This window comes from Perca fluviatilis, chromosome 4, assembly GCF_010015445.1.
Source record: "Perca fluviatilis chromosome 4, GENO_Pfluv_1.0, whole genome shotgun sequence".
Taxonomy (NCBI): domain Eukaryota; kingdom Metazoa; phylum Chordata; class Actinopteri; order Perciformes; family Percidae; genus Perca; species Perca fluviatilis.
In genome coordinates this window covers 38,524,114-38,668,292 of record NC_053115.1, presented here as the reverse complement: position 1 = coordinate 38,668,292, position 144,179 = coordinate 38,524,114, and the positions used below count along the sequence as shown (strand labels likewise).

The window sequence follows — 144,179 nt, the reverse complement described above, 5'->3', positions numbered from 1 at the left end:
AGAAGACATTTATTATTTCAGTGAGTCAACTAACCTGTACATCTGCACCAATCTCATGATGCACTAAGCTAAATACTAAAGGGAGAAAGTTGACAATTTAAAACCCTTCTGAAGTGAGTCATCCCAACCCGGTCTCACGCCAATTCGTAAATAGTCATGTTATTTTTATTTATTGATTCGTGTACAGGTCACGATTTTCTCGTTTATTTCGCGTAAAGGTCAGGATTTTCAAATGTTACCATTTCACGAACTGCTACGGGAAATTAAACGGCACACCCCTGCGACAACAAAGAACGGACCGCCACATGGGGACGTGATCCCCGGGCGCAGGGACACGATCCACGGTCTCTGTGGCACGCAACAATGGGGACATGAAACGCCGAAACAATGGGATGGTTGAGGTTATGAAAAAAAAAGAACTGGGAAAGGAACCGTCACACGCCGGACACGCCGACAATAATAGGACTTTGTGGTTAGGAAGAGAATAACGCGGAAAGGAACTGCAACACGCAGGAAGCGAACCTCGGTCTCACATCGGGTAGTGACACCAGAACAGAAAATCAGCTAGCTTTTCCTTAAGTTACTAGCTTACGCTCCTGGTAGCTAGCTTGGCTCTGTCCTCATTAACAGGTCCTAAAGCATCCCCTGCTTTATTGTTTGTTTTAGAATAAATGGGACCATAATTTACAAAATGAACATCATGCTATATTGAAGAAGACTTGAAACTAGAAACTTTACTGAGGTAATAAATCAAGTGAGAAGTAGGGTCATTTTCTCATTGACTTCTGTAGAAACTGACTTATTTTTGGAGCTAGTAGAGTCGCCCCCTGCTGGAAATTAGATAGAATGCAGCTTTTAGGAGCTTCACCAGTGGCCTCACTTTAAGCCCCATAGTTCGGAGTAGCATTGATTCATCCTGTTTGGCTGCATGCAAGAAACCATCTGTGTGGAGAGCAAAAAAGGCGGAATTCATTGGCCAAAATGCAAGCTCATTCGCTATAGTCTAACGACAATTTAGCTTTTTATTAGATTTTTCAAATTTATCTGCATTCATATGCAGAGAATCAATCAGGTCTTAGATGTTGCCTCTCAACTCCAAAGACATTTTTGTGTCACAACTTGGTAATTTAACTGTAAACAATGATCGGCACACGGAAGTGAAAATCTTTTGAGCATGTCTCCATTTCAAACTTAAAGCTGTCAAACCCTTTCTCTTCCTTTGTGCTTTCCTTCCTACCTTCCAGATCTTCTACATGAATCCTCGATATATACTTTTCATTCACCTGGTTATCAACGACATGATCGAAGTGACGGTGACTGTGATCCTGTTCGTCATCAGCTACACCATCTACCAAATTAATGTCTCCCTCTGTTGCATCTTCATCCTCTTTGGCCTTTCCACTACTGAAAACACCCCTCTGAACCTGGCTTGCATGGCGGTGGAGTGCTACATCGCCATCTGCGTCCCCCTTCGCCACGTGCAGATCTGTACCATCAAGAGAACTTTAATGCTGATTGGTTTAATCTGGGCGACAACCATGTTTTCTGCTTTTGCTGATTTGTGCATCACTTTGGCCACAGAGCCAAGGGACTACTTTTCTTCCCGACTCTTTTGTCTCCCAAAAACTGTCTTCCCAAATCCAGTTATCATCAAGAAGAGAGATATCACATATTCAGTGTATCTGGTTCTAGTTTGGATCACTATCTTTTACACTTACTTCAGAATCCTGTTAACCGCTAAAACAGCTAGCAAAGATGCTAAAAAGGCCAGAAACACAATCCTCCTCCATGGGTTTCAGGTGCTGCTGTGTATGACACAATATGCAGATTCCCCGTTAAAAGAGGCTCTGTTACAGTGGTTCCCTAAGAACTACACAGACTCCCTTTTTAGTTGTTATATTATTATACAGATCCTGCCAAGATCCATTAGTCCTGTCATCTATGGAATGCGAGACAAGACTTTCAGGAAGTACCTGAGAAGAAATCTGGTATGTAAAATCAGCACATATTAAGCAACTATTCATAGACTATGACAACGTAAAAACGTCCTGTGCTTTTCTTGCATTTACACTTCAGTTCATTCAGCCAAGTAACATGCGAACACTGTAAAGTTCACACAGCTGTTAGAAACTGAATCAAAACTTATACATGGCTCATTACATGTGGAAGCTGTACAGTATGTCAAGTTATTTAGTTTTTCTGAGAGACTGCTGTACAATATGCAAAATATGGTAACTACAAGTTTGGAAAAATAGAATACTCAGATTGGTAGGGGTGTACGATACATGGATCTGCATCGAATCACTGATCAACGATCCAAAATCATCGACAAAAAGTGTAAATATTGATACAGAAAGCGCCTTTATTTTGAAATTCCCACTTCATATTTATTCCTTCTATGAAAAAGAATAGTTTGATTTTTCATTTAAATGTCTGGAAAAGTTTAGTATAAAATTCTCTTTAGTACTTTACTTGGTTGATATAAAACTAACTGATTGTGCTGAATGGTGATTTGATAAGCCTGTTTTCATGAACCATACGTTTAAAAAGCTACGAAAAGTTAATAATAATTCGTAAGCATTCCATGTTTTGTTTTTTTTGCTGTATGCACCCCAATGACTGCTGCTGTATAAGAACGCAGCCGGCCGCGTAGGGAGGAGCTCGAGGCAGATGTTTGGGTCATAAAACAGGACTTTCAAGCCATTGGACACAGACTCCCCGTTTTCTGTTCATCTTATTGTACAGGTCCTGCCACGAGCCATTAGTCCAATCATCTATGGCGTACGAGACACTTTTACTTAAAGTATTTTAAATGAACTACTTATTACTTTTACTTGAGTAATTTTTCAGATAGATATTTTTACTTGTACTTGAGTAATATTTAATCAAAGTATTGGTACTTTTACTTGAGTACAATATTTTAGTACTTTTTCCACCTCTGTTCAATACAACCTTTTATATTTTTCTCTGACTTCTAAAAAAATGCCCGTGTGTGCGAGAGGAGGAGACTCCGCGCATGACACACCTAGTCCAACTTGTGTAACTTTTTGGACACATTTGTTACTTTGGCCTAAATAGATAATAGTTCTGATTATGGCATAGCTTTCTCCCCACCCAATTAGGCTAAAGTAATGATTAAAAAAAACACAAATGCTTGATCAAGGGCCCGGCCCGGCCCGAGGATAGTGGCGGAAAATAACGGCCCGGGCCGGGCTCGGGCAGAGAATCTAAACTCTAATAAGAACGCAGCCGGCTGCGTAGGGAGGAGCTCGGGGCGGATGTTTGGGTCATAAAACAGGACTTTCAAGCCATTGGACACAGACTCCCCATTTCCGGTTCATCTTATTGTACAGGTCCTGCCACGAGCCATTAGTCCAATCATCTATGGCGTACGAGACACAACTTTCAGGAAGTACCTGGAAATATATCTGTTGTGTAAAATGAGCCCACAGTAGGTATCAGTTCATGCAATATAATATGGATGGCCTCTTAAAAACATTTAACAGCTTTAAATGAAGTCAGATCCTAAAACTTGCCCAATTATTTTGTTGACTTTACTTTGTTCACATTAAAAAGGTTAATTAGGTTTGGTCATAATTTTTTGGTTAACAGTTGTTAAACTAATGGTGTGTTAAAATTAGGGCTGGGTATTAAACCTCAATACTTGTTCATGTTCCTAACCTTTTTTTGTACTTTACTTTTTTACTTATTCTTATTAGTATACAAACAGATTCTGGTTTGAACACTAATTTTACTTAGGTAGGCCAGTTTGGAATGTGTTTTTCAGTACAACTTTTTATGTTTTCCTCTGACTTCTAGAAAAATGTTTTAAATCTCTTCAATGAAATAAGAAATTAAAGATTTCCTTAGAAAAACATGTTCATATACCTCAAAGCAACTCAGATTGTACTGTCATTTGGCATTTTACAAACACACACCCACTACTCATTTGAATGTACACCTAAACATGCATATGCACACCTGGGAATTTGAGGACATTCGCCACCAAGCCATATATGAAGTTTGAGATTTCCTGGAGTCATTTTGTTGGCGGTCTGGTCTGCATGCATTAACTAAGGTAAGTACCACCTGCTGTGAACTGATGACAGATTTTGAACTGTGTTCTGACTGTAATAATATTGTATCACTATGACATACAGAATACAAAGATGCAGGATTGTGGTGTATTTTTCACTTGTTTTAATTATAAATATGATTGTTCAATGTTTTGTTTCCTGTTGACCTTTTATATCTATTGTTCCTTGATTTCCAGAGCACAGTTTTAAATCAGTTCAATGTAAGAAATTTATTCCAACCTGAAACATGGACTGTTTAAAACACATCAGCTAATCTTAAAGACAATGTACTAATAACAAAGGAAGCAATGCTTTTAATGATACCGTTTAAAGAACTATGTCTTTGAAATTTGTAGTCAGCTTTAGCATAAGTTTTATGAACGTTTGGAAAGTATACAGACTGTGAAATTACATTGAAATACACCTTTTCATTATTCATTTTCATTAATTTTAATTGTATGATTGAAATGCATTTAATTCAATTAGATTTTTAGTTTTGAAGTTGATGAAAGAGTGAAAACTTCTTTCTTGTGTCGTTAAGTGGCTTTATGCAGGAATATCCATTAAAACGTTTAATTCACAACGCAAGTTTTAAATGTCCTACAGTGTCTAGGTTTTTCAAACATGGGAAAATAAATACTAAAAACTATCTACCTTTAGCTGTAATTAAGCTCTTAATGTTAGTGGTAATACAAGATGTAAGCCTTTTGTCCAAGCTTCTGAAATTAGATAATGAAGCACAAATTAATGCTGACTAGAAAACCACATTTTAAGAACGAGACATAAATGACATTATGGATTTATAACCCTTCCTTGTCTGTCCGACTTTACTGTTGAGTAATGATGAGGGCTGCCTGCATGTTAACATGTGAACTGTATGTTGCTCATATACTGTAACTACATTTTCAAATGTTATTCACATAGATCTATTTCATGTTTTTGATTTAGTGTGTAGGGCTTTTCACACTCTGTGCTCGTCACATGCACACCGTAAGAGTTGAATTGTGTTGAACTTTTCCCTACGCAAGCAACGTGCCGTGCAAATCAATTAACAAGAGACTGATTCTTCTGTTTGTGAGTTCACTAAAATTTATAAAAAAAATCTATTTCCCTGTTTAACTATTTAAACAGGGAAATAGTTTAACTGTTTAAATAGTTAACTATTTAACTGTTTCCCTAAAAGTTATCAGGACATAGACAGCGTGTCTTCTGCTTGTCAGAGCATCGGCACAAGACTGGATTTATCGGGTAGCATCCGTAATTAGGACTATGCTAATTTAGCTAACCTTAGCTATCAACAATAACAGTCTGTGGATAGGAAAGACTAGGATTACCACCATTTCTTATAAATCCACCTGTGACTAGGAATAAATGATACCACAGTCAGCTAATGTCATTCAGTTGTACGGCAGGGATACAGTAGTGCACAGAATCTCCATGGTTACCACACATCGCGGAGCATTGTCCTTCACATGAGAAGTGTAGTAGACCCTGTGGATCTAACAATGTTCATTGTTTTTATTTGAATGTCAAGTGTTTATTCAAAGCTGGGTGTTTTAATATTAATATATTTACCTAAAAAGTACCTTACCTTACAAAGGGCCTATAATTCAGAACTGATTAAAATTGCATTGATGATTAAATAGAACGCATTTTGATGATCTCCTCCTTTCATTTTCTTTTACACAATGCACCATTCTGAATTAATTCTGAACTTAGTGAACCAACATAAAATGTCAGGTATGTTTTATTGCTCTAACGTCTTTTGGTAAAGTGTTTTTTATGCTCAGAAAGTCACACAAATATGTAATAATTGCTGTAAATGCTTACTTATAACTGGAGAATATGTATCTTTTCAGTTTATAGAGATGAACGAGTCATCTGCCAATGTGACGGTGGTTTTACAGTATCGAGACTCCTTCACTAAAGCTGTGATCAAGAATGTGATTGTTGTGGTTCTCGGGATCTCCATCAACTACATCTATGCAGGCCTCATTCACACCTTCTGCAAACACCAGGTCTGATATTCATTCCATGAACAGGCACTAACAATTTGAAAACTAAATTTGTTAAAGGAATACGCCACCGTTTGTTGAAATAGGGTTATTCACCGTTTCTTCTATATTTATATAGGTGGGCAAACACATTTTTGTCTCAGTGCATGCATTGTCTTAGTCCAGCAGTGCCGCCTCTAGCTTAGTGTGGCGAGTGGGACTTTTTGGTGTCGAGCGCCTTTTTGGCCCGCTCAACGTCCAGACCCAAGGAAAACACCGACAACGCCAGATTGTGGCGAGTGGGACTTTTTGGTGTCGAGCGCCTTTTTGGCCCGCTCAACGTCCGGACCCAAGGAAAACACCAGCAACGCCAGATTGTGGCGAGTGGGACTTTTTGGTGTCGAACGCCTTTTTGGCCCGCTCAACGTCCAGACCCAAGGAAAACACCGGCAACGCCACCCGGGGAATTTCACCCCGAGAATAGGATTTGACTAGCTCAATAGTTAAACCACCAAAATACAGAAAGCACATAGGTTCGACTTATGCACGAAGCTAGAGACATAGTTCTGTTAAAAGACAATAAGTTTATTAATACAATTACTAAAACATCAAATATAAAATACTATTTAAAATACAAGACACACTAAATATGGGAAATAAGTGCTGAGGCCTTACCGATGGAGGGACAGGGTCAAGGGGTGTGGGGTCTCAGGGAAGGATCACCCCAATCACACGTGAACACACAAACACACACACACACGCGGTGGTGAAAAACTCAAAATAAACCAAAAGGGGGAACACACAGCACACAGGAGGGAGACACCACCACCGGAGACACCGACACCACCACCTTCGGCACTCAGCACCTATGGGAGAAGAACATTCAATTATTAGGAGGGGAAATGAATCATAAACCAAAAATAAAATAGAAAACAACTTCAATCTCAGGCAAATCTAGGCAGCAAAGGTGTCTCAATAGCTGCCTAGAGCCTAACAAATAACCAAAATTAACCATAAAGGTTTAAAGAAAAATGAAAATCTTTATCACAACTTAAACAGAAATTAACCAAAAATCACTTAATCCTATAGCTGCCTAAAGCCAAACAAATGATTAACAGATAAGTCAAAGTTTAAACAAAAATAGCCAAAGAAAGGCAAAGCTATCATCCTTGTCACAATCACTCAAATACAGCCCTGTCAGACACTTTGGGCAACAGATCCTGGAGCTGAAAGGCGCGTAGAGGCGTTCAAAGCCTGGTGTGAGCTTGTGTAGCTACAACCCGTTGACCCTATGGTTGAAACAGAAGTCAGTTGAGACAAAACAGCAGCGTTGCAGGGAAGGGAGGGGCTAGTGCAGATACCAGCGCAGGCGAAGCAATTTAAAACCCTGGCGAACAAACCAAATTCAGTAACGGTTTATGATTAAACAATATACACCCGATGCCAACTGGTCTACATACATACCCGTCAGGGAGCGTCGCATCTATACACCAATAGTGCAGATAGTACAGCTACACGGAGCCTACAATAAAACGGCCAATTACTTAAACACTCATTCAGAAAAATATCCAAAGAGTACAAAGATTTGATCAACCTAACAGCAGCAAAACTCAACCCGGTTCCGTTACAAGAAGGATCGGGTTTGTGACAGGGAGACACTGCAAAAGACAAACTCTGTAATGACACATCCTAACACAAACAAGGCCTTTAGGCAACAAACAAATTAGCACACTGCATTACCTGTTGCACAACCGTAACTGCACCACGAACACGAAAGGACCCAGAGTGGAAGTATGCCTCTGGCAACAAAGAGTAAAGAGTGTCAAGAGATCAAACCCCCTGCCTATATAGCATGCAGTTACTTCCTGATTGGTCTAGAGAGTGTGAGTGTAATTGAAACCACCTGCAACCAATCAACCTGCTACATTAGCTTAACGTAGTGAATGGAATCCTTTGTTGCCGTTAGCATGTCGTGAGTAAAAGTGACCCAACAACAACAAACGCAGGCCACAAGAAGTGATGGGCTTAAAGATGGCTACAGCCGAAGCACTGCTACTCGGGCACAGAGATATCACGTAGCACCTGAAACACCTTCCATCAATATACTGGTGTGAATATTAGCTGGCTATTTTACCTACAGTAGACAGTGAATGGCGATAAACATGGCGGATTTTGCGAGAGACGAAGAGGATAACTTCTCAGACAGTCAAGATCCAGAAGCATACCTCTACGAACCAGAGTTTTCAGAAGAGGAGCTGCGTACTTTGGAAATAGAACGACAGGAGGAGGTTGCGAACGCTCAACAGGCCGAGGACATGAGGATGAAAGCCAACACGATCTGGTGGTGTGAGTGTGGGGGAATATGCTAACCGGCAACAAGGATTCCATTCACTACACCAAGCTAAGCTAGTGCCGGCGCTGCCGGACTAAGAAAATGCGTTTGCCCACCTATATAAATATAGAGGAGATGGTGAATAACCCTATTTCAATAAACGGTGGTGTATTCCTTTTAGTCTGGCTGGAGTTCAGTAGTCTGCTATTTCCTTTGACTTCAGTAATTCAGCTTTACATTGTGTTAATGTTAGCAGATTTCTTCTTGTGTAGGAAAATGTTACCTTGACTGTCCTAAACAGTCAGGGGCAGTGAAGTTTCCATTGTTCCATTTTCAGTTAACATGGAAGCTGCTGTAGCGAGTGCTAGGACTTAACTTTTAATTTAATGTTTTTCATGACTATAGAAGACATTTATTATTTCAGTGAGTCAACTAACCTGTACATCTGCACCAATGTCATGATGCACTAAGCTAAATACTAAAGGGGGCAAGTTGACAATTTAAAACCCTTCTGAAGCAAGTCATCCCAACCTGGTCTCACACCAATTCGTAAATAGTCATGTTATTTTTTTTTATTGATTCGTGTACAGGTCACGATTTTCTCGTTTATTTTGCGTAAAGGTCAGGATATTCAAATGTTACCATTTCACGAACTGCCACGGGAAATTAAACAGCAGGGGCACGATCCACGGTCTCTGTGGCACGCAACAACGGCGACATGAAACGCCGAAACAACGGGATGGTTGAGGTTACGAAAAAAAAGAACTGGGAAAGGAACCGTCACACGCCAGACACGCCGACAATAATAGGACTTTGTGGTTAGGAAGAGAATAACGCGGAAAGGAACTGCAACATGCAGGAAGCGAACCTCGGTCTCACATCGGGTAGTGACACCAGAACAGAAAATCAGCTAGCTTTTCCTTAAGTTACTAGCTTACGCTCCTGGTAGCTAGCTAGATTGGCTCTGTCCTCATTGACAGGTCCTAAAGCATCCCCTGCTTTATTGTTTGTTTTAGAATAAATGGGACCATAATTTACAAAATGAACATCATGCTATATTGAAGACCTGAAACTAGAAAAATGTTTACTGAGGTAAAAAATCAAGTGAGAAGTAGGGTCATTTTCTCATTGACTTCTGTAGAAACTGACTTATTTTTGGAGCTAGTAGAGTCGCCCCCTGCTGGAAATTAGTTAGAATGCAGCTTTAAGGAGCTTCACCAGTGGCCTCACTTTAAGCCACATAGTTCGGAGTAGCATTGATTCATCCTGTTTGGCAGCATGCAAAAAACCATCTGTGTGGAGAGCAAAAAAGGCGGAATTCATTGGCCGAAATGCAAGCTCATTCGCTATAGTCTAACGACAATTTAGCTTTTTATTAGATTTTTCAAATTTATCTGCATTCATATGCAGAGAATCAATCAGGTCTTAGATGTTGCCTCTCAACTCCAAAGACATTTTTGTGTCACAACTTGGTAATTTTCTGTAAACAATGATCGGCACACGGAAGTGAAAATCTTGAATAAATGTAAATGTTTAACAAAAGAACTTTTGAGCATGTCTCCATTTCAAACTTAAAGCTGTCAAACTCTTTCTCTTCCTTTTGTGCTTTTCTTCCCACCCTCCAGATCTTCTACACGAATCCTCGATATATACTTTTCATTCACCTGGTTATCAACGACATGATCGAAGTGACAGTGACTGTGATCCTGTTCGTCATCAGCTACACCATCTACCAAATTAATGTCTCCCTCTGTTGCATCTTCATCCTGTTTGCCCTTTCCACTACTGAAAACACCCCTCTAAACCTGGCTTGCATGGCGGTGGAGTGCTACATCGCCATCTGCGTCCCCCTTCGCCACGTGCAGATCTGTACCATCAAGAGAACTTTAATGCTGATTGGTTTAATCTGGGCAACAACCATGTTTTCTGCTTTTGCTGATTTGTGCATCACTTTGGCCACAGAGCCACGGGACTACTTTTCTTCCCGACTCTTTTGTCTCCCAAAAGCTGTCTTCCCAAATCCAGTTATCATCAAGAAGAGAGATATCACATATTCAGTGTATCTGGTTCTAGTTTGGATCACTATCTTTTACACTTACTTCAGAATCCTGTTAACCGCTAAAACAGCTAGCAAAGATGCTAAAAAGGCCAGAAACACAATCCTCCTCCATGGGTTTCAGGTGCTGCTGTGTATGACAACATATGCAGATTCCCCGTTAAAAGAGGCTCTGTTACAATGGTTCCCTAAGAACTACACAGACTCCCTTTTTAGTTGTTATATTATTATACAGATCCTGCCAAGATCCATTAGTCCTGTCATCTATGGAATGCGAGACAAGACTTTCAGGAAGTACCTGAGAAGAAATCTGGTATGTAAAATCAACACATATTAAGCAACTATTCATAGACTATAACAAGGTAAAAACGTTTGTCATCTCCAAGTCTAAACAAGCAAACTCTTCAGCCTCTACAACTTCCTGTGCTTTTCTTGCATTTACACTTGAGTTCATTCAGCCAAGTAACACGCAGACACTGTAAAGTTCACACAGCTGTTAGAAACTGAATCAAAACTTATACATGGCTCAATACATGTGGAAGCTGTACAGTATGTCAAGTTATTTAGTGTTTCTGAGAGACTGCTGTACAATATGCAAAATCAGGTAACTACAAGTTTGGAAAAATAGAATACTCAGATTGGTAGGGGTGTACAATACATGGATCTGCATCGAATCACTGATCAACGATCCAAAATCAGACAAAAAGTGTAAATATTGATACAGAAAGCGCCTTTATTTTGAAATTCCCACTTCATATTTATTCCTTCTATGAAAAAGAATAGTTAGATTTTTCATTTAAATGTCTGGAAAAGTTTAGTATAAAATTCTCTTTAGTACTTTACTTGGTTGATATAAAACTAATTGATTGTGCTGAATGGTGATTTGATAAGCCTTGTTTTCATGAACCATATGTTTAAAAAGCTACAAAAAGTTAATAATAATTCGTAAGCATTCCATGTTTTTTTTGCTGTATGCACCCCAATGACTGCTGCTGTATAAGAACAAGAGCTTCGTTCGGGCCCAAAAAATCAAGCCCGACCCAGCCCGAGCCCGTGCACGTTGTGTCCGAGCCCGGCCCGGCCCGGCCCGGCCCGACACATTAACTGGAATTATGAGCCCGAGCCCGATTTCAACCCGACACTTTTCTAATCCGTGGGCCGTCATAACTGACGTTCTCAACTACAATTCAGAGTTGTTTGAACTGCAAAAATCTGTTTACAATTATCTTAATGAATAATGCAACAGGAGCGAAGCATGTAAATTGCGCTGTTTGTTTATTCAGAATGGAACGGATCTGAATGGATCTGAATGAAGAAACGTAAAAAACTCAACCTATTTCTCTGTGAGGGCTTGCCCGCTTGCCTCGCCCTCAGGGGTAGCCTATGCTTGGAGAAGTAACAAAAGAGGACGTTGAAGGCTGACTATCATCTTTTCTGCCATGGCGAGCCTGCTTCATGTGTCTGTTCATCATCCAAGTCCCCGTTTTATTTGCTGTCATAGGCGAACAGCGGCCGCACTAAATGCACTCAACAAAGCCGACACATGTTGTCACTTCCCACAACTTGTTTAAAATGGTTCCATAGGCCTACCTCCGACTTTCCTCCAAACTTGCTCAAAGGTAATTCTCCCGTTTTCCTTTTTTTCTTTACATCCTCAAGCTCCATGTTGCACTTAAGCTCCACAATAGGCTACAGCCCGCAGCCCCGGTGTGATGTGTGCGAGAGGAGGAGACTCCGCGCATGACACGTTGCATTTTGTAACTGTACCTAGTCCAACTTGTGTAACTTTTTGGACACATTTGTTACTTTGGCCTAAATAGATAATAGTTCTGATTATGGCATAGCTTTCTCCCCACCCAATTAGGCTAAAGTAATGATTAAAAAAAACACAAATGCTTGATCAAGGGCCCGGCCCGAGGATAGTGGCGGAAAATAACGGCCCGGGCCGGGGTCGGGCTCGGGCAGAGAATCTAAACTCTAATAAGAACGCAGCCGGCTGCGTAGGGAGGAGCTCGGGGCGGATGTTTGGTTCATAAAACAGGACTTTCAAGCCATTGGACACAGACTCCCCGTTTCCGGTTCATCTTATTGTACAGGTCCTGCCACGAGCCATTAGTCCAATCATCTATGGCGTACGAGACACAACTTTCAGGAAGTACCTGGAAATATATCTGTTGTGTAAAATGAGCCCACAGTAGGTATCAGTTCATGCAATATAATATGGATGGCCTCTTAAAAACATTTAACAGCTTTAAATGAAGTCAGATCCTAAAACTTGCCCAATTATTTTGTTGACTTTACTTTGTTCACATTAAAAAGGTTAATTAGGTTTGGTCATAATTTTTTGGTTAACAGTTGTTAAACTCTTATCTTATTGTACAGAGGCCCGTTCCAGAAAGCAGGTTTAGTGAAAACTCTGAGTTGGTTAAAATATGGTAACTACAAGTTTGGAAAAACAGAATACTCAGATTGGTAGGGGTGTAACGATACATGGATCTGCACCGAATCAATGATAATCAATCCAAAATCATCGACAAAAAGTGTAAATACTGATACAGAAAGCGCCTTTATTTTGAAATTCCCACTTCATATTCATTCCTTCTATGAAAAAGAATAGTTTGTTTTTTCAGTTAAATGTCTGGAAAAGTTTGGTATAAAATTCTCTTTAGTTACTTTCCTTGGTTGATATAAAACTAACTGATTGTGCTGAATGGTGATTTGATAAGCCTGTTTTCATGAACCATACTTTTAAAAAGCTACGAAAAGTTAATAATAATTCGTAAGCATGCCATGTTTTTTTTTGCTGTATGCACCCCAATGACGGCTGCTGTATAAGAACACAGCCAGCCGCGTAGGGAGGAGCTCGGGGAGGATGTTTGGGTCTTATAGACCTTTTTCACGGTAGACATTTTTGACTTGTTATAGTAGGAAAAGCACAGCTGAAACTGATAACCTTAACGATGGCTCAATTCCATCAAGTTTCCCAGTAAGCTATTTCAGTGAGTCAGCATGCACAATACCAGGGCCTCTCCTAAGTGGAATGCAGCCATCATTAATGGTTTTGAATGCACCTGTGCTTTTCCAACTATGACATGTTAACATGTCTGCCATGAAAAAGGTCTATGGTACAGGTCCTGCCACGAGCCATTAGTCCAATCATCTATGGCGTACAAGACACAACTTTCAGGAAGTACCTCAAAACATATCTGTTGTGTAAAATGAGCCCACAGTAGGTATCAGTTCATGTAATATAATACGGATGGCCTCTTAAAAACATTCAACAGCTTTAAATGAAGTCAGATCCTAAATCTTGCCCAATTATTGTGTTGACTTTACTTTGTTCACATTATAAACCACTATGTTTGGTCATAACATGTTTATTTTTTTGGATTGGTTTATGAAATTATAGAAAAAACAGTTAAACTAATGGTGTGTTAAAATTAGGGCTGGGTATTAAACCTCAATACTTGTTAGGTACCGAGTATCATATTTACTGATACAGTAGGTGGCATTGAATACTTGTTCATGTTCCTAACCTTTTTTTGTACTTTACTTTTTTACTTATTCTTATTAAGTATACAAAAAGATTCTGGTTTAAATCCTAATTTTACTTAGGTAGGCCAGTTTGGAATGTGGTTTTCAATACATTTTATGTTTTTCTCCGACTTCTAGAAAACTTTTAAATCTCTTCAATGAAATAATAAATTAAAGGTTTCCTTAGAAAAACATGTTCATATACTTCAAAGCAACTCAGATTGTACTGTCATTTGGCATTTTAAAAACACACACCCACTACTCATGTATGAATGTACACCTAAACATGCATATGCACACCTGGGAATTTGAGGACATTCGCCACCAAGCCATATATAAAGTTTGAGATATCCTGGAGTCATATTGTTGGCGGTCTGGTCTACATGCATTAACTAAAGTAAGTACCACCTGCTGTGAACTGATGACAGATTTTGAACTGTGTTCTGACTGTAATAATATTTTATCACTGTGGTATACAGAATACAAAGATGCAGGCTTGTGGTGTATTTTTCACTTGTTTTAATTATAAATATGATTGTTCAATGTTTTTTTTCCTGTTGACCTTTTATATCTATAGTTCGATTTCCAGAGAACAGTTTTAAATCAGTTCAATGTAAGAAATGTATTCCAACCTGAAACATGGACTTTTTAAAACACATCAGCTAATCTTACAGACAATATATTAATAACAAAGGATGTAATGCTTTTGATGATACCGTTTAAAGAATTACATCTTGTTTTGCAATTTGTACTCAGCTTTAGCATAAGTTTTATTAAAGTTTGGAAAGTATACAGACTGTGAAATTACATTGAAATACACCTGTTGATATTTTCATTAATTTTAATGAAATGATTTTTTTCTTGTGTCGTTAAGTGGCTTTATGCAGCAGACATGGGGGACTCGAGTCACATGACTTGACTCGAGTTAGACTCGAGTCGCAAATTTTAGGACTTGAGACTTGCTTGATTAACATTCATAAAAGACTTGACTTGACTTTGACTTGATATTCATGACTTGAGACTTGACTTAGACTTGAGTCAAATGACTTGAAATGACTTGATTTTCGGTTTAGTAAATATATTTTTCCCCCTCTGATATTGAGGAGGAGTTAACTTTACGATTTGAGTGCTGTTGCATGCGCAGGAACCGTTGATATGATGTTGCGGCGCGCGGTGGCAGACCGTCAGTAAACAACACTGGCTATGGCTAGTAGCCTAACGTCATGGATCCCTCTCATGGGCGCCGATACCGTGGGTGCTCGAGCTCCGGAGCACCCACGGAAAATACTGACCGCCCACGAGTGCCAGACTGCCAGTTCATTTTTACGTTAATCTAAAATTAAACACTGCAGTTGTGGAGCGTCTGTCATAGTGTGATTGGTTATGTCGGTGGCATTTCCCACGAAGCTGATCGCGGTTACGTGCCAGTTCAACTTTTCATCTCCGATCCTATCTGTAGCCTATTTGTGAGAAGTGGCGCTGTCCTGAGTTGAAAGATAGCTTATAGGCTAGGCCTACTGTGCGCGTGTGAGCACCCAAAGAGGAAAACATAAATCGGCGCCTATCCCTCTGCACAGAAAATAATAAAGTTTGGCTATAAGGATTACACATATGACCAGGCAAAGAAAAAAAAAGAAACGTCAGTTTGCAAGGTCTGCAGTACTTATTTCCGACGTCGAAATTCATCAGACACTTCAAATCGGGAGAGATTCGGGTTCCAGTCCCCATATTCAGCTGAACCACTATTTGGACGTTTGTGATGGACAGAAGTCCCTTCAGTTTTTGGCCATGAATAAGCACACCCTCCCCTCTTTGTTCAAGGTGGCGGTAGAGCGAATAAAACTAGGCACACATACACACACAACACAAACCTCTCTCTCTCTCTCTCTCTCTCTCTCTCTCTCTCTCTCTCTCTCTCTCTCTCTCTCTCATAAACACACACACATGCAGACGTAAGTATGTGAATAAAGCTAGGCACACATACAACGCACTCTGCACTCTCACACACATGCACATTCACTCACCAATATTAATAACTTTTCACTCACTCTCTCAAACACGCACACATTCACTCACAAATACACTGTCAAATATCACCATATACTTTCCATTCCATGTGATTAAGCAAATGTGGTGGGATTCAGCTATTCTCAAAGAATATGTTTTGTTCTTTAAGAGAAGGAAAGGTTAAAGGATGTGTTTCTGTCTCATAAAAGTGAGGCATGTTTGAAGAATATTATTTGACTTAGGAACCATTATACTTTAATTGTTTGAAGGAATTTCATGATTTAATGTCATGTTTGAGGCATATTGAACAATATTGATTTATTGTTGGCCTAATATCAGTTTTAGGCTGTGATTTTTTTTATCTGTGTTAATTTAAACTCTTCAGATGTATGTGGACACAAAGTCTTTTGAGTAAAAAATGCAAATAAAACTCCAGCAGTTCATAACCACTGTCTTTAGCTTGTTTAAAAATGGAAACTTTTGTATGACTTGACTTGTGACTTGCTTGACCAAAGCTATGACTTGACTTGACTTGCTTGATTGTCACAAAAAATGACTTGGACTTGCTTGAGACTTGAAGGTTAAGACTTGAGACTTGCTTGCGACTTGCACATGTGTGACTTACTCCCATCTCTGTTATGCAGGAATATCCATTAAAACGTTTAATTCACAACGCCAGTTCTAAATGTCCTACAGTGTCTAGTTTTTTCAAACATGGGAAAACTAATTCTAAAAACTATCTACCTTAAGCTGTAATGAAGCTCTTAATGTTAGTGGAAATACAAGATGTAAGCCTTCCGAAATTAGATAATGAAGCACAAATTAATGATGACTAGAAAACCACATTTTAAGAACGAGACATAAATGACATTATGGATTTATAACCCTTCCTGTCTGTCTGTCTTTCCTGTTCCTGGAAATATAATATGTTGATAAAGAAGGTGGTTTAATACACCAATCCATCAGTTAGTTCTGATACTCTTTATTATTGTAAAAATGACTGAGAATTATGAGTGGGCTGCCTACATGTATACTGTAACTACATTTTCAAATGTTATTCACATAGATTCAATTTCAATTCAATTCAATTCAATTTTATTTATAGTATCAAATCATAACATAAGTTATCTCGAGACACTTTACAGATAGAGTAGGTCTAGACCACACTCTATAATTTACAAAGCCCCAACAATTCCAACAATTCCAGTAATTCCCTCAAGAGCAAGCAGTGCGACAGTGGCGAGGAAAAACTCCCTCTTGGGAAGAAACCTCGGACAGACCCAGGCTCTTGGTAGGCGGTGTCTGACGAGCCGGTTGGGGGTGTGAATAACAGTGGCGATAGTAGTCACATTAATAATGGAACAGTGACTGGATGTAGCGGGAAGCTGCAGGGTTCAGCAGGACGCCCATGACATTGCAGGGCATCGCTGAGCTCAGCAGGGAGTGCAGCAGGACCCGGCGACAGCTGCAACCAGGGTCTTGGTGCCAACGTTCTCCAAGGAAATACGCTGGGGAAAAAAAGCATAAGGACTCCGGGAGTAAACTCCCCAGAAGCTAGGATTAGTAACAAGCATTTCTGGGATGGGCTGCACACAAATAGTAATAGTAATAGTAACAGTAATAGTAACAGTAATAGAAAGGGAGAGGAGAGAGCAGCTCAGTGTGTCAAAGGAAGGAAGTCCCCGGCAGGTCTAGGACTATAACAGCGTAACTATAACAGGTAACTAAGAGAGACAGGTCATAAGGAGAGGTAGCTTTTTCGGGCTTAGAACTCTCCCCCTGCCGGATCTGGCTGGCTGGCCTGCCTCCCTCTACTTTGTTATGTATTATTAATCTAACAATTATGAAGAGAAGCAGTTGGGCCAGTTAGGTGAACACTGCAACTCCTCACTCCCTAACTATAAGCTTTATCAAATAGGAGAGTTTTAAGTTCATTCTTGAATGAGGTGACAGTTTCTGCCCCCGAACCCAGATCGGGAGCTGGTTCCATAGGAGAGGAGCCTGATAACTGAAGGCTCTGGCTCCCATTCTACTTTTTAGAGACTCTAGGTACCACCAGTAACTCTGCATTCTGGGGCGCAGTGCTCTAGTGGGACAATAGGGTATTAGGAGCTCTTCTAGATATGATGGTGCTAGACCATTTAGAGCTTTGTAGGTCAAGAGAAGGACTTTAAACTCAATCCTGGATTCAACAGGAAGCCAATGCAGAGAAGCTAATACAGGAGAAATATGATCTCTTTCTTAGTTCTTGTGAGAACACGCCGCTCGCATTCTGGATCAGCTGGAGAGTCTTAAGAGACTTATTTGAGCAACCTGACAGTAGGGAATTACAATAGTCCAGCCTGGAAGTAACAAATGCATGGACTAGTTTTTCAGCGTCGTTTTAGACGAGACAGGATATTCCTAATTTTGGCAATGTTAACGAAGATGAAAAAAGGCTGTTCTTGAGGTTTGTTTTAGATTGGCATTAAAGGATATATCCTGATCAAAGATAACTCCTAAATTTCTAACAGTGGTGCTGGAGGCGAGGGCAACACCATCCAGAGTAGCTATATCTCTAGATAATGAAGTTCGGAGGTGTTTAGGGCCCAGCACAATAACTTCAGTTTTGTTAGGGTTTAACATCAGAAAATTATAGGTCATCCAGGATTTTATATCCTTAATGCACTCTTGAAATTTTGCTAGCTGACTGGTTTCGTCTGGTTTGATTGACAAGTATAATTGGGTGTCATCCGCAAACAGTGAAAGTTAATTGAGTGTTTTCTAATAATATTGCCTAGAGGAAGCATATATAAGGAGAATAGAATTGGTCCAAGCACTGAGCCTTGAGGAACCCCATGGCTAACTTTAGCGTACTTGGAGGATTTATCATTAACATTCACAAATTGAGATCGATCAGAGAAATAGGACCTAAACCAACTCAGAGCAATTCCTTTAATGCCAACCAAGTGTTCCAATCTCTGTAACAGGATTGAATGGTCAATTGTGTCAAATGCAGCACTAAGATCTAGTAAAACAAGAATGGAGACAAGACCTTTGTCTGCAGCAGTTAAAAGGTCGTTAGTAATTTTCACCAGTGCCGTCTCTGTGCTATGATTCTTTCTAAATCCTGATTGAAAGTCATCAAATAAACTGTTGCTATGTAGAAAATCACATAACTGATTAGCAACCACCTTCTCAAGGATCTTGGATAGAAAAGGAAGGTTAGATATAGGTCTATAGTTTGCTAAGACCTCAGGATCCAGGGTGGGTTTTTTCAAAAGAGGTTTTATCACAGCTACTTTAAATGACTGTGGTACATAACCTGTTAATAGAGACATATTGATCATATCTAGTAATGAGGTGTTAACCACAGGTAATGCTTCTTTGAGGTAGTCTCGTTGGGATGGGGTCCAAGAGACAGGTAGATGGCTTAGCTGAGGATATCTTTAACAATAATTGTTGAAGATCTATAGGATAAAAGCAGTCTAAGGTATATGTCGAGACTAGTCTTTATTTCTAACGACTCTGCGTTTAAAGGTGAACCGTTAGAAGTTGAGTGTAAAAGGTGATGAATTTTATCTCTAATTGTTGTAATTTTATCATTGAAGAAGCTCATGAAGTCATCACTACTCAGAGCTAGAGGAATAGATGGCTCAGTAGAGCTGTGGCTATCTGTCAGCCTGGCGACAGTGCTGAAAAGAAACCTTGGGTTGTTCTTGTTTTCTTCTATTAGTGATGAGTAATAGTCTGATCTGGCCTTTCTTAGGGCCTTCCTATAGGTTTTGAGACTTTCTTGCCAATCCAAACGAGATTCTTCCACCTTGGTGGAACGCCACACCTACATTCGAGGTTTCGCGAGATTTGTTTTAATTGCGAAGTTTGGGAGTTATACCAAGGTGCTAGTTTCCTTTGCTTCATCATCTTCTTTTTCAGGGAGCGCGCCGGAGTCTAAGGTCGTCCGTAGGCATGTCGTAACACCGTCTACAAATGCATCAATTTGAGAGGGACTGAGGTTAACATACAGGTCCTCTGTTATGTTAAGGCATGACATAGAGTCGAATGCTGTTGGAATATCTTCTTTAAATTTAGCTATAGCACTGTCAGATAAGCATCTGGTGTAGGAGCTTTTATCTAATTTAATATAATCAGGTAGTAAGAATTCGAAAGTGATTAAAGAATGATCTGATAATACCGAATTCTGCGAAAATATTATTAAATCCTCAATTTCAATACCATATGCCAGCACAAGGTCGAGGGTGTGGTTAAAACAGTGCGCCTTGTGCACACTCTGACTGAAACCGATTGAATCCAGTAATGAGTTGAAAGCAGTACTCAGGCTGTCATTGTCAACGTCCACATGGATATTAAAATCACCTACAAGAAGTACTTGGTCTGATTTAAGGACTAAACATGATAAAAACTCTGAGAATTCAGATAAAAATTCAGAATACGGACCTGGAGCCCTGTAAATAACAATGAATATAATTGGCTGTAATGTTTTCCATTTTGGATGTTGAAGATTAAGAACAAGACTTTCAAATGAGTTATAATGTAATTTAGGTTTAGGAGTAATTAGCAGGCTTGCATCAAAGATGGCTGCAACTCCCCCTCGCCTCGAGCCTCTAGGAATTTGAGTATTAATATGGCTGGGAGGAGTGGCTTCATTTAGACTAACATAGTCTTCATGGCCCAGCCAGGTTTCAGTAAGACAAAATAAATCAATTTTATTGTCTGATATCAACTCGTTTACCAGTACTGCTTTAGAAGACAGAGATCTAATATTTAATAGTCCACATCTAATTTTCCTATTTTGTTCTATTGCAGTAGTTTTAATTCCAATTAGGTTGTTAAGTATAGCGCATCTTTCGTTTACCTTTGATTTAACCGATCTGAGCCGGGGGACAGACACCGTGCTTATTAGACTATGAGTGGGCGACTGCTCCAACGGAAGTACAGAGGGGCGCGTAGCACTGCACCTCTGATTACTAATATCAAACTTGGGTTGTCATGGTTTATGTCTGATAAACTCGTTCAGATTTTTGATATGAGAGCGCGCACCGTCCCAGGTGGGATGAATGCCGTCTCTCTCAATCAGAACAGGCTTTCCCCAGAACGCCCTCCAGTTATTCACATAGCCCACATCATTAGCTGGGCACCACCCGACAACCAGCGGTGGAAGGATGACGAACGGCTGTACATTTCATCATTGGTCAGGTTTGGCAGGGGTCCAGAGAAAACTACTGAGTCCGACATTGTCTTTGCGTATGCACAAAGTGACTCAACATTCATTTTAGTGATCTCCGATTTACGCACTACACCACCTACGTGAAGTATGATCTTACTGTATTTACGGTTCTTTTTGCCAGCAGCTTTAGATGGGTTTCTATATCGCCCGCTCCAGCCCCGGGGGCAATATGACCGTAGGTAGGCCTACTGTAGCCGCGGGGCGCTGGCTTCACATATCGCAGTATAGAGCTCCCACAACCAGAACTGGCTTCTCAGCGGGTGTAGCTCGCTGAGTAGGGAGAAACTGTTAGAGAGGCGGCAGACGCCCGTTTAGAGCGACCTTCATCATGTGCACTCCCTGGTCTAGATCTAACGCTACGCTCCCTCGGACAGTCACCCACTTGCCCGGCTGCTCGGGGTCTGCCGGGGACAGCTAGCAGAAGCTACAGAAGCTACAGTATGTTGGCCCGCATTAACTACATGGTGCTGGCTAGCTACGGAAGCATACCGATTCTGATTCCATGGTGCGGAGCCGTGACTCAAATTCACTAAGCCTTGCCTCCAGAGCAGCGAATATACTACATTTATTACATGTATCGTTATCACTAAAGGAGGCAGGGGAATAGCTAAACATTTAACACACAGAGCAAGAGAGAGCAGGAGAGGGAGAGGAATTAGCCATTGCTAATGGCTAGCTAGCGAAATAGCTAACAGTGTTTTAACAATTGTAAATTCAGCGAGCAGTCGCTGTAAGTGAAGCTAAGTATAAGTGCTTGAGTAAAACAATTGTAATTCAAATGCAATCCAGGCAAATAGCTGCTAATTTAAACAGTGAAGCAGAGTTCAGTAAGTTTTGCCGGAGCAGCAAACTAGGCGTTGTAACACGGGAACACCGGAAGTGACACAATACGCTCACCTTACACGTCGGCACGTCACAGCACGTCTGTCCAATTAGTGCTGCCCATTAGTTTAGCAACAGACCTATTTCATGTTTTTGATTTAGTATGAAGGGCTTTTCATACGGGGAGTGATTGTCGCGCCTCATAATTAATTTTTAATGAGAGTCGAGCAGGCAGGTAGGAGGGGCAGGGGCAGTTTGACAGATGACGCAACAAGCGGGAGAAATCCCATGAAACTGTCGCGTTCATGCTCGTCACACGCACACGCCCGCCGCGAGAGTTGAATTGCCACACATTAATCGCCTGCCGATTAATCGCGGAGCGTTGTCCTTCACATGAGAAGCGTAGTAGACCCCGTGGATCCACGTGACTACGCAGGCGAAGTGTCACTCCACGTGTGAAAATCCCTTAAGGCTGAATCTAACAATTCCAATGTGTTCATTGTTTTTATTTGAATGACAAGTGTTTATTCAAAGCTGGGTGTTTTAATATTAATATATTTACCTAAAAAGTATCTTACCTTACAAAGGGCCTATAATTCAGAACTGATTAAAATTGTAGTGATGATTAAATAGAATGCATTTTGATTATGTCCTCTCATTTTCTTCTACACAATGCACCATTCTGAATTCATTCTGAACTTAGTGAACCAACATAAAATGTCAGGTATGTTTTATTGCTCTAACTTCTTTTGGTCAAAGTGGCTCTTATGCTCAGAAAGTCACACAAATATGTAATAATTGCTGTAAATGCTTACTTATAACTGAAGAGTATGTATCTTTTCTTTTCAATTCATAGAGATAAACATGTCATCTGCCAATGTGACGGTGGTTTTACAGTATCGAGACTCCTTCTCTAAAGCTGTAACCAAGAATGTGATTGTTGTGGTTCTGGGGATCTTCATCAACTACATCAATGCAAGCCTCATTCACACCTTCTGCAAACACCAGGTCTGATGCATCTTTCATGCCATGATACCAGTAAAACATAATTTACTCTAGATATTTGGTAGAAATGAATATTCACATCATCAGCTCTATAGATGTTACTCTTCAATAACACATACATTAAATGTTAGTGATAATTCTTAAACACAAATAAGATGAGGTAGGTTAGTGAAACAGTCGGTCACAAAACAGAGTAAAACTACACTTTAACCAAATAAATCCAACACAGAAAGCAGCACTTATTTGATCTAAAATGTCCACTCCTTGATGTCTGAGTGGTGACAATGCATGTCTACATATAGGCAAGTATGTATAGGTTTGTCAACTTTTGATACAACAGTGGCAAAAGTTCACCATTTATACTTGGAATTAACATGCAATCTGTATCTGGATATGCTGTCTGGACATAGAAAACTGCATGTTAATGAAAGTGTAAATTCACAGCTGCAACTTGAAGGGTCACCTGACCAACCTCTTCCTGCAAGCTCAAGCAAGCATGGCAAAAGCTACATGAAGTAACAGTAGCTCTCATGTCTTTCCATGCAAAAAGGTGATTCAAAAATGAATGACGCCCTTTCACTATACTCAGCATCCAGATTGGGATCACATGTTTATTTCAACTGTAAATGGGGCAAAAGTTAGCACAAAGATTGAAATAAAATATTTGCTAATGTCAACACTGAAAAAATCAACCTGCTGTTGTTTAAACGTTCATCCATACTTCTACCCTCCAGATCTTCTACATGAATCCACGCTACATCCTTTTTATTCACCTGGTGATCAACGACATGCTCCAAGTGACGCTGACCGTCATCCTGTTTGTCATCAGTTACACCATCTACACAATTAATGTCTCCCTGTGTTGCATCTTCATCCTGTTTGCTCTTTTCACCACTGAAAACACCCCTCTGAACCTGGCTTGCATGGCGGTGGAGTGCTACATCGCCATCTGCATCCCCCTTCGCCACGGGCAAATCTGTACCGTCAGGAGAACTTTAATGCTGATTGGTTTAATTTGGAAAACAAGCATGTTGTCTGTTCTTTCTGATCTGTTCATCACTTTGGCCACAGTGCCACTGGACTTCTTTCATTCCAAAGTATTCTGCATCAGACAAACTGTCTTTCCAAATCCCATCATCATCAAAAAAAGAGATATCACATATTCAGTGTTTCTAGTTCTAGTTTGGATCACTATCTTTTACTCTTACTTCAGAATTCTGTTCACTGCAAAAACAGCAAGCAAACATGCTAAAAAAGCCAGAAACACAATCCTCCTCCACGGGTTTCAGGTGCTCTTATGTATGACAACATATGCAGCCCCCCAGCTTTTAAGTGTTCTGCAGCAATGGTTTCCTAAGAATTACACAGACTCTCTGTTTGCTTGCTATGTTATTGTACAGATCCTGCCACGATCCATTAGTCCAATCATCTATGGGGTACGAGACAATACTTTCAGGAAGTACTTGAAAAAGTATCTGTGTAGAGTCCGCATACTGTAAAACATGGGTCTTTTCAATAACAGTCAAAGAAAAAGGAAGGTTTGCACAACTTCAGCCTCCTATTATTCTGGGAGTTAGACAAATATGTGAGTTTTATAAGGGCAAATACGTCTGGTGCCCCTCCAGTTCACATAGATTTCCATCCGACCTGGCCCAGGTCATGCCAATCGCAACCGTTTATCTAATATAGGTCGAGCTTCAGACAACGCCAGACAACTTTTGCAAGTAAAGAGGCAATCTTAACAGACATATTGACGCTACATCATTACAACTATAGACTGTAAAAATAATGGACAAAGCTTCAGGACTTCTCATTTCCAGCAGAGGGCCACTCCACTCTCTATGAGAACATGAGCCTACTTCTCACTATATTTATTATCACAGTAAACATTTTCATAATGAGTTTACAATCTCAATCACTAGTTTCAAGTGTTCTTCAATACAACATGATGTTCATTTAGTTAATTATGGACCCATTTATTTTAAAATTTACGTCAATGCGGTTTTTCAGTTCAGAAGCATGCAAAACATTCTTTGAATCTGCTGTAAAACCTTATTTTGCAATAGCACAGTCATATTAAAGCAGATTCATGTCCAGATTAGGCCAGGAATATAATCCTGCTCCATGGCTTTCAGCTACTGTTGAGCTTGCTAACCTACATAGCCCATGTGTTACAAAAGGCGCTGTTGTACTGGTTCCCTGAACATTATGTACATGTACTCTTTGTTTGCCACATCATCCAGATCCTCCCCAGGTTTCCCAGTCCTTTTGTGTATGGGCTACGAGACAAGACATTCAGGCCACGTCCACGTGTACCAAAACAATCTATTTTTTATCCGTCTTCCCTGGATTCGTTTCAAGAATATTTGCGTCCAAACAAATCCATTTGTAAATGACTCAACGCGCTACTTCATATTCCAGGCCTGTTCTGTTTCTGCTACAGAAATTCACCAAAAAATGGAGAAGAAGAGCATAGTTACTTCCACTTCCCATCATAACATGACTAGACTATAACGTTCTCTTAATACATCCGTGGACTATAATAACTTTCACCACTGCTCATTTTATAAAGGCCTCCGCAAGAAAACGTGTTTTTGTTTACATTGTATAATGTGCTGTTGGATTGCTTTTTATTTTGCAATTCTGTCTGCCATCGGACACGATTGCAGCGCGCTAGCAGCGAGCTAACATCGGCAGTCAAACAAACATCAATGATCCAATGTCTTTTTGATAATCTATAAGTTTTTCTTGCAGTAGCCTTTCTACAATAAGCTGTGGTAAAAGTTACTGTAATCCGTTCAAGGGGTTGATAAGCAGACAGATGGCCGCTGGTAAGAGAGGGTGTAAAAGAGGTCGAGGGGTGTGGCGATGACATCATTGAAAAGAACGTATGCGGTTTCGCCATCCAAATTAAGCCAAAAGGGAGCAGTTTTCGAATTTTTTCACCCTGGGACCAGGTTTAAAAAAAAGTGCGTTTTCAGGCAGTGCGTTTACAGGATCCGTTTGGACGATCGGCCCAAACGATGCAAAACATGTGCGTTTGCATCATAGTGTCATCTAAAACCCCGTTATGACCAAAGATTCGTGACGAGAAGAAACTATTTTAGAGCGTTGCAGGGAAAGTTGCAGTGGTCTGAACTGGCCTGTCTCAGGTCGACTCACACCAACTGATGGTGTCGCTGCGCCTCAGCTTGTCAAGTCGCCAGTGGCCGGTTGTAAATCGTAAGCGACGTCACCTGTTTCAACAGCCAGTAGCGAAGTCAGTTTGTAAAGTCAGCTTCTAACTATAGAAATCAAATGATCCATAATCTAATTTTTTTCTATGATCCAAACTGTCAACGCAAAAGTTCAGTTAAGAATTTTGGCCTAATAGTTAATTTTAAAACTTTGATGTAGGCCTATAGCCTGTATATTTTTATTTATATAATTAGGCCCATTAATTCGTTTAATTTTACAGCAGTTTTTTTTGTACAATTGATATAAGCCAATTTAAATTTTAATCCTGTGCGCTGCGCAAAAGTTCAGTTATAAAAATGTTGGCCTTTTTATTTATATTATTAGGCCCATTTATTCGTTTAATTTTACAGGAATTTTTGTGACTAATTTGTAATTTGAAATAAAACATTTCTATTTGAAAAATGTTGTTGTTGCTCATTAGTTCTTTAGGAGGTAAGGCTGTGGTCTAAGCTAAAAGTGATATACATGTAGATTTTTTCCTTTTTTGGAGCAAGCTGTGGTTCCTTTGGAGAGATATGAAGAGGGAACAAGAGCCAACCATTTACGAGTGGAAGGTGTTGCCTTTCGGAACAACCTGCAATCCGTGTTGCGCAATCTACGCACTGCAGCGTCACATCCAGGACCACGCGGAACAACCTTTACTGAAAGACACGGTACAACAGTCAATCTATGTTGACAACTTCCTACACAGCACCTGCACTATAGAAGTAGGTAGAAAGAGCTGGTTGACAGCCTGTGGAAGCTACTCTCCGATGGTGGTTTCGAGATAAGAAAATGGGCGAGTAATCTCCATTCAGTCATTGAGGATCTTCCCCATGAAGCTAGATCAGCAAGCAGCGAGCTTTGGCTGTTTAGGAGCCACCATGAGGACCTTGTGTAAAATCCTGGCTAGCCAGTATGATCCTATAGGTTTCATCGTGCCATTCACTACCAGGGCTAAGGTTCTCATTCAGGACTTGTGGAAGCAAGACATCGGCTGGGATGACCCAATACATCTTCAGACCTTGCAGGACCAGCGGCTCAGCTAGGAAGAGGAACTCCCAAACCTGCTTCACCTGGAGCTTCCTCGACCCTACCCTCCAGTCTGTGCTGACATCCGTGCTTCGACAAAACAGCTCCACATCTTTAGCGACGCGTCAGAAAGAGCCTATGGCTCTGTAGCTTATCTGCGCACAACTGATTACACAGGCCAGATTCATGTCTCTTTTGTGCTTGCCAGGTCTCGTGTGGCACCTAAAAAACACCTGTCCATGCCTCGCCTTGAACTGAGTGCGGCTCTCACTGGTGCCCAGCTCGCCAGTGTCCTCCAAACTGAGCTCACTCTGCCCATCGAGCAAGTCTTTCTCTGGTCTGATTCCACCACTGTGCTGCACTGGTCTAAACTGAGATAAACTAAATCTGAGTTTGTGTGTCTGTTATTAAAATATCTCAAGAACTGGTCATCCAATGTACTTCACACTTGGCAGGAATGTTGCTGGGGAGCCGACGGCCTGCAGTGTCGAATTTGATGTAATTTGTAATTGCGTACAATTTTAATAAACAAAACAACACAACAACAAAACTACGCAAACAGCTGTTAGCGGGTTCACGGCTCTGTGGACATCAAGCATATTTTCCGCTGCGGGCTACCAGCGGCCAATACGCATATTTAATCAATAACTCAGCTAAGTGTCTTTCATTGTGTGCATTTCTTACCGCGGATGCTGAATATAAAAATGTGACAACCGAACTCTTCTTTATTTCCCTAATGTCAACAACTAAGAGCGGATATCCTACAGGACGCCACTCTGCGCCTGCAAGAACAACCTGCTGCTGCTACAGTATTGATACATGGCTTTCTGTTTGAAAGTCAAAGCAGAAAAAAACATTTTTGTTTTGTATGTTTGTTATTTGTGCTGGCATTAAAATGATTGTGGTCATTATGTTGTCTGAGTTACAGATGTAAATAAGATGATTTTAAGTCTGTCAGGAAGTCACTTTTTACAGTAATATCTCGTATTTAATTGTAATTGTATCTAAAATGTACAACTTTGAAACCAAACTTATGAGGCATAGTGCACACACACACACACACACACACACACACACACACACACACACACACACACACACACACACACACACACACACACACACACAGCTGATCTTGATCCCATGACAATTGCATGTAACTTCTATATAATAAGTAATTTCAAAATACATCTGACACTGTGTGTATGATTGCCAAATATGACCTTTGCTAAGGTGAGTACATACTTTTTCTGTGTTGTTATCTGTCTATTAGGAGACAATATCTTGATTTTTAATTCACTTTTGTGTGCATGGCTCATTTTGTACATTAGATTTTCAGAAAGATGTTCTCTACTCTAGAATGAAACTCTGAAAAATAAGTTTTAATATCTCTTAATATCATGGTTTGAATGTTGCTCTCTTGATTGCTTAGAAATGCGAATGATTTGTGCTTAAAATATTTGTTTCTGTCTTGGTGTTCCACGAATAACAGCAAATGATCAGAGAATAGTCTTTTTTCACAGCAGATATTGTTACTATTAGTAATTTTTCATACTATTTCATGCTAAATGATTTATTACCAAGAAATGTATGAGCATATCCCTGGTTAACCAAAGATAAAAATTTGTGTTTTGCATTATTCTTTGATGAGAAACTTTACAGATCTGTAGATTAAATCAACTAATCGATTAGTCGACAAAATCATAACAGTGTTAGTCGATTAAGAATTTCTTTAATCAAGGACAGACCTAGTCATCACACTGTTTTATGGTGATTTTTTGTGTAAATGCCAGTAACAAAATTAACTACATATCAAACTAAAAATAACTAAAAGTGTGTATTGTTGATGAATACACAGTAAAAGTGACATTTATTTAAATTGAATTGACTCTTTATGGCCTATATGAGTCCAAATCTAGTAGTGTTTTTCATTTAGCATTGTAAAGCTTTGTATTTATGAAAAAAGCTTCTTTCAAGATGGAGATTTGTGTCTGGCAAAGAACTCGACCTTCTGATCAATAATATTCTATCATTTTGTTCTCTATAACTCTAACGTAACCAACAGTTGTCTGGTGAAACAGGTTTGGACAGTCGACTCATGAACCTCTCAAATACTGGCAGCAATTTCACAACAACTGTGTATCGGGACACTTTAAACACAGCTATAATCAAGAATGTGATTACTGTGGTTCTCTGCATCTCCATCAACTATGTCAACAGTACCCTGGTGTACACATTCACAAAACATCAGGTCTGAGTCTCGACTATTTCTAGAAATTCATTCAGCATGTATGCATGTGTGTACCAAGTTGAAATTCATTTAATCACTTCTTAGGATTAAACAGTATGTTTTGATATATTCTAATATAATCAGTGCCTGACATGGACTGGTACTGGCTTCAGATTTTTGTTTACTAGTATGGAGTTATATTTGTGCCACATTCTTGAGCGAGCAGTTGTATATTTTGAGCACAGAAAATATGTCTGGCAAGCACATACATTACATTTTGAAAATTAATTATACACAAGCAAAAAAATTTTTCGTTTGACCAAACAAAAATATATTCTGTGCTCAATAATTGTATTGTCCATAATAACATGTAAAAATAACCCCTCTCACGAAGTTTACAATGTCCCAGGGATTTTTCACATTTTCCCCATGTATTACTGATAAATGCTTTGGTAATAAATACGTTTTATTTTAGTTGACAGTCACATTTTAATTGAATGGTGCTTAACAAATGCACATTCAGAAGTATTATTACGGTCAGTGTAATGTATTACTGCCTCTGACTCATTCAGGCTCTCCCTCCCTCTGTCTTTTTTTGTGAACACTGAAATAACAATAATATCTAAGGTGATTTAACTTCCCTTGAAAGGGGAAATATCTATCTCATTATCTAACACCCAGTGTGGGAAGGATTGAGTGAGGAGCTCACGACACTTAGCACACAAATACTATTTGTTTTGATGAGGTAAATATATTTGATCAGCAACTGTGTTATCTAACTCTAAATTAAAGTAGCATGACATTTGCTTATTGCCAGGCAAAGCAGCCTAAATGTATCTTTTTAATAAAAGCGTTCTCCGCTCTCTGCTGTCACATCTCTACCACTCTCACGCAAATGAGGGAGCAGTACCGCAGAGTGTGTCGTCAAGAGTGTAAACAAAGAGGGATGAAGAGAGGAGGGCTAACTAGTTAGGCTGAGGATAATGCCTTATCGGCTACCACTACGCAGCATTTTCCTCACCAATGTACAGTCTTTATTTTCCTGGACTACAACATCCTCCTTAGCAACGAAGTAGGCCGTGTTAAATTTCAACATCTCTGCCTCATCTGCGCTCTGATTTACAGCCTCTTGTCTTCTAAAAGCAACCTGCAGTGGCATTGCTTTTTCATTTATTAACGTGTCATGGCATACTCTATGCTTGAGGCTAAGACTGTGTTTAAACTGCGAAGTGCCTGCACTATTGGCAAACCGTGTTCCCCACAGTTCTGGGATAGCGACTGCGACATTCGCAGTTCATGAAGTTCGTCTCCTTACAGTACATCAACCAGCTGTGAAACGGAGGGATGTGACCTCCCACGATTTTAACTGGTTGAGGCGGCAGATAGGGACTTGACTCTGGTCAAAGAATCAGAGGAACAGAAAGTGATTCTCTGCTCGGCCAGCTGTTGCTGCAATGTTGGGCCCATGGTGTAGAATGCCTCTTGCAGCTCCCTGTCCCCTCCGACAAAGTTTGTGCTATTGTCTGACAGTAGCTCAAAGGGCTTACCACGTTGAGCAATGAAACGTCACAGGGACATCAAGAAGGCATCTGTATCCAGAGATTCCAATAAATCTAGGTGTACACATCTCGTTGTCATGCACTTATACACAATGCCCCATCTCTTCTCATTCCGTCGGCCAATCTTTACGGTAAAGGGGCCAAAGCAGTCCACTCCAGTTGAGTAGAACGGTGGCTTGTAAATGCATAGATGTGCTTGCGGGAGGTCAGCCATCTTTGGGATTTCAGGCTTTGCCCTCCAATACTGACATTCTTGGCAAGCATGCTGGTGTTTCCGTACAGCTTCCCGTCCCCACAGTATCCAATACTGTCGACATAACTCCACTAGTACCCTCTCAGGTCCGGGGTGATGAAGCTTACAGTCAAACACCTGAATCAGTAGCTTGGTAATGTGATTCCTGGGATCCAAGACAATAGGATGCATAGCGTCCCTTTCTAGATGTTCAATGTGGCGCAGATGACCCCCAACTCGGATGAGTCCCGGGCCTTCATCGTACTCTGGAGAAAGGGAGCCAATCCTACTGTCGGGCAGGATAGGTCGATTGGAAGTGAGGGCCTTTACTTCATCAGGAAATGAATCCATTTGGGCCTGTGCCAGAAGGATCTTCTCCGCTGTGATGAAGTCAGCTGCATCATAGGACTGGCGGGAATCAGTGGAGGCCGCCCCATGAAGGGACTGAACAACCACTTGGACGAGGTCTTTCCAGGTGTCAAATTGACCCAAGTCAGGGTTGAGAGGTAGATGCCATTGACATGGTGCCAATGAAGGCGGACTTAATGAGCTCACGAGGTTTGTGCAGAAAATCTGGGCATTGAGTCCATCTGTGGGGACGTGCCAACTCCTTCAAAGTCAGTCCCCTGGTGATATCGTCTGCCGAATTTCTTGCTGAATCCACATACCTCCAGTTCGTCACCTCTGTCAGCGCTTGGATTTCTGCAACACAAGTTCCAACAAAAACTTTGTAGCGACACGATTCAGACCTTAGCCAGTGCAGCACAGTGGTGGAATCAGACCATAGAAAGACTTGCTCGATGGGCAGAGTGAGCTCAGTTTGGAGGACACTGGCGAGCTGGGCACCAGTGAGAGCCGCACTCAGTTCAAGGCGAGGCATGGACAGGTGTTTTTTAGGTGCCACACGAGACCTGGCAAGCACAAAAGAGACATGAATCTGGCCTGTGTAATCAGTTGTGCGCAGATAAGCTACAGAGCCGTAGGCTCTTTCTGACGCGTTGCTAAAGATGTGGAGCTGTTTTGTCAAAGCAGGGATGTCAGCACAGACTGGAGTGTAGGGTCGAGGAAGCTCCAGGTGAAGCAGGTTTGGGAGTTCCTCTTCCTAGCTGAGCCACTGGTCCTGCAAGGTCTGAGGATGTATTGGGTCATCCCAGCCGATGTCTTGCTTCCACAAGTCCTGAATGAGAACCTTAGCCCTGGTAGTGAATGGCACGATGAAACCTATCGGATCATACTGGCCAGCCAGGATCTTATACAAGGTCCTCATGGTGGCTCCTAAACAGCCAAAGCTCGCTGCTTGCTGATCTAGCTTCATGGGGAAGACTGATTGAGATTACTCGCCCATTTTCTTATCTTGAAACCACCATCGGAGAGTAGCTTCCACAGGCTGTCAACCAGCTCTTTCTACCTACTTCTACAGTGCAGGTGCTGTGTAGGAAGTTGTCAACATAGATTGACTGTTGTACCGTGTCCTTCAGTAAAGCTTGTTCCCCGTGGTCCTGGATGTGACGCTGCAGTGCGTAGATTGCGCAACACGGACTGCAGGTTGTTCCGAAAGGCAACAACTTCCACTCGTAAATGGTTGGCTCTTGTTCCCTCTTCATATCTCTCCAAAGGAACCGCAGCTTGCTCCAAAAGAGGAAATGTATCACTTTTAGCTTAGACCACAGCCTTACTTCCTAAAGAACTAATGAGCAACAACAACATTTTTCAAATAGAAATGTTTTATTTCAAATTACAAATTAGTCACAAAAATTCCTGTAAGATTAAACGAATAAATAGGCCTAATAATATAAATAAAAATGATATAAATAAAAATATACATTAGGCCAACATTCTTATTAAAATTTAAATTGGCTTATATCAATTGTACAAAAAAAAACTGTTGTACAATTAAACGAATTAATTTGCGTAATTATATAAATAAAAATATACAGGCTATAGGCCTACATCAAAGTTTTAAAATGAACTATTAGGCCAAAATTCTTAACTGAACTTTTGTGCAGAGTGCACGTGGATTTCAATTTAAATTGGCTTATGTTGTCAAACTAAAAACAAATAAAAAATGAATTGCTTTCCTTATCTACAGTTCTTTTGAGTTCAAAAGAACACAAGTTTGGACGATGTCTGAGGCTTCAGACTCATGCGGTGGTTTCTTGAGAGCAGGCCAGCTGCGGGGAAAACCCTCTCTGCGCTCGCAGACCTGCTTGGGATGCTGAACACAATGCGAGCCACTTTAGACAGGCGGGGAAAAGACGTTGAGTTTTCTTTCCAAAATCGAATGACATCTGCGTCCGGGTTCTGTCTCAGGGATGAGAGGTAATTTTCAACTTCACCTTTGGCGTCTCCGGTAACGCGTTGCTGCTCGCTGAAGTATTACCCCGAACAGGCGAGCTCTTTTTGGTTCAGGCTCGGGATTCAGGTCAGCGGCGGGTGGTGTGTCGGTCTCAGGTGTCCCACTGGGAGCGTTAATTTCCTCCGCTTCTTTTATGAGGAGGTCACGGATCTCCCCGAGTTTGTTGCATACAGACTCATCTCGGATTATCCATTCTGTCTTGAAATGGGGATCTAACACTGATGCTAAAATTAGATGTTTATCAGTATACTATATTCCATAGCAAGTTGTTTGCCAATGTTTCTGCAAAAGCAGCGATGCCCATTGGAAGTGCAGCGTGAGTATCATCGGTGAGCAGGGATTTTTTTTCTGTGACAGCAGGGAGGATCATCCCCAGGTTCCCCAGCTTCTTCTGCATTTTTTCTGTGAGGTCTGCCAGAGGTGTCAGCACACTGACAAGGTGCGTCAGCTGGCGTACTTGATTCAGGGTGATGTTAGCAACATTAGACTTGAGTTTATTTTGCCATAACGGGTCTTTTTGGAACAACTGGATGACCGACTGAATCATCCGAAGCTGGCTGCTCCATCGAGTGGCGCAGGCATTTGTGGGGCGGACCCCTAATTGGTCTGTTTCCTCTGTGTTGCTCTTGCGTACACTTTTCACCAGCTTGCCGACTTTCACTAACAGCCTATTAATGTTGTCGTGTTCGTTAACAGCATCTTTGATCGCCAGCTGAAGCATGTGAATGGGGCATCTCAGATGTAAATTTGACACAGTAAAGTACTGATTTATCATAGTTTCTACATTAGTTGTTATCACTTCCACATAGACTTGCAAGGGCGCCGGTGGTTCCTCATCCTCGTCTTCATGTTCTGCGCTGCTGCTGGCATCCGCGGTCACTTCACCCTCCGCCTCCTCTTCAGTGCCAGGGAGGAGGTTAAACGCCTTGATCATGTTGCCACCACTGTCAGTGACGACCCGAATCACACGTTGCACGTTCCAATATTTCACTACACTTTCATACTTTTGATAAATACGATCTGCGGTGTGGTGCCCTTGTATGTGCTCACAGCCCAACAAAACCGTGTGCCCCCGGAACGTCCCATTAATGAAACTGACCACGATGCCAAGGAAGCTGTGCCCTCTTCTACTGGTCCAAATGTCCGCTGACAGAACGAGCCCATCGCCATTTTGCAGTAGGTTTTGTAGTTTGGCTTCCATCTCTTCCAGAGCATGTGGCATGAGCGTGTCCCATACGGTGTTGTAGCATGGGGGTGTGTAGCCCGGTGGAGCTGCGCTGGTGAAGTGTTGCATCCATTCGCGTTCTCCTTTACTCAGCGGTTCATAGTCCATGTAAATCATTAAAAAAAAATGCTACATCCAGCTCTCTTTTTCTCTCCCTTGTTATGGTTGGGCCTTTGCGTGCAGTGAAGAAACTTTAGAATTCCTCAACCGTTTTCTCTTGTTGCTGCTGCTCCTCCTCTCGCTCTATCAAATACAAATTCACGGATGACACAAATTAAATAAAACAAACTATTAGGCCTACTTGAATGACAAAACAAATTTGTTTGAATATTATGCTATATTTAATTTACACTTTGTTACAAGTTACCCTATTCAATTTGCTAACCTTTTGCTTTCTTCCCAGTGTGTTCACGTAGCACACTTTCATGCTTTCGGGAGATGTGCCTTTTTAGATTCCAAAAGGAATCTTTACTTACTGAAACAATGTCTCCACATTCGTTTACTTGTACCACATTATCACTGTTAGTTTTTTAGTACACCTGTATGATTTCTCGTTTTCTTTTTTTAATTACTTCTTGAACTCCATTATTGAGCCGAGTTTTGAATGAAAATAGTCTGTTGATGACAGTGCAAGACAGATGGATTCTGGGTCAGGCTTGACTGAGCATGCTTCAGACTTGTGGTGTGAGCGGCGCGAAATTGGAGCCGGAAATAGAGCGACGCTCCGTCCTTTTAAAAATGCCGCTCTGCGCTCTGTCTAAGACCCGCCCGCTCGCTCCCGCTCCACTCCGCTCACATGCTCTGATTGTAAGGTCGCCGTTGTGCAGGAGGACTTTAATGACCTTCAACATAACCTTCTGGGAGGGGTTAGGGCGGTCTAAATAGATCCTAGTAGGTGGTAGGCTGACCATGAGAACGGAGCGATGGACTTCCTAGACTGACTCATGCAGGATGGTGAGGTGTGTTTCCTTACAGACTTTGCAAGGCCACTTAAGGGTGCAGCTGTCCACAGCATGGCCTCTACCACATCTCCAGCACCTTGTACCCTCCTTAATCCACTTGACAATCTGGCTGGTGGTCAACTTCTTGAATTCTTCACAGGAGTTGAGGTAGTGCTCCTTATTGTCGCAATAAGAGCAATAGGGCTTAGGTTTAGCTGTGTGTTTGGCTCTAACCAGCTCTGGTGTGTCTACCTGCCCTTCCTTTGTGAGGAAGACTGATGCTGGCCGCACCTTAGAATGAGTGATGTGTGGATCCTTCTTGACTGGCTTGGGTACTTCACTCTGGTACAAGGATGCTGCTCGGCTGGAGATAAGTTTTGCTTGTGACTTAACCTGCAACCAAGTCGCTAGATCTGGGAGAGTGTAGGTTATGTCTGTACCAGTCTGCAGAATGTGGTGACTCAAGCAGTATTCAACAAACCCGTCATGATAAGCAGGAGGCATTTTACTCCGGAGCCGGTCCACGTGCGAGCCACAACGTTGCTCATATCCATTCTCCCCTTCTAGGGTCCTCAGCATCCCCACCAAGGACTGAACTGATAGTGTGAAGGTGTCGAAGGCATTGGCATCACCATACTTTAGCACTGGGCTGTTGAGAATGGCTCAACAGATGTCCCTAGCTCCGATTGGACACGCTGTCTTGGTTGGCCATACTTTTCTTGCAGTGCCTGCAGAGCCGTGGTGTATGGTCTTGCGCCATACATATATGCCTTAGCAAGCTGTAGTGCACTGAGGAGCTTCAGGTGACCAAGTAATACTTGGAATTTATATTGCTTGCTGAGGTGTCCATGGGCATTGAGTAAGTTGTCCAGGGCCATCTTCAGTAGAGCAAAGTCACTTTCACGGCCACTCTCGAACACTGGAAGAGTAGCCTTAGGAACGCCATATGCGGAAGCAATCAGCATTTTAGCTCCGGGGACTTGCATATATCCTGGATACGGAGCTGTGAGGGCTGAAGCAACCTGAGGGGGTTGGGAGACTGCGTATTCCGATTTCGGCCTCACATGGTAATGCATAACATGTCCTGGCAGAGAGTGATGCGCACCTTGAGGTGCTGGCAGCGTAAGGTTGGCTGCGGCAGCACTGTTCTGTGCCATGGCGGGAACTGCTACAGGTGGCTGTGCCACTGGGCCCATAAAGACGGGTGGTGTCACTAGAGGTGCTATTGCAGGTTGGGCTGCTAAGGAAGCAGGGGGAAGTGACGTTACTTGTAAGGACCCTAAAGGTGGCGCTGGTGTAATTGGGGGGAGCTCATTAACCGTGGGTGTTGGAGCAGGGTGAAGAACGGCTGCATGCTGTGGAGTTGAATGTCGTTGGTGAGGGGAGGAGATCAGCTTGGCCTTGTCGGCTTGTGACGACTGGGGAAGAGCAGCAAAGCTATCTGATGTTGGGGGGTTGTCCGGTGGAGCCTCTGCATCCTGTTCTTGAAGCAGTGACGATACTAGCTTTGCTTCCTCTAATCTATTCTCGGCCTTCTTGAGGCGACGCTGGCGCTCCAACTGCTTTGTTAATGCTTCTTTGGCTTTAAGGGCATCCTCTTGCTGTTGCTGGGCCTCCTTAGCCTGAAGCTCTAGCTTTTGGCATTCAATGTTAGCACAAGAGTCCTCTTTTGTCTGACGTCGAACCTCTTTAAGCTCCATCTCCTTAAGCTTCTCCTCCAGAATGGCGGCGTGTATGGTAGATAGAGCAAGAAAGGGAGCTGTACCTCCAGAGACTGTGGTCCGCCCACTGGACTTGGAGCCTAAGCTGGATACGCTTCTCATGGATGTTTTCCTTCACTTGCCACTGCGGTTGCTATTTGAGCAGGGTTGAGCAGGTGACCTCCCACGATTTTAACCCTTGTGTTGTCCTTCGGGTCCCAGTGACCCGAAGGACAACACAAGGATTATGTACTTCCGTTTACTTTGTTGAGAATTGCTCTCTAAACCCTGTTTCTTGTAAAGTAAGTAAGTAAAGTTTATTTCTAGAACACATTTAAACACAGTTTAAGCTGACCAAAATGCTGTACAAACAAGAACTAAGGTGCTGTATTAACCCTTGTTTAAAGAGAGGAATTCTCGACAAATTAAACGGAAGTACATAATCCTTGTGTTGTCCTTCGGGTCACTGGGACCCGAAGGACAACACAAGGGTTAACTGGTTGAGGCGGCAGATATGGACTTGACTCCGGTCAAAGAATCAGGCTCCAGAGGAAGTATGTCTGGTTAACAGAGCTTTATTTTGAGTTGCATTGGTAGTTTGAGTTTGTGATGTTTTCCTCACTAACGCACAAACCAGACAGAATGAAGAAAAGGAATAAGGAGAAAGTATGCTGCCTCTCTAAAAAGACATCAAAGCACAGTGCCGCTCACTCAACCGACAATTCTCGCAGGCACATCAACCAGCTGAATTCTCGCAGGCAGTCTTCCCGAAAATGGTGGGTTTGGGCCTTTTTCGCCACACAAACCTCTGACTGTGAATCATCATCCGACTGAAAAGATACAGTCAAAACACTTTTCTGTTCACGTTAAGGGCGCATGTTAAAATCCGGTGCTAATATGGCACCGGTGCCAGGTATCTACCGGACGGAATAGCAACGAGGATTTCGGTACCTTATTATGGTGCCAAATAAATGTCTGCGCTGCTCTCTGATGCTCTGAAACAGACATTAAAAGTAACTGAAACAGTGCTGCATGTCATGCTAGTAAACATTGATAACACGTTACACTTGGCAGCAGGTAACATTAGCCTACCGCTACAGTAGTAACTGGATTAAACGTAAAAGTGTGACTGTATTTCCAACAGCGGTACATCCAACCGTGATGGCGCTAAGGCTATGAGCTAAAAGACACAAAGTAGCACCAGGATCTTTGCTAGCACGCACTTGGTCACTGCAGTTGTCGGAAAAACAACACAGATGGGACTAAAGGTTGCGTTTACTTAAAACTGGTATACCTCGTGGTGCATTCATCGTTATTGTAAGATACCATTTTCTCATCTGTTTTTGTCGTTTAACAGCAATTTATTGGTGAAAGAAGTAATTACTATTAAAAGTTATTATTACATTTTTAATAATAATTAAAATTTCCCCCTTTTTTGTGCTGATTTGAAAACTGATCCGATCTGTGACTCAAAACCGTTATCTGATCGGTGAGTTTTGTAATACGTTACATTTTGAGAGGGATAGGAAATTATATATTGCAAGCCATTTCTCTCATTTTTTCACTATTAAAATGTGTGGTATAGTTACATAGAAAAAAATAATTGCTACAAATATAGGCAGTTTAAAACATGGCAACCGTATTGTCAATTTCAGCAACCAAAAGCTGATGCCTGGTTGCCAAGCCTGGCAACCACATTAAAAAGTTAGCATTGAGCCCTGGATATGGTTATGAATAAAAATATATCCAAGACACATTATGTCATGCAACTGCTTAACTAGGCTACTAGGACCTTTTTGGTCCAATTCAGGCACTGAATATCATCAATGGTACAGTTTCTAGTCTTTTCCTCTTGTTTCCTAATCACTTGTGTCCTCCCCTGCAGGTTTTCAAAATGAACCCTCGCTACATCCTGTACATCCACCTGGTGATCAACGATATCATCCTTCTGAGTCTGTTTACTCTCGTTCATGTCCTGAGTTACATCGTTTTCACTCTTAAAGTCTCTCTATGTATCGTTCTGGTAATGATCGCTACATTTGCAAGTCTAAACAATCCCCTAACACTAGCATTTATGGCAGTAGAGTGTTACATCGCCATATGCTTCCCTCTCCGCCACACCCAGATCTGTACAGTCAGGAAAACATATGTTGCGATCGGCCTGATTTGGGCGATAAGTATACTCTCGATCCTACCAGATTTATTTGTAGCCTTGGCAACAGAACCCCTGCAATTCTTTCGTTCCAGAGTTTTTTGTGTCAGAGACATTGTTTTTAGAAACTCTAATCTGACAGTGAAAAGAGATGTTTCCAACTCAGTGTTTATGGTCATTGTTTGGCTCACTCTATTCTATACATACTTCAGGATCCTGTTCGCAGCAAAGGCAGCTGCCAAAGATGCCAAGAAAGCGAGGAACACTGTCCTCCTCCACGGCTTCCAGCTGCTGCTGTGTATGCTCACCTACGTTTATGATCTCATGCTACAGGGTCTGACATACTTGTTACCAAAAGAGGTGCTTGTCATTCGCTACACTGTCGCGATATTTATTCAGGTACTGCCTAGACTCATCAGTCCGGTTGTTTATGGGCTACGAGACAAGACATTCACAAAGTACCTGAAAAGATATCTGCTCTGTACAAGTAGTGCTAACACTCATCCACTAAACACTTTAAAGAGGGCATAAAGTGCTGTTTTTGAGTTGTTCATGCTATGTTTACACTGTTTCATAATAAAGGGATAGTTCAGATGTTTTGAAGTGTGATTGTATGAGCTACCTTTTTAATATAGTTAGTGTTTTAGCAGTAGATGGCGGTTGGCACAGCCCCAGTTTGGAGAATCAGGCAGGTTGTAACAAAGGATACCGAACCCCAAATTGATGTGAGTGTTTGTGTAAATGTTTATCCATCCCCTCCTGATGAGATGGCACCTTGCAAATTAGGGCAGCAGCTACTCGGATGCAGATGAACGGTGCCAGCGCCTGAAGGTCCGCATTTTTTCTTGTGTCACAAGGGTTGAAAATCTGTAACTTTCCTTCTTTAGCCATAGACTGTATAATATTAATGGACAGAGCATGTGACGTCACCCATTGGTTTGTGGAGATCTGCTGTGAGTCGTCGAGGTTGCTGTTATGGGTGCAGCCATCCTGGTTGCAGATGTGACGATTTTAGACAAGAGGGAGGAGTGAAGGAGGAGCCCTTACACTCTATGTTACGTTACAAATTTTCACTGGCAATCACATCATAGCCACACCCTAAAACACCCCCTGCTTTATCGCCGATTTTAAAATCAACGAGGCCAAACTTAAAAAAATGAACATCATCCTGTGTTGCAGAAGACTTACAATTAGCGATTGAGACCATAAACTCATTATGGAAATGTTTACTGAGGTAATCAAATGAGAAGTGGGTCACTTTCTCAAAGACTTCTACAGAAATCGACCTCCTTTTTCTTTGTACGTGTCACCCCCTGCTGGAATTCAGATAGAATGCAGCTTTAAGGCACTTCCGCATTTGCAGCACTTTGCCGAACGAGATGCTTTGTCCATTAATAGGACTGACCTACTGCTTGTTACAGTGCAAACGCTTTGCTGCTTGCTCCTGCCTCTGCTTGTATATTTCTGCTGACAATCTTGCTTTTCCTCTGAGAGAAACTATGAGCAGTGGCTCTTGGATACTTATAAATCACTGGACTATACATTTTTTGTAGACATAGTAGGCTATTGCCATATTTCAAAGATTTTCTGCGTGAGCGTGGCCTACCAATAGCTCAAGTCTGTCCTAAAGTGACTGTAGCTAAAGCTAATTAGCAGCAAGATGCCTCCCTTCTCCATGAAGGACTACTACAAACTCCTTCAGAAGATTGCAGTTCTGGAAACCAAAATTTACCGGTTAGAAGTAAACATGGAAATGAACGGATGCCTCAAAATGCCTCCCCAACAACTGAGTGTGCAGGTGGAGAACAGATTTGCTCCTCTGCTGCAGGACCCTGAACATGACCTGGATTGCGTCTCATCGTTACACAGCAGGGTAAGGACTGAGAGCAATTCTAAAAGTAAAAAGCTACAGGGAAAGCTAATAACTGGTCCCCAAACTCTGATTGTGGGTGACTCTGCTGTAAAAGATATAAAAAGCAGTAAAAACACCAAAATACTCTGTTTTCCCAAAGACATGGTGTCTGACTTGGCCCAAAGAATCCCGGATATCGTAGCAGCACACCCAACTGTGAAGAACATTATACTGCATATAGGGTCAAATGATGTTGTAAAGCAAGAGTCTGAAGTGCTGAATCGTGACTTTATGAATCTGCTGAACAGAGTCAGCTCCCTAAACGCGAAGGTGTCTATCAGTGGCCCTATACCACCAGTCAGAAGAGGAGCTGAGAGATTCGGCAGACTGTTGGCACTGAACAGATGGCTTTCAACTGCATGTACCGACCATTCTCTGCAGTTCATTGACAATTTTAACATTTTCTGGGACCGCAGACATCTTTTTAAAGCAGATGGACTTTTCCTTAACAAGCCAGAAGTAAAGCTGTTCACCTCTAGCCTACTTTACTTTCTGCGCCACACATCTGCTCCCTCGGCCAAGGACACGAGACAAGATGAATCAAAACAAGAGGAAGACACAACAAAGTGCGGTAGTGATCCACCACAGCCCCCACCTGAGCAAAGATTTGACCATGGGAGACCACAGAGCGAAGACGAGAAATCTCAACCCCCCTTTTCACCCGTCCGACACTCCTCAAACCCCCTTGCCAACCCCAACGCCTTTGAGGACGAGAAATCTCAACCCCCTTTTTCACCCGTCCAACACCCCTCAAACCCCCTTACCAACCCCGACGCCTTTGAGGATCCGTCGCTCTCCCCTCTTTCCCCCATCCCCATGTTGGAGTTCACTGACCAGATTAAGCAGCTAGTGGATGCTGGAACCAAGTATGCCCCCATTCCAGGCACCTCTGCCCCCTCAAGGACGGCAGCTAACTCCCTCGCCCCAAACTGATAAGGATGTTTGTTAGCAAAATGCAGCAAGCATTAACTGATATGGGCCGGGTCCAGGCTGCACGCCTGGTAGCACTCATGACACTTTCCAAGACAAGCCTGGGCCCTGCGTATTAGATTCTAGGTAATAGAAAAAGAATGGCAAATAAGTACTTCACTGCAAACTTAGCACATTCAGCATCCATTCCTCGTCAGCCACAGTCTGTCCCAATAAATGAAAACACACTAACACTAGCCCTACTAAACGTTAGGTCTTTGGCAGGAAAATCATTTTTAATCAATGATTTTATTATTAAGCACAATCTTGAGTTTTTAACTGAAACCTGTTTGGACCATAATAACAGTGCTGCTGTTCTCATTGAGTCAGTGAGAATAGAGTGAATAAGAAAGGAGGTGGAGTCGCCATTTTGTTTAATGACTCATTCCAATGTACGCAATTATCTTATGGAAATTTTGCTTCTTTTGAATATGTGGCTCTTCAGCTAAGATCCTCCCCTCAAGCTATACTTCTAAATATCTACAGGCCACCTAAATACTGTGCAAACTTCTTTGACGACTTTACTGAACTGCCGTCTATAATCTGTATTAACTTTGACTGTGTAATTATTACTGGCGATTTTAACATTCATGTTGACAACCCCCAGGACAGAGGGACCAAAGAACTGTGTTGTGTTTTTGACAGCTATGGACTGACTCAGCATGTGACACAGCCCACGCACAATAAGGGGCACACACTGGACTTGATTATCTCCAAGGGTCTAAACATTTCCAAGGTTGTGGTGACTGATGTTGCTCTCTCTGATCATTCCTGTATTTTCTTTAACGCCTCTATCTCAGTGCTCAAAAGTGTTCAAAGAAAGTTAATCAGAAAACAGTATATCACTGAAAACACCAGTGAAACATTCATTCAGCTTTTCTCCTCCACACCCGCCCTCACTGGGGCCTCAGTCACTGAGCTTGTAGATAATTTCAACTGTAAAATTACAAATGTTATTGATGCTATTGCTCCCACTAAGGTCAAAGCTGTCTCTGGTAAGAAAAGATCTCCATGGAGAAATGTTATAGTGGTGAGAACAGAAAAAAGAGAGGGTCGAAAAGCTGAACGCAGGTGGCGAAAAACTAATCTCCAGGTCCATTATAACCAGAGGTGTATAGTCCAGGTGCCAGAAAGTAAAAATCCTGCCATGTTTTTGGATCTGCCTCTACATCTAGAACAGGTGTTTTCACTAATGAGCTCATCTACCTGGGAGAGGAGCTGGTTTATTGATTGTTGGGACAGCTGCTGGACAGGATTTCTACTTTCTGGCACCTGGACTATACACCTGTGATTATAACACCTATAAAGAGAGACTTCGCATTTATAATTTGGAACTAAGGAATGCATGGTGGTCCTTCTTCTCTGACATTACCGCCAGAAACAATAATAATTCACGTGCTTTGTTTGCTACTGTCGATAGATTAACAAACCCTCCAGTACCAGTAGCATCTGAACTGTTGTCTACCAAGGATTGCAATGACTTTGCCTTCTTCACAGACAAAATTCAGAAAATTAGACAGTCAGTGCCTCCATATCAAGTACAGGATATGTATTGTTACAGTGTTCACACAAAACAAATTCCAATATGACACAATTTCATACAATCAACCATAAAAACCTGGAGGACATTATACAACATCTGAAAACCTCCTTGTTGCCTTGATATTCTACCAACGGGTGTTTTAAAAAATGTTTTGAATTGTTTGGCTTCTGATCTTGTACAGATTGTAAACATGTCTCTCTCAGGTATCATCCCACAGGCCTTAAAAACTGCAGTCATCAAGCCACTCCTAAAAAAGAACAATCTAGACACGTCACTAATGAGCAACTATAGGCCGATATCAAACCTTCCATTTTTAAGTAAAATCATAGAAAAAGCGGTTTTTCAACAACTCAGCCTTTTCTTGTCACTAAACAACAGTTTTGATGCCTTCCAGTTGGGTTTTCGACCACACCACAGCACTGAGACGGCTCTTGTTAAAGTCTTTAATGACATCCACTTAAACACAGATAGTTTCAGTCTTAGTATTAATTGATCTCAGTGCTGGATTTTATAAGGTCAACCATGACATATTACTAGACCAGTGGAAAACTGGGTTGGCCTTTCTGGCTCAGTACTAAAGTGGTTTGAATCCTATTTAAAGAATAGGGACTACTTTGTGTCTATAGGTAATTATACATCTGAGCATACAAATATGACGTGCAGAGTTCCCCAAGGCTCTGTTCTGGGGCCTCTTCTGTTCAACATCTACATGCTTCCACTGGCTCAGGTTATGGAAAACAACAAAATAAGTTACCATAGTTATGCAGATGACACACAAATTTACATAACCTTATCGCCAGGGGACTATAGTCCAATACAACACCTGAATATGTGCATTGAACAAATTAACGACTGGATGTGCCAGAACTTTCTTAAATTAAATGAAGAAAAAACTGAGGTGGTTGTTTTTGGAGCAAAAGAGGAACGATTAAAAGTCAGCGCTCAGCTTCAAACGACAATGTTAAAAACAACAGACAAAGCCAGAAATCTTGGTGTAGTCATGGACTCAGACCTGAATTTTAACATTAAGACAATTACAAAATCAGCCTATTATCACCTTAAAATATATATCAAGGGTTAAAGGACTTATGTCTCAGCAGGATTTGGAAAAATTGTCCATGCTTTTATCTTCAGTAGACTTGACTACTGTAACGGTGTCTTTACAGGTCTCCCTAAAAAAATCAGACAGCTGCAGCTGATTCAGAATGCAGCTGCCCGAGTTCTCACTAAGACCAAGAAAGTGGATTACATTACTCCAGTACTGAAGTGTTTACACTGGCTTCCAGTGCCTCAAAGAATTGATTTCAAAATACTTTTGCTGGTTTATAAATCACTAAACGGTTTAGGGCCAAAATACAGTTCTGATCTGCTGCTACACTATGACCCACCCAGACCTCTCAGGTCGTCTGGGACAGGACTGCTTGTTGTCCCCAGAGTCAGAACTAAACAGGGGGAAGCAGCGTTCAGTTTTTACACATATCTGGAACAAACTCCCAGAAAACTGCAGGTCCGCTGCAACTCTTTCTTTTAAATCAAGGCTGAAGACCTCTCTCTTTGATGTTGCATTTCTTTAAATAACTGTTCATTTTTTATACTGAAATTACATTGTTGAAACTGTATGACAATCCATATAAGCATATAAAGAGAAATTCCTATTTTATCTGCTTTTATATGTTTAACTGTTTTAACTGCTGTTTAATGTTTAATTCCTTACACTGCACTGTAACTTTTATTCTCATATTTTATGTTTTTAATTTTTTTTATTATCTGTTTTTATGTAAAGCACTTTGAGTTGCTGAAATGTGCTATACAAATAAAGCTGCCTTGCCTAATATCATACAGTCTATGTCTTTCCCCTTTAGCTTAGCTTAGCGCCATTGAAACCATAAACATCACTGGCCTGAACACATCATCCTACCCAGCTCCGCCCTTTTGTCCAAATATGGTCAATTCTGACACGAAATATGCCAAGATGGCAGCCAGCTAAATGCAAACTGTTGGCTTCAAAACGGCAGTCAAGCCAACCACAAACACAAATCAGACACAAACCAATGGGTGAGCTAGAGGTCACATCCCGAAAATGCACATTTTTAACATGCACATTTAGTTTAAACAAGGGACTGTTTGTTATTTATTTAAGGGGCCACCGGAGGAGTTTTGGGACCTTTAGTCAAAATAGACCTGACACTCCCTTCGTCAGCAATACATTTTGGATGACGCTCCAATACGATTGGGAGAAATGAAGACGACCCTCACTGTTAAAATGGCCGCATAACGGTTGGATAATGACAGCAGGAGACTTTAGGCAGAGGTATGGTGCAGATCAACAGGTGTTTATTTCCCCATCAATTAACACATAACTTGGAAGCCATGAGCGCATCCAACAAAACTGAGCACCACAGGCAACATGTGGTCCAGACAGCAGCAGTGCTAGATGGTAAACTGGCAGCCTTTTATAGCCTGCCACTGATCTTATCGACCCTACCATAGTGCCAGGTAAGTCTAAAATGTACTCCATTTAAACAATTATACACAAAACAACCACATCAAACACATTTTGACTAATCTACTCTTATCTCAATTTACTTGCATTTGTTACTACAATCACACATAGTTAGTTTAGCAAGTACAGTCAATTAAAGTACTCCAACACCCCTCCGCCACATGAAACCCGGAACCTTTAAAATGGGGCTCGATACGCTGGGGACTCTTTTAGCCTGAGGACTCTGAAGAGGAGACACAACAGAGGTGAGTTACTTAAACACCAACTTTCTATTGTACAAACAGCAACAGTTAACCTGCATTCAATTAATCAGGCAACTACTATACTGCACATGTTTAGGTAACCAAACTAGCAAACTGAGCACATGTGTTTCTCTTGACAGGGCTGGCCTCCAATCACCACCAGCTGCAACCTTCACAAAACATGACTGTTAATATTTTCCAATAAACATTTAAAACTTGTGCCTCCTTTTATTTACCTGTAACCTAATGAGCTACAGTGTACTAATGCTAAAATATTAGTGATGAAGAGCACCTTCATTACATTTCCCCCCTCCTCTCCTACATGCACATTACCTCACACTTCATGAACCCGAGACAGACAATCCGCCACAGTATTAGTCTTCCCCGATCTGTAATGAATAGGGGTGTGACGAGACACTCGCTCACGAGACAAGACGAGACACGAGATTGGGGTCACGAGAGCGAGACGCGATTTTAACACTAATTTAAAGAAAACTTCAGTTAAGAAATATGACTGGGAAAAATAGTCTTTACTCAGAGAACCAAGGTTACAAGCTAGGGGTGTGACGAGACGCTTACTCCACAAGACGAAACACATCACGAGATTGGGTTCATTTACGAGAACGAGACGAGATTTCTCGTCGAGGTGAAAAGTTGTCTCGTGAGGCGATGTGATGGAGCGTGGAATTACTATTGAATATCCCCCTGCCACTTTTAAATCATTTGTGTGGCAACATTTTGGTTTTCCTGCGGAAATAATAAACGGCGAAAGAGTGACAGACAAGACGAACACAATATGTAAACATTGTAAGAAAGAAATGCCGTATACCGCGGCTAACACGAGCACTATGCAAAAACACTTACAGCACCACAACAGCTCTCTACTAACTACTACTAGTTAGTAGTACGGCATTTCTTTCTTACAATGTTTACATATTGTGTTCGTCTTGTCTGTCACTCTTTCACTCTTTTCACCTCGACGAGAAATCTCGTCACGCGAGATCTCGTCACACCCTTAGTAATGAACTGTGAAACTATATGGCTGGAGAGCCAGATACCATCCATTGATGCGCATGTTGGCATCTTTCATCCGATGCAACCATTGGAGGGCACGATGATCAGTCTCCAGAAAGAAGTGCCTCCCTAGGAGGTAGTACCGGAGTGCATCAATGGCCCACTTCATTGCTAAACACTCCTTCTCCACAGTAGAATACCTTGTTTCTCTGTCCTTAAGCTTCCGACTCAGGAACACAACTGGCTTCATTTCCCCATCCACTTCCTGTAATAGTACCCCTCCAAGGCCCACTCCAGAAGCATCGGTTTGCAGGGTGAATGGCTTGTCAAAGTCAGGACTGTGCAGAACTGAATGGGCACAGATAGAATCTTTGAGCTCTCTGAAAGCTCTGTCAGACTCTTCTGTCCATTGCACTATGTTGGGTGCTGAGCCTTTTGTATGGTCGTGAAACACCACTGAACGCTCTGTAAAGTGAGGGATGAACTTCCTGTACCACCCCACCAGGCCCATGAAACTCTTCACCTTCTTCTTGGTCATAGGAATAGGGAAAGCTTGAATGGCCTCCACCTTCCCAACCTGAGGTTTAATCTTGCCGAAGCCGATGACATGACCCAGATACTCAACCTCTTTCTGGGCTACAGAACATTTTCGTGAATTGATGGTTAACCCTGCAGCCCTGATGCATTGGAAGACTTGTTGCAGATGAGACATGTGTTCCCCCCAGGACAACTGAAAATGACCACATCATCCAAGTAAGCAGCCGAAAACTCAGACAAGTCTCTCAGAACATGGTTCATCAGTCTCTGGAAAGTAGCTGGTGCCCCTTGGAGACCAAATGGCATCACTTTAAACTGGTACATACCAAATGGAGTCTTGAAAGCCGTCAACTCCTGTGCTTCGGGTGCTAACGCAACTTGCCAATAGCCTTTACACAGGTCCAGGGTGGTGATGTATTTTGCTCTTCCAACTCTCTCCACCATGTCATCGATTCTGGGTATGGGATACTGATCAAACAGAGACACAGCATTCAAATACCGAAAATCAATACAGAATCTCAGTGAGCCATCTTTTTTTGGTACCAAAACCACCGCGCTACACCATGCACTGGTGGAAACTTCAATAATACCAAGCGCCAACATCAACTTAATTTCTTTCTTTAACTCAGGCACCAACCGCTCAGGAATTCTGTAGCTCCTCTGTCGCACGGGAGCCTCCTTCTTCAGCTGGATCTTGTGCTGGACCAGGGTGGTAAAACCTGGCGTCTCCTTAAAGAGCTCTGGGTCCATCAAAGGTACCACATCTGCCTGCTGGGAAGCTGACAGATGAGACAGATCTACTGGGCTGGACTCTACAGTGCTGACAGGAAAGAACTTCTCAGTCACCTCCTCATCCTGGACTGCACGAACAAATAGCTGATGGTAAATTGTCTCCTGGCGAAGCTGGAACTCCTTCAACAAATTTACATGAAATATCTGGTACTTCTTGACCCTCTCTGGCATATAAAGTTCATAAGTGACCTTACCAGTCCGTCTGAGGACTTCATAAGGTCCATGCCACTTGGTAAGCAGTTTGCTGTTGGAAGTCGGAAGCAGCAACAGAACCTGTTGGCCAGTTTCAAAAACTCTCTCTCTAGCTTTTTGATCATACCACCTCTTTTGGTTCTGTTGAGCAGTCTTCATTGTTTCCTGGGCAAGAGCAGACATTTCCTCCAACCTCTCTCTCATCTTAACCACATACACCACCACGTTCTCTCCTGCTTGTGTAGGGCTCTCCCAATAGTCTTTCAGGAGGTCCAATGGACCTCTCACCTGGCGTCCATACAGCAGTTCAAATGGTGAGAAACCTGTTGAAGTCTGTGGCACCTCCCGGTATGCGAAGAGCAAATAAGGTAACCATTGGTCCCAATCAGCTCCTGTATGAGAAACAAACTTGCGCAACATGTTTTTCAGTGTCTGGTTGTATCTTTCAACTAGCCCGTCCGTTTGGGGGTGGTAAGGGGTGGTCTTAATTTGCTTTACTCCTAACAATTGATAGACCTGCTTTAGCAACTTTGACAAAAAATTAGTTCCACAGTCCGTTAAGACCTCTTTCGGTATGCCTACCCTGGAAAACAATTGTAAAAAGCAATTGGCAACATTTCTCGCTTTCACTGACTTTAGGGGAAACGCTTCAGGATAACGGGTTGCATAATCACAGATCACCAAAATGTACCGGTTACCCGAAGAACTCCTTTCTAACGGTCCCACTACATCCATGCCTATTCTCTCAAAAGGTGTCTCAATAATTGGTAATGGCTGTAGTGGGGCCCGTGCAACTTTTCTCCCTGAAGTCAGTTGACACTGCTCACAAGAATTGCAGTACTGAGAGACCTGACTATACATCCCTGGCCACACAAACCGACTGGCAATCCTACACAAAGTTTTTTTAAATGCCATGTGACCTGCCCATGGTACTGAATGGCTTAGCTCCATCACTCTGTGTCTAAACTTCTGTGGTAATGCTAAAGCCTCAACCTTACCCTTGCAGTGATAAAGAATCCCTCCTTTTATAACATACGTTACGTCCTGTAAACCGTCTTGGCTACCTTGCTTGTCACCCTCAACATTTGTCACTTTCTCAAACCAAGGCTTTAAAGTAGGGTCTTCTTCCTGTAGTGTACTTACATCAGATGGAAGTACTAAATCCAATAAACAGCCCGGTTTAGCCAGTTCCTCTGTCCCTTTTTTAGCAGTACCCCTCCATTTTTCTATCCTCCTCTCTGCTCTAGACTTAGAAGGCTTAACATGATCCGGTTCCAATTCCACCCCAAAGAATGGCAACTCCCTGAGGGTTTCCCCTGAACTCCTGGGGTGGAATTGGAACCGGATCATGTTAAGCCTTCTAAGTCTAGAGCAGAGAGGAGGATAGAAAAAATACTTCCATCTGACCACCGCTCTGAAAGGGGTGTTTTTAGCCGCATTTAACTTGATTGTATTACTAAATGTAGACTGTCTACCACTGGAAAAAAATCTATCCTGAGACCAACCAGACCCCGGTTCACCCCCAGCGGACTTACTGCTTTGGGCATAGTTGTCTCGGCCAAAGGTGGTGTTCCTGGTACCTCTTCTAGCTGCTGTGAAGACTTCAGCCAGCTGAGCTGCTTTCTCCGCAGTATACGGGTCATGCTCCCGGATCCAAACCTCGAGGTCCGGGTGTACCATCTTCAGGAACTGTTCCAGGATCAACATCTCCGATATCTCTTTGACGGTCGACTTTTCTAGTTTTACCCACTTAGAAAACAAGTCTTTTAGACGAACATACAGCTCACGTGGTGTTTCTCCTTGAAAAATATTTGTAGATCGAAATCTTTGGCAGTATATAAAGGTGGTGATTTCATACTTTGCCAAAATTGCTTCTTTCACCTTTTCATAATCTTCAGAGTCTGCCAAATCCATGAAGACATATGCACTACGTGCCTTACCCGTCAGCAAAGGGATCAGGCGAACCGCCCATTCTGGTTTTGGCCATCGACAGACTTGGGCCATCCTTTCAAAAGTCGTCAAAAAATGTTCAATGTCATCAACTGGCGACAGTGGGAGCAGCTTCGGGTCTCTACAGACTGGTGGTTCACTCCGCAATCTGAGATTGTTTGCAAGACTTGTCCCCTCATCTGGGTCATCATCCTCATCATGTCCTCCTTCAGATTGCTCCTCCTCCTGTTCCACCCTCTCATGTCTGTCATCTTTCATTTCATTCACCTGAAACTGCATCTGCTGAAACTGATGCTGCATACTCTTCCACCTTTGTTCTTGACGAGTAAACTCTTTGTCCAACTGCTGGTCTCTGGTTATTTGAGAATGGAGGATATTTTTGACCAGACCGGCCAACTCATCCAACTTTTCCCCTTGGTTGCCAGCTGCCATGGCCCCCTGGGCAGCGGATGCACTTGCACCGACATCTGCTTCTTCCTGTTGATCTAGTTTCTTCGCCCCTCTTGTAGTCATCCTCAACTCCTCCCTGCGGCATAGGCCCCAGCTTCTTGACACCACTTGTTAAAATGGCCGCATAGCAGTTGGATAATGACAGCAGGAGACTTGAGGCAGAGGTATGGTGCAGATCAACAGGTGTTTATTTCCCCATCAATTAACACATAACTTGGAAGCCATGAGCGCATCCAACAAAACTGAGCACCACAGGCAACATGTGGTCCAGACAGCAGCAGTGCTAGATGGTAAACTGGCAGCCTTTTATAGCCTGCCACTGATCTTATCGACCCTACCATACATGTACATCTGACGCATCACACTCACACTATGGTGTGGTGGCCATTTCAGTAGATTTACTCACTAACATTGTTGTAGAAACACAATAAGCATGGAAACTAAATGCACACGTCCTGCATTACTGCATTACTTCAAATACGAAGTTACTCCTCTAGTAAACTAGTATTCACATGAAATAAAACAATAAAACATTGAGACCATTCAGCAAAGCACACAGGGTAATTCAACACTGGTTGCTATGGACTCGTCACTAGGCTTCCTCAGTCATTGTATATTTTAGCATATGTAAAGCTGCCAAAGCTGAACATTATCCAAAACTCCATTTCTCAGATGAGCGTCAATTTGGGAGCTTGCATGCTACCACTCCTTCCTTCTCAAATCCCTTGAAAAGGCTGTCGTTTGCACAATTTCACAAATAATCACCGGGACCGAAAGGATATACCTCCTGTCTCATGCCTTCCCGGCTGCCGGCTGGTGCTATCCGTGGCGCGAGTTTAGGCTTTTCAAAATAAGAGCTTGCTTCTGGTCAGCTATGTTTTTGTACGGTGTTTTGGATGTTTTTAAACTAAACAGTACGGCAGTCATGCTAATGAATACAATTATTTTTTCAGCATACAACAGTTACAACACGATTGAGCTAGCAAAGCAGTTTTGTGTTTATATGTGCGAGCGGGATTTATTCAGTTTGGGAAATCCAACGGTCTCTAAGCTACAGGTCTGGCTGACTAAATAGGGAGGGACCCATCTGCTAGCGAAAGGGGCCGCGACTGAGAGCGCTACATGGATAAATATGCACCAAACAAGCCACTATGAAATTTTGCTATTCTCATTAATACAAAACTTGGGAGACCCTCCCCCGTAGACTAAAAAAAATTGGATGACCCTCCCATCAACAAAGAATAAAAACACCTGACCCTCCCCTATTTTCGGCCAGTGGTCCATTCCATGAATTCCGAAAGGTCCCCAATGTGAGGAAAAACTATGGGCTAAAATATGTGCCACCAGAAACTGAATTTGAATAATTTATATTTGAATTTGAATTGCTAAACTTAAAAAATTGCATTGAAAAACTAAATTTGAATCACATAATTTGAAGTTGTATTGTTTAATTTGAATCATTGCATTGAAAAACTGAATCTGAATAGTACACTTTTACTGACTTTATTCGTTTGGAATTGAAGTCCAATAAAATTTGATCCTCACTGAAAATATATATCTTCACATTCAGTTCTCACAATTCAAATTCAGTTCTCAATATTCAATTTCAAGATACTGTGAAAGACATCCGGGCAGTTGAAGGATGAAGGAAGAGCAATCAAGCGCAGATTGATAGATAAAGTTCATTAGAGCAGACACACAGGACTCCTCTTCGGCCAATCAGCACCTACGTTTTGGAGCACAGTATCGCAATGAAACGAGGCAGAAGTGTTTGCCTTGCCTTGACCCAGAGACTGGCGTGAGCCGGGTGACCACCATGGATTCAGCTGGGACAAATACGGTAATGACAATTTAATATATATCTACGATTTAACAATGTTTTTTTTAACTGTTGTTAATGTTAAAGCTATTTAGTAGAAACGTTTGGTTTCGTCCGCGGGCATAAACAAATCATGTTTACAATTACATTTGACGACTAGCACGTTAGCATTGTTTGAGCTATAATTTTAGCAACGCAGCAACAAGCGTTGTAGCTAGTCTACAAACAGCAGTGCGTAAAATAACGACATATATTTTTTTACCGTCAATGAATAGCACCGAGTGAAAGTCAACGTTGTCTTTATATGTAGTGAAAGTCATCATGTTGTTAGCTCAGATAAGTACAGGTAAACTTAGTCAGAAAATCTAGAAATAGAAGGCGTCATGCTAGCTAACTTGCCAGTCCCACCTGTGACTTGCCTGTCTGCCCCCCACCCCCACTCGTCGCTGTGTTGCTAAAATGATAGCTAAAACAATGCTCTCGTGCTAGTCGTCTAATGTAATTGTAAACATGATTTGTGTATGCTCGCGGACGAAACCAAACGTTTCTACAAAATAGCTATAACATTAAAAACAGTTAAACAAAAGATCGTTAGATCGTAGATATATGTTAAATTGTCATTACCGTATTTGTCTGAGCCGAAACCATGGTGGTCACGTGGCTCACGCCAGTCTCTGGGTCAAGGCAAGGCAAGCATTTCTTCCTCGTTTCATGGCGGGTACTGTGCTCCAAAACGTAGGTGCTGATTGGCTGAAGAGGAGTCCTGTGTATCTGCGCCACTGAACTCTATCGATCTGTGCTCGATTGCTCTTCCTTCATCCTTCAACTAACCGGATGTCTGTCACAGTAACTTGAAATTGAATTGGGAGAACTGAATGTGAAGAAAAATTCAAAAATGTATTCAATTTCAAATTATAGATATATATTATCAGATTCAGTTTTTCACTGCAATGGTTCAAAGTTTAGCAATTCAACTTCAAATATAAATGATTCAAATTCAGTTTCTGGTGGCACGTATTTCACCCATAAAAAACCTGCTGTTTTTACAGTATTGATACAGGGCTTCCTATTTGAAAGTCCCATCCATCCATCTTCGTCCGCTTATCCGGTGTCGGGTCGCGGGGGGAGCAGCTCCAGCAGGGGACCCCAAACTTCCCTTTCCCGAGCAACATTAACCAGCTTCGACTGGGGGATCCCGAGGCGTTCCCACGCCAGGTTGGAGATATAATCCCTCCACCTAGTCCTGGGTCTTCCCCGAGGCCTCCTCCCAGCTGGACGTGCCTGGAACACCTCCCTAGGGAGGCGTCCAGGGGCATCCTTACCAGATGCCCGAACCACCTCAACTGGCTCCTTTCAACGCGAAGGAGCAGCGGCTCTACTCCGAGCTCCTCACAGATGACTGAGCTTCTCACCCTATCTCTAAGGGAGACGCCAGCCACCCTCCTGAGGAAACCCATTTCGGCCGCTTGTACCCTGGATCTCGTTCTTTCGGTCATGACCCAGCCTTCATGAGGGTAGGAACGAAAACTGACCAGTAGATCGAGAGCTTTGCCTTCTGGCTCAGCTCTCTTTTCGTCACAACGGTGCGATAGATTGAATATAATACCGCACCCGCTGCGCCGATTCTCCGACCAATCTCCCGCTCCATTGTCCCCTCACTCGCAAACAAAACCCCAAGGTACTTGAACTCCTTCACTTGGGGTAAGGACTCATTCCCTACCTGGAGTAGGCACTCCATCGGTTTCCTGCTGAGAACCATGGCCTCAGATTTAGAGGTGCTGATCCTCATCCCAACCGCTTCACTCTCGGCTGCGAACCGATCCAGTGAGTGCTGAAGGTCGCAGGCCGATGATGCCATCAGGACCACATCATCTGCAAAGAGCAGCGATGAGATCCCCAGCCCACCGAAACGCAACCCCTCCCCACCCCGACTACGCCTCGATATCCTGTCCATAAATGTTACAAACAAGATTGGTGACAAAGCGCAGCCCTGGCGGAGGCCAACCCTCACCTGAAACGAGTCCGACTTACTGCCGAGAACCCGGACACAACTCTCACTTTGGTCGTACAGAGATTGGATGGCCCTGACAAGAGACCCCCTCACCCCATACTCCCGCAGCACCTCCCACAGTATCTCCCGGGGGACCCGGTCATACGCCTTTTCCAGATCCACAAAACACATGTTTACCGGTTGGGCATACTCCCAGGCTCCCTCCAGGATCCTTGCGAGAGTGAAGAGCTGGTCCGTTGTTCCACAACCAGGACGGAATCCGCATTGTTCCTCTTCAATCTGAGGTTCGACTATCAGCCGAACCCTCCTTTCCAGCACCTTGGAGTAGACTTTACCAGGGAGGCTGAGAAGTGTAATACCCCTGTAATTGGCACACACCCTCTGGTCCCCCTTTTTAAAAAGGGGAACCACCACCCCGGTCTGCCACTCCTTTGGCACTGTCCCAGACTTCCACGCAATGTTGAAGAGGCGTGTCAACCAGGACAGCCCCTCCACACCCAGAGCCTTGAGCATTTCTGGACGGATCAGATCAATCCCAGGGGCTTTGCCACTGTGGAGTTGTTTGACTACATCAGTGACTTCCACCTGGGAAATTGACAATGATCCCCCATCATCCTCCAGCTCTGCCTCTAACATAGAGGGCGTATTAGTCGGATTCAGGAGTTCCTCAAAGTGCTCCTTCCAGCGACCTATTACCTCCTCAGTTGAGGTCAACAGTGTCCCATCCTTACTGTACACAGCTTGGATGGTTCCCCGCTTCCCCCTCCTGAGGTGGCGAACAGTTTTCCAGAAGCACCTTGGTGCCGACCGAAAGTCCTTCTCCATGTCTTCTCCAAACTTCTCCCACACCCGCTGCTTTGCCTCTTTCACGGCAGAGGCTGCAGCCCTTCGGGCCCTTCGGTACCCTGCAACCGCCTCCAGAGTCCTCTGGTATAACATATCCCGAAAACTCCTTCTTCAGTCGGACGGTTTCCCTGACCACCGGTGTCCACCACGGTGTTCGTGGGTTACCGCCCCTTGAGGCCCCTAAGACCCTAAGACCACAGCTCCTCGCCGCAGCTTCAGCAATGGAAACTTTGAACATTGTCCACTCGGGTTCAATGACCCCAGCCTCCACAGGGATGCACGAAAAGCTCCACCGGAGGTGTGAGTTGAAATTCTGTCGGACAGGGGCCTCCTCCAGACGTTCCCAATTTACCCGCACTACCCGTTTGGGCTTACCAGGTCTGTCCAGAGTCTTCCCCCACCCTCTGACCCAACTCACCACCAGATGGTGATCAGTTGACAGCTCCGCCCCTCTCTTCACCCGAGTGTCCAAAACATACGGCCTCAGATCAGATGAAACGATTATAAAATCGGTCATTGACCTTTGGCCTAGGGTGCTCTGGTACCACGTACACTTATGAGCATCCCTATGATTGAACATGGTGTTTGTTATAGACAATCCATGACTAGCACAGAAGTCCAACAACAACCACTCTGGTTTAGATCAGGGAGGCCGTTCCTCCCAATCACGCCTCTCCATGTGTCTCCATCATCGCCCACGTGCGCGTTGAAGTCCCCCAGCAGAACAATGGAGTCCCCCACTGGAGCCCCATGCAGGACTCCAGTCAAGGTCTCCAAGAAGGCCGAATACTCCGAACTCTTGTTTGGTGCATATGCACAAACAACATTCAGAGTTTTCCCCCCCACACCCTGCAGGCGTAGGGAGGCGACCCTCTCGTCCACCGGGGTAAACTCCAACGTAGCGGCGCTCAGCCGGGGGCTTGTGAGTATCCCCACACCCGCCCGGCGCCTCAAACCCTGGGCAACTCCGGAGAAGAAAAGAGTCCAACCCCTATCCAGGAGTATGGTTCCAGAACCGATACTGTGCGTAGAGATAAGCCCCACCAGATCTAACCGGTAGCGCTCCACCTCCCGCACCAGTTCCGGCTCCTTCCCCCACAGAGAGGTAACGTTACACGTCCCCAGAGCCAGCGTCTGCTGCCCGGGTCTGGTCCGTCGAGGCCCCTGACCTTCACTGCTACCCGTGTAGCAGCGCACCCGACCCCAGCGGTTCCTCCCACAGGTGGTGGGCCCATGGGATGGAGAGGGAGTTGCCACGTTGCTTCTTCGGGCTGTGCCCGACCGGGCTCCGTGGCAAACCCGGCCACCAAGCGCTCGCTGACGAGCCCGCCATCTGGTCCTGGCTCCAGACGGTGGCCCCGGGCTTCCTCCGGGCAGGGTAACTTCACCTCTTCTACGTTGGCTCGTAGGGTTTTTGAACCATTCTTTATCTGGCCCCTCACCTGAGACCACTTTGCCTTGGGAGACCCTACCAGGAGCACACAGCTCCAGACAACACAGCCCTCAGGTTCATAGGGACACACAAACCTCTCCACCACGATAAGGTGATGGTTCCCGGAGAGGCTATTTGAAAGTCGAAGCAAAAAAACATGTTTGTTGTTTTCTAGTTTTGTGCTGACAATTAAATGATTGTGGTTGTGTTGTTAAAGGGTTTAAATTAGATTTTTGCTGTTATTGGAAGACACTTTGTACAGATCACATCTGACAGTGTCAGTGTACAGTAATGTTATTTTACAACAAATTCTCACACCCAACTCGTAAAATAAGGACGTTCGGTCAGGAGCCTTTCTCGTTCTTATTTGACGTTAAAAGTCTCCTTTAGCGTCTCATGTAAACGTGCTTGGTCGCCACTATTGCCGTCCCTTTTTCGTCCCTTTTGACGCGCTTGGTCGGGACGGGTGAACAGAATCGCGGAGGTTGGGTTTAGGAGAAAAACAACGGGGAAAGGACGCCTCAAAAGCTGGGAAACACACCGCGGGTGAAGCGCGACAATAACGGAATTGCGGAGTTTGGGTTTAGGAGAAAAACAATGGGGAAAGGTTGCCTCAAAAGCCGGGAAACACACGCCGTAGACGGGGGAAACAAAAGAAAAACAACGGGGAAAGGACGCCTCAAAAGCCGGGAAACACACGCCGGAGACAGGGAAACAAAACGCCATAGACGGGGGAAACAAAAGAAAAACAACGGGGAAAGGACGCCTCAAAAGCCGGGAAAAACACGCCGGAGACGGGGAAACAAAATGCCACACGCGGGGCGCGAACCCGAGTCTCCTGAGTGAAAGTCCGGTGTTTTACCCATCCCCCACTGTCCTTACACAGCAATTTCCCATTACATACCACTTGATAAATCTCATCCAACTGCGGCTCTCCCCAGTACGTTACACAAATATGCCAAAGGGTGCCTTTTTCGTCGCATCAGACGCTGAAGGACACTGCCCAAAACGTACTTATTTTACGAGTTCGGAATGAGAACGGGTTGTATTGTGAATTAATCTGGAATTTACAACTTGGAAACAAAACTCATGAAACACTGCACAAACGGCATTAAAAGTTTCAGTCCTCTCCTAATGTACAAGTGCAAGCGCACACACACACACACACACACACACACAAACACACACACACACACACACACAAACACACACACGAGCCCATGACATTTGCATTTAACTTCTATATATAGGTAATTTCAAAAGACATCTGACTAACAGTGTGATTGCCACATATGACCTTTGCCAAGGTGGGTACATATTCTTCCTTCTATTTTATTATCTGTGTATTAGAAGACAATATCTTGATTTTGATTGCACTATTACTATGAATGTGTAAGGCTCATTTTGTACATTAGACTTGAAAAAAGATGTTCTCTACTCTAGAATTAAACAATTTTTATGTGTCTCATTAACATGGTTTGAATCTTGCTCTCTTGATAGCTTAAAAACGTAAAGTGTTTGTGTGCTCATATATATACAGTGCCTTGCGAAAGTATTCGGCCCCCTTGAACTTTTCGACCTTTTGCCACATTTCAGGCCTCAAACATAAAGATATAAAACTGTAATTTTTTGTGAAGAATCAACAACAAGTGGGACACAATCATGAAGTGGAACGAAATTTATTGGATATTTCAAACCTTTTAAACAAATAAAAAACTGAAATATTGGGCGTGCAAAATTATTCAGGGCCCTTAAGTTAATACTTTGGCGCCACCTTTTGCTGCGATTACAGCTGTAAGTCGCTGGGGTATGTCTCTATCAGTTTTGCACATCGAGAGCGACATTTTTGCCCATTCCTCCTTGCAAAACAGCTCGAGCTCAGTGAGGTTGGATGGAGAGCGTTTGTGAACAGCAGTTTTCCGTTCTTTCCACAGATTCTTGATTGGATTCAGGTCTGGACTTTGACTTGGCCATTCTAACACCTGGATATGTTTATTTGTGAACCATTCCATTGTAGATTTTGCTTTATGTTTTGGATCATTGTCTTGTTGGAAGACAAATCTCCGTCCCAGTCTCAGGTCTTTTGCAGACTCCATCAGGTTTTCTTCCAGAATGGTCCTGTATTTGGCTCCATCCATCTTCCCATCAATTTTAACCATCTTCCCTGTCCCTGCTGAAGAAAAGCAGGCCCAAACCATGATGCTGCCACCACCATGTTTGACAGTGGGGATGGTGTGTTCAGGGTGATGAGCTGTGTTGCTTTACGCCAAACATAACGTTCTGCATTGTTGCCAAAAAGTTTGATTTTGGTTTCATCTGACCACAGCACCTTCTTCCACATGTTTGGTGTGTCTCCCAGGTGGCTTTTGGCAAACTTTAAACGACACTTTTTATGGATATCTTTAAGAAATGGCTTTCTTCTTGCCACTCTTCCATAAAGGCCAGATTTGTGCAGTATACGACTGATTGTTGTCCTATGGACAGAGTCTCCCAGCTCAGCTGTAGATCTCTGCAGTTCATCCAGAGTGATCATGGGCCTCTTGGCTGCATCTCTGATCAGTCTTCTCATTGTATGAGCTGAAAGTTTAGAGGGACGGCCGGGTCTTCGTAGATTTGTAGTGGTCTGATACTCCTTCCATTTCAATATTATCGCTTGCACAGTGCTCCTTGGGATGTTTAAAGCTTGGGAAATCTTTTTGTATCCAAATCCGGCTTTAAACTTCTCCACAACAGTATCTCGGACCTGCCTGGTGTGTTCCTTGTTCTTCATGATGCTCTCTGCGCTTTACACGGACCTCTGAGACTATCACAGAGCAGGTGCATTTATAACGGAGACTTGATTACACACAGCTGGATTCTATTTATCATCATTAGTCATTTAGGTCAACATCGGATCATTCAGAGATCCTCACTGAACTTCTGGATAGAGTTTGCTGCACTGAAAGTAAAGGGGCTGAATAATTTTCGCCGCCCACTTTTTCGTTTTTATTTGTTAAAAAAGTTTGAAATAGCCAATGAATTTCGTTCCACTTCATAATTGGGACCCACTTGTTGTTGATTCTTCACAAAAAATTACAGTTTTATATCTTTATGTTTGAGGCCTGAAATGTGGCAAAAGGTCAAACGTTCAAGGGGCCGAATACTTTCGCAAGGCACTGTATATATATATATATATATATATATATATATATATATATATATATATATATATATATATATATATATATATGCATATAACATTAAGATAATTTCTTTTCCGATTTGATTCTATATCGATTCGGTCAGGGATATTTCAATTATACACCAATTTTACGAAGGACATTCTCAGGAAACTAATGCTTAAAATTGTACAAGGAACCATTTAACCTGTTAACCATTAAACCATTTTTAATGTTGTTAAGAATTGACCCCAAAGCAGTTACATAGAGACAGAAAAAATTAGTAAAAGTACTTTCTTAAGTGCAGAGGGTGTGATGCAGAGACAGAGACCTAAAGCCGAAGATCTATTATGAATTGATATCGGTAAAGATCGATTTAAATCAGAAAATTGATTTTTCAAACAGCCATAATTGTTACATATACCAGCACATTTTTATTAAAAAAAACTAATTAATAACTTCATTTCAGATGCAACACAGCCAGCAATAATTTTAATCATCACATTTTTATTACTGCTTAAAATGAACTTCATAAATGTCATGCATGTATTTTATAGATTCATATAATGTCTGATGTCTGATTGTCAAAAAGGTTTATGGGATGCGCTTCCTTCAGCAGACTGTTTGACTTGTCTTTGACCTATTAGGAAAACTCCAGGTGTTACTAATAACCTCTATTATGGCTTTGTTCTGTGTCCCACTAAGTTATGAGTGTGAAAGTGAGTCAGCATGAACAGAACCAGGAACCTGAAAATGAAGCATTTATTATTTCTTATATTGTTTACACCTGTGTTTTTGTTTTACTGTAACATTTCAAAATGTCTCCTATAAAAATGGTCTATGGTAGTTCAGATTTTGAGTGCATTGATGAAAAATAGCAGGTTTACGTCAAGTATTTTATTCATTTTAATTAAGTTCACAGTTTTTTTATATCAGCTCAAAGGGTTTAATCGGTTTGTAAGGGACACAAGGAGAATTAGAAATACTTTGATCTGTAACAGGACAATACTGAATACAGAGTGTAAATGTAATTATGTGTTTTCACTAGGCCTGCCCCATCTTAGTCGACAAAAAGTTATCTTCAGTTGATTAGTCAGTTTTTATAATTTTTTTCATGCTGAATGATTTAATAACAAGGCACTTATGAGTAGGGCTGGGTTAAAATAATTGTTAGTTTGGGTGATATTATATCCATTCAGAAAATCCAGAAATCGATATTTTAATATATGCCTTTTCAATGACATTTTCAAAGTTAGTCCTGTTAAGTAAACAATACTTTAAACTAATTTTTTGAGGGTCAATTCTTAATGTAAACATTAACTGGTGCATTATAAAAAATATTTGAGAGTTGCTTCATGCTTGTATATTTACAGCAGAAGTTTTCTGAGAATCTCTTTCATCAATGAAATCATTGGTGATGCCCAGCTCCACTTATGAGCTCATCTCTGGTAGACAAAGATGTAAAGCTGTGACTTACATGATTCTTTTTGGACAAACTCAGTGTTATAGATCTGTCGATTAAATCAACTAATGGATTAGTCGACAAAAAAAAGTGTGAGTTAAAGTTAACTGCAAGCACAAAAACTTAAATAACTAAACTAAAACTGAGTGCAGTTGACAAATACACAGTGCATTGGACATTTATTCCAATTTAATTTACTCTTCATGGCCTATATGAGTCTGAATATAATATTTTTTTATGTAACATTTTAAAGCTTTGTATTTATATGAGAAGCTTATTTCCAGCTGTTGATTTGTGTCTGGCAAAGAACTCGACCTTCTGATTATAATAATAATCTTTTATTCTTATCTCTTCAGCTGTAAAGCAACCAACCGTTTTCGGGTGAAACAGATTTTGACAGTCGACTCATGAACCTCTCATATACTGGCAGCAATTTCACAACAGCTGTGTATCGGGACACTTTAAACACAGCTATAATGAAGAATGGGATCACTGTGGTTCTCTGCCTCTCCATCAACTATGTCAACAGTACCCTGGTACATTCACAAAACATCAGGTCTGAGTCTTGTCTATTTCTAGAAATCCATTTTGCAAGTTGAAATGAATTTTATCCCTTCAAGTCCAGTTCAGACCAAAGATTTGCGAGCCAATCAACTCATAGCACTGAGTGACTGAAGAGAATCAAAATCAGAAAAGGATTTATTGCTAAGTATGTAACACTTCAAGGAATTTGCCTTGGTGTATGGTGCATACATAAACATGATAAAGGAAATAAACAAAAAAAAGTAAATGGTAACATCAACAAATATGTACAATATAACTGTTTTAACAATAATGAATGAGCGCCGTAAGAACAAAGCCAATCAGAATCAGAGAATTGAAAATAAATTGCTTTTTCATCATTACCAGAAATGCAACTGTAGCAGGTTAGGGTTAGGGTCATTCATATTTTAAAATGATAAAAATGATAAATCCAGCTACAAAAAAAAAGGATGAAAAGTTAGAATGAATGCACAGAGAGTCGTTGCTATGGAGACGGTTTTGGCGCTATGGTGGGGCATTCGAGGGCCGTGCCCCCCCCTAGCAGTCACTGATGCCCCTCCTACCACAGGCCATGGCGTGGCAAATAAAATATCCTCATGACGACTGGCGGGGAAAAAGCAAAAAACCTTCTCAGACGCTGGTGAATTGCTGCAAATTGAATAAAAAATTCGGCCTGTTCTCGAACAGTGTAGGGAAACCTGATCTATAGATTACCTATATTAATAATACCTTCCAAAACGGCAGGCATTACGGCACTCAGGGACAGCGTCGATATACAAGACCTATATGATAAGATTTAACAGAACTGTATATTATAGGCTATCCAGACAAGCCTTAGTGATAAAGGTGAAGATTATATATACTATTTATATATAATAATAAAAAAACACTTAGCTGTCTGACATTTCCCTCTGGAAACAGCCGGTTGCCCCCAGAGTGGCAAGGACCTGTATTTGGACCGGGATGGCACGGTTCTGGCGCGTTGCCCTCTCTACTGGACCCAATTCAGTACATAGATCCAAGAGCTCAGCTTTAGGGAATTTAAATCGGAATTTAAATATCAGCCAGTCATCGTCATGGTCCCTGAAGTCTTTTTCTCTCCTGATTCTTCCATTAGTGTAGTCCTCCTGCAGGACCAGCAGTGCCATCATGCAGCATTACACACGGGTTCACCGCAGAATTTTATGTTTTCAACATATTATGATTGTTAACACCTTGCCAAAATCACAGCATCAACTAATGGTATCCCCCACCCCGAGATACAATTTGAAGATGAAAGTCTAATAGGCAAACACACGTTTCTTCATGCAGGTTTAGTCACGAACAGTATTAAAGTTAGGACCGATAATGAGGACAATAAGTGTACCGATTGCGCAAGAGCGATTATGCGAGAGCTTAACGGCTGTATTTTGACATTTGATGATATATGCACAGTATTAAAGACTAGAGATTACAACTTTCTAGGCCGATTCCGATTTTCATTGAGTTATGCCAGTCAATACCGATTTTAGCCGATTCCGATTTAATTTTTTCTAACCACTTCACAGCACACACAAATTTAGTTATTGTAGCATTGACCGGCATGAAATCGGCATATGTCAGACTGACCTGCCGGTCGCCCGTCATGGCCGAGCACGTGAAAACCGGCCAATTCCGGTCACTGGCCGGTCTATCGGTGCATCTCTATTAAAGACAGATATTTAGTTATTTACACTGTGTTCTGCGGTTATCTAATGGTAGGGTATTTGATGCTATCCTGTATTCCATGCAGTCGGGCCAACTCCTCCTCCTGCGCTCCGTAACAGACTCTGTGACGGTGAGACAGCGCTGATTAAACATTAATAACAAACTTTTATTAAAGATTTGAGTTGGATTTTACAAGGTGTTTATGGAACAATTATCACTCAGTACAAGCGCAAATAGCACTGCTGGTTTTAATTAAAAAGTTTCTTACTGTATATTAAAAAGGAGATACACAATGACAAGCCAGCTGGAATCTGCCACTCTTTGTCTTGCTCCTGCGCGCGTCTTCCCAATTAAGTGGAGTAAGTAAAGTTACATAGATCTGCTACGTGGTCGCATGATATGGAAATAAAAAAAAAATATATTTGCTAATGAAATAATAATTAATAATAATAAAGAAAAACGTATTTCGTTTTTGATCAACATTTCTGTTGTGTTGGACTGTGTCGCTACTGCGTTAAAATATTTCTCACAACGGCAGTGCCCCCCCGCCGATGACCCAATGCCCAATGCCCCCACTAGATCTGCTCTGGCACCGACTCTGTATGTGATATAGCTTGTCGCATTGGTGTAAACTGGCAGGTTTCAGAACGTTGCAGACCAGAGCATTGATAGTAGTTGCAAGTTTCAACTTGTCTCAATATGACTCTTTCGTTGAACTGGGCTTTAAGTTTGATTTACGGTTCTGCGTTAAATCTACCCCATAGGTACGGAGTAGCCTGACGAGTACCTCCCAAAAAATATAACTACACGTCACAGCAGAGATGGGGACTTGAGTCTGAGACTCGGACTCGAGTCGCACTTAAGTCACACAAACAGCTGACTTCAGACTTGACTCGGACTCGACCCAAAAGACTTCAGACTTGACTCGCAACTCGACCCAAAAGACTTCAGACTCGAGCTTAGAGACTCGTCAACAACATGTTTTCATGCAATTATTGCTTTTTAAATTTATTCATGTATTTCTATTTTCTTTTATTGGCGCATATAGCCTACGTTGGGGAAACGTATGACGAGCTGCATGTCCCCTGCCCTTTGCCATAATGTGCAACGTAACGCATGCGTTATGCCTTATGTGCGGGCACTCGCATATAAAAAAATACATTGACGATGGCGACACCAAGTCCTCCCGGAGATAACTTACCTTGCCTTTTGTCATTAGTTTTGTTTTCAAAAAACTTCGTAAACAGTGGCAGTAAGCCAACAGCTACATGCAAGGTGTGTGGCACCAAGATAAATGATGCCAGATCAACAACGTCGGACTTCATCAGGCATCTCAAAACGCACCTAAATAGGTCAGTCACTCACACGCTAATGTGAAAGAGACGTTACATTTAGCATATATCGTCACAGGTAACAAGCTAACCATCGCAAAGTGTTGTGCTAATGCTGGGAACAGGCAAATTATAGTTAGTGTTAGTGGGACGCTGGAGGAGATCAGACAAATATGGCGGGGCGAGGTTGTGAATGGCGTTGAATGCAAACAGGAGGACTTTGAATTGGATACGGAGCTGGATCGGGAGCCAGTGGAGCTGTTGGAGGACAGGAGTGATGTGATGGATGGAGGGGCTTCGAGTTATGATGCAGGCAGCTGAATTCTGGACCAGGAAAAAGTTTATGGAGGGATTTGTGAGGGAGGCCGAAGAGGAGAGAGTTGCAGTAATCCAGACGGGAAGTGACGAGACTGTGGACAAGAATAGCGGCGGTGTGGGGGGTAAGGGATGGGCGGAGGCGATTGATGTTTCGTAGGTGGAAGTAGGCAGACCGGGTAATGTTATTGATGTGGGGTTGAAAGGATAGTGTGCTGTCAAAGATGACACCCAGAAGCTTAACCTGTGGGGTGGGGGAAACGGGGCAGTTATCAATAGTTAGAGAAAAACTGTTGGTTTTTGGATAGAGTGGATTTGGTGCCAATGAGGAGAAACTCGGTTTTATTGACGAGGGTGAGGTGGAAAGGTAGAGCTGGGTGTCATCAGCATAAAAGTGGAAGTGAATGTTAAATTTGCGGAACATATTGCAGAGGGAAAGGAGGTAAATGATGAAGAGTAGGGGCCCCAGGACAGAGCCCTGGGGCAAACCTGAAGTGACGGAGGAAGGAATGGATTTAAAAGACTTGAGTTGAATGAACTGAGTGCATCCAGAGAGGTAAGATGTGAACCAGTCTAACGGGGTGTGGGTGATGCCAATGGAAGATAGCCTGTTGAGGAGGGTGGTTTGACAGATGGTATCAAAGGCTGCACTCAGGTCGAGGAGGATGAGGAATGTGAGGAGCCCAGAGTCAGCTGCCATAAGGAGGTTGTCGGTGATTTTGATAAGTGCTGTTTCAGTGCTATGGAGTGGGCAGAAACCAGTCTGGAACTGTTCGTACAGATTGTTGTGAGATAGGTGACAATGGAGTTGAGAGGCAACTGTTTTTTCAAGGATTTTGGAGATGAATAGTAGATTGGATATAGGACGGAAGTTGTTGAAGTTGGAGGGGTCGGCACCAGGTTTTTTCAAGATTGGGGTAATGGCAGCAGTTTTGAAGGATGTAGGGACAGTTCCAGTGTTGAGAGAGGAGTGGATGATAGCAGAAATGAGGGGGACCAGGAAGGGAAGGCAGGCTTTAACAAGTTGTGTGGGGAGGGGGTCAAGTTGACAGGTCGATGGCTTGGATTTCCGGGTGAGTTCTGTGATTTCTGAAATAGGGGGGAGCTGGAATGAGGAGAATGAGTGTGTAGATGGGTGAAAGTCGGCTGAGATGTTGAGGTGAGGGATTGGTCCAAGGTGCTGGTGGATGTTCTTGATTTTTTCAGTGAAGAAGGACATGATAGAGTTGCAGAAGGAGGTTGTATACAAGTGAGGGGGGAGAAAGTCCTGGGGTTGGGTTATAATGTTAAGTAGGGAAGAGTTTTCTTTATTGGCAGTGATTATACTGGAGTAGTAGTGGGTTTTATGCTTGTAATAGTGTCCTTTTAATGTAAGATGTGGTTATTGTACATGTTCTTTGTGAATAGTGAGACCAGACAACTTGCAGACAACAGATTCAAATGAGCTGGAGACAGCCACAGACACCGGCGAGACTTTCCACTTCTCGCGGTAAATTATCGCGAGACCTCCTCCCCGGCCGGAGCCACGGGGTTGACAGATGTAAACAAACCCACTAGGTGTGGATTCATTCAGCTGGGAAAAGTCGTTGGGCTGTTGCCATGTCTCATTTAAACAAAGAAAGTCTAGCTTACGATCGGAGATGGAGTCCTGGATGATATGTCCCTTGCCTGTAAGTGAGCGGATGTTGAGCAGAGCGAAGTTGAGTGAGGTGTTGTCACAGCTGGTGGTGCTAACCGACCGAGCTAGGTGGGCTAACACGCTGTGGTCGACAGTCCGGTTGGTGGAGGGTGGAGGGCGACGAGAGCTGGACCAGCTGGACTTTATTGCTGTTGAGCTGTTGTGGTGGCAATTCCGGCGGGACCCTCTGTGGATGTATCTCCGGCGGGGCTGGAAGGCGATGTCCGGGTGAAGGTGGAGGGCCGCCGGTGCAGGTCCAGGTAGGTGAGTGCAGCTGGAGCAGGGCAATGGCCGAGCACTGAGCACCGAGTCACCAGCAGGTGAACAGGCAGTAGAAAGAGCCAGGCACAGACAAACATGATGTATATCCTACCGGCCCACATTGTGGATGAGGACTTATAGGCAGGGCTAATGGTCAGTGAAAATGCCATGTGAGGCTCAAACCGGATCAGAACAGGTTAGCTAACAGCGAAAACTCACACAAAAGCAGATCGTAAAGTATTCCAAAGTATTCCAATGAAGGCAATTACACTGTCCAGTTAGGTCATAAACCATGAGTCTGGAAAAGTTTAAAAGATAAAAGGTTACTGGCGAGCAGCGGCAGCATGTTGTGCCAGCGTTCACTCGTCGGCCATGTTGGTTTGTCTTAATTATGCACATATTTCTGTTACTGTAGTCCTATTTAATATTTAATTATTTCATCCATGCGTGGCGCAGTTGATCACCTGCCGTGGAGACGCTGGCCTCACTAACCTCTCCTCCTCTGAGTCGGGTCTCCCTTGCGCTGGACTCAGTTTCACTGAGCGTACTAACACTTAGAAAAATAAATAAATTGCATTACATCAGTGAGTTCAAACTGCTTATTGTGCGTAATTTGGACTGATGGTGAGATGCATGTTGTTCTGTAACTGGTGTGGCGCTGCCACTATTGTCTTGATTTCCACTTCGACATTAGACATTTTTTTAATGAAAGAGATGTTATATTTAGCATATATCATCACAGGTAACAAGCTAACCATCGCAAAGTGGTGTGCTAATGCTGGGAACAGGCACATTGTATCTTGTTGTATCCATATGATGTGACAGACTTAGGTTAATGTTTCACCAGGTCCGAGGGCTAGAGGGATGTATTAAGTAGACCCCATAAAGTTATCCCACAACTGATGTAATACTGTATTGTCTGGACATGCTTTGAATTCATAAGATTTAACAATACAGTGTTTGGGATAGATCAGAAGGCCAGAGGCTTGAGACTTAACTTGGACTCGTGGCAAAAGACTTGAGACTTGACTTGAACTTGCCCCTCAAAGACTTGAGACTTGACTTGGACTCGAGCTCAAAGACTTGAGACTCGACTTAGACTTCCAAAAAATGACTTGTGAACATCTCTGCGTTACATCGACGCAGACCACAACAAATGCGATTGGTCTGCTTGGCCGTGGCTTGGTAGCGTCGCATTTTTGCACTAAATCTGCAAAGATTAATCAATTAATCGATTAGTTGTCAACTATTAAATTAATCGCCAACTATTTTTGAAGAATTCTCTGATTCCAGCTCCTTAAATGTGAAAATGTTCTAGTTTCTTCTCTCATCTGTGACAGTAAACTGAATATCTTTAAGTTGTGTACAAAATGAGACATTTGAGAAGGTCATCTTGGGCTTTGGAAAAGACTGATCAACATTTTTCACCACTTTCTGACATTTTATAATAATATAATAATCGATTAATCAAGAAAATAATCAACAGATTAATCGACAAAGAAAATAATCATTAGTTGCAGCCCTATTTTGCACCTATTCATTCTTGGGTTCTCTTTCTCCGTGAACATAGAATCGAGGAGAGGTTTAACTTTTTCTGCTACAGCTTTCCGAATGTGGTCAGACTTGCAGGGGAGACACTTTGTTTCTCTGTCTCCAAGGCCAGAGTCGGTACTCGCTCCAAAGGCAAAATCCATCACTCTCTCACTCACTCTACCTCACACTCCTCATGCACACACACCGGCTGCTATACTCTTTAAGAGATACGCTAGATTGATGCAGACACACCAGTGCAGAAGTATAAATCCTAACAACAGGGTAAGTCGCTTACGAAGGCTACATTGTCGGTTCAGCAGAGAGCCTACATACAACCATTTTTATTCTAATACAATTATTCTTATACAATAATTGGTATAGTTTCTACTCTTTCCCTTTGTTTCCTAATCACTTGTGTCCTCCCCTGCAGGTTTTCAATGTGAACCCTCGCTACATCCTGTACATCCACCTGGTGATCAATGATATCGTTCTGCTGAGCCTGTTCACCCTCCTTCAGGTCCTGAGTTACATTGTGTACACTCTTAATATCTCTCTATGTATCGTTCTGCTAATGATTGCTACAATTGCAAGTCTAAACAATCCCCTTACACTAGCATTTATGGCAGTAGAGTGTTACATCGCCATATGCTTCCCTCTCCGCCACACCCAGATCTGTACCGTCAGGAAAACGTATGTTGTGATCGGCCTGATTTGGGCAATAAGTATACTGTCGATCACACCAGATTTATTTGTAGCCTTGGCAACAGAATCCCTGGAATTCTTTCGTTCCAGAGTTTTTTGTCTCAGAGACAATGTTTTTAGAGACCCTAATCTGACAGTGAAGAGAGATGTTTCCAACTCAGTGTGTATGGTCATTGTTTGGCTCACTCTATTCTATACATACTTCTGGATCCTGTTCGCAGCAAAGGCAGCTGCCACAGATGCCAAGAAAGCGAGGAACACTGTCCTTCTCCACGGCTTCCAGCTGCTGCTTTGCATGCTCACCTACGTTTATCATCTCATAATACAGGGTCTGACATACTTGTTCCCAAACGAGGCGCTGGCCATTCGCTTCACTGCCTCGATATTTATTCAGGTGCTGCCTCGACTCATCAGTCCGGTTGTTTATGGGCTACGAGACAAGACATTCAGGAATCATCTGAAAAGATATCTCTTCTGTACAACTAGTGCTAACACTCATCCACAAACAACTCAAAAACAGGGCATGAAGTCCCGTTTTTGAGTTGTTCAAGCTATGCTTACACGGTTTCATAATAAAGGCATAGTTCAGATGTTTAGAAGCGTAGTTGTATGAGCTACCCGTCCATAGTCAGTGCATTAGCTACAGTAGAATCCTGTCAGCACGCCCCCAGTTTGAAGAAGCAGGCAGGAGAACCGACACGGAAGCTAAGCAATGTCCTGCTGTGGAAGGAGGCAGCAGCTAAACGCATTACATGCAGATGACATATACAACACTGGGTTAACACAACATTCTCTCGAGCTTCGCCTTTTGTCCAAATATGGTCACATCTGGCTCCAAAATGGCGACCGCAAAAAATGCAAAGTGCTGGCTTCAAAACGGCAATCAAGTCAACAAACCAGCCACAGCCACAAACCAATGGGTGAGCTAGAGGTCACGCCCAAAAAGGCACATTTTCAATGGGCACAGCTAGTTTACACAATGTGAGGAAAAACCTGCTGCTGTATTGATACAGGGTTTTCTATTTTACAGTCAAAGCAGAAACCAAAATTATTTTGTTTTGTGCCGACATATTATAATGATTGTGGTCGTATTCTGTCTGAGTTACAGGTGTAAATGAGATTATATTTAGTCTTACAGCTAGTCTCTTTGTACGGAAGCATCTGCTAAATCAATGTACAGTAATGTCATTTTACTGTAATTTTAGCTAGAATTTAAAACAAACAGAACAAACTGCATGAAAAGTTTCAGGCCTTCCCCAATGTTCACTTACTGATCACACTCACACACACACACACACACACACACACACACACACACACACAAACACTCTGATCTTGTTCCCATGACAATTGCATTCAATTTCTATATATACACACACACTATAACTACTATATAATAAGTAATTTTAAAAGGCATCTAACTTACTGTGCGATTACCACATATGACCTTTGCCAAGGTGGGTACATATATTTTTCTGTGTAATTGTGTGTATTAAGAGATAATATCTTAATCTTTATTTCCCTTTTATTGTGTGTATGGCTCATTTTGTACATTATATTTTAAGAACGAAGTTCTCTACTCTAGAATTAAAAAGTATTTGGAAAAAAAACGTTTTATATCTCTTATTAACATGATTTGAATCTTGCTCTCTCGAAAAATTCGAAATGCAAATTATTTGTGTGCTTAATATTTTTTTTCTTTAAATTATTTTCTAAAACTCTCAACTGTTTCTGTTTTGGCGCTCCACGAATAACAGCAAATGTCCATAGAATTTTCACAGCGGACATTGTTAAAATCAATCAGTAATTTTTTATGATTTCAAGTAATTTATTACCAAGAAACGTATGATCACATCTCTCTGGTAAAAACAAAGATTTAATGTTGTGTTCTGCATTATTCTTTGAGTAGAAAAACAGTTTTACAGATCTGTAGATTAAATCAACTAATCGATTAGTCAACAAAAAGTGGGTTAAGAATTTCTTTAATCAAGGACAGACCTAGTCATCACATTGGTTTTTGGTGGTTTTTGTGTAAATGTCAGTAATAAAATGAACTACATATCAAAATAAAAATAACTAAAATTGTGTATTGATGATGAATACACAGTAAAAGTGACATTTATTCTAATTGAATTGACTTTTTATGGCCTATATGAGTCCAAATCTAATAGTGTTTTTCATTTAGCATTGTAAACCTTTGTATATATGTCTGGCAAAAAACTCGACCTTCTGATCAATAATATTCTATCATTTTGTTCTCTTTAACTCTAACGTAACCAACAGTTTTCTGGTGAAACAGGTTTGGACAGTCGACTCATGAACCTCTCAAATACTGGCAGCAATTTCACAACAGCTGTGTACCGGGACACTTTAAACACAGCTATAATCAAGAATGTGATTACTGTGGTTCTCTGCATCTCCATCAACTATGTCAACAGTACCCTGGTGTACACATTCACAAAACATCAGGTCTGAGTCTCGTCTATTTCTAGAAATCCATTCAGCATGTATGCATGTGTGTACCAAGTTGAAAATTATTTCATCACTTCATAGGATTAAACAGTATATTTTGATATATTCTAATATAATCAGTGCCTGACATGGACTGGTACTCACTTCAGATTTTTGTTTACAAGTTTGGAGTTATATTTGTGCCTCATTCCTGAGCGAGCAGTTGTATATTTTGAGCACAGAGAAATGTGTCTGGCAAGCACAAACATTATATTTTGAAAATAAATTATACACAATCATACAATTATTTCGTTTGAGCAACAAAAATATATTCTGTGCTCAATAATTGTATTTGCATGTTTGCTATTATCCATAATAACGTGCAATAATACCCCCTCTCACGCAGTTTACTCATATGTCCTCTCATATACTCTTGCTTGGTGTGCTGGCAAACCGCTGTTTCACACCTGTCATGTCTCTCTCAACCTCTCCACTCTGTGCACGCACTGCCCGCACACACTCACACACTCGCTTTCTCTTCAAAATGTAATGTATGTTCTTGCAAAATATATTTCTCTGTCACAGTCGCTGGTGAGGAAAAAAATGTCCATTTGAAATGCATTCAAAAATGAATTTGAAGAGATACACTTATAAGATATCAGGGCTCGACAGTAACGATTGCCCTTGGCAACCAGATTAAGTCAATTGGCAACCGTTTCATGGTCTCTGGTTGCCCCCTTTGGCAACAACCTGTTCAATATTTGTGTTTTTTTAAATATATAAAAACAAATAAAAACCTACAAAACTGGAAAATCTTATTTTAAAAGAAGTCAATATTTTATTTGGTTTAAACACTACGTCAATGCGCAACACAACATTTCAGCTGTTCTGTGACCGTTTTCCACACACGCATGTTTGCCATAAAACGATACAGGCAACACAATTTTCTGTTCACATTAAAGGCGCATGTTAAAATCCGGTGCTAATATGGCACTAGTGCCAGGTATCTACCGGACAGAATAGCAACGAGGATTTCGGTGCCACATTATGGTGCCACCTAAATGTCTGAGCTGCTCTCTGATGCTCTGAAACAGACGTTAAAGGTAACAGAAACATCGCTGCATGTCACGCTAGAAGACGTTAATAACACGTTACACTTGGCAGCAGGTAATGTTAGCCTACCTTTAGCTACAGTAGTAACTGGATTAAACAGTTTAAATGCTGACAGCGAAACGGTGTAAAAGTGTGACTGTATTTCGCTGTAGACAATTCCAACAGCGGGACGTACAACCATGATGGCGCTAAGGCTATGAGCTAAAAGACCCAAAGTAGCACCAGGATCTTTGATAGCACGCACTTGGTCACTGCAGTTGTCGGAAAAACAACACAGACTGGACTAAAGGTTGCGTTTACTTAAAACTGGTAAACCTCATGGTGCATTCAACGTTATTGTATAATACCATTTTCTCATCTGTTTTTGTCGTTTAACAGCAAGTTATTGGTAAAAGAATTAATTATTGTTAACATTTTTAATAATCATTTAAATATCCCCCTTTTTGTGCTGATTTGAAAATTGATCCGATCTGTGACTCAAAACCGTTATCTCATCAGCGTGTTTTGTGATACGTTGCAATTGAGAGGGAAGGGAAACTATATTGCAAGCCATTATCTCAATGTTTGCCATTAAAACATGGCAGCCGTATTCTCAATTTCGGCAGCCAAAAGCTGATGCCTGATTGCAAAGCCTGGCAACCACTTTAAGAAGATAGCGTTGAGCCCTGGATATGGTTATGAATAAAAATATATTCAAGACACATGCAAGGATTATGTCATGCAACTGCTTAACTATGCTACTAGGACCTTTTTGGTTCAATTCAGGCACTGCATATCATCAAGGGTACAGTTTCTAGTCTAGTCCTCTTGTTTCCTAATCACTTGTGTCCTCCCCTGCAGGTTTTCAAAATGAACCCTCGCTACATCCTGTACATCCACCTGGTGATCAACGATATCATCCTTCTGAGTCTGTTTACTCTCGTTCATGTCCTGAGTTACATCGTTTTCACTCTTAAAGTCTCTCTATGTATCGTTCTGGTAACGATCGCTACATTGGCAAGTCTAAACAATCCCCTAACACTAGCATTTATGGCAGTAGAGTGTTACATCGCCATATGCTTCCCTCTCCGCCACACCCAGATCTGTACAGTCAGGAAAACGTATGTTGTGATCGGCCTGATTTGGGCGATAAGTATACTCTCGATCCTACCAGATGTATTTGTGGCCTTGGCAACAGAATCCCTGGAATTCTTCCATTCCAGAGTTTATTGTGTCAGAGACACTGTTTTTAGAAACTCTAATCTGACAGTGAAGAGAGATGTTTCCAACTCAGTGTTTTTGGTCATTTTTTGGCTCACTCTTTTCTATACATACTTCAGGATCCTGTTCGCAGCAAAGGCAGCTGCCAAAGATGCCAAGAAAGCGAGGAACACTGTCCTCCTCCACGGCTTCCAGCTGCTGCTGTGTATGCTCACCTACGTTTATGATCTCATGCTACAGGGTCTGACATACTTGTTACCAAAAGAGGTGCTGGCCATTCGCTACACTGTCGCGATATTTATTCAGGTACTGCCTCGACTCATCAGTCCGGTTGTTTATGGGCTACGAGACAAGACATTCACAAAGTACCTGAAAAGATATCTGCTCTGTACAACTAGTGCTAACACTCATCCACTAAACACTTTAAAGAGGGCATAAAGTCCTGTTTTTGAGTTGTTCATGCTATGCTTACACTGTTTCATAATAAAGGGATAGTTCAGATGTTTTGAAGTGTGGTTGTATGAGCTACCTTTTTAATAGTTAGTGTTTTAGCAGTGGATGGCAGTTGGCACGGCCCCAGTTTGGAGAATCAGGCGGGTTATAACAAAGGATACCGAACCCCAAATTGATGTGAGTGTCTGTGTGAATGTTTATCCCTCCCCTCCTGATGAGATGGCACCTTGCACATTAGGGCAGCAGCTACTCGGATGCAGATGAACGGTGCCAGCGCCCGAAGGTCCGCATTTTTTCACCGGTAAAACTCTGTCTGAATACTTGTGTACAAGGGTTGAAAATCTGTAACTTTCCTTCTTTAGCCATAGACTGTATAATATTAATGCACAGAGCACGTGTGACGTCACCCATTGGTTTGTGGAGATCTATGAGCTATGAGTCGTCGAGTTTGCTGTTATGGGCTCAGCCATCCTGGTTGCGGATGTGACGATTTTAGACAAGAGGGAGGAGTGAAGGAGGAGCCCTTACACTCTACGTTACGTTACAAATTTTCACTGGCAATCACATCATAGCCACACCCTAAAACACCCCCTGCTTTATCGCCGATTTTAAAATCAACGAGGCCATACTTCAAAAAATGAACATCATCCTGTGTTGCAGAAGACTTAAAATTAGACCATAAACTCATTATGAAAATGTTTACTGATGTAATCAAGTGAGATGTGGGTCACTTTCTCAAAGACTTCTACAGAAACCGACCTTTTTCTCCACATGTCATGCCCCCTGCTGTAATTCAGATAGAATGCAGGTTTAAGGCACTTCCGCATTTGCAGCACTTTGCCGAACCGGATGCTTTGTCCATTAATATCATACAGTCTATGTCTTTACCCTTTAGCTTAGCTTAGTGCGATTGAAACCATAAATAACACTGGCCTGGACACATCATCCTACCCAACTCCGCCCTTTTGTCCAAATATGGTCAATTCTGACACAAAATATACCAAGATGGCAGCCAGCAAAATGCAAACTGCTGGCTTCAACACGACAGTCAAGCCAACCACAAACACAAATCAGACACAAATCAATGGGTGAGCTAGAGGTCACATCCCGAAAATGCTAATTTGTAACGTGCACATCTAGTTTAAACAATGTGAGGAAAAACTATTTGCTGAAATATGTGCCACCAGAAACTGAATTTGAATGAATTATATTTAAATTTGAATTGCTAAACTTAAATAATTGCATTGAAAAACTGAATTTGAATCACATCATTTGAAGTTGTATTGTTTAATTTGAATCATTGCATTGAAAAACTGAATCTGAATAGTATAGTTTTAAACTGAATTTATTCGTTTGGAACTGAAGTCCAATAAAATTTGATCCTCACTGAAAATATATATCTTCACAATCAGTTCTCACATTTCAAATTCAGTTCTCAAAATTCAATTTCAAGATACTGTGACAGACATCCAGGCAGTTGAAGGATGAAGAAAGAGCAAACAAGCGCAGATCGATAGATAAAGTTCATTGGTGCAGACACACAGGACTCCTCTTCGGCCAATCAGCACCTACGTTTTGGAGCACAGTATCGCAATGAAACGAGGCAGAAGTGCTTGCCTTGCCCCAGAGACTGGCATGAGCCGGGTGACCACCATGGATTCAGCTGGGACAAATACGGTAATGACAATTTAATATATATCTACGATTTAACGATCTTTTGTTTAACTGTTGTTAATGTTATAGCTATTTTGTAGAAACGTTTGGTTTCGTCCGCGGGCATAAACAAATCATGTTTACAATTACATTTGACGACTAGCACGTTAGCATTGTTTGAGCTATAATTTTAGCAACGCAGCAACAAGCGTTGTAGCTAGTCTACAAACAGCAGTGCGTAAAATAACGACATATATTTTTTTACCGTCCGTGAATAGCACCGAGTGAAAGTCAACGTTGTCTTTATATGTAGTGACAGTCATCATGTTGTTAGCTCAGATAAGTACAGGTAAACTTAGTCAGAAGATCTAGAAATAGAAGGCGTCATGCTAGCTAACTTGCCAGTCCCACCTGTGACTTGCCTGTCTGCCCCCCAGCCCTGCTCGTCGCTCTGTTGCTAAAATGATAGCTAAAACAATGCTAACGTGCTAGTCGTCTAATGTAATTGTAAACATGATTTGTTTATGCTCGCGGACGAAACCAAACGTTTCTACAAAATAACTATAACATTAAAAACAGTTAAACAAAAGATAGTTAGATCGTACATATATGTTAAATCGTCATTACCATATTTGTCCGAGCCGAAACCATGGTGGTCACGTGGCTCACGCCAGTCTCTGGGTCAAGGCAAGGCAAGCATTTCTTCCTCGTTTCATGGCGGGTACTGTGCTCCAAAACGTAGGTGCTGATTGGCTGAAGAGGAGTCCTGTGTATCTGCGCCACTGAACTCTATCGATCTGTGCTCGATTGCTCTTCCTTCATCCTTCAACTAACCGGATGAATTGGGAGAACTGATTGTGAAGAAAAATTCAAAAATGTATTCAATTTCAAATTATAGATATATATTATCAGATTCAGTTTTTCACTGCAATGATTCAAAATAAACAATCAATTTCAAATGATGTGATTCAAATTCAGTTTTTCAATGCAATTATTCAAGTTTAGCAATTCAAATTCAAATATAAATGAATCAAATTCAGTTTCTGGTTACACATATTTCACCCATAAAAAACCTGCTGCTTTTACAGTATTGATACATGGCTTCCTGTTTGAAAGTCGAAGCAAGAAAAACATGTTGTTTTGTAGTTTTGTGCTGACATTTAAATTATTGTGGTTGTGTTGTTAAAGGGTTTAAATGAGATTATTTTTGCTCTCATTGGAAGTCACTTTGTACAGATCACATCTGAAAAATCAGTGTACAGTAATGTTATTTTATTGTGAATTCATCTAGAATTTACAACTTGGAAACAAAACTCATGAAACATACTGCACAAACAGCATGACATGTTTCAGTTCTCCCCTAATGTACAAGCGCGCGCGCACACACACACACACACACACACACACACACACATACACACACGATCCCATGACATTTGCATTTAACTTATAGGTCATTTCAAAAGACATCTGACTAACAGTGCGATTGCCACATATGACCTTTGCCAAGGTGGGTACATATTCTTCATTCTATTTTATTATCTGTGTATTAGAAGACAATATCTTGATTTTGATTGCACTATAACTATGAATGTGTATGGCTATTTTGTACATTAGACTTGAAAAAATATGTTCTCTACTCTAGAATTCAACAATTTTAATGTTTCTCATTAACATGGTTTGAATCTTCCTCTCTGATGGCTTCAAAACGTAAAGTATTTTTGTGCTTATATGTATATAATATATATATATATATATATATATATATATATATATATATATATATTATATATTATATGCATATAACATTAAGACGATTTATTTTCCGATCGATTCGGTCAGGAATATTTCAATTACACACCAATTTTGTGAATATGAAGGACATTCTCAGGAAACTAATGCTTAAAATTGTACAAGGAACCCTTTAACCTGTTGCATTATTACATTTTTAATGTTGTTAAGAATTGATCCCAAAGCAGTTACATAGAGACAGAAAAAAATGAGTACAAGTGCTTTCTTAAGTGCAGAGGGTGTGATGAAGAGACAGAGACCTAAAGCCGAAGATCTATTATGAATTGATATCGGTAAGGATTGATTTAAATCAGAAAATCGATTTTTCGAACAGCCATAATTGTTACATATACCAGCACGTTTTTATTAAAAAAAATCTAATTAATAACTGCATTTCAGATGCAACAGAGCCAGCATTAATTGTAATCACCACATTTGTATTGCTGCTTAAAATTAACTTCATAAATGTCAATTATGTTTTTTATAGATTCATATAATGTCCGATTGACAAAAAGGTTTATGGGATGTGCCTCCTTCAGCAGACTGTTTGACTTGTCTTTGACCTATTAGGAAAACTCCAGGTGTTACTAATAACCTCTATTATGGCTTTGTTCTGTGTCCCACTACGTTATGACAGTGTGAAAGTGAGTCAGCATGAACAGAACCAGGAACCTGAAAATGAAGCACTTATTATTTCTTGTATTATTTACACCTGTGTTTTTGTTTTACTGTAACATTTCAAAATGTCTCCTGTAAAAATTGACTATTGTAGTTCAGATTTTGAGTGCATTGATGAAAAATAGCAGGTGTATGTCAAGTATTTTATTTATTTTAATTAAGTTCACAGCTTTTTTATATCAGCTCAAAGGGTTTAATCGGTTTGTAAGGGACACAAGGAGAATTAGAAATACTTTGATCTGTAACAGGAAAATACTGAATACAGAGTGTAAATGTAATTAAGTGTTTTCACTAGATCATTTCATTGGTGATGTCCAGCTCTACTGATGAGCTCATCTCTGGTAGACAAAGATGTAAAGCTGTGACTTACATGATTATTTGTGGACAAACTCAGTGTTATAGATCTGTCGATTAAATCAACTAATGGATTAGTCGACAAAACAAAGTGTATTGTTAATAAATACATGGTGCAAGTGACATTTATTCAAATGTAATATAGTCTTCATGGCCTATATGATTTTTTTTAAAGCTGTGTATTTATATGAGAAGCTTCTTTCCAGCTGTTTATTTGTGTCTGGCAAAGATGTTGACCTTCTGATGAAAAACACTCTTTTATACTTTTCTCTTCAGCTGTAAAGTAACCAACCGTTTTCTGGTGAAACAGATTTGGACAGTTGACTCATGAACCTCTCTAATACTGGCAGCAATTTCACAACAGCTGTGTATCGGGACACTTTAAACACAGCTATAATGAAGAATGTGATTACTGTGGTTCTCTGCATCTCCATCAACTATGTCAACAGTACCCTGGTGTACACATTCACAAAACATCAGGTCTGAATCTCGTCTATTTCTAGAAATCCATTCAGCATGTATGTAACAAGTTGAAATTCATTTTATCCCTTCAAGTCCAGTTCAGACCAAAGATTTGCGAGCCAATCAACTCATAGCACTGAGTGACTGAAGATAATCAAAATCAGAAAAGGATTTATTGCTAAGTAGGTAACACTTCAAGGAATTTGCCTTGGTGTATGGTGCATACATAAACATGATAAAGGAAATAAAGAAAAAAAAGTAAACGGTAACATCAACAAATATGTACAATATAACTGTTTTAACAATAATGAATGAGCGGCGTAAGAACAAAGCCAATCAGAATCAGAGAACTACAAATAAATCGCTTTTTCATCACTACTAGAAATGCAACTGTAGCAAGTATCTCACTATCAGTAATGTTATCCTCGTGCATATTTTAAAATAATAAAAATGAGGAATCGAGCTACAAAAAAAGAATGAACTGTTGAATGTTACAAACAAATGTACAGAGAGCCGTTGCTATGAAGATGATACAGCTTGCTGCATTGGTGTAAACTGGCAGGTTTCAGAACATTGCAGACCAGAGCAGTGACAGTAGTTGCAAGTTTCAACTTGTCTCAACATGACTCTTTGGTTGAACTGGGCTTTAAGTTTGATTTATGGTTCTGCGTTGAATCTACCCTGTAGCCTGACGAGTACCTCCCAAAAATATATAACTACACGTCACAGAAACGCAAACCACAGCAAATGTGATTGGTCTGCTTGGCCGTGGCTTGATAGCGTCGCATTTTTACACTAAAGCTGCAAAGAATAATCAATCGATTAGATGTCAACTATTAAATTAATCGCCAACTATTTTGATAATCGATTAACCAGTTTGATTAGTTTTTATGAAAAAAATTCTCTGAACACAGATTGACATTTTTCACAATTTGACATTTTATAGACCAAGCAAATAATCGATTAATGGAGAAAATCAACAGATTAATTGACAAAGAAAATAATCGTTAGTTGCAGCCCTATTTTGCACCTATTGTTAGGCTTTGGTACTGACCCAGCACACAGAGAGACAAATACAGACTCTGTTACGATATAACAAAATGTTTTAATGAAACTTCAGTTCTTTAAGGTAACCAAGGAATGCTGAGACACTTTGTTTCTCTGTCTCCATACCCATCACTCTCTCACTCGCTCTACCTCACACTCCCCACGCACACATATCGGCTCTGCTATTCTCTTAAAGAGATACGCTAGATTGACGCAGACACACCAGCACAGAAGTATAAATCCTAACAACGGCGTAGGTCACTTAAGAAGGCTACAGCGTCGGTTCAGCAGAGAGCCTACATACAACCATTTTTATTATAATACAATAATTGGTACAGTTTCTACTCTTTCCCTTTGTTTCCTAATCACTTGTGTCCTCCCCTGCAGGTTTTCAATGTGAACCCTCGCTACATCCTGTACATCCACCTGGTGATCAACGATATCGTTCTGCTGAGCCTGTTTACCCTCCTTCAGGTCCTGAGTTACATTGTGTACACTCTTAATGTCTCTCTATGTATTGTTCTGCTAATGATTGCTACAATTGCAAGTCTAAACAATCCCCTAACACTAGCATTCATGGCAGTAGAGTGTTACATTGCCATATGCTTGCCTCTCCACCACACCCAGATCTGTACAGTCAGGAAAACATATGTTGTGATCGGCCTGATTTGGGCGATAAGTATACTCTCGATCCTACCAGATTTATTTGTAGCCTTGGCAACAGAACCCCTGCAATTCTTTCGTTCCAGAGTTTTTTGTCTCAGAGACAATGTTTTTAGAGACCCTAATCTGACAGTGAAGAGAGATGTTTCCAACTCAGTGTGTATGGTCATTGTTTGGCTCACTCTATTCTATACATACTTCTGGATCATGTTCGCTGCAAAGGCAGCTGCCACAGATGCCAAGAAAGCGAGGAACACTGTCCTCCTCCACGGCTTCCAGCTGCTGCTTTGCATGCTCACCTACGTTTTTCATCTCATAATACAGGGTCTGACATACTTGTTCCCAAACGAGGCGCTGGCCATTCGCTTCACTGCCTCGATATTTATTCAGGTACTGCCTCGACTCATCAGTCCGGTTGTTTATGGGCTACGAGACAAGACATTCAGGAATCATCTGAAAAGATATCTCTTCTGTACAACTAGTGCTAGCACTCATCCACAAACAACTCAAAAACAGGGTATAAAGTCCAGTTTTTGAGTTGTTCAAGCTATGCTTACACGGTTTCATAATAAAGGCATAGTTCAGATGTTTAGAAGTGTGGTTGTATGAGCTACCGTCCATAGTCAGTGCATTAGCTACAGTAGAATCCTGTCAGCACGCCCCCAGTTTGAAGAAGCAGGCAGGAGAACTGACATGGAAGCTAAGCAATGTCCTGCTGTGGACAGAGGCAGCAGCTAAACGCATTACATGCAGATGACATATACAACACTGGGTTAACACAACATTCTCTCGAGCTTTGCCTTTTGTCCCAATATGGTCACATCTGGCTCCAAAATGGCGACTGCAAAAAATGCAAAGTACTGGCTTCAAAACGACAATCAAGCCAACAAACCAGCCACAACCACAAACCAATGGGTGAGCTAGAGGTCACGCCCAAACAGTCACATTTTCAACGGGCACAGCTAGTTTACACAATGTGAGGAAAAACCTGCTGCTGTATTGATACAGGGTTTTCTATTTGACAGTCAAAGCAGAAACCAAAATTTCTTTTTTGTTTTGTGCCGACATATTATAAAGATTGTGGTCGTATTCTGTATGAGTTACAGGTGTAAATGAGATTATATTTAGTCTTACAGCTAGTCTCTTTGTACGGAAGCATCTGCTACATCAATGTACAGTAATGCCATTTTATTGTAATTTTAGCTAGTATTTACAACTTGGATACAAACAAAACAAACTGCATGAAAAGTTTCAGGCCTTCCCCAATGTTCACTTACCGATCACACACACACACACACACACACACACACACACACACACACACACACACACACACACACACACACACACACACACACACACACACACACACTGATCTTGATCCCATGACAATTGCATTTATTCTATATATATATATATATATATATATATATATCAACCCGGTCTCACTTTCGAGTACAAATAACACGGGTTTCTGCCTGTGAAATACGTGCAATGTGTACGAAAGTGAAATTCGATGCATTACATACGCGGAGCGCTCAATTGAAGTAATGGGGACCGGTGCGTTTTATATGCACGCAGCTTACCGTCCCCATGTTGTGTGTTATCGCGAGAACAGCATCACACACAAAAACATAGATATGGTTGGGTTTAGAAAAATAATGCAGGGAAAGGCTTTAGTAACACAAGAAAGTCACAAAAACACACTAATAAACGGTTGGGTTTAGGGAAGAAACATCAAAAACACACTAATAAACGGTTGGGTTTAGGGAAGAAACATTGGGGAAGGCTTAACAAAAAAACACTACAAAGTCGCAAAAACGCGCCACATAAACACGCTAATAAACGGCCTAACAACAACAAAAAAAACACATGCTGAAAATCGCCAAACACGGGATACTGAAAATCGCCAAACACGGGACGCGAACCCCGGTCTCCTGGGTGAAAGTCCTGTGTTTTACCCATCCACCACCTCAACCAACCTCCTTACGCGGTCCCACGTCCCTTTATACTATAAGCGCAGTGGGTTCCATTACTGTAATTGGAGCGCTCCACGTATCTACTGTACGCACAATTTCACTTTCGCGTACACATTGCACGTATTTCACAGGTTGAAACCCGTGGTATTTGTATGCTTTTCAGTGAGACTGGGCTCATATATATACACACACACACTATAACTACTATATAATAAGTAATAATAAAAGGCATCTGACTTACTGTGCAATTACCACATATGATTTTTGCCAAGGTGGGTACATTTATTTTTCTGTGTTATTTTTAAGAGATGATATCTTAATCTTTATTTTACTTTTATTGTGTGTCTCTACCCTAGAATTAAAAAGTATTCGGAAATTATTTTTTTTTAATATCTCTTATTAACATGATTTGAATCTTGCTCTCTCAATGGATTTGAAATGCAAATTATTTGTGTGCTTAAATATATAATAATAATTTTCAAAAACTGTCAACTGTTTCTGTTTTGGTGCTCCATGAACAACAGCAAATGTATAGAGAATAGTCTTTTCACAGCAGACATTGTTAAAATCAGTCATTTTTTTATGATTTCATGCTGAGTAATTTATTACCAAGAAATGTATGATCACATCTCTGGTAAAAACAAAGATTTAAAGTTGTTTTCTGCATTATTCGTTGATGAGAAACTCAGTTTTTACAGATCTGTCGATTAAATCAACTAACTGATTAGTGGACAAAATCATACGAGTGTTAGTCAATTAAGAATTTCTTTAATCAAGGCCTGTGCACCTAACCCCCACCTTTCTTTTGCACTACTTATTTTATTCCATGTTGTTATATTTCTCTTACGTACTGTAGATGTTGACAATGGAAAATGAGTTGCTTTTAATCTTGTTGTACTTGGGGTGTACATGGGTATAATGACAATAAAAGGCATTCTATTCTAGACCTAGTCACAATGCTTTATGGTGGTTTTTGTGTAAATGTCAATAATAAAATTAACCACATATCAAACTAAAAATAACTAAAATTGTGTATTTTTGATGAATACACAGTAAACATGACATTTATTCAAATAGGATTTAGTTTTTATGTCCTATTTGAATCCAAATCTAATAATGTTTTTCATTTAGCATTGTAATGCTTTGTATTTATTAAAGGGGTGATAGAATGATTATATAGGGTATTTCACACTGTTCCTTATGGTCTCCTAATGGGGTATGTAACATTGGTTGGGCTGAAAATGGCCTGGTTGATATTTTATTGGCCCTTATGCATCCCTGTGTTTTGGCCCTATTTGTAACAAGAGCTTTTCTTCCAAATATGGTATGGTCATGAATATTTAGGTGAGCTGCGCGCTGATTGGTTGAGCGACTTGCCATACGCACATATTAGAGACGCGCGCTGATTGGTTGAGCGAATCCCCAATACACATACATTAGAGAAGCGACAGAATCTCATATTCCAGACACTGCAATGTTTCATTACCAAATTCACTTCTGAGACTTTTTTAAGCGAGAAATCAACTATATAAAGCTGAAATATGGGCCGTTTTACAAAATTTGATGTCTAATTGCAAATTTGGTAAGACGTGTCGGACTTTAGGAGCTCCACACAGTCTGACGAGAAAGCGGCAGCCTGCTGGGCTCCATACCCAGGGCAAAGTCACCCTTTGTGGATACTGCACTACGGGGCTCCGCGGCCAGCTGCCGGCATAACTATAATATATTTACGGTTTGAATTTCGTCACGCCACTTTGATTTTAAGGCATTTTTATGAACGTGAGGCGTCTTTGTAGGACGAGCAGCTGCTTGCAATATGTCCCATTCATTACGATGGGGAAATACCGCAGCTAGCTAGCTACACTGTCGCCATAACTAAATTATATTTACAGTTTGAATTTCGTCACGCCACTTATACAACATCATTACCCAATGTCTTATAAAGCTAACCGTTGTGTCCGATTTGATTTTAAGGCATTTTTATGAACGCGAGGCGTCTTTGTAGGACCAGCAGCTGCTTGCTATATGTCCCATTCATTACAATGGGGAAATACCGCAGCTAGCTAGCTACACTGTCGCCATAACTAAATTATATTTACAGTTTGAATTTCGTCACGCCACTTATATAACATCATTCCCCAATGTCTTATAAAGCTAACCGTTGTGTCAGATTTGATTTTAAGGCATTTTTATGAACGCGAGGCGTCTTTGTAGGACCAGCAGCTGCTTGCTATATGTCCCATTCATTACAATGGGGAAATACCGCAGCTAGCTAGCTACACTGTCGCCATAACTAAATTATATTTACAGTTTGAATTTCGTCACGGCATGAATATTACAGGTTCCTCAAGGTCTTACAAAGCTTAGCTAACACTTGTCCGATTTCAGATATCAATTGAATGTATTTTTGTGAATGTCAGAGTTAGGAGGAGGCTAGCTAGCTCTCATTGATGGACTCCATCTCACCGCGGCTCTATCAATGAGACTCGCGGACAAGAGGCTTTATTTCCCCGATTGTTTGTTTAAATAACTCAACACACATACCCATTATAATATTAACTGGAACCTGCGGGCTGCGGTAAAAGATTGCGGGTGGTAACAAGCTCGCTGACACTGCGGTCGGGGCGGTGGCGATGTAGCAACCCAGGCAGCACCAACACCGGCACTAAACTCCCGACACACAGTCGGAGAAAATTTGCAATTAGCCATCCTTTTTAAAGGCCCGCCCATATTTGAGCTTTATATGGTTGATTTCCGCATAAAAAGTTTCAGAAGTGAATTTTGTAATGGAATAGCAGAGATCTGCGTGACCTAGCTAGATTCAGAAGACTACCTGATCTCAGGTCAGTTGTGTAGCCTATGTAAATATTGGGGCGTGACTGTTCTCTTAAGGTTCCGGATTTTGAGACGCTTGCGTAAGCAACTCAGCTTTGTTGGGATTCGCCCGTTTTCAGCGGCAGTTTCAAAATATGAGATTTTCATAGTAAAGGGGTGTCAGTGGGACTTTGAGCTTCTATATATGTCCTATTTACCCACCGAACTGTCGTTATTCAACTATGAAAGGGTAAAATCGGTTTTGCATTCTATCACCCCTTTAAGCTTCGTTCTAGCTGATTTGTGTCTGGCAAAGAACTCTACCTTCTGATCAATAATATTCTATCATTTTGTTCTCTTTAACTCTAACGTAACCAACAGTTGTCTGGTGAAACAGGTTTGGACAGTCGAATCATGAACCTCTCAAATACTGGCAGCAATTTCACAACAGTTGTGTATCGGAACACTTTAAACACAGCTATAATCAAGAATGTGATTACTGTGGTTCTGTGCATCTCCATCAACTATGTCAACAGTACCCTGGTGTACACATTCACAAAACATCAGGTCTGAGTCTCGTCTATTTGTAAATCCTTTCAGCATGTATGCATGGGTGTACCAAGTTAAAAATTCATTTCATCACTTCATAGGATTAAACAGTTTTGATATATTCTAATATAATCAGTGCCAGACATGGACTGGTACTCACTTCAGATTTTTGTAAGTTTTGGTGTAAGTTTTTTTTTACAAGTATGGTGTTATTTTTGTGCCTCATTCCTGAGTGAGCAGTTGTGTATTTTGAGCACGGAGAAATATGTCTGGCAAGCACATACATTACATTTTGAAAATAAATTATACACAAGCAAAAGATTATTTCATCTGAGCAAACAAAAACATATTCTGTGCTCAATAATTGTATTTGCATTGTTGCTGTCATCCATAATAACATGCAATAACAACCCCTCTCACGCAGTTTACTCATATGTCCTCTCATATACTCTTGCTTGGTGCGCTGGCAAACCACAGCTGCACACTTGTCATGTCTCTCTCAACCTCTCCACTCTGTGCACGCTCAACTCTGCCGGCACACACTCACACACTCGCTTTCTCTTCAAAAAGGAATGTATGTGCTTGCAAAATATATTTCTCTGTCACAGTTGCTGGTGAGCAAAAAAATTTCCATTTGTAATGAAATGCATTCAAAAATTATTTTGAAGTGATACACATATGATATCAGGGCTCGACAGTAACGGTTGCCCTTGGCAACCAGAATGAGTCAATTGGCAAGCGTTTCATCGCCTCTGGTTGTCCCCTTTGGCAACCACCTGTTCAATATTTGTGTTTTTTTTAAATATATTAAAAAAAATAAAAACCTACAAAACTGGAAATTCTTATTTCAAAAGAAGTCAATTTTGTATTTTGTTATCTCTGTAAAGTTTAAACACTACGTTCATGTGCAACACAACATTTCATTATCGGTCATAAACAATGACAACCCAAGTGTGATATTAGTAATCAGAGGTGCAATAGTACGTGCCCCTCTGTGCTTCCATTAGAGCAGCCGCCCACTCATAGTCTAATAACCACGGTGTCTTTCCCCCGACTGACATTGGTTAAATCAAAGGTAAACAAAAGATGCGCTATACTTAACAACCTAATTGGAATTAAAACAACCACTGCAACGAGAGAACAAAACAGGAAAATTAGATGTGGACTACTAAATATTAGATGTCTGTCTTCTAAAGCAGTATTGGTAAACGATTTGATATCAGATAATCAAATTGATTTATTTTGTCTTACTGAAACCTGGCTGGGCCATGAAGAATATTTTAGTCTAAAGGAAGCCACTCCTCCCAGTCATATTAATACTCAAATTCCTAGAGGCTCAGGCCGAGGAGGGGGAGTTGCAGCCATCTTTGATTCATGCCTGTTAATTAATCCTAAACCTAAATTAAATTATAACTCGTTTGAAAGTCTTGATCTTAATCTTCAACATCCGGAATGGAAAACATTACAGCCAATTATATTCGTTGTTATTTACCGAGTTCCAGGTCCGTATTCTGAATTTCTATCTGAATTCTCAGAGTTTTTATCATGTGTATTCCTAAAATCAGACAAAGTACTTATTGTAGGTGATTTTAATATCCATGTGGACGTTGGCAATGCTAGCCTTAGTACTGCTTTCAACTCATTATCAGATTCAATTGGTTTTAGTCAGAGTGTGCATAAGGCGACGCACTGTTTTAACCACACCCTCGACCTTGTGCTGGCATTTGGTATTGATATTGAGGATTTAATAATATTTCAGCAGAATCCGGTATTATCAGACCATTCTTTAATTACTTTCGAATTCTTACTACCTGACAATACTAAATTAGATAAAAGTTTCTACACTAGATGCCTATCTGACAGTGCTATAGCTAAATTTAAGAAAGATATTCCAACATCATTTAAATCTATATCATGCTTTAATATAACAGAGGACCTTTATGTTTACTTTATTCCCTCCCAAATTGATACATTTGTAGACAGTGCTACGACCTGCCTACGGACGACTTTAGACTCTGTTGCTCCTATCAAAAAGAAGATGATGAAGAAAAGGAAACTAGCACCTTGGTATAACTCCCAAACAAAAAAAAATCTTGCGAAACCTTGAAACTAAATGGCGTTCCACCAAACTGGAAGAATCTTGTTTGGATTGGCAAGACAGCCTCAAAACCTAGGAAGGCCCTCAGAAATACCAGATCAGACTATTACTCATTATTAATAGAAGAAAATAAGAACAACCCAAGGTTTCTTTTCAGCACTGTAGCCAGGCTGACAGAGAGTCACAGCTCTAGTGAGCCATCTACTCCTGTAGCTCTGAGTAGTGATGACTTCATGAGCTTCTTTAATGATAAAATTATAACAATTAGAGATCAAATCCATCACCTTTTGCCCTCAACTTCTAACGGTTCACCTTTAAACGCAGGACTGCTAGAAAGAATGACTAGACCTGACATATACTTAGACTGCTTTTATCCTATAGACCTTCAACAATTAATGTTAAAGGTCTCTTCAGCTAAGCCAACTACCATTAGACCCCATCCCAACAAGGCTATTCAAAGTAGCGCTACCCGTTTAACACTTCATTTCTAGATATGATCAATATGTCTTTATTAACAGGTTATGTACCGCAGTCATTTAAAGTAGCTGAGATAAAACCTCTTTTGAAGAAAAACACCCTTGATCCCAAGGTCTTAGCAAACTATAGACCTATATCTACCTTCACTTTCTCTCCAAGATCCTTGAGAAGGTAGTTGCTAATCAGTTATGTGATTTTCTACATAGCAATAGTTTATTTGAGGACTTTCAATCAGGATTTAGAAAGCATCATAGCACAGAGACGGCACTGGTGAAAATTACTAATGACCTTCTAACTGCTGCAGACAAAGGACTTGTCTCAATACTTGTTCTACTAGATCTTAGTGCTGCATTTGACACTATTGACCATACAATCCTGTCACAGAAATTGGAACACTTAGTTAGCATTAAAGGAATCGCATTAAGCTGATTTAAGTCCTATTTCTCTGATCGATCTCAATTTGTTAATGTTAATGATAAATCCTCCAAGTACGCTAAAGTTAGCCATGGCATTCCACAAGGCTCAGTGCTTGGACCAATTATATTCTCCTTATATATGCTTCCTCTTGGTAATATTATTAGGAAACACTCAATTAACTTTCACTGTTATGCGGATGACACTCAATTATACTTGTCAATCAAACCAGACGAAACCAGTCAGTTAGCTAAACTTGAAGCGTGCATTAATGATATAAAATCCTGGATGACCTACAATTTTCTGATGTTAAACTCTAACAAAACTGAAGTTATTGTGCTGGGCCCTAAACACCTCCGAACCTCATTATCTAAAGATATAGATACTCTGGATGGTATTGCCCTGGCCTCCAGCACTACTGTCAAAAATCTAGGGGTTATTTTTGATCAGGATATATCCTTTAACGCCCATCTAAAACAAACCTCAAGAACAGCCTTTTTTCATCTTCATAACATTGCCAAAATTAGGAATTTCCTGTCTCAAAACGATGCTGAAAAACTAGTCCATGCATTCGTTACTTCCAGGCTGGACTATTGTAATTCCCTTATGTCAGGTTGCTCAAATAAGTCCCTTAAGACTCTCCAGCTGATCCAGAATGCTGCAGCGCGTGTTCTGACTAAGAGAAAAGATCATATTTCTCCTGTATTAGCTTCTCTGCATTGGCTTCCTGTAAAATCCAGGCCTGAATTTAAAATTCTTCTCCTGACCTACAAAGCTCTAAATGGTCAAACACCATCTTACCTAGAAGAGCTCTTAGTACCTTATTGTCCCACTAGAGCACTGTGCTCCGAGAATTTAGAGTTACTTGTGGTTCCTAGAGTCTCTAAAAGTAGAATGAGAGCCAGAGCCTTCAGTTACCAGGCTCCTCTCCTGTGGAACCAGCTCCCAATCTGGGTTTGGGGGACAGAAACTGTCACCGCATTTAAGAATTGACTTAAAACTCTAGGTTTAGTTAGGGAGTGAGGAGTTGCAGCGTCTGCTTATCCCGGCCACCTGCTTCTCTTCATAGTCGTCAGATTAATAATATAACAAAAGTAGATGGAGGCAGGCCAGTACAGTCCAATCTGGCAGGGGAGAGTTATAGCCCGACAAGGCTTTTCTCATTAAACTGCCTGTCTCTCTTAATTACGCTGTTATAGTTCTAGACTGCCGGGGGACTTCCTTCCTTTGACACACTGAGCTGCTCTCTCCTCTCCCTTTCCATTTGTGTGCATCCTGTCCCAGAAATGCTTGTTACTAACCTTCTAACTAGTCCTTATGTTTTTTCCACCCAGCATATTTCCTTGGAGTATGTTGGCACCAAGATCTTGGTTGCAGCTGTCGCCGTGGTCCTACTGCACTCCCTGCTAAGCTCTGCAGTGCCCTGCAATGTCATGCTGCATCCTGCTGAACCCTGCTGCTTCCTGCTACGTCCATCCATGCTCTGCTGTGCCACGCTAAATCCTGTCATGCCCTGCAACGCCCTGATATGACATGAACTGCTACGACTACCATTTGAAGTCACTGTTCCATTATTAATGTGACTATTATTGCCACTGTTCATCACATCCCCAACTGGCACCGTCAGACACCGCCTACCAAGAGCCTGGGTCTGTCCGAGGTTTCTTCCTAATAGGGAGTTTTTCCTCGCCACTGTTGCACTGCTTGCTCTTGGAGGAATTATTAGAATTGTTGGGGCTTTGTAAATTATAGAGTGTGGTCTAGACCTACTCTATCTGTAAAGTGTCTCGAGATAACTATTGTTATGATTTGATACTGTAAATAAAATTGAATTGAATTCAGCTGTTGTGCGACTGTTTTCCACACGCGTTTGCTGTAAAAGGATATAGGCAATACACTTTTCTGTTCACGTTAACGGCGCATGTTAAAATTCAGTGCTAATGTGGCACCGATGCCCGGTATCTACCATACGGAATAGTGACGAGGATTTCGGTGCATCATTATGGTGCCACCTAAATGTCTGCGCTGCCCTCTGATGCTCTTAAACAGACTTTAGAGGCAACAGAAGCATGACTGCATGTCACGCTAGCAAACATTAACACTTTCAGTAACTTAAAGTTAGCCTAACGTTAGCTACAGTAGTAACTGGATTAAACACTGTTAAAATGCTGACAGATAAACGGTGTAAAAGTGTGATTGTATTTCACTGTAGAGTATTCCAACAGCGGGACGTACACCTGTGATGGCGCTAAGGCTATGAGCTAAAAAACACAAAGTAGCACCAGGATCTTTGCTAGCATGCACTTGGTCACTGCATTTGCCCGAAAAACAACACAGACGGGACTAAAGGTTGCGTTTACTTAAAACTGGTAAACCTCGTGGTGCATTCAATGTTATTGTAAGATACAATTTTCTGATCTATTTTTGTCGTTTAACAGAAATTTATTGGTGAAAGAAGTAATTACTATTAAAAGTTATTTTAATAATTATTAAAATGTCCTGCTTTTTTGTGCTGATTTGAAAATTGATCCAATCTGTGACTCAAAACCATTATCTGATCTTTGAGTTTTGTGATACGTTGCATTTGATAGGGATAGGATATTATATATTGCAAGCTACTTGTTACATCTTGAAGACGGCAGTATAAAACACCAACTGCCATTTAAACCAAAAACGGAGAAGAAGACTGAGATGCGTCAGACTGCGCATGCGTATAGCTTTGAACTTCTGACTTGACCCCGCCTGACCTTCCTTCGGTTAATTTTGGTAATTCTGTGGGAAAAGTTGCAATTGGTGTTTGGTGTCTGATTTGGAAAGGTAGGAGGACATTTTCTTTCACTCTAACCTGTTTTGTAATATTTTAATGTTGAGTATGATTGTACTTTGTGTTTGTGATGCAAACTGCTGTAAAAGCAGGTGGGTCTTCGACATGTTCGCGAGCAAACTTAGCTAGCTAGCTAACGTTAGCTGTATGACCCAGGTCGGTTTGCTGTTTATCCCAAAGCTGCCAACACTCCCGTTTTTCCCGGGTTTCTCACGTTTTTTAGCCCTATCTCCCAGACCCCTCCCAGTTTGTTATTTCTCCCGGGAAACACACGTAATTTGCATGGCCCCAACTCCTTTATAAATAATCAGACCAATATGTTTGTTTAATGTTGACCAGTTGCCAGATCTTGTATGAAACACATCCTAACACCATATACAATTATCAACCCGTTTGTCATCTCAACCTGGCAACCTATAACCCAGTTGCGCAGTCAGGCGCGGATTAATGCACAGGCTTACTAGGCTGCAGCCTAGGGGCCCCACATGTGCAGGGGCCCCAGATTGTCCAGACAATTTATTATCATTACTTTTTTTTTTCTTTTTTTTTGTCCGGCCCATAAAAGTGTTAGGCCTAGATCGGCGGCCCATTGTTTTTTTCAATTGACTCTGGGCTGGCCAAAAAACACTTTAGTCAAAAATATCACATAGACAATTTTTTTCCATACACCCCCTACTTTCACATTGAAATGGACTAGTCCATAACGGTGCGCGTCGCACGAAGATAAACACACAGTGACCGGAGAACTGGGAAGTACACAAACAGAGACGAGCAAAGACGAGTCTAAGACAGTAAACTAACTAAGTTACCGGCGAAAACGCTCAAATAAAAGAAAAAAGTCCGATAAGTATTATTTGTAACGCTGCCAAAGATGACAAACTTTTACGACTATACTGTTGGGGATACAGACATGATGAACAACAGTCCAAAGCGATGAATATGCCGCTACAGCAGCAGCTAGCTGTGGAGTGGCGCTAGGTGAAGCGATAACGTTAACCAAGACAATGCAGAGGACGTCATATCTTTAAACAGCACCCTCTTTGGGATTTCTGCCTGCATGCAGTTTCGGGTGTGCATCTGCCAGGCTAGAACAGTGATAGAGATCATGGAGAAGAAACGCAAAGGAGGTGCAGAGAAGCTGCGTGAGAAAAAGAAGCGCTGCCAAATGTGCCAAATGGACAGACATGTTTTGGCCAGTAGCAGGCACAATTGCACCTGACTGCAGTACGCAGATCGGGGTTGGGCCAAATGTGGGCGGAGCTAAACGTTTAACTGTGTGGGCGCGCCATCTGGTTGCGGGCATCAGGCAGCACATTATTAAACGTCAATGCAACACCTTTATAATATATATTATAGATATATAGATTATAAGAAATAATGATATTTGAATTATAGATATATAGATTATAATAAACAATGATATTTGAATTGTAAAAAGGAAAAAAGAAAGGGGTTGGGTTTAGGAAAAGAAGAACGGGGAAAGCAAACATGACTCCCGGGAAATGAGCCCTGGTCTCTGGGGAACGCCAGACAACAACTGACGGTTGTTAAGGCAGAGGCGGAGTGGCAATCGGGAAAGTCTGGACGGATTAACCTGCCGGCTGCCTGCCCGCGAACGGACGCTGGCTGCCCGCGGACGGACGCTGGCTGCCCGCGGACGGACGCTGGCTGCCCGCGAACGGACTAACCTGCCGGCTGGCTGCCCGCGGACGGACGCTGGCTGGCTGCGAACGGACGCTGGTTGCCGGCTGGCTGCCCGCTGGCTGCCCGCGGACGGACGCTGGCTGCCCGCGAACGGACGCTGGCTGCCGGCTGGCTGCCCGCGGACGGACGCTGGCTTCCCGCGGAGAGACGCTATCTGCCCGCGGACGGACACTGCCTGCCGGCCGGTGGCCTACATAATTTCCCGGTAGATGTTTTGGTTCCACTCCGCCGCTGGGTTAAGGAAAGGATAACGGGGAAAGCAAACGTAATTCGCGGGAAACGAGCCCATGTCTCTGGGGGACGCCAACAACGGACGGTTGGGTTAAGAAAAACAACAACGGGAAAAGCAAACTTCAAACGCGGGAAAAGATCTCCGGTCAGCTTGAAAGTCCTGCGTTTTCCCCTCACACCAATTGCCAGAGTGATAGAGAAATGGCTCTGCCAATTGCTATTTGGCAAGTGGGCGGAGTCAAACGTTTAGCTCCACCCACATTGAGCCACTCCTCGATCTGCGTACTGCAGTCAGGGCTTACTCGTAGCAGGACCTTCATCAGCTCCCGTGGCCGATGATAGTGGTGCTGGTGTCGGCTACAGTGACATGCAGAGTGAGGAGGAGACTCAGGAGGAGAGGGACAGAGATGAGGGAGTGAGGCTACAACCTGCGGTAAACACAACTCCCCTTAAAACACTTAACCCCTTGATAAAACTGAGTGGTGGACAAACTGTTGATGATAACACTACAACAATATAAGAAATAGGCATGCTATACTGTATCATTGCATTAGTTTGGCTAAGTGCGCCGGTATCTGAGTCTTGACTGATCATTTTCTCACCGTTTTATTACTATTAGGCTATATTAGCCTGCCTTTCATTCAACAAAGTAGCCTACATCTTAATAATAAGCAAAACACCACCTTAAGGTTCATCAAACCTTAAGCTTGTGCATTTGTGTCCTTAAAGTAGCCTAGATAAACGTTGCACATCATGCAAACTTTCTTAATGAGAATTGTAGCTTTTCTATCTGCACTGGCAGACAAAAACTCATGATAGACCAATTCAAATTAAAGCACAGGGCCTCTTCAGTCGTGAAATGATAAATATATATATATATATATATATATATATATATATATATATATATATATATATATATATATATATATATATATAGCTTGTTTTATGATTCATGAGGAGTATACCGTTTTTATTATATTAATAAATGGCACTTTTTTGTATTTAATGTGTCAACTCTCACTGATTCTTGCTTACTCATTACATGACGTTAGTATTTTTAAGGAGTAGGAGTTGCTATACATATTCAGGGGAGTGCAAGGACGGCTGGTATTTGTGATCTTACGTGGTGTGCTGGTCTGGGCCAAAATGCCAGGGCCAATTTTTGGTCCCAGTCCGTCCCTGCTGCTACCTATAGCTCGGATCCTGCATGTGAATTCTAAAAAAATTCTAAAGGCGTGATGATTATGCAACAATATGTAGCCTACGTGTTGTGCTGCTGTTTCATTATTGTTGTTAATAACAGTGTTATGTGTTGCTGCTGCTGTTTTTTTATTTTTATTTTATTCACAGTTTAGTGTATTGCACAGTGGTTTGTGTCTCAGTAATGATCAGTGGTGGAATGTAACTAAGTACATGTACTCTAGTACTGTACTTGAGTCCAAATGTTGAGGTACTTGTACTTTACATCTGTTACAGCTTTAGTTACTAGTTACTTTACACATTAAGATTTCTGTACACAAAACACATGTAGTTTATAACATCTGATGTTTGATTCTAAAGTAAACTAGCCGACAATATAACGGCTACAAGTCCAGCTGAGATGATGAGACCGTTAAACACTAGTTGATTGACAGAACTGTTTGGTTTGTTTAAAGAATATGAGGATTTTTCGACATTCAGTACTTTCACTTTAACTATTTCATGTACATTTTCGTGATGATACTTACATACTTTTACTTAAGTAACATTTTCAATGCAGGACAGTATGGTATTAGTACTTCTACTGAAGTAAAAGATCTGAATACTTCTTCCACCACTGGTAGTGATGTTGTGATTTTGTTCTGCACTGATGCAGATCCTGTAGCCTACCCGTTGACTTATAAAGCTTGCTGTTGAACTGTGATTCCAGGGAATTCTGCTGCTTTGCTGTTTATAGTTACATTTCCATTGTAATTGTTTTGGTGCTGTGGTGGCAGAGGATAATATCTGGTATTCTTTCCACTTACATCTCTGTTGATGTTAGTTTTATGATGTAGTTTTCTCATTTTACCTATGTGGTGTGGTGGTAATTGGTGTGTGTATGTGTGTGTGTGTGTGTGTGTGTGTCTAAATACATTTTTCCAGTAAAGCGCAATGATCGGGGGGGGCTCACACAAAGAGCAGCCTAGGGGCCCCTGACCACCTTAATCCGCCCCTGTGCGCAGTGGATCTCTGCGCAAGCTTCGTGGAAACTTCAGACCCGAAAGCGAGCTGATAAAGATGGCTGGTGAAGGTGAACTTATACCATACATGAAAATTGGTAGTTTAGTGGCACTACTAGAGAAGTGATGTAGAATTGAGAGACCATGCTGCGTAAAAACGGTTGATATATAACTAAGGATATTTTGTGGATGTTTTAACACTAAGCTGCATCAAAAACAACTGCAAGGAAGTTCAATCATCAGACCATCTTTCATATACCTGTTAAAGGGGTGATAGAATGAAAAACTGATTTTACCTTGTCATAGTTGAATAATGACAGTTTAGTAGGTAACTAGGACATACATAGAACCTCTACATCCCACTGACACCTCTTTTCTCTGCAAATCTCACTATTTGAAACTGCCTCTGAAAACGGGCGAATCTCAACGAGCCCCATAGTTGACGTCAACTATTTCGGCTCCTCCTCATTTGGCTCTAGTCTCTGTGTTTGTCACGCCCCAACATTTGCATAGGCTACACAACTGACCTGAGATCGGTTAGTCTTCTGACTCTAGGTCATGCAGATCTCAGAAATTGTATACATTGTTCATCTGCTATTTTACCATTACATTCACTTCTGAGACTTTTTTATGCGAGAAATCAACTATGTAGAGGTCAAATATGGGCCATTTTACAAAAATGTATGTCTAATTGCAAATTTTATCCGACTGTGTCGGAGTTCAGAGGCCGGTGCTGCCTATGTTGCTACCTCGCCGCCTGGCCTGCCTTCCTTCACAGACCCCGGCTTGCTGTGAGATAGATGGAGCTCAGTCACGGCTGGCAACCCACAGCACTCCGTACCCGCGCAAAGTCACCGTTTTGGGCTAATGGACTACAAAACGCCGCTGCTCTGACAGAGCTCCAGGGCCTCCAACTCCCCTCTTCCTGCTAGCTAAATGCCCGGTGTATGTGAGTGAAAGCGCGGTCAGCGAGCTTGTTACGCCAGCAATCTCTTACCACAGGTTGCAGTTACTCTTTTAACGTGTGTAATTATAATGTGTTGAGTTATTTAAACAAACAATTGGGGAAATAAACGCTGCTTGTCCGTGAGTCTCATTGATAGAGCCTGCGGCTGGATGGAGCTCTATCAATGAGAGCTAGCTAGCCTCGTCTTAAAATTCCTCTGGAATTCACAAAAATTCATTAACTTGAAATCGGACACCGTTGTTAGCTTTATAATACATTTAGTTAGATGTTGTATATGTGGCGTGACGAAATTCAAACTGTAAATATACTCGAATTACGCCGAAAATGAAGCTAACTATCCGTGATTTGTAGCTACATACAGCTAGGATTGAAGGTACAGTCGCAGCTAACAAAACCCTTACAGTTCACAAATATTCATTAACTTGAAATCGGACACCGTTGTTAGCTTTATAAAACATTTAGTTAGATGTTGTATAAGTGGCGTGACGAAATTCAAACTGTAAATATACTTGAATTACGACCAAAATGAAGCTAACTAGCCGAAATCTGTACACATAGGATTGAAGTGACAGTTGCAGCTAACGAAACCCTTACAGTTCACAAATATTCATTAACTTGAAATCGGACACCGTTTTTAGCTTTATAAGACATTTAGTTAGATGTTGTATAAGTGGCGTGACGAAATTCAAACTGTAAATATACTCGAATTATGACCGAAAATGGTGGTAAGAGATTGCTGGTGTAACAAGCTCACTGACTACGCTCTCACTCTCATACACGGGCCATTTAGCTAGCAGGAAGAGAGGAGTTGCAGGCCCTGGAGCTCTGTCAGGGCAGCGGCGTTTGGTAGCTAGTCCATTAGCCCAAACGGTGACTTTGCGCGGGTATGAGGTGCTGTGGGCTGCCAGCCGTGCCGGAGCTCAATCGAGCTCACAGGAGGCCGGGGTCTGTGGAGGAAGTCAGGCCGGGCGGCGAGCAACACAGGCAGCACCGGTCAACTCTGACACACAGTTTTACCACATTTGCAATTATCCATCCATTTTCGTAGAACGGCCCATATTTGAGCTTTATATAGTTGATTTCTCGCATTAAAAAGTCTCAGAAGTGAATTTGGTAACGAAACATTGCAGTGTCTGGAATATTCTGAGAGATTCTGTTGCGTCTCTAATGTGTGTGTATTGGGGATTCGCTCAACCAATCAGCACGCGTCTCTAATGCGTGTGTATGCTGATTCGCTCAACCAATCAGCGCGCGTCTCTACGTGTGTGTACGGGGATAAGGCTCAACCAAGCAGCGCGCAGCTCATCTAAATATTCATGACCATACCATATTTGGAAGAAAAGCTCTTGTGAGAAATATGGCCAAAACACAGGGATGCATAAGCGCCAATACAATATCAATCAGGCCATTTTCAGCCCAACTAATGTTACATACCCCATTAGGAGACCATAAGGAACAGTGTGAAATACCCTATATAATCATTCTATCACCCCTTTAAATAAATACTACTTTAACAGAGAGTAGATGTTTGTTAAAGTGTTAACATCTAAGTTTCCAGTGGCAAGGCTGTTAGATGGAGAGACTATTATTTAGTTTTAAACAAATTTGAAAACTGTAAAAAGTATTAATTATTTATTAAACCGTAAAAAGTACGAGTTATTTAAAAGTGTGAATTATTTATTAATTTGCTATCAATCAATCGACTAATATTTGCAGCTGTAATTCCATGTGTTACAAATGTGTACATGCATTTAAATGTTACTTTATTGTATACAATATTACTGTAGTGTATATAATTGCACCAAAATGTTACTGAATCACTGTTGTGTTGGTGAATAAAGGAAATAAGAAAACTATGTTGGGTGTACCAAATTCATTTGTGTGCAACCGGTTGACAAACTTGAATTATGTCAAATTAAATAGTAAAACTTATAGTAGATGAAAACCTAATGTTTTCATTAACTGAACTTAAATGCATTATTTAATGACTACAAATGAGATATATGCTGAATTGACAAATGTAAAATATGTAGCCTGTACATATATTATTTGGGTTAATATAACATAACAGACTTAATTTGGTTAAGCTTAAATGTCTCTTGTTGATCAGAAGTAAAACATTTTAATTAGCTGAATTTACAATTATTGTGTTACTGTAACATAAGTTAGTTAAATTAAATTACCTTAATATTTTTGCTTTTAACTAACCGAATAAAAATACGTGGAACCTGTTGACATAATAAATTTAATTAAAGTCAATGATTACATTTTTTTCAGTGTTTATGATCTCATGCTACAGGGTCTGACATACTTGTTACCAAAAGAGGTGCTTGTCATTCGCTACACTCTCGTGATATTTATTCAGGTACTGCCTTGACTCATCAGTCCGGTTGTTTATGGGCTATGAGACAAGACATTCACGAAGTACCTGAAAAGATATCTGCTCTGTACAACTAGTGCTAACACTCATCCACTAAACACTTTAAAGAGGACATAAAGTCCTATTTTTGAGTTGTTCATGCTATGCTTACACTGTTACAATGTTTCATAATAAAAGGATAGTTCAGATGTTTTGAAGTATGGATGTATTTAATAGTTACTGTTTTAGCAGTAGATGGTGGTTTGGCAATCCCCCAGTTTGGAGAATTCAGGCAGATTATAACAAAGGATACCGAACCCCAAATTGATGTGAGTGTGTATGTGACTGTTTATCCCTCTCCTCCTGATGAGATGGCACCTTGCACGGTAGTGCAGCAGCTACTCGGATGCAGATGAACGGTGCCAGCGCCCGGAGGTCGGCATTTATTCACCGGCAAAACTGCCTGAATACTTGAGTCACAGTCAACGGTTGAAAATCTGTAACTTTCCTTCTTTAGCCATAGACTGTATAATATTAATGGACAGAGCATGTGTGACATCACCAATTGGTTTGTGGAGATGAGTCGTCGAGTTTGCTGGTACGGGCGCAGCCATCCTGGTAGCGGATGTGATGATTTTAGACAAGAGGGAGGAGTGAAGGAGGAGCCCTTACACTCTACGTTACGTTACACATTTTCACTGGCAATCACATCATAGCCACACCCTAAAACACCCCCTGCTTTATCGCCGATTTTAAAATCAACAAGGCCATACTTCAAAAAATGAACATCATCCTGTGTTGCAAAAGACTTAAAAGTAGCGATTGAGACCATAAACTCATTATGAAAATGTTTACTGAGGTAATCAAGTGAGATGTGGGTCACTTTCTCAAAGACTTCTACAGAAACCGACCTCCTTTTTCTCCGCACGTGTCACCCCCTGCTGGAATTCAGATAGAATGCAGGTTTACGGCACTTAAAGGCACTTAAAGCCGAACCGGATGCTTTGTCCATTAATATTATACAGTCTATGTCTTTACCCTTTAGCTTAGCTTAGCACCATTGAAACCATAAACACTGGCTTGGACACATCATCCTACCCAGCTCCGCCCTTTTATCCAAATATGGTCAATTCTAACACGAAATATACCAAGATGGCAGCCAGCAAAATGCAAATTGCTGGCTTCAAAACCTCAGTCAAGCCAACCACAAACACAAATCAGACACAAATCAATGGGTGAGCTAGAGGTCAAGTCCCGAAAATGCACATTTTTAACGTGCACATCTAATTTAAACAATGTGAGGAAAAACTATGGGCTGAAAAATGTGCCACCAGAAACTGAAATTGAATAATTTATATTTGAATTTGAATTGCTAAACTTCAATAATTGCATTGAAAAACTGAATTTGAATCACATAATTTGAAGTTGTATTGTTTAATTTGAATCATTGCATTGCAAAACTGAATCTGAATAGTATAATTTTAAACTGAATTAAGTCGTTTGGAACTGAAGTCCAGTACGATTTGATCCTCACTGAAAATATATATCTACACATTCAGTTCTCACATTTCAAATTCAGTTCTCAAAATTCAATTTCAAGTTGAAGGATGAAGGAAGAGCAATCAAGCGCAGATCGATAGATAAAGTTCATTGGCGTAGACACACAGGACTGCTCTTCGGCCAATCAGCACCTACGTTTTGGAGCACAGTTCTGCCATGAAACGAGGCAGAAGTGCTTGCCTTACCTTGACCCAGAGACAGGCGTGAGCCAGGTGACCACCATGGATTCGGCTGGGACAATTACGGTAATGACAATTTAATATATATCTACGATTTAACGATCTTTTGTTTAACTGTTGTTAATGTTATAGCAATTTTGTAGAAATGTTTGGTTTCGTCCGCGAGCATAAACAAATCATGTTTACAGTTACATTTGACGACTAGCACGTAAGCATTGTTTGAGCTATAAATTTAGTAACGCAGCACCAAGCACTGGAGCTAGTCTACAAACAGCAGTGCGTACAGTAACGACACATATTTTTTTACCGTCAGTGAATAGCATCGAGTGAAAGTCAACGTTGTCTTTATATGTAGTGACAGTGATCATGTCGTTAGCTCAGATAAGTCCTGGTAAACTTAGTCAGAAGATCTAGAAATAGAAGGCGTCATGCTAGCTAACTTGCCAGTCCCACCTGTGACTTGCCTGTCTGCCCCCCACCCCTGCTCGTCGCTGTGTTGCTAAAATTATAGCTAAAACAATGCTAACGTGCCTGTTGTCTAATGTAATTGTAAACATGATTTGTTTATGCTCGCGGACGAAACCAAACGTTTCTACAAAATAGCTATAACGTTAACAACAGTTAAACAAAAAGATAGTTAAATTGTAGATATATATTAAATTGTCATTACCGTATTTGTCCCAGCCGAATCCATGGTGGTCACGAGGCTCACGCCAGTCTCTGGGTCAAGGTAAGGCAAGCACTTCTTCCTCGTTTCATGGCGGGTACTATGCTCCAAAATGTAGGTGCTGATTGGCTGAAGAGGAATCCTGTGTATCTGCGCCACTGTAATCTATCGATCTGCGCTCGATTGCTCTTCCTTCATCTTTTAACTGCCCGGATGTCTGTCACAGTAACTTGAAATTGAATTGTGAGAACTGAATGTGAAGAAAAATTCAAAAATGAATTCAGTTTTAAATTATACTATTTAGATTCAGTTTTTCAATGCAGTTATTCAAGTTTAGCAATTCAAATTCAAATATAAATGATTCAAATTCAGTTTCTGGTGGCACATATTTCACCCATAAAAAACCTGCTGCTTTTACAGTACTGATACAGGGCTTCCTGTTTGAAATTTGAAGCAAAATGTTTTTGTTTTTTGCTGACAATGAAATGATTGTGATTGTGTTGTTACAGAGTTTAAATGAGATTATTTTTGCTCTCATTGGATTTCACTTTGTACAGATCACATCTGACAAATCAGTGTAAAGTAATTTTGTTTTATTGTGAATTCATCTGGAATTTACAACTTGGAAACAAAACTCATGAAACATACTGCACAAACGGCATTAAATGTTTCAGTCCCTCCCCTAATGTACAAGCGAGCTCACACAAACACAAACACACACACACACACACACACACACACACACACACACACACACGATCCCATGACATTTGCATTTAACTTCTATATAAAGGTCATTTCAAAAGACATCTGACTAACTGTGCGATTGCCACATATGACCTTTGCCAAGGTAGGTACATATTATTTCTTCTATTTTATTATCTGTGTATTAAGAGAAAATATCTTGATTTTGATTGCACTATTACTATGAATGTGTATGGCTCATTTTGTACATCAGACTTGAAAAAAGATGTTCTCTACTCTAGAATTAAACAATTTTAATGTTTCTCATTAACATGGTTTGAATCTTGCTCTCTTGATGGCTTCAAAACGTAAAGTAAAGAAAAACGTAAAGAAATCGTCTTAACGACGATTTCTTTTCCGATTTGATTCTATATCGATTCGGTCAGGAATATTTCAATTACACACCAATTTTGTGAATATGAAGGACATTCTCAGGAAATTAATGCTTAAAATTGTACAAGGAACCCTTTAACCTGTTGCATTATTACATTTTTAATGTTGTTAAGAATTGACCCCAAAGCAGTTACACAGAGACAGAAAAAATTAGTACAAGTGCTTTCTTAAGTGCAGAGAGTGTGATGCAGAGACAGAGACCTAAAGCTGAAGATCTATTATGAATTGATATTGGTAAAGATAGGATGAAAATGGATTTTTCAAACAGCTATATATACTAGCATGTTTTTATTAAAAAAACTAATTAATAAATGCATTTCAGATGCAACACAGCCAGCAATAATTTTAATCATCACCTTTGTATTACTGCTTAAAATTAACTTCATAAATGTCATGCATGTATTTTATAGATTCATATGTCTGATTAACAAAAAGGTTTATGGGATGTGCCTTCTTCAGCAGACTGTTTGACTTGTCTTTGACCTATTAGGAAAACTCCAGGTGTTACTAATAACCTCTATTATGACTTTGTTCTGTGTCCCACTAAGTTATGACAGTGTGAAAGTGAGTCAGCATGAACAGAACCAGGAACCTGAAACTGAAGCACTTATTATTTCTTATATTGTTTACACTTGTGTTTTTGTAACATTTCAAAATGTCTCCTATAAAAATGGACTATTGTAGTTCAGATTTTGAGTGCATTAGCAGGTTTACGTTAAGTATTGTATTCATTTTAATTAAGTTCACAGCTTTTTTATATCAGCTCAAAGGGTTTAACCGGTTTGTAAGGGACACAAGAAGAATTAGAAATAATTTGATCTGTAACAGAAAATACTGAATACAGAGTGGAAATGTAATTATGTGTTTTCACTAGGGCTGCCCCATCTTAGTCGACAAAAACTTATCTTCAGTCGATGATTCAGTTTTTATGATTTTTTCATGATGAATGATTCATGATTCAATAACAAGGCACTTATGAGTAGGGCTGGGTTAAAATAATCGTTTTTTTGGGTGATCTGATATTGATTCAGAAAATCCAGAAATCAATATTTTAATACAGTATATGCCTTTTCAATAACTGTCAAGTTAGTCCTGTTAAGTAAAAATACTTTAAACTAACTTTTTGAGGGTCAATTCTTAATGTAAACATTAACTGGTGCATTATAAAAAAATATTTAAGCGTTGCTTCGTGCTTGTATATTTACAGCAGGAGTTTTCTGAGAATGTCTTTCATCAACTAAACCATTGGTGATGCCCAGCTCTACTTATGATCTTATCTCTGGCAGACAAAGATGAAAAGCTGAGACTTATGTGATTCTTTGTGGACAAACTCAGTGTTATAGATCTGTTGATTAAATCAATTAATGGATTAGTCGACAAAAAAAAGTGTTGGTTAAATTTAACTGCATGCATACAAATGTGAATAACTAAACTAAAACTGAGTATTGTTGATAAATACACTGTGCAAGCAACATATATTCAAATTTAATTTACTCTTCATGGCCTATATGAGTCCGACTAATATTTACACTGGCATTAGCAAATCAAATATGGCACGATTAAAATTGGTTCAAAATGCAGTTGCTCGTCTTTTAACTGGAACTCGAAAATTTGATCATATTACACCTATCCTCCAATATCTCCACTGGCTTCCTGTGCATTTTTGCACAGATTTTAAAATTCTTTTATTTGTTTTTAAATGTCTGCATGATTTGGCCCCCAACTATTTGTCCAATTTGATTGCACCCTATACCCCCTCTCGTTTGCTCCGGTCGGCGGACCAGGCACTACTGGTCATCCCTAAGAACAAACGTAAATCCAGGGGTGATTGTGCGTTTGCGGTGGCAGCTCTGAGACTCTGGAATGAACTGCCTTTGCACATCAGATTGACCGAGTCTCTTCCCGTTTTTAAATCTCGTCTTAAAACTCATTTATTTTCTTTGGCTTTTAACTCAGTTTGAGGGATGATTTTTGAGGTTGTTTTTCTTTTTTGAATTTTTTGTGTTGCTATTTTATTGTTCTATTGTGCAACTACTATATGTTATTGCTTATTTTAGATTGTGTTCAGCACTTTGGTCAACCATGTTGTTTTTAAAGTGCTTTATAAATAAAGGTGGATTGGATTGGATTTTTTATGTAACATTATAAAGCTTTGTATTTATATGAAAAGCTTCTTTCCAGCTGTTGATTTGTGTCTGGCAGAGATGGGGACTCAAGTCTGAGACTCAAACTCGAGTCGCACTTAAGTCGAACAAACAGCTCACTTCAGACTTGACTTGCGACTTGACTCAAAAGACTTTAGACTTGACTCGGACTCGAGCTTCGAGACTCGTCAACAACCTGATTTCATGCAATTATTGCTTTTCAAATCTCAATTCATTCATGTATTTCTGTTTTCTTTTATTGGCACATATACGTTTGGGAAACGTATGACAAGCTGCATGTCCCCTGCCCTTTCCCATAATGTGCAACGTAACGCATGCGCTATGCCTATGTGCACGCACTCACATAAATGCATTGACGATGGCGACACCAAGTCCTCCCAGAGTTGTGCCTTTTTCCATTAGTTGGACGTTGTTGCCGAATCAACAACGTCGAACTTCATCAGGCATCTTCAAAACTTAAAAACGCACCCGGACAGGTCAGTCACTTGCTAATGTAAAAGAGACGTTTTATTTAGCATATTTCATCACAGGTAGCAAGCTAACCATCACAAAGTGTTGTGCTAATGCTGGGAACAGGCAAATTGTATCTTTATAGTTGTATCCATATGATGTGCCCCGCAAAGACTTGAGACTTGACTTGGACTCAAGCTCAAAGACTTGAGACTCGACTTGGACTTCCAAAAAATGACTTGTGAACATCTCTGGTGTCTGGCAAAGAACTTGAACTTCTGATCAATAATATTCTATCATTTTGTTCTCTATAACTCTAATGTAACCAACAGTTGTCTGGTGAAACAGGTTTGGACAGTCGACTCATGAACCTCTCAAATACTGGCAGCAATTTCACAACAGTTGGTAACAGACACAAAAAAAAAAAGAATGTGATTACTGTGGTTCTCTGCATCTCCATCAACTATGTCAACAGTACCCTGGTGTACACATTCTCAAAACATCAGGTCTGAGTCTCGTCTATTTCTAGAAATCCATTCAGCATGTATGCATGTGTGTACCATGTTGAAAATCATTTCATCACTTCTTAGGATTAAACAGTATGTTTTGATGTATTCTAATATAATCAGTGCCTGACATGGACTGGTACTCACTTTAGATTTTTGTTTATAAGTATGGAGTTATATTTGTGCCTCATTCCTGAGCAAGCAGGTGTATATTTTGAGCACAGAGAAATATGTCTGGCAAGCACATACATTAGCGTGAGAAGCTCAGTCATCCGTGAGGAGCTCGGAGTAGAGCCACTGCTCCTTCGCGTCGAAAGGAGCCAGTTTAGGTGGTTCGGGCATCTGGTAAGGATGCCCCCTGTGCGCCTCCCTAGGGAGGTGTTCCAGGCACGTCCAGCTGGGAGGAGGCCTCGGGGAAGACCCAGGACTAGCTGGAGGGATTATATCTCCAACCTGGCCTGGGAACGCCTCGGGATCCCCCAGTCGGAGCTGGTTAATGTGGCTCGGGAAAGGGAAGTTTGGGGTCCCCTGCTGGAGCAGCTCCCCCCACGACCCGAAACCGGATAAGCGGACAGAGATGGATGGATGGAAGCACATACATTACATTTTGAAAATAAATTATACAACAGCAAAAAATTATTTCGTCTGAGCAAACAAAAAGATATTCTGTGCTAAATAATTGTTTTTGCATTGTTGCTATTGTCCATAATAACGTGCAATAATACCCCCTCTCACCCAGTTTACTCATATGTCCTCTCATATACTCTTGCTTGGTGCGCTGGCAATCAGCTGCCGCACACCTCATGTCTCTCTCAACCTCTCCACTCTGTGCACGCCCAACTCTGCCCGCACACACTCACACACTTGCTTTCTCTTCAAAATGTAACGTATGTGCTTGCAAAATATATTTCTCTGTCACAGTCACTGGTGAGCAAAAAAAAGTCAATTTGTAATGAAATGCATTAAAAAATGAATTTGAAGTGATACACTTATAAGATATCAGGGCTCGACAGTAACGGTTACCGTTGGCAACCAGATTGAGTCAATTGGCAACCATTTCATGGCCTCTGGTTGCCCCCTTTGGCAACCACCTGTTCAATATTTGTGTTTTTTTTAAATATATAAAACCAAATAAAAACCTACAAAACTGGAAATTCTTATTTTAAAAGAAGTCAATATTTAATTTGGTTGTCTCCGTAAATGTTAAACACTACGTTCATGCGCAACACAACATTTCAGCTGTTGTGCGACTGTTTTCCACACGCGTGTTTGCTGTAAAACGATAAAGGCAATAAAATGTTCTGTCCATGTTAACGGCACACGGTGCCTCATTACGATGCCACCTAAATGTCTGCACTGCTCTCTGAAACAGACGTTAAAGGTCCCATGGCATGAAAAATTTCACTTTATGAGGTTTTTTAACATTAATATGCGTTCCCCCAACCTGACTATGGTCCCCCAGTGGCTAGAAATGGCGATAGGTGTAAACCGAGCCCTGGGTATCCTGCTCTGCCTTTGAGAAAATGAAAGCTCAGATGGGCCGATCTGGAATCTTGCTCCTTATGAGGTCATAAGGAGCAAGGTTACCTCCCCTTTCTCTGCTTTGCACGCCCAGAGAATTTGGCCCACCCATGAAAGAGAGACATCATGGATTTCAAATGAGCAAAGTGTCAGTTGGTCAATGCCACACCCCCACCCTCTACCTTGCCCCCCCTCTCTCCTACTCAATTGCTACAGATACAGAAATGGCACATACTAAGGAAAGCTCATTGTGGGACTGGCTCTAGTGGCTGTTATTCTGCACCAAGGCTGAATTTCGGGAAAGAGACTTCAGATACAGTATTAGGGGACCACTAAGGTCTATATAAAAGCATCCAAAGAGCACCATGTCATGGGACCTTTAAAGGTAACAAAAACATCGCTGCATGTCACACTAGTAAACATTAATTACACGTTACACTTGGCAGCAGGTAACATTAGCTACATTACTGTTAGCTACAGTAGTAACTGGATAAAGCCGTTAAAATGCTGTTAATTAATTATTGTTAAAATGTATTATTACATTTTTAGTGATCATTTAAATTTCCCCCTTTTTTGTGCTGATTTGAAAATTGATCCGATCTGTGACTCAAAACTGTTATCAGATCGGTGAGTTTTGTGATACGTTGCATTTGAGAGGGATGGGAAATTATATTGCAAGCCATTTTCTCATTGTTTCACTATTAAAATCTGTGGTATAGTTATAGAAAAAATGAATAGCTCCAAATATAGGCAGTTTAAAACATGGCAACCGTATTGCCAATTTCAGCAACCAAAAGCTGTTGCATGGTTGCCAAGCCTGGCAACCACTTTAAAAAGTTAGCGTTGAGCCCTGGATATAGTTATGAATAAATATATTTCCAAGCCACATGCAAGTGCTTAACTATGCTGCTAGGACCTTTTTTGGTTCAATTCAGGGACTGAATATCATCAATGGTACAGTTTCTAGTCTTTTCCTCTGTTTTCCTAATCACTTGTGTCCTCCCCTACAGGTTTTCAAAATGAACCCTCGCTACATCCTGTACATCCACCTGGTGATCAACGATATCCTTCTTCTGAGTCTGTTTACTCTCGTTCAGGTGTTGAGTTACATCGTTTTCACTCTTAACGTCTCTCTATGTATTGTTCTGCTAATGATCGCTACATTTGCAAGTCTAAACAATCCCCTAACACTAGCATTTATGGCAGTAGAGTGTTACATCGCCATAGGCTTCCCTCTCCGCCACACCCAGATCTGTACAGTCAGGAAAACATATGTTGTGATTGGCCTGATTTGGGCGATAAGTATACTCTCGATCCTACCAGATTTATTTGTGGCCTTGGCAACAGAATCCCTGGAATTCTTTCGTTCCAGAGTTTTTTGTCTCAGAGACACCATTTTTAGAAACTCTAATCTGACAGTGAAGAGAGATGTTTCCAACTCAGTGTGTATGGTCATTGTTTGGTTTACTCTATTCTATACATACTTCAGGATCCTGTTCGCAGCAAAGGCAGCTGCCAAAGATGCCAAGAAAGCGAGGAACACTGTCCTCCTCCACGGTTTCCAGCTGCTGCTGTGTATGCTCAGCTACGTTCATGATCTCATAATACAGGGTCTGACATTCTTGTTACCAAAAGAGGTGCTGGCCATTCGCTACACTGTTTCGATATTTATTCACGTACTGCCCCGACTCATCAGTCCAGTTGTTTATGGGCTACGAGACAAGACATTCAGGAAGTACCTGAAAAGATATCTGCTCTGTACAACTAGTGCTAACACTCATCCACTAACAACTTTAAAGAGGGCATAAAGTCCTGTTTTTGAGTTGTTCATGCTATGCTTACACTGTTTCATAATAAAGGGATAGTTCAGATGTTTTGAAGTGTTATTGTATGAGCTACCTTTTTAATAGTTAGTGTTTTAATAGTAGATGGCGGTTGGTAAACCCCCAATTTGGAGAATCAGGCAGGTTATAACAAAGTGTCCCTGGGCAGGATGCCGAACCCCAAATTGATGTGAGTGTGTATGTGACTGTTTATCCCTCCCCTCCTGAGGAGATGGCACCTTGCACGGTAGGGCAGCAGCTACTTGGATGCAGATAAATGATGCCAGTGCCCGGAGGTCCATGTTTATTCACAGGCAAAACTCTGCATGAATACTTAAGTCACAAGGGTTGAAAATCTGTAACTTTCCTTCTTTAGCCTTTAGCTTAGCGCAGCACCATTGAAAACATAAACAACACTGGCTTAGACAATTCATCCTCCCCAGCTCCAACCTTTTGTCCAAATATGGTCTACTGGCACGAAATATACCAAGATGGTGACCAGCAAAATGCAAATGGCTGGCTTCAAAACAGCAGTCAAGCCAACCACAAACACAAATCAGCCACAAACCAATGGGTGGTCACGTCCCGAACATGCACGTTTTTAGCGTGCACAGCTACTTTAAACCAATGTGAGGAAAAACCTGCTGCTGTTACATTATTAATACAGGGCTTCCTGCAGAAAAACATGTTTGTTGTTTTGTAGTTTCATAGTGACATTTAAATGATTGTGGTTGTGTTGTTGTCTGAGTTAAAGGGTATAAACAAGATTATTTTTGTTCTTATGGGTAGGGTTGAGTACCGAACCCTGTACTTTTACCGGTACCGACTGAATCACGTCGGTATTACCGAGTATTGGTTCACATAAAATCAAACGGTGCCAAATTTCGGTACCTGACACTGAGTAAGCGCAAACTTATCTGTCCTCTCTGCATGTTGACGAAGAGCGAGACTCCGACACACACAGCGCTGCAGAGGTGCGGACGGAGCAAACTACTTCGGCTCTGCAGTTTTGTTGAAGTCACAGTGAGTCACGGCGATGCCGATGTGGTTTCAAGTGTGGTTACAGTTTTTCAAAACTTCACGCAAACACCTTTCACTGTGATATGATATTAATGGTGAGTTGAAAGCAGTCGCTGTGCTGTTGACTTCCTGTGAGACAAGCAGGCACAACAGTGGTTTCTATGCCCTGGGGACCAGTGTTGTGAGTAACAGCGTTTAAGTATAACGGCGTTACTAACAGCGTTATTTTTACATTATCGTTACTGAGAATGTAAAGTGGCGCGTTACTACAATTTTGTTATTTGAAAGCGCGAGGTGGCTTTCGCTACACATCCCCTACCTGGAGAGAGCAGTGGTGGGGATGATGACACCGTTGCAAATGTGAGGATGATTGGCTGGGTGGGCGGATGCCCTGCTCACGCTGTCTCACTGCACACTCTGACTACCACTAAACTCAAGACAGCAACAATGGAGACGATCCAGGGAAATTCAAAGGTAGCGTTCTCGAACTGGAAGTCCAAATTGAAATTAAAGGGAAACTTCACTGATTAGCATTAAGCTTTGTATCAGTAGAAACCTGGTAGTATTTTTGAATGACCATGCTTCCCTCCCTCATGTCCCCCTGAGAGGGGAAAATGACGATTTTTGCATCATCTGAGGTTTTTTTGCCCAGAGGCAAAAGACTACAGCCTGTATTAGGAGCCACTTCCGCATAGCCCAAAGGGGGTTGGACTGTCGGCTTTTTCCGGAGATTGCCGAGGAAAAAACGTGTGTCAGCCATCTTGAAAAACGATTAAAAAAAAAAAAAAAAAATAACACCCCCCCCCCCTTTACCTATCGGAGAAAAATATATCATTGGAACACATCGGAGAATATGCAGGACACTTTATTACAGGCATAACCCTCCACACACTACCAAGCTTTGCCTGCCACGGAGACCCGCCGTCGTTGCGTTCGATTCCTATGGCTGGTAAAGTGACCTCATCAGCGGGGAGCCTTGAACAAGTGTGCCGGTGGAAAGCTAACGCTAGCCAGCCATCTGTTCACCAATCCTGCTTGCAAGTGTCCGCTCATTAAACAAACTGGACTACATCCAACTTCAACGAAACTCCCAACGCGAGTTCAGAGACTGCTGTGCTGTGTTTTTGTTGTTGTGGAAATATTGCTGTGGACAATCCAGCCTGCTGTCACCGGGTAAGACTACTAGTGGAGGTGGGCTGTGTTACCCCGGACTGCCTGTTGCAGAAATGGGGTGATTTGTATCCAACTAACTGCTAACTGCTGGTGGAGTTTGTGACTGTAAAATGCCGACAATTCTAGCTACATCCCACGCAAATGTACGGCTGTGTTTATACTCGATGTCTATACCACAGCCCACCAAGAGCTAATGCTAGTAGCTATGTGTTAGCCTTCTTTTATTACATGTCTTGGTTGAATTCTAATGTAGAATGCGGTCTGTTATTTCTTGATAACAGACCGTTGCTAAGGATAACACACCATTGCCATGCATAGCAGAGCGTTGCCATGGACACAGTTCTGTTCACTCTGGAGCTATCAATCAATCCGCTGAAAGAAGTCCGGATAATGTATCAGCTGTGGCCAAAAAAAAGCATGTTTTAAATGTGTAACACCACTTGAGCCACGGTGAAACGTTTTTTCGTGTATATGGTTGAAATGACAATAAAACACACTTGTTGAGTTGATCATCTCACTGTCTGTCTGTAAAGGGTAAGCGTGGCTTGGGAGTGGCCTCATACAGCAGCAAAGCAAGTGCATTCTGGGATTTGGTGTCTTTCATCCATATGAGCCAAAAACACATTTTCTGGCTTATCTCGGCCTAGAAGGCATCAATTTCAATTTTCTTTTCACATTTCTACTACAATAGTGACCCAATTTAAAGATATATTCAGCTTTCCAGCGGTGAAATTTCCCTTTAAAGGCAAGAATGTTTATGTAACATGCACGCTATGCCCAGGAAAAAAAAGACTTTATTCACGTCTGTCTCAAGCAACTCGAATCTTATGAAGCTTTGACGTTAAAGATGTTATAGAACATAATAGCGTTATAGAACATAAAAAATAACGTCACAGTTACTTTGCTGAGTAACTAATTACTTTTACAATGTTGTAACTGAGTTACTAACTCAATTACTTTTTGGGAGAAGTAATTTGTAACTAGCTAAATATTTTTTTAAAGTAAGATGACCAACACTGCTGGGGACTGACTGACATGCTGAGGTTGTAAGGCAAGGCAACTTTATTTCTACAGCACCTTTCAGCAACAAGGGAATTCAAAGTGCTTGACATGACACATTAAAGAGCAATTAAAATGATGAATATAAAAAGTTGAATAAATATTCAATTTAATAGTTTATAGAGATGGGTTTGGGAGGAGAGAGGGAGGTATTTTATATTTATTTCAATTCTGTCAGTGTAAAATATTCTAAATAAATAACATAATGTTCTAAGTAAATATGATAAAGAGGTTTGGAATTATTTTTACAACTGAAATAATGTTTTCGTAATTACAGAGGGAAAGTATCGAAAAAAGTACCGTTGGATACTGGGAACTGAATTTAAGGTACCGGTACCGGTACCGGTACTGATATTGGTTCAGATGCGAGTACCCAACCCTACTTATGGGAAGTCACTTTGTACAGATCACATCTGACAAATCAGTGTACAGTAATGTTATTTTATTGTGAATTCAACTAGAATATACAACTTGGAAACAAAACTTATGAAACATACTGCACAAACGGCATGAAATGTTTTAGGCCTACCCTAATGTTCACTTACTGATCACACACACACACACACACACACACACACACACACACACACAGAGACACACACACACACACACACGATCCCATGACATTTGCATTTAACTTCTATATATAGGTAATTTCAAAAGACGTCTGACTAACTGTGCGATTGCCACATATGACCTTTGCCAAGGTGGGTACATATTATTTCTTCTGTTTTATTATCTGTGTATTAAGAGACAATATCTTGATTTTCATTGCACTACTACTTTGTGTGTGTATGGCTCATCTTGTATATTAGACTTGAAAAAAGATGTTCTCTACTGTAGAATTAAACAATTTTAATGTTTCTCATTAACATGGTTTGAATCTTGCTCTCTTGATGGCTTCAAAACGTAAAGTATATATATATATATAACATTAAGACGATTTCTTTTCCGATTTGATTCTATATCGATTCGGTCAGGAATATTTCAATTACAGACCAATTTTGCGAACATGAAGGAGATTCTCAGAAAACTAATGCTTAAAATTGTACGAGGAAACATTTAACCTGTTGCATTATTACATGTTTAATGTTGTTAAGAATTTACCCTAAAGCAGTTACATAGACACAGAAAACAATTAGTACAAGTGCTTTCTTAAGAGCAGAGGGTGTGATGCAGAGACATAGACCTAAAGCCGAAGATCTATTATTAATTGAAATCGGTAAAGATCGATTTAAATCAGAAAATTGATTTTTCGAACAGCCATAATTGTTACACTATACATATACTTACTAAAAAAGTAATTAATAACTGCATTTCAGATGAAACAGAGCCAGCACTAATTTTAATTGTCACATTTGTATTGCTGCTTAAAATTAACTTCATAAATGTCAATCATGTATTTTATGGATTCATACAATGTCTGATTGACAAAAAGGTTTATGGGATGTGCCTTCTTCAGTAGACTGTTTGACTTGTCTTTGACCTATTAGGAAAACTCCAGGTGTTACTAATAACCTCTATTATGGCTTTGTTCTGTGTCCCAGTAAGTTATGACAGTGTGAAAGTGAGTCAGCATGAACAGAACCAGGAACCTGAAACTGAAGCACTTATTATTTCTTGCATTATTTACAGCTGTGTTTTTGTTTTACTCTAACATTTCCAAGTGTCTCCTATAAAAATTGTCTATTGTAGCTCAGATTTTGAGTGCATTGATGAAAAATAGCAGGTTTACGTCAAGTATTTAATTTATTTTAATTAAATTCACAGCTGTTTTATAACAGCTCAAACGGTTTATCCGGTTTGTAATGGACACAAGGAGAATTAGAAATACTTCTGTAACAGGAAAATACTGAATCCAGAGTGGAAATGTAATTATGTGTCTTCACTAGGACTGCCACCTCTTAGTCGACAAAAAGTTATCTTCAGTCAATTAGTCAGTTTTAAGATTTTTTTCATGCTGAATGATTCAATACCAAGGCACTTATGAGTAGGGCTGGGTTAAAATATTCATTTGTTTGGGTGATCTGATATCAATTCAGAAAATCCAGAAATCAATATTTTAATATATGCCTTTCAATGACTGTCAAGTTAGTCCTGTTAAGTAAACAATACTTCAAACTAACTTTTTGAGGGTCAATTCTTAATGTAAATATTAACTGGTGCATTATAAAGTATGCTTGTATATTTACAGCAGAAATTTTCTGAGAATCTCTTTCATCAACTAAATCATTGGTGATGTCCAGCTCTACTTATAAACTCATCTCTGGTAGACAAAGATGTAAAGCTGAGACTTACATGATTCTTTGTGGACAAACTCAGTTTTATAGATCTGTCGATTAAATCAACTAATGGATTAGTCGACAAAAAAGAAGTGTAAGTTAAAGTTAACTGCATGCATACAAATGTAAATACCTAAACTAAAACTGAGTGCTGTTGATAAATACATGGTGCAAGTGACATTTATTCAAATTAAATTTACTCTTCATGGCCTATATGAGTCTGAATGTAATATTTTTTCCCATAACATTTTAAAGCTTTGTATTCATATGAGAAGCTACTTTCTAGCTGTTGATTTGTGTCTGGCAAAGATGTCGACTTTCTGATCAATAATAATCTATTACTATTTTCTCTTCAGCTGTAAAGTAACCAACAGTTTTCTGGTGAAACAGATTTGGACAGTCGACTCATGAACCTCTCAAATACTGGCAGTAATTTCACAACAGATGTGTATCAGGAAACTTTAAACACAGCTATAATCAAGAATGGGATTACTGTGGTTCTCTGCCTCTCCATCAACTATGTCAACAGTACCCTGGTGTACACATTCTCAAAACATCAGGTATGAGTCTCGTCTATTTCTAGAAATCCATTTTGCATGTATGTACCAAGTTAAAATTAATTGCATCCCATCGAAATCAGAAAAGGATTTATTGCCAAGTAGGTATTTTAAAAAGGTATTTGCCTTGGTGTATGGTGCATACATAAACATGATAAAGGAAATAAACAAAAAATGTAAAAGAAACGCTAACAACAAATATATACAATATAACTGTTTTAACAATAATGAATTAAAGGTCCCATGGAATGAAAATTTCACTTTGAGGTTTTTTAACATTAATATGAGTTCCCCCAGCCTGGCTATGGTCCCCCAGTGGCTAGAAATGGTGATAGGTATAAACCGAGCCCTGGGTATCCTGCTATGCCTTTGAGAAAATGAAAGCTCAGATGGGCCAATCTGGAATCTCCTCCTTATGAGGTCATAAGGAGCAAGGTTACCTTCCCTTTCTCTCCTTTCCCCGCCCAGAGAATTTGGCCCACCCATGAGAGAGAGACATCATAGCTTTCAAACAAGCAAAGTGGCAGTTGGTCAAGGCCACATCCCCACCCTCCACCTTGCCCCCCCTCTCTCCTCCTCAATAGCTACAGACACAGAAATGGCAGATCCTAAGGAAAGCTCATTGTGGGACTGGCTCTAGTGGCTGTAATTCTGCACCAAGGCTTTTATTTTGGGAAAGAGACCTAATACTTACAGTATTAGGGGACCACTAAGGTCTATATAAAAGCATCCAAAGAGCACCATGTCATGGAACCTTAAAGAGAGGGAGTGGCGTAAGAACAAAGCCAATCAGAATCAGAGAAATCAAAGGTTTTCTCTTTTTCATCACTACTAGAAATGCAACTGTATCAAGTATCTCACTACCACTAATGTTATCCTCAGTCATATTTAAAAATGATAAATCAAGCTACAAAAAAGGATGAAAAGTTGGAAGTTAGAATGAATGCACGATGCACAATGAGAGTCGTTGCTCGGGTTGGTGTAAACTGGCAGGTTTCAGAACGTTGCAGACCAGAGCATTGACAATACTTGTCTCAATATGACTCTTTCGTTGAACTGGGCTTTAAGTCTGATTTATGGTTCTGCGTTGAATCTACCCCGTAGGTACGGAGTAGCCTGACGTTTTCCTCCCAAAATATTTAACTACACGTCACACAGAACACATCAAATGCGATTGGTCTGTTTGGCCATGGCCATTGGCTAGCATCGCATATTTGCACTAAAGCTGCAAAGATTAATTAATTAATCGATTAGTTGTCAACTATTAAATTTATCACCAACTATTTTGATAATTGATTAACCAGTTTGAGTCATTTTTATGAAAAAAAGTAAAATTATCTGATTCCAGCTCCTTAAATGTTCTAGTTTCTTCTCTCATCTGTGATAGTAAATTGAATTTGTTTAAGTCGTGGACAAAATGAGACATTTGAAGAGGTCATCTTGGGCTTTGGAAAACACTGATTGACATTTTTCACCATTTTCTGACATTTAATAGACCAAGCAACTAATCGATTAATCGAGAAAATAATCAACAGATTAATCGACAAAGAAAATAATCGTTAGATGCAGCCATATTTTGCACCTACTCATTCGGGTTCTCTTTCTCCGTGAACAACATAGAATCGAAGAGAGATTTAACTTCTCCTGCTACAGCTTTCCGACCGTGGTCAGACTTGCAGGGGAGACACTTTGTTTCTCTGTCTCCACCGCCAGAGTCGGTACTCGCTCCAAAGCCAATACCCATCACTCTCTCACTCACTCTACCTCACACTCCTCATGCACACACATCGGCTCTGCTATACTCTTAAAGAGATGTACGTTAGATCGACAGACACACCACTGCAGAAGTATAAATCCTAACAACGGCGTAGGTCACTTACGAAGGCTAAAGCGTTGATTCGGACCGGACCTATCCGGCAAAACTAAAGGTGGAGGAATCTGTTTCTACATCAATAGCGGTTGGTGTGACGACGTGACAGTGATCCAGCAGTATTGTTCTCCTGACCTGGAATCTTACATCATAAACTGTAAGCCTTTTTATTCACCCCGTGAGTTCCATTCATTCATTCTGGTCGGTGTTTACATCCCGCCGCAGGCCAACGTGCAGGTCGCCCAGCGCATGCTCGCCGACCAGATACTATGTGTGGAGGGGACCAACCCGGACTCCCTAGTTATTGTCCTTCGTGACTTTAACAAAGGAAACCTCACTCATGTACTACCTAAATACAGACAGCATATTAAATGCCTGACCAGAGAGGAGAACATTCTGGATCACTGTTACACCACAGTCAGGGATGCTTATCACGCAGTCCCCCGTGCTGCACTGGGACTCTCTGACCACGTCATGGTTCACCTGATCCCCTCCTACAGGCAGAAACTAAAGCTCTGCAAACCTGTAGTGAGGACATCAAGGAAGTGGACCAGTGTAGCTGTGGAGGATCTCCAGACGTGCTTGGACTCTACTGACTGGGATGTGTACAGTACTGCTACCAACAGTCTGGATGAGTACACAGAGGCTGTGACGTCATACATCAGCTTCTGTGAGGACTGCTGTGTTCCATCGTGCACCAGGGTGAGTTTCAACAATGACAAACCCTGGTTCACAGCCAAACTCAGAAGGCTAAGGTTGGACAAGGCAGAGGCGTTCAGGAGTGGAGACAAAAACAGACTTAAAGTAGCAAAGTACAAGTTTAGCAAGGCGGTGAAAGAGGCTAAACAACGGTACTCTGAGAAACTCCAAAACCAGTTCTCAGCAAACAACTCTGCTTCTGTCTGGAGAGGGCTTAAACAGATCACCAGCTTCAAGCCTAAAGTCTCCCACTCCACCAACGACCAACGCCTAGCCAACGACCTCAATGAGTTCTACTGTCGCTTTGATGGACAAAGGGTCGGTCCTGTAACCATCCCCCTCAACACCTCCCAACAAAGGGTCTTCCCTGATTCCATCCCCCGCGACACCTCCCAACAGCTACAGCTACAGTGCATCTCCTCCACCTCCCCCACCTTAAAGGTCCCCCCCTCCAACTCCCCACCCACCTCAGTGACGACTCTCTCCATCAATGAGGAAGACATCAACAGACTGTTCAGGAGACAGAACCTGGACCGGATGCTTTCTCCCCATCCATCTTGAAGCACTGTGCTGACCAGCTGTCTCCAGTGTTCACAGACATTTTCAACACCTCGCTGGAGACATGCCACTTCAAGTCCTCAACAATCGTCCCCGTTCCCAAGAAGCCAAGGACCACAGGACTTAATGACTTCAGACCCGTTGCCCTGACCTTTGTCCACCATCTGGTACGCTGCTGCCACTGCCAAGGACAAGGGCAGACTGCAGCGTGTCATTCGGTCAGCTGAGAAGGTGATTGGCTGCAATCTCCCGCCACTCCAGGACCTTTATGCCACCAGGACTCTGAAGCGTGCAGGAAAGATTGTGGCTGACCCCTCCCACCCCGGACACAAACTCTTTGAGCCACTCCCCTCTGGCAGGACGCTGAGGTCCATCAGGACCAAAACCTCACGTCACAAGGACAGCTTTTTCCCCTCCGCCACTAGCCTTATTAACAAGGCCCGGAAACCACTCTGACTCTCTCCACACCCACCTCTGGCTCTACATGCCACTGTACTTAATCTGCTCTTTTTATCTTTATTGTTACTCTTATTTTATTACATCCTGTGTGTGTATATATACACATATATTTATATATTTATACTTATATTGTCTGTTCTGTTAACCTGTTTGTTTAACTTATTTTAGATAATGTGTGACATGCACCTACGACACCAAAACAAATTCCTTGTATGTGTAAAAAATGTACTTGGCAATAAAGCTTTTCTGATTCTGATTCTGCAGAGAGCCTACATACAACCATTTTTATTCGAATACAATTATTCTAATACAAAAATTGGTACAGTTTCTACTCTTTCCCTTTGTTTCCTAATCACTTGTGTCCTCCCCTGCAGGTTTTCAATGTGAACCCTCGCTACATCCTGTACATCCACCTGGTGATCAACGATATCCTGCTGAGTCTGTTTACCCTCCTTCAGGTCCAGAGTTACATTGTGTACACTCTTAACGTCTCTCTATGTATCGTTCTGGTAATGATTGCTACAATTGCAAGTCTAAACAATCCACTAACACTAGCATTTATGGCAGTAGAGTTATATCGCCGTATGCTCCCCTCTCCGCCACACCCAGATATGTACAATCAGGAAAACGTATGTTGTGATCGGCCTGATTTGGGCGATAAGTATACTCTCGATCCTACCAGATTTATTTGTAGCCTTGGCAACAGAATCCCTGGAATTCTTTCGTTCCAGAGTTTTTTTGTCTCAGAGACAATGTTTTTAGAGACCCTAATCTGACAGTGAAGAGAGATGTTTCCAACTCAGTGTGTATGGTCATTGTTTTTCTCACTCTTTTCTATACATACTTCAGGATCTTGTTCGCTGCAAAGGCAGCTGCCACAGATGCCAAGAAAGCAAGGAACACTGTCCTCCTCCACGGCTTCCAGCTGCTGCTGTGTATGCTCACCTACGTTTATCATCTCATAATACAGGGTCTGACATACTTGTTACCAAACAAGATGATGGCCATTCGCTTCACTGCCTCGATATTTATTCAGGTACTGCCTCGACTCATCAGTCCGGTGGTTTATGGGCTACGAGACAAGACATTCAGGAATCATCTGAAAAGATATCTCTTCTGTACAACTAGTGCTACCACTCATCCACAAACGACTCAAAAACAAGGTATAAAGTCCTGTTTTTGAGTTGTTCAAGCTATGCTTACACTGTTTCATAATAAATGGATAGTTCAGATGTTTAGAAGTGTGGTTGTATGAGCTACCTTTCCATAGACAGTGTATTAGCTACAGTAGATTGCGGTCGGCACGCCCCGAGTTTGAAGAAGCAGGCAGGAGAACCGACACGGAAGCTAAGCAATGTCCTGCTGTGGACGGAGGCAGCAGCTAAACACATTAAATGCAGATGACATATACAACACTGGCTTAACACAACATTCTCTCGAGCTTTGCGTTTTGTCCAAATATGGTCACATCTGGCTCCAAAATGGAGACCGCAAAAAATGCAAAGTGCTGGCTTCAAAACGGCAGTGAAGCCAACAAACCAGCCACAGCCACAAACCAATGGGTGAGCTAGAGGTCACGCCCAAACAGGCACATTTTCAACGGGCACAGCTAGTTTACACAATGTGAAGCAAAACCTGCTGCTGTACACAGGGTTTTCTATTTGACAGTAAAAGCAGAAATAAAACGTTTTTTGTTTTGTGCCGACATATTATAATGATTGTGGACGTACTGTTGTCTGAGTTACAGGTGTAAATAATATTATATTAAGTCTTATAGCTAGTCACTTTGTACGGAAGCATCTGCTAAATCAATGTACAGTAATGTCATTTTATTGTAATCTTAACTAGATTTACAACTTGGATACAAACAGAACAAACTGCATGAAAAGTTTCAGGCCTTCCCCAATGTTCACTTACTGATCAACCCCCCACACACACACACACACACACACACACACACACACACACACACACACACACCGACACACACTAAATTCTATATATACACACACACTATAACACATACACACACACACCCTTATCCCCTTAAAACTATTATATAATAAGTAATTTAAAAGACATCTGACTTACTGTGCGATTACCACATATGACCTTTGCCAATGGTGGGTACGTATATTTTTCTCTGTTATTATCTGTGTATTGATAGATAATATCTTGATCTTTATTTTACTTTTATTGTGTGTATGGCTCATTTTGTACATTATATTTTAAGAATTAAGTTCTCTACTCTAGAATTAAAAAGTATTCGGAAAAAAACGTTTTAATCTCTTATTAACATGGATTGAATCTTGCTCTCTCGATGGATTCGAAATGCAAATTATTTTTGTGCTTAATATTTTTTTTTATAATTTTCAAAAACTCTCAACTGTTTCTGTTTTGGCGCTGTTCCTTAAGGTCTCCTAATGGGGTATGTAACATTGGTTGGGCTGAAAATTGCCCGAATGCTATTTTATTAGGCCCTTAACTACCCTGTGAATATAGCTCTATTTGGAACAAGAGCTTTTCTTCCAAATATGGTATGCTCATGAATATTCCGAATGAGCGACGCACTGATTGGTTTGAGCAAACTACATAGAAACACATGGGAGACTCGACAGCAGGTCTCATATTTCAGACACTGCAAAGTTATACATTGTTTGTCGGGCTATTTCGTTATTAAATTCACTTTTGAGACTGTTTTAAGCGAGAAATCAACTATATAAAGCTCAAATATGGGCCGTTTTACGAAAATTGATGGCTAATTGCAAATTTGGTAAGACTGTGTGTCGGAGTTCAGCCGCCGGTGCGCGGCACTGCGCCGCCCGGCCTGCCTTCCTTCACAGACCCTGGCCTGCTATGAGGTACTTGGAGCTCTGTCACGGCTGGCAGCCCACAGCATGGACTACCAAACGCCGCTACCCTGACAGAGCTCCAGGGCCTGCAACTCCCGTCTTCCTGCTAGCTAAATGGCCCGTTGTGTGAGAGTGAGAGCGCGGTCAGCGAGCTTGTTACACCAGCAATCTCTTACCACATGTTACACACATGTCACGCCACTTAAACAACATCTACCTAAATGTCTTATAAAGCTAACAACGGTGTCCGATTTCAAGTTAATGAATATTTGTGAATACTAGCTAGGTGTTTCGTTAGCTGCGGCTGCCCCTTCAATTCTAGCTATATGTAGCTACAAATCATGGATAGTTAGCTTCATTTTCGGCGTAATTCGAGTATATTTACAGTTTGAATTTCGTCACGCCACATATACAACATCTAACTAAGGGTCTTATAAAGCTAACAACAGTGTCCGATTTCAAGTTAATGAATTTTTGTGAATTTCAGAGGAATGCTAAGAGGAGGCTAGCTAGCTCTCATTGATAGAGCTACATCCAGCCGCAGGCTCTATCAATGAGACTCACGGACAAGCGGCGTTTATTTCCCCAATCGTTTGTTTAAATAACTCAACACATTATAATTACAGACATCTGGAATCTGTGGTAAGAGATTGCTGGCGTAACAAGCTCGCTAACCGCACTCTCACTCAGACACACCTGGCATTAAGAAGAGGGGAACTGCAGACCCTGGAGCTCTGTCAGGGCAGCGGCGTTTGGTAGTCATTCACCCAGAAAGCGGTGACTTTGCGCGGGTATGGAGTGCCATGGGCTGCCAGCCTTGACGGAGCTCAATCGAGCTCACAGCAAGCCGGGGTCTGTGAAGGACGGCAGGCCAGGCGGCAAGGCAGCTACACAGGCAGCACTAGCGGCTGAACTCCGACACACAGTCGGACAAAATCTGCAATTAGCCATCCATTTCGTAAAACGGCCCATATTTGAGCTTTACATAGTTGATTTCTCTCATAAAAAAGTTTCTGAAGTGAATTTTGTAATGGAATAGCAGAGATCTGCGTGACCTAGATTCAGAAGACTACTTGATCTCAGGTCAGTTGTAGTCTATGTAAATGTTGGGGCCTGACTGTTCTCTTAATACACCCATGGGCGTGACAAAGTTACTTGTCTTGGGAGGTTGACATCAACTTCCACCTTTGTTGAGATTCGCCCGTTTTCAGCGGCAGTTTCAAAATATGAGATTTTCATAGTAAAGGGGTGTCAATGGGATTTTGAGCTTCTATGTATGGCCTATTTACCCACCGAACTGTTGTTATTCAACTATGACAGGGTAAAATCGGTTTTGCATTCTATCACCCCTTTAAAATCAATCAGTAATTTTTTTATGATTTCAAGTAATTTATTACCAAGAAAGGTATGATCACAACTCTGGTAAAACAAAGATTTAGTATTGTGTTCTGCATTATTCTTTGAGGAGAAAAACAGTTTTACAGATCTGAAGATTAAATCAACTAATCGATTAGTCAACAAAACCATAGTGTTAGTGTAATGGCAAAAATTACATTTAAGCATAATTCCTTATATTTTTCTACTTTAATTCTCTCATAAATGCTGAAAGAGTTTCTCATTCCCACATGCAGATTTTGATTCTAACTTTGTGAGACGTCCAGTCTGGAACATAATGTGAGCACGGTTTGTCTGAACAGATAGGGGCTACAAGGTCGCCCTAAAACTCTCTAGTTTTCCCATGCCAGTTAAGATGTAACTGGGGGGTGAAAGTCATACCGGGAGGAGGAGGCGAAATGGCTCCAAGATTTCTCTTGTATTATTTTGATTGTCTTCATGTGTATCAGATTGCCTGTAAGAACTGTAGCGTCATAATAATCCAAGTGCGTGTGTTGTCACTCTGAAGATGCATATAAGCCTAGTGTTCCTGTTCACTCATTTGAGAAACTGACTCCACACTGGGCTGCGGCCTTTTGTGAAATCATCCATCCATCCATCATCAACCACTTATCCCGCGCACAGGGTCGTGGGGGGGCTGGAGCCAATCCCAGCAGACGTCAGGCGAAAGGCAGGGTACACCCTGGACAGGCCGCCAGTCCATCGCAGGGCCACACATAGACGAACAACCACTCACTCACACATGCACACCTACGGACAATTTAGGGACACCAATAAACCTAGCCCGCATGTCTTTGGTCGGCGGGAGGAAGCCGGAGTACCCGGAGAGAACCCACACAGACACGGGGAGAACATGCAAACTCCACACAGAAAGGCTGGGCCAACCGGGGTACCAACCCACAACCTTCTTGCTGTGAGGCGACAGTGCTAACCACCGCACCACCGTGTCCCCCTTTTGTGAAATCATGTTGCTCCTATATTTGCAAATATATCTTTTTTAATAAAATACAAAAACCCAACTTGGTTCTAGTCTCAGACTGTCTTATTTGTTTCATTTTACTAAACTCTGAATCTCCCCCCCTGCTGCAAAGGAAACTTCCATAACATTAGTCGGTTAAGAATTTCTTTAATCAAGGACAGACCTATTTCAATTCAATTCAATTCAATTTTATTTATAGTATCAAATCATAACAAAAGTTATCTCGAGACACTTTACAGATAGAGTAGGTCTAGACCACACTATAATTTCCAAAACCCCAACAATTACAGTAATTCCCTCAAGAGCAAGCATTAGCAGGCTATCGCAACAGTGGCAAGGAAAAACTCCCTTTTAGGAAGAAACCTCGGCAGACCCAGACTCTTGGTAGGCGGTGTCTGATGGGCCGGTTGGGGGTGTGATGAACAGTGGTGATAATAGTCACATTAGAGGTCACAGTGACTTCGAAGGTTATCGTGGAAGTTCATGTCATAGCAGGGCACACCGTGTCATACTGAGTAGTGCAGTCCCCTATACCGGATCCAGACTACTCTGTGCATAGGAACATCACAGCAGGGCGTTTCGGGATGTAACGTGGCGCTGCAGAGCATGGGTGGATGCGGCAGGTGCAGCAGGATGCAGCAGGATGCGGCCGGGAATTGCAGAGAATCGCAGAGTTCTCTGCAATCTCTTAGTTCTTGTCAGAACACGTTCTGCAGCATTCTGGATCAGCTGGAGAGTCTTAAGGGACTTATGTGGGCAACCTGATAATAAGGAATTGCAGTAATCTAGTCTAGAAGTAACGAATGCATGGACTAGTTTTTCAGCATCGTTTTGAGACAGGATATTCCTAATTTTGGCAATGTTACGAAGATGGAAAAAGACTATTCTTGAGGTTTGTTTTAAGTGGGCGTTGAAGGATATATCCTGATCAAAAATAACTCCCAAATTTCTGACAGCAGTGCTGGAGGCCAGGGCAATACCATCCAGAGTAGCTATATCCTTAGATAATGAAGTTCGGCGGTGCGTTGGTCCTATCACAATAACTTCAGTTTTGTCTGAGTCTTGCTAACTGACCACTTTCATCTGGTTTAATTGACAGATATAATTGGGTATCGTCTGCGTAACAGTGATAGTTAATTGAGTGTTTCCTAATAATATTACCTAGAGGAAGCATATATAAGGAAAATAGAATTGGTCCAAGCACTGTGCCTTGAGGAACGCCATGGCTAACTTTAGCGTGCTTGGAGGGTTTATCGTTAATGTTAACAAATTGGGATCGCTCAGAGAAATAGGACTTAAACCAGCTTAGTGCGATTCCTTTAATGCCAACTAAGTGTTCCAGTCTCTGTAACAGGATGGTATGGTCAATAGTGTCAAATGCAGCACTAAGATCTAGTAAAACAAGAATGGAGAATGGCCTTTGTCTGCAGCTGTTAGAAGGTCGTTAGTAATTTTCACCAGTGCCGTCTCTGTGCTATGATTCTTTCTAAATCCTGATTGAAAATCATCAAATAAACTGTTGCTATGTAGAAAATCACATAACTGATTAGCAACCACCTTCTCAAGGATCTTGGATAGAAAGGGAAGGTTAGATATAGGTCTATAGTTTTGCTAAGACCTAGTCATCACATTGTTTTATGGTGGTTTTGTGTAAATGTCAGTAATAAAATGAACTACATATCAAAATAAAAATAACAAAAATTGTGTATTGTTGATGAATACACAGTAAAAGTGACATTTATTCAAATTGACTTTTTATGGCATATATGAGCCCAAATCTAGTAGTGTTTTTCATTTAGCATTGAGAGAAGCTTCTTTCAAGATGGAAATTTGTGTCTGGCAAAGAACCGACCTTCTGATCAATAATATTCTATAATTTTGTTTTCTTTAACTCCCAACAGTTGTCTGATGAAACAAGTTTGGACAGTCAACTCATGAACCTCTCAAATACTGGGAGCAATTTTACAACAGCTGTGTATCGGGACACTTTAAAGTGATGGTTCGGAGTAATTCACCCTAGGGTCCTTTGCACCATGACCTCGAGCCAAACACCCCCCCAGAAGCTTTTTTCACCTGGGTCTTACATTGGAAGAGTTAGCTAGAGTAGCGTTATCAGCTGAATAGCTTAGCGCAGGGGCTAACGGACCCACGTTTGTATCTCGTAAATTACCCCACTAATAATGCCCGAAATGATACCAAACATCTACAAGTAGTACAAATAGGTTATGCGCTCATAAAACGATGGATTGGAAAGTTTGTAAGTACACCAGAAGTTTATGTAAATAACACTTGCCTGCTGGCTTCTGCTCTCTGCTGTTGTTGTTGCTGCTGTAAGACGAGTGCTTAGGGCCGTCTACAAATTACAACACCGAAAAGAGATGCAACAAAAATATTTATATACTTTTTTTTTTTAAGTAAGTGCTGTAGTATAACTAGCAGGAGACAAGTAATAATTGAGGTAAGTTTGGAGACATTACCTTATTTAATCATTGAATTAATAAATATTTTTGTTGTAACTCTTTTCGGTGTAGTAATTTGTAGACGGCCTAAGCACTCGTCTAACTGCAGGTAGCAGCAGCAACAGAGAGCTGAAAAGAGCAGGCAAGTGTTCCTAAACTTCTGGTGTACGCACAAACTTTCCAATCCATCGTTTTTATTGACTAAGCATATTTGTACCTACTTGTGGAAGAGTTTGGTATCATTTCGGCATTATTAATGTGGGGTAACTTACAAGATACAAACGTGGGTCCTGCGCGCTATTAATAAGTGATATTCTCTTCCCAATGTCCGACCCAGGTGAAAAGCTTCTGAAGATCTAGGGTATTACTCGAACCATCACTTTAAACACAGCTATAATCAAGAATGTGATTACTGTGGTTCTCTGCATCTCCATCAACTATGTCAACAGTACCCTGGTGTACACATTCTCAAAACTCGTCTCGTTTATTTCTAGAAATCCATTCAGCATGTATGTACCAAGTTGCAAAGTCAAGTCAGTGCCTGACATGGACTGGTACTCACTTTAGATTTTTGTTTACAAGTATGGAGTTATATTTGTGCCTCATTCCTGAGCGAGCAGTTATATATTTTGAGCACAGAGAAATATGTCTGGCAAGCACATACTTTACATTTTGAAAATAAATTATACACAAGCAAGAAATTATTTCGTTTTGAGCAAACAAAAATATATTCTGTGCTCAATAATTGTATTTGTATGTTTGCTATTGTCCATAATAATGTGCACTCATATGTCCTCTCATATACTCTTGCTTGGTGTGTTGGCAAACCGCTGCCACACACCTGTCATGTCTCTCTCAACCTCTCTACTCTGTGCTCGCTCAACTCTGCCCACACACACACACTCGCTTTCTCTTCAAAATGTAATGTATGTGCTTGCAAAATATATTTCTCTGTCACAGTCGCTGGTGAGCAAAAAAAAATCCATTTGTAATGAAATGCATTCAAAATGAATTTGAAGTGATACCCTTATAAGATATCAGGGCTCGACAGTAACGGTTGCCCTTGGCAACCAGATTAATTCGTGCCACCTAAATGTCTGCGCTGCTCTCTGATGCTCTAAAACAGATGTTAAAGGTAACAGAAACATTGCTGCATGTCACGCTAGTAAACATTAATAACACGTTACACTTGGCAGCAGGTAACGTTAGCCTACATTTGCAAGTCTAAACAATCCCCTAACGCTAGCATTTATGGCAGTAGAGTGTTACATCGCCATAGGCTTCCCTCTCCGCCACACCCAGATCTGTACAGTCAGGAAAACATATGTTGTGATCGGCCTGATTTGGGCGATAAGTATACTCTCACTATCCTACCAGATGTATTTGTGGCCTTGGCAACAGAATCCCTGAAATTCTTTCGTTCCAGAGTTTTTTGTCTTAGAGACACCATTTTTAGAAACTGACAGTGAAGAGAGATGTTTCCAACTCAGTGTGTATGGTCATTGTTTGGCTTACTCTATTATATACATACTTCAGGATCCTGTTCGCAGCAAAGGCAGCTGCCAAAGATGCCAAGAAAGCGAGGAACACTGTCCTCCTCCACGGCTTCCAGCTGCTTCTGTATTGTTCTATGTGTTCTATGCTTGTGTATACCTACGTTCATGATCTCATAATACAGGGTCTGACATACTTGTTACCAAAAGAGGTGCTGGTCATTCGCTACACTGTTTCGATATTTATTCACGTACTGCCCCGACTCATTACTGTACGAACACACAGCCGCTGACTTGAGCTTTTAAAGATACTGGAAGTCATTCATTTTCAATAGAAGCTGGCTTCTCTCAGCTGCAAGGAGCGGCAAATCTGTTGTGTCGCGTTTTGGGCGTTTTGAGTGACCAGAGCGTCAATCCGAAAGTTGAACTTTGGTCAACTTTATGGTAATGAACTATGACGCCGTTCAGCGGCAAGCAGCGCCAAGCAGCAGCAAGCGCCAGCAATCGGAATATAGACGTCCTTCGTGCTGGTTGATTCCGGAGAAACATACGATGTAAACCTTTGTTCCTACAAAAACAATAGTTCGGAGAAAATGGAGGAAAAGCTCATAATCACCGTTGCTGGGTACCCTATAGGGACCAGTTAAAGGAATATTTCACCATTGGAAAGATGAATATATATTTAAATTGGGTCACTTATGTAGTAGAAATGTGAAATTCTTTTAGAAATTGGTGGCTTCTAGGCCGAGAAAAGCCAGAAAATGTGTTTTTGGCTCATGTGGATGAAAGACACCAAATCCCAGAATGCACTTGCTTCACTGCTTCAGCGTCTACTCCCAAGCCACGCCTACCCTTTACAGACAGACAGTGATCAACTCAACAAGTGTGTTTTATTGTCATTTCAACCATATACACGAAAAAACGTTTCACCGTGGCTCAAGTGGTGTTACACATTTAAAACATATACTTTTTTGCCACAGCTGATACATTATCCGGACTTCTTTCAGCGGATTGATTGATAGCTCCAGAGGGAACAGAACTGTGTCCATGGCAATGCTCTGCTATGCATGGCAACGGTGTGTTATCATTAGCAGCGGTCTGTTATCAAGAAATAACAGACCACATTCTACATTAGAATTCAACCAAGCCATAAAAGAAGGCTAACACATAGCTACTAGCATTAGCTCTTGGTGGGCTATGGTATAAACAACTAGCCTGACATGGTCATACTCAGATTCTAGTCAGAATGTGGGCGGGGCTAAGTTCGGCTGGCATCCAGGCTAATAAACATCACAAACACAGCCGTAAATTTGCGTGGGATGTAGCTAGAATTGTCGGCATTTTACAGTCACAAACTCCACCAGCAGTTAGCAGTTAGTTGGATACAAATCACCCCATTTCTGCAACAGGCAGTCCGGGGTAACACAGCCCACCTCCACTAGTAGTCTTACCCGGTGACCAAGCGGCAGGCTGGATTGTCCACAGCAATATTTCCACAACAACAAAAACACAGCAGTCTCTGAACTCACGTTGGGAGTTTCGTTGAAGTTGGATGCCCAGACAGCAAAATGTATTTGGGCCAGATTTGGACCAGGTCTTCATTAGCATTTGGCGCAGATCCGCTAAACGGACCTGGGCCAGGCTCATCGTTTCCAACGGCCCAATACCGGAACAGGTTGGAATTACGGATCAGAGACAGATCTGGGCCAGAATTGGCCCAGTACAGTTATTAATGCCATGACGTGTGGTGCGGATCTGGGCCAGACTCATATTTTACATCTGGGGCTCATCTGGCCCTGATCTGTGATTCATATTTACAAATACCTGCGCAATTTGTAATTTTCAAAATAGTTTTTATTTTTTATTTTAAAAAGGCATAAGAGAAAACTACAGCATGAACAAACCATCTGACGTGAATCCAGATGCACAAAAAGAGAAAAAGCATATGATTAAAGATCAATGTTAATTATTCAAATTACAAAAAAAAATTAAAAATACTAAAGCAAGTAACCTAATGTGAACACTGCGCCTACTGTATATTTACTGCTCATTAGTTGGGTGAGACCGGGCACGGCGTCCACCCCCGCAGTCGCAAGGCAGATTAAACCATCTGATGGCTATTGATTTATCTCCGTGGCTTTGTCAGACATACGATTCTTCCTCACTGCTCCTGTAAGACGTAGCCTACAAAAAGCAAACAAAGCAAACAAACAGTATGTTAGATTAAATATTCAAAGATTATTTATTACATGACATTATAGTAAAATGCTTGCACAAATAGGCTAAATGTGACGTGGTGTGTTCCCCTTCCGTTTTAAGGACCACAATGGAAACAAGCCTTTGGGCTTTATTGTGTTTTTATCCTTTTGAACACCTCTTGTTGATTGTTGTTCAATAAAGTTTTCATTCATTCATTCATTCATAAATGTGACGTGGTGTGTAGTGAATGAATGAGTGAGAGAGTGATTAAGTAAAGACTGAGTGAAAGGCATCTATATAGGCTATGCTTACAAGCCATAATGGCCTTGGTTGCCATCTCACTGAATAAGTTTTTATTGTTAGGGTAACTACAGACAAAAGACTGGTTAGCCTAGTGGATAGCGCTAACAAACGATTTTGCAGCTAACACACAATGGACACGATATTCAGTAATTTTGTTGAATAATAAGCAAAGATCACAGATTCAGCCTTAAAGCCTGTTCACATTAGTTGTGGATGTTTAAAAGAACCTATAGCCTACTACAAGCATAGCCTAGCTATAGGTCTACTAGCCTACCCAGCTTGTCTGACACGTCTCTGGTTGTCAGAATGTCAGTGTAAACTAAGTTTGTAAACTTTTATGTTTAGCCTATACATATTTAACAGATTAACATGACATCAACAGCAGTTTTCTTTTACAATTTTACTTGTATAATGCACTTACCAATAATCACAAAGACGGTGCAGCCTGCAGTATTCCTTTCTGCATTTCAAATAGAGTTGCGGGTTTATGCAGGAAAAAAGCGTTCCGTTAGTTGTGGCGCGTCTGGTCTGCGCAGCTCCTGCGGATCTGGCCCACACCCTCCGGGCGGACTCAATTCAGTTGTGGCGTGTCCGGTCTGGCCCACACCCGCTGGGCGGACTCATTTCAGTTGTGGCGCGTCCGGTCTGTGCAGCTCCCGTGGATCCGACCCGCACTCGCCGGGCAGACTTGTGGTGTGTCTGGTCTGCACAGCTGCCCCGGATCTGCGTCGCAGCCGCCGGACGGACTGTCATTCTCAGAAGCTACAGACAAGTCTGGCGCAAAGTTGGTGCAAATCTGCATACTGACTGTGACTGCTGCGCGAATCTGCTGATTCAAAAACGGATCTGGCACAGATGTAAATGCTGTCTGGGTGTAGTCCAGTTTGTTTAATGAGCGGACACTTGCAAGAAGGATTGATGGAACAGGTGGCCGCCTAGCGTTAGCTTTCCACCGGCACACTCGTTCAACGCTCCCCGCTGATGAGGTCCGTTTACCGGCCAGAGGCATCAAGCACCACCGCTGGTCTCCATGCAGGCGAAGCTCGCGTAGTGTGTGGAGTATTGCGTCTGTAATAAAGTGTCCTGCATATTCTCCGATGTGTACCAATGTATCCCGGTGGTACACGTGTGTGGTAGTTTGAATGCACATAATTGTTGTTCTAAGATTTCCGTCGGGATGAACAATTTCTGCTCCTGCTGAGAAGCTAAGCGCGGATTCAAGATGGCTGACACACGTTTTTTTCCTCGGCAATCTCCGGAAAAAGCTGACAGTCCAACCCCCCTATGGGCTATGCGGAAGTGGCTCCTAAAACTGGCTGTAGTCTTTTGCCTCTGGCCAAAAAAGCCTCAGATGACGCAAAAATCGTCAATTTGCTTCATCTGAGGCTTTTTTCCAGACCCACAATACAGAGATCTCCCCTCTCAGGGGGACATGAGGGAAGGAAGCATGGTCATTCAAACATACTACCGGGTTTCTACTGATACAAAGCTTAATGCTAAATCGGTGAAGTTTCCCTTTAACGTTACCTGCCGGTCACATCGTCTCTCACAGTGAAGTCCTGCACGGATCACTCTGCTGTGGTTCAGCGGCTAACGAGCGAGTTAACTGCTAACAGACACCGCTGTCAGAGCAGCCAAAGCGTCAATAAGCTTCCCCGTACTTTCTGACAAGCATCCTCGACAGGGCGGCCAGAGCTTCTTTGTAGCTCAAGTCGGCGGCGGTGTACGTACAGTCAGTCCGGTTGTTTATGGGCTACGAGACAAGACATTCAGGAAGTAGCTGAAAAGATATCTGCTCTGTACAACTAGTGCTAACACTCATCCACTAACAACTTTAAAGAGGGCATAAACTCCTGTTTTTGAGTTGTTCATGCTATGCTTACACTGTTTCATAATAAAGGGATAGTTCAGATGTTTTGAAGTGCTATTAACAAGCTACCTTGTTAATAGTTAGTGTTTTAGTAGTAAATGGCGGTTGGTAAACCCCCAATTTGAAGAAGCAGGCAGGTTATAACAAAGTGTCCCTGGGCAGGATGCCGAACCCAAAATTGATGTGAGTGTGTATGTGACTGACTGTTTATCCCTCCCCTCCTGATGAGATGGCACCTTGCACGGTAGGGCAGCAGCTACTCGGATGCAGATAAATGGTGCCAGTGCACGGAGGTCCACGTTTATTCACGGGCAAAACTCAACAAGGGTTGAAAATCTGTAACTTTCTTTCTTTAGCTTAGCGCAGCACCATTGGAAACATAAACAACACTGGCTTAGACACATCATCCTTCCCAGCTCCAACCTTTTGCCCAAATATGGTCTACTGGCACGAAATATACCAAGATGGCAGCCAGCAAAATGCAAACGGCTGGCTTCAAAACGGCAGTCAAGCCAACCACAAACACAAATCAGCCACAAACCAATGGGTGGTCACGTCCGGAACATACACGTTTTTAGCGTGCACAGCTACTTTAAACCAATGTGAGGAAAAGCCTGCTGCTGTTACAGTATTAATACAGGGCTTACTGTTTGAAAGTCAAACCAGAAAAAACATGTTTGTTGTTTTCTAGTTTCGTGGTGACATTTAAATGATTGTGGTTGTGTTGTTGTCTGAGTTAAAGGGTATAAATGAGATTATTTTTGTTCTTATGGGTAGGGTTGAGTACCGAACCCTGTACTTTTACCGGTACCGACTGAATCACGTCGGTATTACCGAGTATTGGTTTACATAAAATCAAACGGTGCCAAATTTCGGTACCTGACACTGAGTAAGCGCAAACTTATCTGTCCTCTCTGCATGTTGACAGAGAGCGGAGCTCTGACACACACACACACACACACGCGTGCAGAGGTGCGGACGGAGCAAACTACTTCGGCTCTGCAGTTTTGTTGAAGTCACAGTGAGTCACGGCGATGCCGATGTGGTTTCAAGTGTGGTTACAGTTTTTCAAAACTTCACGCAAACACCTTTCACTGTGATATGATATTAATGGTGAGTTGAAAGCAGTCGCTGTGCTGTTGACTTCCTGTGAGACAAGCAGGCACAACAGTGGTTTCTATGCCCTGGGGACCAGTGTTGGGAGTAACGGCGTTTAAGTATTACGGCGTTACTAACGGTATTATTTTTACGTCATCGTTACTGAGAATGTAAAGTGGCGCGTTACTACAATTTGGTTGAATGAAGCACGAGGTGGCTTTCGCTACACATCAGCTACCTGGAGAGAGCAGGGGTGGGGATGATGACACCGTTGCAAATGTGATGATGATTGGCTGGGTGGGCGGATGCCCTGCTCACGCTGTTTAACGCATGCTGTGTCTACCACTAAACTCAAGATAGCAACAATGGAGACGAGCCAGGGAAATTCAAAGGTACCGTCACATTGAAATTAAAGGCAAGAATGTTTATGTAACATGAACGCTATGCCCAGGAAAAAAAACTTCATCTACGTCTGTCTCAAGCAACTCAAATCTTATGAAGCTTTGACGTTAAAGATGTTATAGAACGTAATAATTCAATTTCAATTCAATTTTATTTATAGTATCAAATCATAACATAAGTTATCTCGAGACACTTTACAGATAGAGTAGGTCTAGACCACACTCTATAATTTACAAAGCCCCAACAATTCCAACAGTTCCAGTAATTCCCTCAAGAGCAAGCAGTGCGACAGTGGCGAGGAAAAACTCCCTCTTGGGAAGAAACCTCGGACAGACCCAGGCTCTTGGTAGGCGGTGTCTGACGAGCCGGTTGGGGGTGTGATGAACAGTGGCGATAGTAGTCACATTAATAATGGAACAGTGACTGGATGTAGCGGAAGCTGCAGGGTTCAGCAGGACGCGCATGACATTGCAGGGCATCACTGAGTTCAGCAGGGAGTGCAGCAGGACCACGCGGCGACAGCTGCGACCAGGATCTTGGTGCCAACGTTCTCCAAGGAAATACGCTGGGGAAAAAGCATAAGGACTCCGGGGGAGTAAACTCCCCAGAAGCTAGGATTAGTAACTTTAGTAACTTAGTAATTTCTGGGACGGGCTGCACACAAATAGTAATAGTAATAGTAATAGTAACAGTAATAGAAAGGGAGAGGAGAGAGCAGCTCAGTGTGTCAAAGGAAGGAAGTCCCCCGGCAGTCTAGGACTATAACAGCGTAACTATAACAGGTAACTAAGAGAGACAGGTCATAAGGAGAGGTAGCTTTTTCGGGCTTAGAACTCTCCCCCTGCCGGATCTGGCTTGGCGGCCTGCCTCCCTCTACTTTGTTATGTATTATTAATCTAACAATTATGAAGAGAAGCAGTTGGGCCAGTTAGGTGAACACTGCAACTCCTCACTCCCTAACTATAAGCTTTATCAAATAGGAGAGTTTTAAGTTCATTCTTGAATGAGGTGACAGTTTCTGCCCCCGAACCCAGATCGGAGCTGGTTCCATAGGAGAGAAGCCTGATAACTGAAGGCTCTAGCTCCCATTCTACTTTTAGAGACTCTAGGTACCACCAGTAACTCTGCATTCTGGGGAGCGCCGGTGCTCTAGTGGGACAATAGGGTATTAGGAGCTCTTCTAGATATGATGGTGCTAGACCATTTAGAGCTTTCTAGGTCAAGAGAAGGACTTTAAACTCAATCCTGGATTCAACAGGAAGCCAATGCAGAGAAGCTAATACAGGAGAAATATGATCTCTTTTCTTAGTTCTTGTGAGAACACGCGCTGCAGCATTCTGGATCAGCTGGAGAGTCTTAAGAGACTTATTTGAGCAACCTGACAGTAGGGAATTGCAATAGTCCAGCCTGGAAGTAACAAATGCATGGACTAGTTTTTCAGCGTCGTTTTGAGACAGGATATTCCTAATTTTAGCAATGTTACGAAGATTTAAAAAGGCTGTTCTTGAGGTTTGTTTTAGATTGGCATTAAAGGATATATCCTGATCAAAGATAACTCCTAAATTTCTAATTTTAATTCTAATTCTAATAGCGTTATAGAACATAAAAAATAACAGTCACAGTTATTTTGCTGAGTAACTAATTACTTTTACAATGTTGTAACTGAGTTACTAACTCAATTACTTTTTGGGAGAAGTAATTTGTAACTGTAACTAATTACTTTTTTAAAGTAAGATGACCAACACTGCTGGGGCTGACTGACATGCTGAGGTTGTAAGGCAAGGCAACTTTATTTCTACAGCACCTTTCAGTAACAAGGCAATTCAAAGTGCTTGACATGACACATTAAAGAGCAATTAAAATGATGAATATAAAAAGTTGAATAATTATTCAATTTAATAGTTTATGGAGACGGGTTTGGGAGGAGAGAGGGAGGAATGTTATATTTATTTAATTTCTGTCAGTGTAAAATATTCTAAATAAATAACATAATGTTCTAAGTAAATATGATAAATAGGTTTGGAATTATTTTTACAACGGAAATAATGTTTTTGTAATTACAGAGGGAAAGTATCGAAAAAAGTACTGTTGGATACCGGGAACTGAATTTCAGGTACTGATATTGGTTCAGATGCGAGTACCCAACATTACTTATGGGAAGTCACTTTGTACAGATCACATCTGACAAATCGTTGTACACTAATGTTATTTTATTGTGAATTCATCTAGAATATACAACTTGGTAACAAATCTTATGAAACATACTGCACAAACGGCATGAAATGATTCAGGCCTACCCTAATGTACACTTACTGATCACACACACACACACACACACACACACACACACACACACACACACACACACACACACACACACACACACACACACACGATCCCATGGCATTTGCATTTAACTTCTATATATAGGTAATTTCAAAAGACATCTGACTACCTGTGCGATTGCCACATATGACCTTTGCCAAGGTGGGTACATATTCTTTCTTCTGTTTCATTATCTGTGTATTAAGAGACAATATCTTGATTTCGATTGCACTATTACTATGTGTGTGTATGGCTCATCTTGTACATTAGACTTGAAAAATGTTCTCAACTCTAGAATTAAACTATTTTAATGTTTCTCATTAACATGGTCTTAAAGTACTTGTGCGCTATATATGTATATATATATATATATATATATATATATATATATATATATATATATATATATATATATATATATATATACATATATATATACACACACACATATATATATATATTTCAGTTACAGAACAATTATGCAAATATGAAGATTCTCAGGGAACTAATGCTTAAAATTGTACAAGGAACCCTTTAACCTTTTGCATAATTACATTTTTAATGTTGTTAAGAATTGACCCCAAAGCAGTTACATAGAGACAGAATTTTTTTTGTAAAAGTGCTCTCTGAAGTGCAGAGGGTGTGATGCAGAGACAGAGACCTAAAGCCGAAAATCTGTGAAAACGGCCATGGCAGTTTTTCCCTCTTCCCTGCCAAAATGTAACCAAACTTTGGAGCGTCATTTATCTTGACATGAATTCCTTAGATCATCTATTTTTCTTCAGTTTAGCTTTAAAATGGAGCCTCTTAAAAGATCAATCTCAGGATATTATGAATTGATATCGGTAAAGATCGATTTAAATCAGAAAATCGATTTTTTAAACAGCCATAATTGTTACATATACTAGCATGTTTTTAATAAAAAACTAATTAATAACTGCATTTCAGATGCAACAAAGCCAGAATTAATTTTAATCGGCATTGCTGCTTAAAATTAACTTCATAAATGTCACGCTTGTATTTTATAGATTAATATAATGTCTGATTGACAAAAGGTTTATGGGATGTGCCTCCTTCAGAAGACTGTTGATTTGTCTTTGACCTATTAGGAAAACTCCAGGTGTTACTAATAACCTCTATTATGGCTTTGTTCTGTGTCCCACTAAGTTATGACAGTGTGAAAGTGAGTCAGAGTGAACAGAACCAGGAACCTGAAACTGAAGCATTTATTATTTCTTGTATTATTTACACCTGTGTTTTTGTTTTACTGTAACATTTCAAAATGTCTCAAGTAAATGTAGTTATGTGTCTTCACTAGGGCTTCCCCCTCTTAGTCGACAAATTAGTCGTTTAAAAGTTATCTTCAGTCAATTAGTCAGTTGTTATGATTTTTTAATGCTGAATGATTTAATACCAAGGCACTTATGAGTAGGGCTGGGTTAAAATAATTGTTAGGGTGATCTGATATCAATTCAGAATATCCAGACCGATATTTTAATATATGCCTTTTCAATGAAGGTCAAGTTAGTCCTGTTAAGTAAAAATACTTTAACCTAAGTTTTTGAGGGTCGATTCTTAATGTTTTTAAGAATTGACTAAATTAACTGTTGCATTATAAAAAATATTTCAGGGTTCTTTCGCGCTTGTATATTTACAGCAGGAGTTTTCTGAGAATCTCTTTCATCAATTAACCCTTGTGTGGTGTTCGGGTCTGTGGGACCCATTTTCAGTGTTTCCTAAAAGACAAATGATGCTATTTATTATTTATTCTAACTCAAACTCATTGGCCTTGGCTCATTTTCTGTGAAGAACATAAAAAATTACTTATTTTCAATGACTGCACATGGTACACCCCCCCCCCCACACACACACACACATAACTATTACATATGAGGTGTTCGGGTCTACTGGACCCGAGTGTATTTAAATGTAGGTGCCATGAAACTATTTTTGTCTTTCTGCACCTGCTATTCCCACACAAAGTTACAAAATTGTTACATTCCAAGCACTTTCACCTGTTCTGATTACGTTCTAAGAAATAAGCACCAATAATGATCAAAAATCTTGTTACCATTTTTTTTTTTACCTTTTTTATAATTATAATAATTTTCTTATTTTCTTACAAAAAAAACGAAAATTAACATATGATCATAAATGTGATCTCACAAGGGGTGAATGGCAAATATGAACCATAAATGATGGATATATCATTGGTAAATGAGCTAAAATAAACATATATTAAGTATTTTTTAATAAATTGTTATGGCTGTATTGATTTAACCCTTGTGTTGTCCTTCGGGTCCCAGTGACCCGAAGGACAACACAAGGATATGTACTTCCGTTTACTTTGTTGAGAATTGCTCTCTAAACCCTGTTTCTTGTAAAGTAAGTAAAGTTTATTTCTAGAACACATTTAAACACAGTTTAAGCTGACCAAAATGCTGTACAAACAAGAACTAAGGTGCTGTATTAACCCTTGTTTAGAGAGCAATTCTCAACAAAGTAAACGGAAGTACATAATCCTTGTGTTGTCCTTCGGGTCACTGGGACCCGAAGGGCAACACAAGGGTTAAAAGCCTGATAATGTGGTGGGTCCACCAGACCCAGGAACATTGGCTGTGTAACAACAATCTGAACACCACACAAGGGTTAAATCATTGTTGATGCCCAGCTCTACTTATGAGCTCATCTCTGGTTGACAATGATGTAAAGCTGAGACTTACAGGATTCTTTGTGGACAAACTCAGTTTTATAGATCTGTTGATTAAATCAACTAATGGATTAGTCGACAAAAAAAAGTGTTAGTTAAAGAGTATATGGTTGATAAATACACAGTGCCAGTGACATTTATTCAAATGTAATTTACTCTTCCTGGCCTATATGAGTCTGAATCTAATATTTTTTTATGTAACATTTGTAAAGCTTTGTATTTATATGAGAAGCTTCTTTCCAGCTGTTTATTTGTGTCTGGCAAAGAACTCAACCTTCTGATCAATAATAATCTTTTATTCTTTTCTCTTCAGCTGTAAAGTAACCAACAGTTTTCTGCTGAAACAGGTTTGGACAGTCGACTCATGAACCTCTCAAATACTGGCAGCAATTTCACAACAACTGTGTACCGGGACACTTTAAACACAGCTATAATGAAGAATGTGATTACTGTGGTTCTCTGCATCTCCATCAACTATGTCAACAGTACCCTGGTGTACACATTCTCAAAACATCAGGTCTGAGTCTCGTCTATTTCTATACGGAATACAGCGTCTCCTGCAGCGGGGAGTCAAAGGCAGAGGGACCACAGCGTTCGCTAACGTTAGCTTCTTGTCTCATCTGGGGTCTGATAAACAGTGAATTCATCATATTAGGCAGCACGGTGGCTCAGTGGTTAGCACTTCTGCCTCACAGCAAGAAGGTTCTGTGTCAAATCCAGGTCGTCCCAGGCAGGGACAGGATGACAGTTCGCTTGAGTAGAGCAGATGGCTCTGCAGAGTCGTGTAATAACGACTTCATGAATTGTCATAAACAGCTGAAGGAGCGGAGGTACGCCATGTACATAGTGGAAACCCTGTTGTGCGTCTGCCTTATTTCTGATACCATGGCAGCAGAAATTTTACCGTGGCGCGCCGCCACAGAGAGTCCTTGCCATGGAGATAATACAGCTTGTCGCATTGGTGTAAACTGGCAGGTTTCAGAATGTTGCAAACCAGAGCATTGACAGTAGTTGCAAGTTTCAACTTGTCTCAATATGACTCTTTGGTTGAACTGGGCTTTAAGTTTGATTTATGGTTCTGCGTTGAATCTACCCCGTATGTACGAAGTAGCCTGATATGTACCTCCCAAAAAATTTAACTACATGTCACAGTGACGCAGGAACACAACAAATGCGATTGGTCTGTTTGGCCGTGGCTTGGTAGCGTCGCATTTGCACCTACTTATTCTCAGGTTCTCCTTCTCCGTGAACAACATGGAATCGAGGAGAGGTTTAACTTCTCCTGCTACAGCTTTCCGACCGTGGTCAGACTTGCAGGGGAGACAATTTGTTTCTCTATCTCCACCGCCGTAGTCGGTACTAGCTCCGAAGCCAATACCCATCACTCTCCCACTCGCTCTACCTCACACTCCCCACACATACACACAGGCTCTGCTATTCTCTTAAAGAGATACACTAGATCGACGCAGACACACCAGTGCAGAAGCATAAATCTTAACAATGGCGTAGGCTACAGCATCGGTTCTGCAGAGAGCCCACATACACCATGAATCAGAATTAGGTGTGAAGACTATGTTTTGATTCATGCTAATACAACAATTAGCCTTTCGCCAAGCCCCGCCCCCCTTAGTTACTGTTGCTACGTCCGACAAACAAATGGTCAAACACGACCAGCGCGACAGATTGCCATGACGGGAGGAGGTATACCCGTGCATGTCAGTGACCTTTTTTGGAGCAATACCTCCGCGATATCCTCCAGATCGAGGCAAAAGGGGTTACAGTATGCAGTGGAGGGATGTATTCAAATGTTCGACTTTGTTGTAAACTGACGAAAAATAAAGTTGGGGAGCTCAAAGACCCAACACAACAGCAGCTAATGTAGCTAGCATTAGCTAACATGTTAACTAATGTTGGCTAAAGCTAAAGGGCTCGTTAAACTTAGCTTAGAGAGTAGGTTAACTTTGGTCCAATTTGTGTTCTTGCCTCTAGTTAGTAGATCTAGACAACACGGTAACTAGTTAGCGGTTAGCCTTACCTTTGAGCAGACGTATTTATGCTTCGTAATGTTCAACACATTTGTCCACACGGTTTGATCCACTGTAGGTACCGCTCACGTTGGCCCTCATTTATGAAACGTTTTCTCTTGAACGTGAACGATTTATTTGTACCATTGACCGAGTTATTTCGGCTTGTTTTTCCAGCCCCTCTGCTGTCAGGAGACCGGGTCCAGCACGCGGGGGGGTGGAGGACACGCACTCTCCCGCAGCTGTTGCCTCGTTCTGACTCATGAAAAAAACGAGTAAAATAAAAGACACTGCATAAACTCAGCTACTGTGTGTTTATTTAAATATAAGTACACCTATATGTAGGCCTAAGAGATTGCAATATAAGCCTGTATATTACTATTAGGACTATAGAATACATGTGTCAAGGATGTAGGCTATAAACTTAAGCTGGAGTCCGATTTACTATGGCAACACTGTTGACCGCATGATCTCTTTTCATTCCGCATTCTTTCTACAGCCTTTAATAACAGTTTTCAGGCTGCCAAATAGTAAACACGTTAGTACAAATGAATCCTCCAGACAATCTCTCGGGGTATCTAGTGTCCGATTTACACCGCACCGCTTCACCATCTTGCTTGTTTGTCGGACCTGCTCACATAGTAACGGTTGCTATGATGTGTGATTGGACAATGGCCGCTTTGGGGGAGGGGCCGGCGAGAGGTCAATTGGTACAGTTCATACCTTTTCCCTTTATTTCCTAATCACTTGTGTCCTCCACTGCAGGTTTTCAATGTGAACCCTCGCTACATCCTGTACATCCACCTGGTGATCAACGATATCATTCTGCTGAGCCTGTTTACCCTCCTTCATGTCCTGAGTTACATTGTGTACACTCTTAACGTCTCTCTATGTATCGTTCTGGTAATGATTTCTATATTTGCAAGTCTAAACAATCCCCTAACACTAGCCGTAATGGCAGTAGAGTGTTACATTGCCGTATGCTTCCCTCTCCGCCACACCCAGATCTGTACAGTCAGGAAAACGTATGTTGTGATCGGCCTGATTTGGGCAATAAGTATACTCTCAATCCTACCATATTTGTTTGTGGCCTTGGCAACAGAATCCCTGGAATTCTTTCGTTCCAGTGTTTTTTGTCTCAGAGTCAATGTTTTTAGAGACCCTAATCTGACAGTGAAGAGAGATGTTTCCAACTCAGTGTGTATGGTCATTGTTTGGCTCACTCTATTCTATACATACTTCAGGATCCTGTTCGCAGCAAAGGCAGCTGCCACAGATGCCAAGAAAGCAAGGAACACTGTCCTCCTCCACAGCTTCCAACTG

At 41.3% G+C, this 144,179-nt stretch overlaps 8 protein-coding genes and 3 pseudogenes across 8 annotated transcripts in view; all 11 read left to right on the top strand.

Annotated features, from left to right (window-relative positions):
* The window catches only part of LOC120557115 (odorant receptor 131-2-like), a 7,532-nt gene extending 5,520 nt beyond the window's left edge, over positions 1-2,012 (top strand). Inside the window, exon 2 of the mRNA XM_039797147.1 lies at positions 1,245-2,012. Coding sequence (XP_039653081.1) covers positions 1,245-2,012 — 768 coding nt within the window. The remainder of the gene's footprint in view (positions 1-1,244) is intronic.
* A 3,932-nt stretch (positions 2,013-5,944) lies between these two features.
* LOC120557114 (odorant receptor 131-2-like) lies at positions 5,945-10,795 on the top strand. The gene is made up of 2 exons (XM_039797146.1): positions 5,945-6,094; positions 10,028-10,795. The coding sequence occupies exons 1-2, from the start codon at positions 5,945-5,947 to the stop codon at positions 10,793-10,795; spliced, it is 918 nt and encodes a 305-aa protein (XP_039653080.1).
* Positions 10,796-22,912: 12,117 nt separating this feature from the next.
* On the top strand, positions 22,913-24,552 carry LOC120558043 (odorant receptor 131-2-like). Its single transcript, XM_039798880.1, has 2 exons — positions 22,913-23,056; positions 23,788-24,552. The coding sequence occupies exons 1-2, from the start codon at positions 22,913-22,915 to the stop codon at positions 24,550-24,552; spliced, it is 909 nt and encodes a 302-aa protein (XP_039654814.1).
* Positions 24,553-29,399: 4,847 nt separating this feature from the next.
* Positions 29,400-40,227, top strand: LOC120557113 (odorant receptor 131-2-like). Its single transcript, XM_039797145.1, has 2 exons — positions 29,400-29,552; positions 39,430-40,227. Exons 1-2 carry the CDS (start codon positions 29,400-29,402, stop codon positions 40,225-40,227), a joined length of 951 nt encoding a protein of 316 aa, XP_039653079.1.
* A 22,708-nt stretch (positions 40,228-62,935) lies between these two features.
* LOC120557112 lies at positions 62,936-71,118 on the top strand (annotated as a pseudogene).
* A 1,775-nt stretch (positions 71,119-72,893) lies between these two features.
* LOC120557111 (odorant receptor 131-2-like) lies at positions 72,894-75,779 on the top strand. The gene is made up of 2 exons (XM_039797144.1): positions 72,894-73,046; positions 74,982-75,779. The coding sequence occupies exons 1-2, from the start codon at positions 72,894-72,896 to the stop codon at positions 75,777-75,779; spliced, it is 951 nt and encodes a 316-aa protein (XP_039653078.1).
* A 4,818-nt stretch (positions 75,780-80,597) lies between these two features.
* LOC120557110 (odorant receptor 131-2-like) lies at positions 80,598-82,979 on the top strand. The gene is made up of 2 exons (XM_039797143.1): positions 80,598-80,750; positions 82,167-82,979. The coding sequence occupies exons 1-2, from the start codon at positions 80,598-80,600 to the stop codon at positions 82,977-82,979; spliced, it is 966 nt and encodes a 321-aa protein (XP_039653077.1).
* Positions 82,980-87,649: 4,670 nt separating this feature from the next.
* On the top strand, positions 87,650-111,055 carry LOC120557109 (odorant receptor 131-2-like). The gene is made up of 2 exons (XM_039797141.1): positions 87,650-87,802; positions 110,258-111,055. Exons 1-2 carry the CDS (start codon positions 87,650-87,652, stop codon positions 111,053-111,055), a joined length of 951 nt encoding a protein of 316 aa, XP_039653075.1.
* A 5,956-nt stretch (positions 111,056-117,011) lies between these two features.
* LOC120557108 lies at positions 117,012-121,930 on the top strand (annotated as a pseudogene).
* A 7,048-nt stretch (positions 121,931-128,978) lies between these two features.
* LOC120557107 lies at positions 128,979-134,276 on the top strand (annotated as a pseudogene).
* Positions 134,277-141,196: 6,920 nt separating this feature from the next.
* Positions 141,197-144,179, top strand: part of LOC120557105 (odorant receptor 131-2-like) — a 3,223-nt gene continuing 240 nt past the window's right edge. Inside the window, exons 1-2 of the mRNA XM_039797140.1 lie at positions 141,197-141,349; positions 143,622-144,179. The exon at positions 143,622-144,179 is cut by the window's right edge and continues 240 nt beyond it. Coding sequence (XP_039653074.1) covers positions 141,197-141,349; positions 143,622-144,179 — 711 coding nt within the window. The remainder of the gene's footprint in view (positions 141,350-143,621) is intronic.

What these genes read in the sequence shown, in the direction of transcription:
- LOC120557109 (XM_039797141.1), top strand. Translation starts at nt 87,650, where the DNA reads ATGAACCTCTCAAATACTGGCAGCAATTTCACAACAGTTGTGTATCGG. An exon ending in ACACATTCACAAAACATCAG is followed by an intron (nt 87,803 to 110,257) that starts GTCTGAGTCTCG and finishes CCTCCCCTACAG; the next exon opens with GTTTTCAAAATGAACCCTCG.
- LOC120557114 (XM_039797146.1), top strand. Translation starts at nt 5,945, where the DNA reads ATGAACGAGTCATCTGCCAATGTGACGGTGGTTTTACAGTATCGAGAC. An exon ending in ACACCTTCTGCAAACACCAG is followed by an intron (nt 6,095 to 10,027) that starts GTCTGATATTCA and finishes CCCACCCTCCAG; the next exon opens with ATCTTCTACACGAATCCTCG.
- LOC120558043 (XM_039798880.1), top strand. Translation starts at nt 22,913, where the DNA reads ATGTCATCTGCCAATGTGACGGTGGTTTTACAGTATCGAGACTCCTTC. An exon ending in ACACCTTCTGCAAACACCAG is followed by an intron (nt 23,057 to 23,787) that starts GTCTGATGCATC and finishes TCTACCCTCCAG; the next exon opens with ATCTTCTACATGAATCCACG.
- LOC120557111 (XM_039797144.1), top strand. Translation starts at nt 72,894, where the DNA reads ATGAACCTCTCAAATACTGGCAGCAATTTCACAACAGCTGTGTACCGG. An exon ending in ACACATTCACAAAACATCAG is followed by an intron (nt 73,047 to 74,981) that starts GTCTGAGTCTCG and finishes CCTCCCCTGCAG; the next exon opens with GTTTTCAAAATGAACCCTCG.
- LOC120557110 (XM_039797143.1), top strand. Translation starts at nt 80,598, where the DNA reads ATGAACCTCTCTAATACTGGCAGCAATTTCACAACAGCTGTGTATCGG. An exon ending in ACACATTCACAAAACATCAG is followed by an intron (nt 80,751 to 82,166) that starts GTCTGAATCTCG and finishes CCTCCCCTGCAG; the next exon opens with GTTTTCAATGTGAACCCTCG.
- LOC120557113 (XM_039797145.1), top strand. Translation starts at nt 29,400, where the DNA reads ATGAACCTCTCAAATACTGGCAGCAATTTCACAACAACTGTGTATCGG. An exon ending in ACACATTCACAAAACATCAG is followed by an intron (nt 29,553 to 39,429) that starts GTCTGAGTCTCG and finishes CCTCCCCTGCAG; the next exon opens with GTTTTCAAAATGAACCCTCG.